This window comes from Seriola lalandi, unplaced genomic scaffold (assembly GCF_002814215.2).
Source record: "Seriola lalandi dorsalis isolate HSWRI2012SDOR001 ecotype SW California unplaced genomic scaffold, Sedor1 jcf7180002053711, whole genome shotgun sequence".
Classification (NCBI taxonomy): domain Eukaryota; kingdom Metazoa; phylum Chordata; class Actinopteri; order Carangiformes; family Carangidae; genus Seriola; species Seriola lalandi.
In genome coordinates, this window is record NW_019524264.1 from 378,398 (window position 1) to 522,576 (window position 144,179).

At 41.2% G+C, this 144,179-nt stretch overlaps 4 protein-coding genes across 8 annotated transcripts; all 4 read left to right on the forward strand.

The window, feature by feature from the left end:
* Positions 1–59,941: 59,941 nt before the first annotated feature.
* Positions 59,942–68,249, forward strand: erich1 (glutamate rich 1). Of its 3 annotated transcripts, none has more exons than XM_023401632.2 (6): positions 59,942–60,249; positions 60,905–61,045; positions 61,240–61,386; positions 64,851–65,240; positions 66,301–66,495; positions 67,995–68,249. In XM_023401632.2, the coding sequence occupies exons 1-6, from the start codon at positions 60,231–60,233 to the stop codon at positions 68,111–68,113; spliced, it is 1,011 nt and encodes a 336-aa protein (XP_023257400.1). In that variant the 5' UTR covers positions 59,942–60,230; the 3' UTR covers positions 68,114–68,249. The 3 variants fall into 3 exon arrangements, with proteins under 3 accessions (XP_023257400.1, XP_087028881.1, XP_087028882.1); XM_087172755.1 differs by having other exon boundaries at positions 64,854–65,240; XM_087172756.1 differs by having other exon boundaries at positions 59,961–60,002.
* Positions 68,250–68,332: 83 nt separating this feature from the next.
* Positions 68,333–75,422, forward strand: LOC147819400 (uncharacterized). Its single transcript, XM_087172757.1, has 2 exons — positions 68,333–71,481; positions 72,733–75,422. Exons 1-2 carry the CDS (start codon positions 71,431–71,433, stop codon positions 73,024–73,026), a joined length of 345 nt encoding a protein of 114 aa, XP_087028883.1. The 5' UTR covers positions 68,333–71,430; the 3' UTR covers positions 73,027–75,422.
* Positions 75,423–76,546: 1,124 nt separating this feature from the next.
* LOC111651644 (uncharacterized) lies at positions 76,547–90,150 on the forward strand. Of its 2 annotated transcripts, XM_023401647.2 has the most exons (12): positions 76,553–76,892; positions 77,610–77,743; positions 79,464–80,102; positions 80,330–80,382; positions 86,021–86,565; positions 86,937–87,033; positions 87,180–87,246; positions 88,194–88,254; positions 88,633–88,729; positions 89,142–89,258; positions 89,345–89,404; positions 89,515–90,150. In XM_023401647.2, the coding sequence occupies exons 2-12, from the start codon at positions 77,704–77,706 to the stop codon at positions 89,602–89,604; spliced, it is 1,866 nt and encodes a 621-aa protein (XP_023257415.1). In that variant the 5' UTR covers positions 76,553–76,892; positions 77,610–77,703; the 3' UTR covers positions 89,605–90,150. The 2 variants fall into 2 exon arrangements, with proteins under 2 accessions (XP_023257416.1, XP_023257415.1); XM_023401648.2 differs by lacking the exons at positions 88,194–88,254; positions 88,633–88,729; positions 89,142–89,258; positions 89,345–89,404; positions 89,515–90,150 and adding an exon at positions 87,461–88,187 and having other exon boundaries at positions 76,547–76,892.
* A 2,196-nt stretch (positions 90,151–92,346) lies between these two features.
* Positions 92,347–106,172, forward strand: LOC111651634 (CD109 antigen-like). Of its 2 annotated transcripts, none has more exons than XM_023401628.2 (32): positions 92,347–92,484; positions 93,610–93,761; positions 93,857–93,885; positions 93,993–94,226; positions 94,511–94,633; positions 94,747–94,786; positions 95,417–95,498; positions 95,582–95,687; positions 95,767–95,878; positions 95,979–96,088; positions 96,176–96,367; positions 96,636–96,740; positions 96,836–96,898; positions 97,381–97,551; positions 97,657–97,812; positions 98,620–98,692; positions 98,889–98,970; positions 99,119–99,236; positions 99,590–99,703; positions 99,819–100,037; positions 100,195–100,336; positions 100,992–101,165; positions 101,361–101,442; positions 101,702–101,933; positions 102,079–102,250; positions 102,659–102,849; positions 103,118–103,273; positions 103,411–103,476; positions 104,063–104,202; positions 104,381–104,537; positions 104,771–104,873; positions 105,150–106,172. In XM_023401628.2, the coding sequence occupies exons 1-32, from the start codon at positions 92,378–92,380 to the stop codon at positions 105,344–105,346; spliced, it is 4,200 nt and encodes a 1,399-aa protein (XP_023257396.1). In that variant the 5' UTR covers positions 92,347–92,377; the 3' UTR covers positions 105,347–106,172. The 2 variants fall into 2 exon arrangements, with proteins under 2 accessions (XP_023257396.1, XP_023257397.1); XM_023401629.2 differs by having other exon boundaries at positions 98,623–98,692.
* Positions 106,173–144,179: the final 38,007 nt, after the last annotated feature.

Genomic DNA, 144,179 nt, shown 5'->3' on the forward strand with positions numbered 1-144,179 from the left:
CCGACAGCACAGGAGTCCATCAGAACTGTCTTAAAGTAGCCATGACTAAGTGGTAGTTGGCTGCAGATGGGGCCAACTCAGGTTTTAGGGGACTCTGCACTCTCCACTCCACAGAGGCTGCAGGCCGCTGACACCTTGGAGTGCAAGCACTCAAATATGACACAGATATGGCATTATGAGTATTTGCCACATTACTGTGTATGCATTCATGGGAATCAGAAAGCGTGGCCGATTGTATTTTAAACAGAATATAACCCACTGGCACCTGAAGTATCCGTGGCAGAAAAAAACTGCTCAAGCTGTATCATTCCTGCAAGAATTTAACACAGTAAACAGGAAAAGTTGCTCCTGGTTTGCAACACACAACAAGCTACCAGGCTGCATCCAAATGAGCCGTTGTCAGTGCGGCATCACCTACCAGCCTGGTGTGGTTAGGCTGACAGCTGCTTAATTTTAAAATGCCTACTGCCATTTTTATTTTAACATTCAGGTCAAAAGGGAGTGGCCGCAGGCTGATTGGAGAAAAGCTGGAGTTAAAAAATAATTGGGCCTTATTTCTAAAGCACAAGGGAGCACTTCCTAAATCTGAGCAAATTTAAACCTTTTATCTGGTGGCATGTGAAAGTGCCCGGGCTCTTAGTGAGTCAGTCAACTCTAAAGCAAGAAGAGGCAAAGTTCCTTAATACAGTTAATGGGTTTGACCAGCAGGCGACTGACCGGCCTGTTACTTGGCCCATCAGTCAGATAGTCACTCAATTTGTGTTTGCCAGGGGAAAATGGTCAAGGTGCATACCACATAATGGAGATGACCTCAGTTTGATTCACGGTCCAGTGATCGAGCAACAATCTTGAAAGAGCTTGCATTTGCCATGGCTGACTCACTAATCATCAGAAATGTAATCGCCAATAATTTTGATTGTCGACTAGTTATTTATGTAATTTATCAAGAATTTTTTTTTTGCTATTTTCATTTTCTCAAATGTAAGGATTCGCCGCTTTTCTCTTTCAGTTTTATATTGGATGAAAAATAAACTGTGACCCATTTTCTGATATTTTATCGATTACACAATTAATAAATAAAAGTAATAATAACAGGATTGACTGATAAGTCAACAATGACAAAAGTCATTAGTTCAAGCACTACCTACAAAAGTAATTCTTAATACTTACTTAATAGTGTTAATTTATTTAAGATATCATAATCATTGAGTATCAGGTAATCTTAAAAAAGCAAAATGCACATCCTGTTTGCAATGTTATCAATTCTTCAATCGTTGACATAAAAGAACAGTCCAACTTACCCAAAGTAGGAAAACAAGTCTGTCCTTTGTAGTGTTTGTTTTTAAGTGAAGTCATATAAAAGAGAAAGTGAGGCCAGGTTTTGAGTTATGGTTACTGGAGGGGGCTTTATCCGAATAGTGGTGATGACAGGATTAAAATGAGCACATCAAAGGGTAGAAATAGATTAAAGTGCCTGACAATGTCCTCTTTGTGCTTGGAAATAGAGAACCAGGGAGAAAAAATGTAGACTCATATTTAGCCTCTCTAACATGATTTAGGACCCTGAATAACAGGTGGAGAAGCTGGTATAAAAAAAATAAAATAAAAAAAAGGATTTGCATCAGCGTTTCACACATGGTTCACTTTTGGGTTCACGTTTTGTGACTCAGACATCAATTTCACTGGGAGAAAGAGATAAAAAAAAATGTTGAGTCTCATCTCCATTAGTCAGTCGTCCCTTTGGAGACAGCAGAAAGAGATTGATGGCTCGGGGAGAATAAACAGCTGGAACTTATGGGAACGGTCTGTCTGTGTCAGGAACAGCCTTGAATTCCCAAGGATAAAAGTAGCGTCGCGGCGTGGCTGGTTAAGGCAGAAAACATGCAGTGATACATGAGTCTGCCGTCTCATTTACAAAGTGACCCTGGGATTGAATATTAACTTCAGGACAACTGGATATGGCAACGGAAAATAACTACCTTTATATGTAATTACATCTATAAAATGTTTGTGTGCACTGATGTGTGAATCTGCATGCGATTAAACCAAAGAGTCATAAAACGCAGACATGTGAATATCATTCTGTGGCTGCAGACAAGAGACATGGAATCTCAATCATAATGACAGAGCTGTATGGAATAACTCGATCCAATCAAAGAACACTCAGGGGGTCAAATGCACTTCGATTAGGAGTCATTTGCATTTTTCCCACAATGCTGGTGATTTACACCCCTTAAATAAAAGCCATCATCCACTGGCGGCCTCTGGCCCAGGGTGATTCAATTAATGGCAAGCACATCAACTCCCATATGTGGGACATGCCTGGGAGCTTGCTTGTCGATCAGCATCTGCCTCCCCTGCAACAAAATATGATTCCAATCAATGATGTAATGGCTTAGAGGCCCTGGACCTAATCAGCCTGGCAGGAGCCACAACTGCAATGGGAGGAATGATGGAACATTTTGTGTACGTGTGCATGTGTGTGTCCATGTGTGTGTGCATGCGTAGTCATGGGTCTGAACCAATCCAGTAGTCTGATCAAGGATGTTTCTATAATAAAAACTGAAAAGTGTTTACCAATTGTGTTCTACGAGACAGCTTTCACATGAATAATAAAAAGGCCTTTGTTGTAAGTGTAAATAATAGAAGCACTGGAAAGCATGGAGCGGGAGGCGGTGGGGATGTTGTTGTGTGTGCGTCCACTTTGGTGTGCGATTTGCATTGCACTCCTAAAATACTGTTGGGCTCATGATGGACAGCAATGCAGCAGTCTTTTTTTATTCCACACATTCTCATAACTGCAAGTATAAACAATGTAATATATGATGGCCAAGATGGACCTGAAACAAAGCACTTTCTTTAATACCCTCCGGTAATAGCCTTCTACTAAGGCCAAACGAACAGATCAACAAAGTAAAAGGACATCCTGGTGATGGGATCACAACCTCGTAGATGCCCGAATTATTCAGACTGGCACAACGTAATGAAATTCAATCACATCTCTGTTCTATTCAGGGAAATCAGGCCTGATGCCCAGTGAGAGAACTATCCATACAGGTAACCTCAGAGTCTACGTGGTGATTTTTCTATATCAGAGGTCACTAAAAGGCAGACTGCAGTCACGATCCAGAACCAGGTTCCATCCTATCCGGACCCGCATCTCTAACCTATAAATTATTGAGAATTATTAAAATTCTATTTTTATTTTAACTGGTGTAGCTGTTCAAGCCTTTGCGGCACGTGATGCCACTCAGCCAATCACTGCAACTCGAGGGAGGACTCGAGATGAGATGGTAGACAATGTCAGGGAAAGAATTGGGGGAATTGGATATAAGAGGGAAAGAAAGGGAAAAGGAGGTGTGAAAGATGTTCAGTTGTAAAGATGTGTTGAGATTGTTTATTATGAAAATGGTTGAGACTGTTAAGATGGAGTTAAAAATAAAGAGGAAAAACACATATTAGCACTATTTCAATTTTTGTAAAATAAAGCACTTTATTTTAAGATGTGTTGAAGAAAATTCACTCAAGTCCTTAGCTTTGAGTTTGCTGTAGTGATGCAAGTTTATTGGTATCCCAGGATACGGTGAGTCAACTGACACAGAGCGGGTCTGAGGCAGTAGACTGACCCAGAGTGAAGGGCAGGGGGACACTTATACAGTTGAAGACAATGGGATGGACAACTGTATTTGCATATACCTGGGGTTACAGACATTTGGTCAGACAGGAAAGGAAATTAGAGACAAAAAGTAATGTTCTCTAGAGGTGTTGCAGTGTAACACCTAGGTTCAAGTGATCAGGGGGGTAGGAGGGGCTCTTAGGCTGGATCAGCATATCTACAGGTAAGATGTTGTTATAACGATGAAGTGTTGGTGATGTAAGAGGGAAGAAGGGGTGTTATAAAGGGACAGACGGTGGTTGATAAGGTAAGTAGTATCTCTTTGATCAAAGGATCAAGGGGCCAACTCAGTGGGGTTATAGAGTTGTTCCTAGGTGTCAGCAAGTCTACACTGAAGACTGTGTACATTCTTCCTCAGATGCACATTTTTCAAACGCTCTCTGTTATGCACTTATTACAGCCCCTACCTCCAACCCCACCCCCACCCCCCAGAACCTCTGCTTGAGAAAATTTTGCCCAACTGTACCTCTTTGAATTTCAATTGAAATCCTGTTCTAGCATGTAGCGGTGAACATAAACCACTTGAAATTGCTCAACATAGAGTAGGTGCCATTACAATGCCTGAATATTATAGACAAGTTGTGGCAGACCCTAAATGTTCAAGTTGGCAGCCTGAATGATATCAACGCAAGCTTCCTAAAAGCCCGGTGGACTCATTTAGAGCTCACTTCATATGCCCGCTAATGAAAAAAAGACCAATGCCCATCTGTACAGTGCATCTGTTCCCTGGAATCACTCACAGACAGTTCAGGAAGCTGACACAGCGATCCCCATTGTCATTCACAGAGCCGGTGTACTCCTGCATTTGGCCGGCAAATCCAGAGCTGTCTTCGTCTCACAACTCTTAAATGACACCGAGGGTTTGTCTCATCTGTCCCCAGCGGAATGCGGATCCAATCCTCCTGAGAGCCAAATTGGCACTGGCGGAGGAGCTGGACGCACACATCTGGAGACGTTAAGGTAGGTCAGTGCTGAAAGGCACCACTGCACACCTGCAAATATTTATACATGAAATTTCTTCCATTGAATTATTTAACTCTCATTAAACATAGCTCCAGTTTGTGCCTCGCCACTGGAAGTGACAGCTTGGGAAAGAGGTTAAAAATCATTTTTATGAAGCAGCGAATTAAATATTTTTTTTAACCAGATGGTTAGAAGTGTCTTTGAGGATTCGGGAAACATCTTCAAAACAGCAGTAAATGTTGTTAAATGACCTTCTGGCTTTTTAAAGATCTCTGGGTGTTTATCTTTCAGACAAATCTGATGCTTAACTATGTGACTTGAATGAAATGGCAAAACATGAGAGGCACAATTTGGGGCGGGTTGAGTGTTTTCCTTCCACCACTATTCTGGTTCAATTTCAAACAGGTAAAAACAATACCCTCACACCTAGGAGCTACAAGCGCTACAAGAGCTACAAGAGCTACAAGAGCTACAAGAGCCAAAGCTCCAAGCAGTATGATTGAAACTAACAATCAGGCTCACGACTGCCTCTCTAACCTTTTCGCTAACACTGGTCATTTCCATATCTGGCACTACGCATAATAGCAGGTTAAGTCCTGATAGTATTTTACTGGAACAATGATTAATGATCTAACTGTGCTAATCTATAGTCCTGTATGTCTGTGTTAATGCCAGACATGTGCTGCTCAGTGGGTATCACAGCAGCACCACCTGGCCTAATGACCCTGCCTCTTACCAGTCAGCAGGTCTCTGGCTCGACCTGCTACAGATCAGCTGTAAGGAGGAGGGTGTGGGCGGGAGGGTGGAGTGGGGATGTAGGGATGTTATTGCCCCAACACACACGGACTTGGAGACGAAGGTGTTAGCTTGCCACCACATCATCTCAAAGGTGTCAAATTTCAACCAAGCCCACACAGAGAGGGTGTTAATGTGAAAATTGTGTTTGTGTTTAAAGGCTCAGCACTACACTTGTTGTGGTGGCATTTATTTTAGATTTTTTTTTTTATGAAGCACTTCTCTTACAAGCAGCATAGCTGTGTTCATTCAATGTTTTTCACGTTCGTGGCATCTGAATCATTGGACGCATTATGTTTGTAACCACACTCACGCCATAGTCATTTGATTAAAATTTAGCACCGTGTCATGGACATGTCACATTGACGATTTAAATGTAGCTATTGATAGGAGCTGTGGGGGAGTGGGAGTAATTGCATTCTGGTGATGACTTATTGTGTAATGTGGGGGCCAATATAAGTAGATGGCAGCAAAGTGACTCATTCTACGCTACTGTAGCTCATTGCAGTTCATTGAATTTGGTCACTTCATAGACACAATGATCAACAACACTCACTGTCTTGGGGGGAGGGTGTCAGTCCGGGTTGTCAAAAGTTGGTCCTGGTCATATTGAGGACGTACTTCAACATAGTATCTACTGTAAGAGAGAAGGTACACACTTTATATTCCTTAGGACATAAAGACTGTTTATTTTACGCTCATTCGCTCCCGTTGTTTTATGTAACAGAACTGCGCACACCTCCTGTACTTTCTGTCGCACCTGTCCATGTGTACCTGCAATCCAAAAGCCAGTCCCCCAGCCTGCATCTTTATTCTTCTCCAGGTACCATCACATTTCACCAAATAATTTGGGGTCTTGAATGAAAAGCTCCATGAAAGATTCCCATTAATTCTGTTTTGAGTGTGACAAAGACATCAGCTATGATTTACCAGCTGTAGCCGGCAATTTGGTGCTTGTGTGGCGAACTACAGAGCACAAACAGGAAGCTACCCAGCCTGCACAGCAACTGTGAAATACAAAGTGACTGCCAGTGAAAAAGCACACACAGTGCAGCAAAGATGTTGCAGGGATCTACTCTTCCTAGTAACTTAAATACTGTAATCAATTACTCATTACATATTACTCATTAATTAGTAATTACATTACGCCAGCCCCATCAAAGGTGCCTCGACGCAACTGCAAATTTTCCACACCCAATAAGCAACCAGCCGTCAGCTTATTTACTGACCATGTACAGCTTCACAGTCTCACAGTAAACATACAGTAAAGATGTGGGGTTGACAGACACACCTTTCAACTCCTGAATGAAACCCGGGGATTTCTGAATGCAGGCATACCAGTGTTTAACGTTAACAAGCAACGGTGGAATTCAAGTGCATTTTTTCTGTACTTTAGGAAAATTTTGAGGTTCTCGTGCTTCACTTCCTAATTATGTGATTGCTGCATTTACTGGTTAATTTTCAGATTCAGATTATTAACACCAAATATAAATTAACTAATTATATAGATTAAACCACCTAGCTGTAATAAAGTGATTTACCAGCTGCAACATTAAAGTGACATATACATTAATGCATAAAAAAATCATAATCCAGTGATATAATATTGATTATTCTACTAAAGCAAAAGATCTGAGCACGTCTTCCACCACTGTAAGCGAGCCAGCTGAGAAGTGTCCCCTTGGTAACACTGGAACCAGATTCATTTATTCTTCCCCCACCAACAGCACTAAAGCCACCCATCCCAGAGCCGTCTCTCCACTGACATCAGCACTCCATCAAACTCCATCAAACAAGGCGGTCCCCCCAGTCACTGTAATTGTAATGTATTTACTACATTTTAAATTGTAGTGGTGTAAGTTGTTACTAAAAAGTAACCCTAACCCATCATGTTACTAAGCAACCCAACACTGCCCATTACATCCCTGTTGAGTATGGACCAAAGAACTTATCCAAAGAGTATTGGCACACGTCCTCTTTAAAGTTACAGTGAGGTACGTTAACCATGCAGCATATCTAATGATGCTATTCTGTACTCTGACATTCTTTGGCACCATATTGAGACTTCCTCATACAAATCTCTCAGTCTTGTAATATCGAGAGTCATAAAACTCCTTTATTTTATTTTTTTCTAGTATTCTGACACATTTTAATGCATAATATGAACATATGCTTTATCACAAATGTGTACAAGCAAGCAGCTTTTTGTGTTTACTTCCTGAGCTTTAAAATACTTAACAGATGTGAGTAATAATGTCAATAATGCTAGGCTAACACAAACATAAAAATCTTCAACTCTAGCAAAATGTTGTCAATGCATACCGGCCTTGAACGTCACCACAGCGGGGCAGATCATGTCTCGTCTGACACGACGCACTCGCTATTTTTGGAACAGGTCAGTGCATCACATTATGGCTCAGCTAAGTGATGTGACTGCAGCACCCGTTGTTCTCATTAGCAAGCAATAGTCTCGTCAAAAACCCGGCGCTTCAAACAGCCCTCAGATGGTCTCTAATGCACCGGCTGTATTTTTAATGTAGGGTCTGTGAAGGCATGGGTAGAGAGACACAACAGCAAAGACTTGTGAGAGAATACATTAATACCATTGAAGAGATCTGGATGCTTTATTTGTGTGATTCAGTTTTCTGTGCTGCCAAACTGCAAACTTTCAGTACATGGACTCATCTCTGTGCAGAAATCAGACAGAGAGAGAGAGAGAGAGAGAGAGAGAGGGAGCGATAGAGAGAGACCTTCAGAGAGAATTTACAGCAGTGAATCCACACTTGATTCTTTCAAGATGTCCAGAGCAATATTAAACTTTGCTTGTGCTTATCCTGCAGAAAAACACACTGAGTAAACAAGGGAAAGAGAGGCTCAGGACTCGGATAAGAGAGTGTGTGCGTACCTCTGTGGGCGAACAAGAGCCAGCTAGAGAGTGTGCACGGAGTAAACTGGTAAGGAAAAAAAAAAGAAGTTATTTAGGGAGAGGAGAGATAGAAAAAATACTCCAGACAGCCTTTTGGCCACAGTACAGTCCAGATTCAGAGGGTCAGTGCGTTCATAGTGTATGTACACAGTATTTTGTATCCTGACTTGTCCGAGTGGCTTAAAAATCTGCACCTGAAAACCCCTGTATCCACGGTCCAAGAAATACACAAGACTATCTTCCCCTCTCTGGTCCTTTGCCAACGATTACTCAGAGATTTGAACTAGTTAGAACGATGATGAAAGACACTGGATCTTAACCAGAAGCTTGACTTTGGTTTATTGTTTTACACTGCTTGTACACATCACGCACGGAGGATTGTGTTCACCGAAGACTCAACATCAATGTTATCAATAGCAAATTCAAATGATTATCTCCTATAATGAAAAGTTTAAATTCAATTCAGTTGTATTAATCAATGAAAGGAACACAACAGACCTTCACAGCTGCCACTGTCATCTTCCCCACTAGGCCCTTGATGCTACTTGACAGATGCAAACACTCACTCACCAGGCCTGACTTTCTTTCCCCATTCTCTCCATCTCTATAATTCTCAAAAAAAAAAAAAAACCTACCAACGATGACTCCATTTTCCTCATGACTGGGCAGTCTCACCTTTGACCTACCTCCCCGGGCTGCTCGCCTTGCGGGAGCACAGTGTGTCCACGGCACATCAGAGGTCATGACTATTTGTCACAGATCTCAGCATCTCTGTTCGCTCTACGCCACAGCATAGCAATGCGTGTAAAGTGAAGCAGGAGCGGGATTCATAGAACTCCCGGCCTTACCAAACCTGTCTTAAAACAAATGGGTAAGGGACGAACACTTTAAAGGCAATCATAGGTCATAACTTGAAAGCTGCGTTTAGATAAAATCATGATTCCGAAGCACTAGAGAGAGAAGTACAATTATTTTTCTGCACTTCAATCTAGAAACAGTACCCTAGACACTAGACTTGACATGTTTAAAAAGGCACAAGCCATGCTGTTTTGCACATCATTGTGGATTGTTTTGTACAATTAAGTCTAATTTTAATGCAGCACATCACTACAGCAACGTGAGGATATGTTACTGTCATGAATGTAGGAGAGACAAATGGTAATGAGAGCAAAATCATCAGTAAAATCACTGCACCCTCATACTGACTTATTTCACACACTTGTTTTGGAGACGCAACAGTGAACTCTCCACCTCTACATCAAACATGACTGGACCACATGATTTGGTCGAACTAAACTGTAGTTGAGCTTGTGGAACACCTACTGTACAAAAGGAAAAAAGCATCCCATACTTCAAATGTTTGCTCTCATTTAGAGCCATTCGAGCACGACGTTCACTTCATAAAAGGAGCATACCACCTACATGCAAAATCCTAAACAAAACTTAAAACATCCAATACACCATTAATAATGCATTTACAGTATTAAACAACAACAGTGTCCAACTGTGACATCTGCTGACCAAAATCAACAATGCAACCACTGAGCACCACTGAGCATTTCACTGTTTCTGTAAATATTTACACCTGTCAAACACCGGAAATCATTCAGTGAGCGATGTGCTGTATATGTTAATATACTTTTTGCCAATTGAGGCAGGGAATCAGACAACTGGTAAAGTATTGATTGATTGATTTTTTTTCAGTAATGAAAAGGAGCAAATAGCCACAGTGGATGAAACAAAAAATTAGGTCACAAGAATTATGTACAGTAAGTGTTAGGGATTATTTCACTAAGCGTTATAACCAGGTGAAAATAAAGGTGACAAATTAGCCCCAGTTTTAATTATATTCAACTGTATCATACGTCAATATATGCCTGGTCCTGCCGGGAAACGAGTCAATTCTCTTCACAGACATCTAAAAATCATTAGCGTCATTATCGAACTCTCATGTGTGATAATAATGAGAATGAGTTCTGATTTGGCATCATGCTGTGTGAATTGGTCTCAGCAGAAACTTGAAGTAATGCAGTGAGAAGCCCCCTGAGAGAGGGGAGAGTTGCAGAGATCAAACTGAAGGCAAAATAAGCTGCACTGTTGCGGCATCCCTCCACCCACACACTCCCTCTGCTCACTCACACGTACGTACTCCAGTCATCTCTGCTGTGCACCGTATACGTGTGTGTGTGTGTATGATCAGGATGCGCGTGTGTTTCCTGTTCGTTGTCTCTCATCATTCATTCCTCTCCTTGTCACCCCCAACCTCCCCCCTTTTGCTCATTCTCCCAGTCCCTCCCACCATGTTTTGATCTCTTTCTTCTTTTCTCTCCCACTCGCTCTCAGTCACAAAAAACATGCGCATGCACATGCACCCGTATATCCACCCACACACACACACAGTTGGCACGGCCGAGTCCCCGACAAGCAGCGCGGTTTTTGGTGTGGGGTTATGCAAAGAAATACAAAAATCGGTGCAGCACCACTGCCTAATGGTGTCTCCATGGCAACTACAGGAGCAAGGCCCTGCGATGCGGTGTCAAACAAACACTGGATTTTAAACCTTAGCAAAGAAATGAGCTGTGTGTAGTGGTGGTGGTGGGATGGGGTCATTTAAATAGCAGAAATGAACTCTGACCACATTTTCACCAATGCATAATATTTAACATTGTTTGAGAGTAACATTTATATTGTGAATCAGCTTTTTCCATGTGTATGATGTTTACACTGAGTGAAATAATCAAACTCCTTATGGCTACAAAGATCCATCAAATGGAAATGTCCCATTTATCTTGTGCATCATTTCATAGACTATGAAAACTTTGGGATGCGCACAGGAACTGAAAATGAAGAGTTAGCAAGGCTGATCCATCTGCTAGATACAGGATGAAGCGGGACGGACACTCTGAAACTTTCGCTTTCCAATTGAAGTTTATCAGAACATCTATCACAAAAAGTGACCACTGATCATTTAAATTCACTGTGTGTTGTATTATTCAGAAAATGTCCCCTGACATATCTGTATATTAAACATGAAGCCGGAGCCAGCGGCTGGCTAGCTTAGCTTAGCATAAAGACTGGAAAAAGAGAAGCCACTAGCCCGGCTTTTTCCAAAGATAAGAAAATAGTAATAAAGGGTGACTTTTGTCTCATCCTGTTTTCAGCCTAAACCAGGTGAACCATTTGCAAAATCCAGCCTCATTTTTACTGTAAAAAATAATCAAACAATCTCCTCATGCAACTCCTGACAAGAAAGTGAATAATCGTATTTCCCCAAATATTGAATTATAACACTGCATAGTTTGCAAAGTGTGATGACTTATAAGAACCCTCTTGAAAACAAAATGATGCTCCTCAGGGAGCTTTCCTTTCCTTTTACATACAAAAAGTTCCACGTACTACATCGACACAGCTATACTGCAGAGAAGAAGGGCACCTCCATATAAACACATATCCCTGTTACACTACAGCCAGAGGTTGGGATGGTGGTGTGCCATGTCACACATCAGTTCATCATCCTGTGACTTGGTGTCTGTCAGAGGCGTGAAGGTGTGTCAGCAAACTGCTGGTGGAGGTAAAGGGACAAAGCATCGCAGCTGGAGCAGCTCGTTCAACTCATTCAGGCGGAACTTTCAAGAGGCGGGCCCGAGCGGTGCTTTCAAGTAGCAAAGAGGTTGTTCTGTTTCAGTGCATGAGTCATTTGGCTTTAATGCTTTACCTGTGGCTGAGCTCTGGCACTGGCTCAGGCTGCAGTGCAACCTACTGACTGCCCGGAGAAAGAGAGAGAAAAGGAGGAGAAAAAGAAAAGATGAGATGAAGCGGAGGGAAAGAGGGATAGAGCGAGTGTGCTGGTGAGTGACAGACACAGAGAAAGAGAGAGAGAAAGAGAGAGAGCAGGGCAGCAAGATGCTGAGGCAAAAGAGGAGAGGGCTTTCTCCTCTTGTTTTCCTTTTGGGTTCAGTTCAAGATTCTCCGTCGGGCGGGAAGCCTGCTCTGAAGAGGCGACTGTTCAGAGCCTCACTGGCATCCAGCATGTTTGCTCGAGTGTGTGTGTGTGTGTTTGTGTATGTGTGTTTTCCAAAAAGAGAGGGGTTGACGGAGTCAGTTGGACACTGATTGGAGTCAAAACCTTTATGCCAGCAGATGCATTGTGCATTGACAGGTGTTCACGCCTCACACACAAACACAGCATATGCAAACACACATGCCACAAACTGACACATCTGACACCAGCAGCTGATCATGTAGAGTGAGTGCCTCATCCCAAAATGAAACACCCTACTGACCAGTGACTTAATGGAACAAGCCAGGCCACCATTTGTATGTCCAACAGGTCATGTGCTCATCGAGAGCTGTGGAGCATTATCCCCATCCAAAAAAAGAAAAACAAACAAAAAAGAAAATCCCTGCTGCATAGCTGTCATCAGTGTCTGCCGCTGAAACGATGATCCATGACAAATTAAATTCTTTCAAATGAAGCTGTCACCCATTTTTATCTCGCTCTTTTCCATTTCAGTCAAACATATTTCTTTACTGAAAAGTTCCCACAGCTGCATTGCAACAGATCAGACATAAAGACAGTGTGTCTCTTTACGTAAGAAGCCGATTTTCAGAGACACCTCACCGTCGTTCCAGTAGCTGGTCCCTGTTGGACTGTGAAAATATGCTTAAGGTGTGCAAATCGACATGAGTGGCCCGCAATCCGTGAAATCTGAGCTCTGCAAACATGATTTGTTACCCCGGCGATGCAAACAGACCTGAATCGACGTCAACCACCTCTTCAAAACTTGACTATCAGCAAACCCTCACAGACTAGTAACCTGTATAAGATCCCTGGCCTTCCTTAACTCTTTTAAGATGTGTTACTCCCGGCCTCTTGCACAAATTGAATTAATTACTCCTTGTCATAATAGTTACAGATTTTCCTATTACACATATAATTCACGTGAAATTACGCAAATTAGTATTGTAATGTGCTGACGGCAGGATTCTATGCATGGTCTCGCAGCTACAGCTACATGTCAAGACGCAGAGGGGGGACAGACTCTAGGATTCCTTTAATGCCGTTACTTGTTCTCTGGGATTTGTTTATGGCTGATGGCTGCTTTCATTGTTTGTTTGTCATTGTGAGCTTCAGTTTTGAAGCGTCCATGACTGTTGCTGTCAAAAGCTGCAGCGAGTCCATTGTCCCAGATATCCGAACGTGAGCCACTAAGAACGCTCAGAACGGTTCTTCCATCTGTGCGCTCTTTAAGGCGCAGATCCTTGTCCGTGTACATAAATACCAATTTGTCCATTTTCCCAGTCTTCATTTGCTACTTCTGGGAAACGCTTGCTGAATTCAGGAAGCGCACTGGCAAAGTGCATCAAGCAGAAATGGAATAAATAACGTTGTGTGGTCAACTCACATGTGGCGAGGCCTCAACCAAACTAAACATGACACGCAGATATCATGGTAATTGACCTAAGGAAAATACATTATGTAAGCAAGCTGTTGGTGCAATCAAATTCAGCCGCCACTCAACAGTCATTCATCTTGCTTGAAAGTAAATGTGACAGCATCATTTTCAGCGGGCCAACAGCTGTAACTGTCTCACTCCTGGTTCGTCCTGATTCCTTGTCAGACAGCTGAAAGGGACAAGCCCAACAGAGCGGCAATCTATAGCCTGTCATTGTCAGCCAGGTTAACATACACTGTACATGTCTAGATCACTCAGGGTTGGAGCTTTATTACAACTAATCAGTGCAGAAGCAAATGCACTGCAGCTTAATACGGGGATATGGGTTAACTGGTTAGTGTGTTGTTTGTTTGCATACACAATATGCCGGGTTTGAAATGAACATATACAAACCTTCCAAATGTAACGCTAACATATTATCATTGCTAGTGCGGTCATCAAGTTCCAAGCCGAGATAGCAAACACTGGAGCTACTTCTGATAGCTACCACAAAAGCACAATTATACTGATCAGTGCAATGTCTATGCACACCTGCTATTTTCATTACACTTGCAGGGAGCTGTGTGCAGAACAGTTTGTGAAGTGAAGTATAAATCCAAGGGTGTGGTGATAAAGCTCAGTGGCATTGCTTGTTTAATATCTTTAAAACAGATGTGCCAGTCACAGTGGTAAATTAGGAAAATGGCTCCACTAACTGAGAGGAAAGTGCAGATCATGTTCAATAAGAAGTTGAAATTTTTTTTTTCGGTGTGCATAAAAATCAGTCTTAATAGTTTTCCCCTTCTTCTTAATCATCTATGCAGCCAGCGGCGCATGATGTTGCTTTACAAGCTCAATACCTGCCTGTATGCAAGGCCATAAAGCTTTGTCACCATGTTTTATGTGTTTAATGGGATGGGAAGTCAAATAATGAATTCCACTGCAGCAGGTTAAAAACAGATTGTTAATGAGTTATTCAGTTGCGTTCAATAGCAGTGCGTGTTTACACAATATTATACAATACTGATGATATATAGTAATCTGAAAAATATAGGCTAAATCATGTAAATGCTTCCTTTCCATCTCTCTCACAAGTTTTTACTAAACACAGTTATTGATGACAATTGAATTGTTCTTCTTGGATATCAGTGAAATTACATCTAAATTTAGGGTATTAGGGCTTTTTTTTGTAGTGGTAAATATGGCGAAATGGATGAAATACATACATATAATTTATATGCAAGACTGTCCAATACATATTGGTATATTTTAATACCTTCAGAGCCCTGATCCTTCAGATTAGTGGCATTATTGACACAGTTGTTCAAGTATGGCAATAATAACACCAGACACGGTTTTTTAATTCCCATCAGATAGGTCCACCTGCACCTGCAAAAACTGCACACAGGCTGCTGGAAGTTACTGTAGATTACAAGCATCTGTTCAAACACCATGGACTGATAGATGAAGAGCCTCTCTAACCAAGCCTACGCTGTCTGTGGCTGAGTAACACACTGTCTGAAAGCAGCTTTGGTGGGAGAGAGTCTGTCTGCAGTGCAGCAGTGGACATGAACATCCAAAGCATCTCCTCTGTCTGGCTGCAGTGCTTCACCAAGCAGGCTGATTTACACCGGGGGGGCGAGAACCCGGGGACCCAGGTTGTAAATCGTCACCAGGTCGCCACCCACAGTCGAACGCCACTGAATACCTCACGAAGAGACGGCACTTGTACTGTCGAGGAGTGTTTCCCAAAAGTGAGCGTGTGATGCTGACGTCTGAGCTGTCCACCACATTCAAGGGGATGGGGGCCAGTTGATAGTGTTGAAAGGGACACACACACACACACACACACACACACACACACACACACACACACACACACACACACACAAGACAGTGGAAACATGTGCGCACACACATGCACTGTTTCTCCTTGACCACAGACTAAAAGCACTTCATTCACAAAACACAAAGCGACGCACAAGCTGCCCACGCAGCGCTCACCTCTCCATGAGAGAGTTTACATTAGACGCATGCAGCTGCCCACACACCCGCATGTAAGAACTCTCTCTCTCTCACACACACAATCACACACACACGCGCACGCACGCACGATGTAGTGTGCACCCTCAGCAGTGCTGTCATAGAATTTCCTTGTTATCGTCTGTGCTGCACGGCACTCCACACTCAGTATCTCTGCAGGGTTTCCCTCAGAAAAGGAAAATAATAACGCTGCACTTTCTTTTTTTTACACCCCCCCCTCCCCCCGAGGAAACACAATCAGAGACTCAAATACACATTAATACAGCCACTACCACTCCCCGATACCTAATTTAGATTGGATCATGGATGACAGTGTGTGCAGGATGCAGATCATATACAGTACAAGAGGGTAAACTCATTTAATCCTGCCTGGATGTTTAAAAAGAGCTAACGATTTCAAGTTGCTGCAGTACAAGAGAATTTATTGCAGAGGTCTTTGGAAAACATGATGGAAGCTCAGTGAGCCCAAGTGGTCGTTATAAAGCACAGAAGCACACAGTTTGCACACACGCACGCACGCACGCACGTGCACACACACACACACACACACACACACACCACACGACTGCCTGCCATATGTTAACCATACCCTATGTTGGACCTGTTTGCGCACAACTTTTGCCAAATTATCATCTCCTCATTAGGACATGTCAACCCCCCTCCTCCTCCCCCCTCCCCCTTAGGAAGAAACGAGCCAAAAGCGCTCCTGATGTCACCCACTACATCAAATGCAGAATAAAAAGATCCAGTGAGAGGAAGAACTTACCTGGCACAGAGTCTAAGAGCAGGAGGCATCTAAGAGAGCACGAGCTTCTCTGTCACCCGGAGACAGCGCAGCATCACACAGTCATATGTGCAAGAGATGTTTGGGTTAAAGACTTCCTGAGCTCTCCCCTTCTCCCTCGTCTATCCTATGACTTTTCCCTCACATTTATCCGGACCCTCTGACGATAGGTAAGAGGGTGGGGGGTGAGGGTAGGGGGTGGGTGGCAAAAGAACGAGGGCTAAAACGGGAAAGAAGGGTGGGAAAATGACAGTGAGATGCTCAGATCTCCTCCACTGAGACGAGTTGAGAGCGCACCGTGAGGACCATCCACTGCAGCAGAGCAGAGTAGCGCGCAGCAAGAGAGGGAGAGAGGAGAGAGGCAGGCAAAACAGGCATTTGCTGCTGCTGGTTCCAACAGCATGGCTTGAGCAAAAATCTGGGACTGGAGTCTGGATCCTGGACTTTGTCACACAGCGTTTACCAGAACAGATGGAGAGTTATGGCGAGAAGAGGAGCAAGAGATAGTGAGAGGCTTTTGTTTTTTTGTTTTGTTTTTTTTGTTTTTTTTACATGGCACCAAGCAGACTTTTCTACTATCTCAGTGTCATTCCTCTCTTGCAATACATCTAATAACACCCCCCCCCCCCTTCCTTCCCTCTTCTACTTTATGTTCACCATCATTCTCCGGCGTCTTCCGTTCTCCTTATCTGCATTGTGGCTGTGGATAAACTATTAAACTGACATCATATCAAGAGCTCTTTCCAAACAGGGAGAAGTCTCTTTTTTTTCTTCTTCTTCCAGTATGTCACCATCATCACTACTGACAATGACTGTCCTATCCTTTTGTTTTATTTCTCAATGTCTGCCTTTCTCTTTCTTGTGCTGTCTCACTCAACAATAACGTGTGACACAGTGCAAACAGAGCATCGCATTTAGAATTCAAGGTAAAAGACTTAATGCATCAAAAAGGGGGTAACGCCACCGTGAATCATGGGACATTTAAGTTACATAACTGGTCAAATTATCCACATAGAGTATGAATAGGCACACAAGTGGATATCCATATTCAAAACATGTCAGATTTTAAAGGGAATACTCTCCAACAATGTGGCACATTTACCTATCTATCAATCTCTCTTATGGAGCAATTGGGCTGCCTGGCTGAAGTGCCTCTTGCTTGCTCTAACAGGGGAGCAGGCTTTTAGTTGGAGTCCTTCGGCCCCAGCAGGGCTCAAGGTCGCTTGGCAGAGCTGCTTGCCGGCAGCCCAAATCCCTCAATAATTAACAGTGGCAGACAGGATGGAGCAGCTGTCAATCCAGATCTATAGGCCCGGTCAAGAGACCCGAGGAGCCAACCACCGCGCATTCTAACAGCGCTCAACCAGGTAGAGCTGGGGATTTATGAGCCCATTGAAAAAATTCATTCCCCTCCTTCACCGGAAAGGTGGGTACATGCATAATACTGATATTGTTTTCTGCCTCCATCAGGTAAAGAAAAAAAAAAATAAAAAAATGAAAGAGGGACGGGACGAGACGGAGGAGGGGATGGGCTGTCTGGGTTTATAATGAGGCTGTGGCTCAGATCAGATGGGTGTTAGGGTGATAGTTTTATCTTTTGCTGTAAATCACTTCCACATCAAAATACACTGGCATTCTTTAAATTCATTAAGCATTTATAATTTTCTTTTGGATGCCAAGTTTTACCCTTGGTTTGACTGTTTTCTCCACAGCAATAATGCGTTATTGTTATCAATAGCCTATTATTATTACTACAATTAGTTGAAATTGATAATTCCTGAAACCATGGCCTTGAACACAAATCATCCACTCATAGCTTAGCACCCACGAGAAGGCACAGCAGACCTGGCAAGCTTTAGATTTTTCCCCATTTTAATTACAGTTCAGTTTATAATACTGTGCTATAATATTAGGGGTCATCTAGCTCTACCTTGCAATGCGAGAAATACTGCTTCTTATTTCCATGTCTTCTACATGGATCAGTGAGGGCGCTGGCTCTTAATCATAATGTAGTCTCTGTAACCATCATGTGCATATTTTAGACTTTATTACAGGGTTCTTGTTTTAATACAAATCAGCAGGAAACATACAAAAATCATCTGAAGACAAACTTTTCAACCAACTAGTTTTATCACTAGCTTACACTAAGCTACAGCTGAAAGAATCTGCATCTGCTTACTTGTGTGTGATCAGACCCACTGTTTCATTTTGAATGTGAAATCTACATGAGATGTGTCATGCTAAACTCTCTAGTATGTATTTTCTATAGGGCCAAAAACATGTAAGCCTGTGGGAGCCTGAAAAAAAAAAGAAAAGTCAGTGTATCCGCCTGCTGGGCAACTTTATTTTGAAAGTAAGCGATGGCTATTTGGGAGACTTTGAGCTAATATTTAATTTATCTACTCAACACATTGAAATCCTCAGAGATTGAAGTGATAATCACATTGAAAATGTTTTGCACACAACACCTAGTGAACTGTAGTGTGATGCAGCTGCTCAGTACAGTCTATTGTGCTCAGTCAGATCAAACCAAACGAACACTTTCAAATCCTCCGAGTAATCTCATGTAAGCCCAGCCTCTCAGTTATCTTGTTGCTCGCCATGACCTCAAACCTTTTTTTTATATCCCTCCAATTCTCTACCTTTAACTTTTACTTCCCTCTCCTCATCTTCCTCCTTATCCTCCCCTTCTTCTTGATCTCTCTCCTCTTCCTTATTCTCAGGTTTGATCATTCTCTGAGCTCTCCGTACACCGCTACAACACCGCCAACTCTCCTGTGTCGGGCTTTTTCTCGGTCGCCTGGAAAAGCGGGCCTTCCTCTTTGTGTGTAACAAATCTCATCTCACAAAAATATTCATTTCACGGGTCGCTGTCCCATACAAGCTAATATCCATGCAGGGAAAGGCATTAAGCATTATTCCCTTCTCTATTCAAATTGGAAACAGCGAAGTGGGGCTGTGCCAGAGATATCAGCCTCCTGCTGTACGTGGTTTGTCCTTGTAATGAGGTTGCTGCTACTGCTAACTATTCATTCAAGTCATTCACCATCCAGCCTTTTCATGGCTGTGGCTAACCGACATGCAGAAAAGGCAGGTCTCACCTGTCTTGTTGTGTCGGACTGATGTGCTCCGGGCAGCTTGTCATCGTTTAATGAATCACACACCGAACTCCATGAAGCCCACTGTCCAGTGTGAGGAGCCCATGGACAACAGAGCTAAATTTTAAACCGGGGATCTTGTTTCCTCATTTTAAGGCCTGTCAGCATTACAGGAAGTATGTTGCGTTTGCAGTCAGGGCCCCAAGGCTCTGGAACGACCTGCCCGTGGAGATCAGGTTGGTGGAAATCTGTGATGTCCTTCAAGTCCCTTCTTAAAACATACTTTTATCGGAGAGCTCGCCGGGTGTTTTATTTTTCTTATAATGACTCTTCGTTCTATCTGTTCTCTTTGCTTTGAAATTTATTGATTTTTATTGATTCTATTTTATTTCTGCTATTGTGAAGCACTTTGTAACTAATTTTTGAGAAGTCCCTATAAATAAAGATCATTATGATTATGATTATGATTATTGTTGTTATTATTATTATTATTATTATTATTATTATCATATTACACTGAGAATCAAAATATCTGCCTGGTTTTTGCACAATCTACATCTCAGTTGTTTCAAAGCTTGTCTCACATTCTTCTCTAACTCAACTTTATTTATCTAAATATTTTATGCAAATATCAGAGAATTTTGGATGTTTTTTAATTAATATGTTGTTCTTTTATCCCATTTAGTAAAAGACTAAAATAAGGGTTAGACATGTGTGCTTGGAGATGGTGGAACTTGACCATTATGAAATGATAACTGTTAAATAGTTCAGTGTGTCACCTGTCATAAAGCCCATAAACTAAAAATATATATTTGTGTTTAATGTGAAAAATCAAGCCAGTTTGTTTCTTGCATATTACACTCATAACAAATGCAACCCACACAAACTCTAAAGACTGAAGCAGTTGAAAGCAGTACAAACAGAACCTGCATGAAACATGTATTAAAGAGACCAAAAAGTTCAAAGACTGCCGATGCTTTTAACCTTTGACACGACTCTCCAGCTGAATGCGTGCTGCTCCACCATATGAACAAGAGTGACACCACCAAAGCGTCAAGCTACTGATTTAAGCTCCAATAAAAAGCTGTAAAGCAAACCCCAGCAATTTAGCACTGTACAATTTAGAAGTGGGGCGTTTGTAAAATGGATTTTAAAAAGACTAAGATGCTACAGCCTTGCTAGTGGCTCTGTGAGACTGAACTCTGGCACAAGTTGACCATCATGCCGACATTTGCTAGTTAACATTAAACACAAAGTAGAGTTGAGGCTGATGGGATCATTAGCTTTTGATATACTTGGTCATAAACCAAAGTACAGGAGAAATTAAATTGACGACTTGATGATGGCGCCCGATGAAACGTTAAGGGATCGAGTTATTACAATTCATCCTGAGGGGGACATGAGTGTCTGCACAAAATTATACAGCAATCAGTCCAATAGTTGTTGAGACTTTTCACTCATGAACAAAATAAATTGATTTGTATTTATCTTCTGGGCATCAAAAATTCAAACTGCATAAGATTTTATGGCAATCTATCCAGAATTTGTTGAGATATTTCAGTCTGAATGAACGAAACTGCCATCAGGCTTTGGAAAAGTGACAAAAAGCACTTTTCTAAAGCCTGAATCCTACATTTCTCATAATGCAAACTAATACTGTGTTTCATTAGACCATATCTGCCTGGTAAACAACAAAGTCTTTCAATCTCTGAGCCCCTCGTTGATAACACAGTCTTCCTTTTAAAAATTCTTGTCTCTTAGCCTGAGCTGAGGTATCTAAGTGATGTCGCTTGTATAATTTTCTCAGACTTTCACAAAGCTCCTCCAGAGCCACAGAAGACAATATACAGCTGTTTTCACAGGCTGAGTAGTGCTCCCAGTGGCTGCTAAATTGACTTTGATGCGTAAAATCAGTGGAGTGCTCCCTTAAGTAGGTTAGAGTTTTACCTGGATTCACCTCTTCAGTGTAGTTCACTAAGAAAGTCTCTAACATTTCTTCCACCAAGTGCGCCTTGTGTTTACATCTGAACTGCAGCCTGTTAGCAGCCAGGTAGCACAAGACAAATGTAAGTAACACAATTTTAAAAAATGTGTATGTATTGTTCTGCAGCAATATCCAACATTAAAAATTAACAAAGCGAACATGCATGCATTACTTTGACACAGTGTACTGTGTCAGTGGTAGTAGTGTGCGTTACCTGCACATCGTCAAAACTGCTAAACCACTGTGACATTAAATGTATCCGAGAGGAAATATCCAAGTTTATCAGACAAATCAAATCCAGAGTTAATTTAATACTGTGTCTGTATTCCTGGCATATCTGGCTCTGCTTGCAGCCGGGATAATGGCTCTCCTAGTTTATCTGCTTTCTCTGATCTCATTTGCTGTTATGTTTTGTTTATGGTTTGTGTAAATGCTGTGTGTGTGTGTGTGTGTGTGTGTGTGTGTGTGTGTGTGTGTGCATTATGTAACCACTGAACCCACTGCTAAACACTGCTGTAGTTGTTCAAGGTGATATCACCCACGGTATTCACAAGGATTTCTCACACAGACAAACCTCACAAGCCACTAATACGTCTGCATTACAGTGCGGCGCATCGATCCACGTCTTAGCTCTTTGGACCACATTGGGGAATAAAGCAGCTACAGAGCGTTTGAATCATTTACAGCAGGTTTTAAAAAATACAGTCGGCGGACTGACGGCGCCCGAAGGGGGTCTGTCCTATCCACATCCACCTCGGGCTATGAGAAGTGTGAACCGCAAAGAGCAGCGTACAACCCACATGTATTTTTCATGTCACTCTTCCATTCATATCCCCAGCTGCCTGTGCATTGACTGGGTCAACACAGGGCTTGATGAATGACGCCTGCTCAGGCCCTAAGAAAAACACTGTGCTGAATATGCCAAGTCGCTCTGTTTGCAGTTTAGGAAAGCACCAGGAATGACTCTGAGCAGGTGATTACTCGGCTGCATTAAGCAGTGTGATGGATATTTCCCGAAGGTAATAACACACCCAACTAAGACAAATGTGTGAGCGAGAGCACTCCGACTGCAAGTGCATAATAAACAGGTAAAACACACATACAAACACACACAGGTCTGGTGTTACGAGGGAACACAGGCGGAAACTAATGGCTGAGCAATTTGATAAGACGGTTTTCATGTCTGTATCATGTTGCTTTTGTCTTTCAGCCGCTCCTCCCTCCATTAACAGTTTACTCAATGTGAGTCACACAGTTGCAGAGTTTGCATTTCAATCTTTTCAAATTGTGTCAACTGTTTTTTCCCACTTCTGACAATTGAGAGTTAAGATTATTGTATTTGGTCTTGTATTGTAAAAACAGAAATGGTTTACATTTCAAATTACAATTCCCCATCTGAAGGGAAGCAGGATAAAACCTAATTTTGTTTCTGCAATTCAATATCTCATCCTTTAATACTCCCTTTCCAAAAGACTTTTACTTGACCAGATTTTGGAAAGTCTTGCAAATGTTATTCTCAAAAATTTGTGACAACCAATATTGCACCATAATGTTCATCTATCTCTGGACTATACTTGATCAGAGCCGGACATCCATTCCGGTGTCTCGTGCAGTTTGTGATGAGCTTCGGAAATGATGTGTTTGCGTATTCAGGGTCCTGACTCAGCAGGCCACTTTGTGGCAGTAGCCCAGCAGAAAGAAGACCTTCAGCAGTTTGTCTATGATTCATCTAAATCATTAGTTCTTTAAAACACCACAGTGGAGGGCGAATGTTTACGGCCAGGAGACATCAAAGGTGTAAATCAGGACTGGTGCCGGCCCCTCCCCGGCGGCATCATCAAGAATATGATAAACGGTCAGCACATTCAGGGAAACTTTCTCATTGACAGACACTTTACCGCTGAGTTCACACCAGGTAATCTTCTGGGAATAAAAGATGACAGGAAATGAAACAATAAATGCAAGCACGCAGGGCCTTGTTATTCCATGACTGATGAGTAGTTATGGTTGTATTTGCTGTTTCTCCTCTCTCAACTTTATGCTTTATTGGAGAACAGCTCTTTCCAAAACAAACATTATGCAGAGATTGAAGCATGGCTGTCTGCTGGGCCCTGTTGCCCTCTATGCTGCAGCCTTAGACAGCAAGTCCATGTAAACATGTATTTTAAACTATAATAAATGTGTCATTGTTTTGAGATACACATTTGTTATTCTGGGCTCTGGAACAGAAATGGACGGTCTGTTGAAATGGATTTGATTTGACATCATTGACTTTTTTTCATGACCAGAAAATTACTGTATCTAGACTGTTGTTCTGAACGGTTGTTGAATTGTGAATGCAAAACACTTTGATATAAAAACTATGTTACCTGATGTCCAAAAGTACAATTTCACCACTTCAAAGGGTTCTGAAGGTCATTGCATACAAAAGAAGTCCAGGGCAAAATGGTGGTCTGCGTTCCCGATTCAAGTCCGACCAGGGACCTTTGCTGCACGTTATTCCCTAATTTCTCTAGTCCCTCATTTCCTGCCATCACTCTACAGATTCTGCAATAAATGTATAAAAACCAACCAAAAGATTCTTATAAGAACCTTAAGTGATGGCACACATAATCCTCAAAACTACAAATAATGTCTGAATTACAAATGCATGTGTCCTTGAAATTCACCACAGTCTGAATGTCTGTCTCCTCTTTCTACTCATAACTGTGAGTTTGCAAAGAGTTTTCACAATGTACTGCAAATTGAAATTTCGCAAAATACAAATTCAGTACATTTGAAATTACTCGCAAAAGGTCACAAGATGATAAACTAAATATATACAACAAATCAAACAGCACTGCGCTAGCAAAAACTGCTTGTATACACTAGTTTTCCATGCTATGAATTATGTGACATAATGTACAACACAGCATTGTACTTCCCACAAGGGAATGGAGCTGCTGTTTAAATGACTATCGTCTCTATGAACCACTTTCATGTAATCTGAATGTTGAAAACAGAAGATTTTCAGATTGAGAAGATGGCTCTAACCATCTAGAGACGGTAGATGATGTTTACATACAAATTAAAATAACTGTCCAGATGGTAAAAATATAATCTTAAGGCATCTGAGCCATGATAATGGGAAACAGCACACACACACACACACACACACACACACACACACACACACACGTACAGCCATGCCAAGTGCATTTGCACCTCCTCCAAAGTCTCAGAAGGCCACTTTGTCATCTGCAAGTCTAGAGGCCCAATAATGTGCATTCTCAATGACACAGTGTCACCAATTACTTCTCCCTAATCTGACACAAACCTTGGGAAAGGACGCCCGTAATGGTGACAAAAAATTCTGTCAGGAAGGTGGTTATTCTGTTCCTGGAAAGGGTGACAGATAGAAATAATTTCACACAGCACAAAGTGGAAAGAGGAAAGGGAAATGAGATGCATTACGGAGTGAGCAATGGCAATTATTGCACTGCCCAAGATGGGGCAGTATTTGTGGAACCAAAGCAGGACTTAATGAAAAGGAGGCACGAGATGAAGAAGAATTGTGCTTACACTGAAATTCAATATCGCTTTATGTTCACAAGCTGGGCTTCGGGGCAGCACTGCATAGATTGTAATGAGTGTGAACTATCTCATTCAGATGGGGAGAAGACTAGGGAGCGCAATAAAGGACAAATCAGGGAGATTATGCACATGGGGTCTTGCTATTATAGGTTTGAATAATTCCCACACTGATCTCAAATCTGTAATACCAAACATCCCAATGAAATACACTAAATGAATTAGGACAGTGATTTTCAATGTCCGGGTCATCGTTGACGCAAATGTTAATCAAATAAGTCACAGAAGTCAAGATAAACCCCTCCCCCAAACAGTGACCGTCCTATCATAGCTTAGCAACCTTAATCAGGTTTGGATTTCTTCACATCTTTTTCTCTTAGTTAGAGTTTGGGTGGTGGTTTGTTGTTTTACCTTTTCCAAAAGCAAACATGCAAGGAATAGATTAAACAAGGTGTTTATGTGCTACAATGTGAGCTGCAAAAATGAACATGTCAGGCGAGTTCGTTTACTACCAACAGTATAGTAACCTAACCCAATATTAAACTGTTTTGTGGGCTTGTACACTGCGTTTAAACAAAGCTCCATTTATGACTAGCATTTGAAACTACTAAGAATAATGAATAAATGTAGCATGTAAGCTAAACAGCAAGACAGAGTTATGTTTGAATAAATTTCCTTGAAAGCTAAATGGCTCTACAAAGCAATAGACCAATATTGTTTTACATGAATCATAACCTGGTGAAGATGCTGATGACTATTTGCTCATGTAGCTTAAGCCTCAGCATATATAAATGTATATTGACGGGGGTTCTCATTTTGATTTGACATAAAAAGCCAGCTGGAGACAGCGTTTCAATCAGCTCATGGAGCAAACAGTAGCTCAATTAGCTAGCTAGGTACGGCTGATAAAATCTGCTTGCAGCAGTTCACATTATCATTGTAAACTACACATGCACTGTGTGGAAACAGAACGCCAGACAGGTGTAGCAACAGTAACTAAGGGGGCGGGGCTTTGCAAATGGTTGATTAGTTATTGGATGTTTAAGTCATTATCCTAAAAAGCATTGCAATGCCATGTAGGGTCGAGTTAAAATGCTGTAAGAGCGCACACAGCTATATCAGAAATCAGAGTATGTTAACAAGAAAATTGCCACAAAAACAAGTGATTTAATCTACATGCTTCTCACCTATCTGCATCCAGTAAGACTCCTATCAGTGCAGCAATTAACTCCTGGTAATTAGCATGTGACTCACGCTCATTTCACAGCCCCTCTTGCAGAAAAATGCTGCCTCCACATGTTCAACCCTGCACCTGGTGCTGCCACACAAAGACAGATTAGGGGTCATCTGTTGATGTTTACTGAAGAAAATTAAAACAAAGTGTGCTCACATTAGATTAGCTTGACCTACTGCGGCGGAACTGTGCACATATGTGGCTTCTATACGGTCGGGTTCCCTCCTTCAACGCCGGCTGGAAAGACAAAAACACGGCAGCAACACGCCAGCTGGCCTGATGGCAAGAGAGGAATACACCCACAAACACACATGTTCTCCCATGAGCCATATTTTTTATTAATATGTGTTTGTGCTGTTTATAGAAATACGCTTCCTTTTTAGCTTTTGACGAAGGAGATGAATTACTACAGAGTAACACTGGCCCAACGTGGTCATGAGATCTATTTATCTCTACGAGTGTAAAATATCACCTTCCTCCCTGCTGAACACCGCATGTTTAAGGAAACTAGTATCTCCGCTGTAGGCTGAAGTTTTCTAGTCTTGTATATCTCGACTGAAGAACACAGCCCCCCTCTCCTCCTATCATCATGGTAAATCTTGTGTATATTTGCCCACTTATTGAATATTACCAGCAGCGCAGCATATACTGGCACAGGGATCATGCTGGTTAACATGAAACAGTGGGTTATCTGATCTCATGCGCTGCAAGAGCTCAGTGTGCAAATACACAGCGAGAGAGTTGCAGCCTAATTTCTTTTGTAGGCATCCACAGTTGAGTGAAATTGAGGTAGTGCATAACACCTTACAATTATGTGCTGTGGAACTCTAAAAAAAAAAAGAGAGCGTGTTGCTTTGTTAAGTAATGAGAATAAACTAAGGTGAAATCATAACTAAAAATAATTTGATAAACAGACATGAGCAGCTTACAAAAGGGTTCTTAAAATGCCCAGCTCTGTGGTGAATTCATTTTCATTAGAAACGCGACAGATTGTGAAGGGAGGATGTAAATCTGCATCAGAATACAAACTCACCTTCCAGCAGACTTTCTTGTTATCCTTTCCAAAGCACATATATCTATTTCAGAGGGGCATTCTATAGTCTTACAGTTTTGTAAATAACCTCAGGGGGTTTCCTAAAAAGTTTAATCGCTGCTGAATCTCAGAGTCTTATGTCTTAATGCAAGACAAAAGCCATCAAGCTACGCCTGCATCTAGCAGAGCCATTTGGTATTTCGAGTGTATCACAGCAATAATAGCTGCGGGGGGGGCTTATTAACTGTGGTTTTGGCTGTGACAGTGATGGAGTAGTAGCTCTCTACTGTATTATACAATTACCAGTGCATGTGCACAGAGTCAATAGTTAGAAAAGTGGAGAATAGAAAGCTTCAAACCACCTCTCTGCTTTCTTTGTATGTGAGAATGACATAACACAAGAGCTTATTTTATAGATGTAAACCAGACAGGACATATATACATTAGCACATGAACAGTATGTTGAAGCGATATGACGGTGGTTAGGTGTTAACCTGCTGATGCTGTGTGGGATAACAGGGATGTCCCTGCCATGCCTAGATTCATAGAAATGGGCTCGCTGGTTGGAGCTGACACTGAAATTCACACGCTATAAATATTCAAACGCTCCAGAAACGAGTCAATTTTTACTGGATTTTCAAGCTTGCATGAGAAATATGTTTTTATAATTCCAAAAAAAATTGTTGAGGAGCTACTGACAGCAGCTGGACAGAGAAAGAAACAGAGGGTTTTATGGAGAAGGAGACCGAGAATTTGTTTGGTCGGGTGATAAGGATCATAAGCATGCATGCATGTGTTGTTGTGTGAGTCACTGCTGGATTTTTTTTTTTAAAAAGGGAGGAAGAGGAGGCAGAAGTCATAGGTAGGGAAAAGTAGCTTCATGGGCTAACAGAAATACCAAGATGAATTTGGTCTTCTTGTTTAAATCACAATATAAATGGTATAAAAACTGTTCAAATAAATGTTCAAATACATGTGATATTCTGACTTTGCAGACAGAGTTATCCACTGTACAGGTAACTGATACACAGTCACACCTGTTTGTTTCTAGACAGCTGAGAATCTCAAGAGAAAAGAAAGGAAGATCAGAAACTGAATATCACTACGCTACAGTTCATCCATTATTCAGCGGCACAGACTTTGTCACTGCTTGTCTTTGGCTGTACCTTTAATATACCTTCTCTACACCACATTAAAAGAAAAATAAAGTCAAATAAGGCTAAGAGAGCTGTCATTAGAAAATACGTTGCACATAAACACTAAACTGTGGAGGGTGAATTAAGAGGCAAACAAACACACCAATAGAAGTCTGTTCTCACGGCATACTTGCTGGGGGTTTTTTCAGCTAAAAAAGAAGCAATATTCTCTGCCTGCTGTATGATTCAAACTTTGGGGAGCATGAAAATCCCCTCCATGCTCCTACCAGATATCAGTGTACTGCCTCTAGCCTCTCCCAAGGCTCAGCTGTGCCACTGCACCACTGCAAGGAAGAGGATTTTTGTGCATTTTCTAACATGAACACACAGTAGATCATGAACATATGGGTACAGGCAGATGTCATGCGATGGACACTAGACAACAGAATCTTCGCTGTTTTCTACATTAGATATTTGGTGTCTTCAATATTCAAACATAGCCTTTATTATTTTACCATTTGTTGGGTTTCCATATAGATATAACAGGTTTCATTAGCCAATTTCAGCTCATCACAGATATAAGGCTCACATGTTGACCAATACATTTTGAAATAGTGGCCTTGACTGGAGTTTAATTTGTTGAAAATGAAACCACTTAAATGTATAATATTTATTTGTGTTGCGTTTTCTGTAGTTATTGATACAAATATGTTTTCATTTTTAACTAACACTCTCTACATATCACAAATAACCATAACCAAATTTAAAAGTTTGAAATTAGAAACGTGTTAATGCACTTTGGGGGAGGCTTGCCTTTCTTCTCTATTACTGAGGCATTACATATTAATTATTTAAACTTTTTAAGTTTAGCAGCTTCATGATTAGAGTCGTTAAAGGAGAAAATACATTTTTTAAAAAAGCTAATACTGTGCATTAAAAAAACAATCCTATATCAGTTAGGATGTAATTTGTATTCATTACACACCTGCAATATGGGTGTCATGATATACCGGTGTTGACAACAACAGTGGCATTTAAAAAATGAAACATTGATATTGTGTTAATAATGCACATATGATAATAATGTGATGGCCGATGTTAGTTTTTGTGGATCTTTTATCAGTTCACCTGGTTCCCTTTTCACTATCCATTAAGTGTAATTGTTCTTTTTGAACAGTTATCTTTCCCTCCCTAAATTCGTATTTGAGTCTAATTCATTTGCCAAAGAAAGAGACAAAACACACAATAAACTAATTATTTTTTTATCATACCATCATTATTTTTTGTGACAGCCCTAACCTGCGATATTAACTTTGTATATGACATGTTATTTCGGGATGTGTGATATTTTACATAACCAGGGGCACGTGTCATCATCAACATCTACACATCTAATTAATCAGCCTGTACACCTGCTATTTATTAGCTATTGATACAGCCTGAAATCGCTCCCTATATACTGTATCAAGCACAATATTGACCCTGCACTATTTTATTCTGCGGTCCAAACTGTGAGTGTGAAATATATAGTCATTATAGTTCCCCTCTTATTAAAGCATGTTCATAACATGAGATGATTATTATTATTTTGATTAGTAAGTGCCTCAAGCTCAGTTGCTCACTACAGAGTGTTACATAGAGAGTAGTGAATGACTGAACGAAGGGGTGGTTTTCGAAAACAGCTGTTGTTTCCACGGAGACCTATTTAACAGAAGACATTTTCCCATCTCACTGTAGGATAAGCACAGGTGTGAATTCCATTTAGGTGTTTCTATTTCAGACTCTTGGAGTTGTGCATCCCAACAGACCTTTTTCATTACAACATTTTTGGACTTGCAATAGCAGAATACAGTACAGGTGAGAAAAATGTCTTTAAGGCTGGCTCAGTTGACCTGTGAAAAAAATCTCCACTATGAAAAAGCTTATTCTCCTGATGATGGTTTTAAAGTAAACCCAAAGGTTTAAACACATTGCCTCCGTCGTTTCTCTGACTTCTCATCAGCGGATCTCTTCGCTCACATTAATAAAAAACTTCTCTTTTTCTTCCAGTATTGCAACATGCCTACTGCTAGTTCTGATGGTAGTTGAAAATCTGTGTTCATACATGTTCCCATGTAATATATGAAGTGTGTCCCTTCATTGCTGCTCAGACTTTGTATTTTCTGTTCTCCTATAGCTACCATCCAACACACTGGGCTGTGTCTGAGAGGCCCATCTTCCTCCACACAGTCTGTCTTTCCTTGTTCTCTTTCTCTTCCTACAAAGTCTCTCTCTCTCTCTCTCCTTCTCTCTCTCTCTCTCTCTTTCTCTCCCCCCTCCTGTGCTCTCATGCCGATCCGCCTGTTCATCTCGGAGCCCAAATGGCAACAGGCAAACCAGACAGCATGACTCCGACAATATTACGACACACCGGACCATTTTTGTCCGAGTTCTGGCTGAGTCTGGTTTTAAACAAAGGATTCATCTTTTAGAAGGTCTTAGGAACTGAGGGCAAAGGGCTGAGCTGAGATCTTTACAGAGGAATATAAACTTGGGCATGAGGTAGTGTACCAATATGGATATACACGTATTGTTCATCATCAAAAAAAAAAAACCCCAAAAAACTCTAAATCCAGTGATTTCCAGCCTTTACCTCTGCAGTGGAAACACATCCCTCTTGGCCTTGCTAAAGTCAGAGGGACTCTGACAATTCACAATATAGTGGAGAAGGCAACCACTCTGCTAGGACTTACTATAATCCTTCAATTTCATATTTTAGCTGGGTGTGATAACAGGGCCACTCTATCTGCCACACACTGCTGGCACTGTCAAAAAACAAAGACAGACGGTCAAAAGATCACTCTCCTCCAATTAAGATTTCCCTTCGCAGGTCAAATGTAATATGTGTGTGAGTGTGCGCTGTGTGTCATGGTGAAAGGTACCAAATATAGCAGCTGTAGGGCACCGGTATGGTGGTATATTTTTATAACGTGGCTCGGAATAAAAGATCACAGCTCCCCCATGAGGAAAGAAGTTGGCATAAAATGACAAAAGTAAAAGAAAGTTTAGAGGGACAAAGAAGGAGGCTTTTACATGTGGAAGCTTTTGCCATGCATTATGGATGAATTTTACAAACACTGTCAGAGTGTGACAAAATCTGGGATCCATTTCAGATGTCTTTGCACCAAGGCCCTTTCAGTGTGTATCGGGACACAGCAGAACTATCTAAATGGGGAGAAAGGGACAGATGAGTGGCAGTATATGTGTAAATCATTCAGGTAAGGAAAAAAAAAGAAGGGGCTGGAGGGGAAAGGAAGTGGTAGATAAGATGAAGAGCAGAAGTGGTCCCGGAAAAAGCAATGATTTGGAAATGGGTTTTGGCCCTGGCACATTACCGAGGTGTATCACGCTGTGAAAGGTGTTGTTTTTTTTATCATTTCTCCCAGAAGAAATAGATATACAATACCCAGCCAGACAGTTCTTCTTCTTCTTCTTTTCCCTCCCAAAAAAAAAAGAAAAAACATGCAGCCAAGCCAGCACTTTTCAGCCCTTGTCCCCCCCCCCCCCCCCCCCCCCCTCCACTCCCCTTTCTCTCTGGGCCTCTGGCCAGCTTGGATGAATGGCAGCTACAGTCGTCTCTAGCATCCTCATGTTCCTCCTGCATGGAGGTTTGTTCCATTACAAAAACTGGCTGCAGATGATGTGTGAGTGTGTGTCTGCAAACTATTCTTCCTAGAATAGCTCGCCACACTTCAGCAATTTTCCAAATTCCTACACCGGGGGCAGACACAACACAACACCTGATTGTTATAGCGAGATGAGCCGACGGGATTAAATCGGAAAAGATCTGTGTTTCTCTTATCAGTGAGAAAACAAAATGTTTTTTTGTTTTTTTTGACTCAGGTAAAATCTGAGGAAGGAATTCTGTGAACGCTGCAGACACAGAGGATGGTACAAGGTGTTACTCAGTACTCAGCAACACTTTGCCCTCAGTTCTTTTCAGCTTAGGAACTCCCCAGCTGCAGAGCTTAGGTGTAAGACTGCTTATTAATAATTAAAGTATTTAAATGGACTTTCATCAATATGTGCTGACTCAGGTCACTTCTTGGCACCACTTGACGGTAATAAAGGGTGTCCCTACCAATGATTAATTGCCACAGTTTTGTAAGTGGTCCAGGTGCACCAATACTGAAAATTCTAATGTGTGGTCAAAACACAATGAATAATAAATAGGGAACAGTGAATATTATGTAGGAGCAGAGATCATTACAGTATAAAGTATGGTGCATGTACATGAGTCTTCAGGGGATCGGAGAAAAGAATGTGAACTCATATGAGAACCAGTCACATACAAAACCAGCCTGACCTGCAGGAGAAACCTGCCCACCCCCCGCAGCTCCTGCCTTGTCTCAATCATTCCTACAAGCCTTCACAGTGAACTGGCAGCCTGTTTAAATTCAGCCTCCTACTCCAGTAGTGTTGACCTTGCAGTGTTTAGGCGGGCTGCTAAAACCTCTTCAAATAGTTGTCTGTGTGCGTGGCTGGCGGCAGGGGCTGAAGTACCGAGCTGATGCGTTGTGATGGCACACAGATTGAATGCTCCACGGGTCCCTGGTCCGCTCCGCTAGCCCGTATCCCTCCGCTGTTCCCTTCCCAGTGCTCCGTGCCGTGAGAAAGTGTTGTAAATCTTTTGCAAAGGCCTGTTCGCTGCAGCCGCAGATTCACCCTCTCAGTCGTGCAGACTAAAGATAAGCTGACTCACAGTGCACGATAGGTGAATGCTAAGCAGTATGGGTGAATCTTATTATGGGGCTGAAGAGGAAAGAAGTGAGTAAAAGAGGTTTTCTTTTTTTTTTCCGAGCTGCAGTTCTATATGCCCTTGCAGAGCCCTTCACCTGCTGCAAAGGCATCTCCAGCTTCACCAGATGTACAAAAACAGAACACAGATTTGAGGGCATTAGACAATGTTTCTGAATATGAGTTGATCAAAGATTTTATGTGCACCGTGTGTTATATAGCATGCTGTGTTTTTTCTTTTATAGCAAAGATCCCAATTTAGGCACATAGCACCATCTCATGGTCTCACTCAGAAATTCATCTCTGATCAGAGAATATAGAGGAGTAATGCTCACAGCAAATGAACAGTATGTATTCTTACAGTGTTTAACAAAGTGTTTCTGCTCTGCTTCTGTAAAACACAGAAAGTAACACATCTGACTCTGAAATGGCACTAACTTCACTGCCAAGAGCTGCAGTGTGATTTTATGTAAATCTGCTTAGAAGAAGTAAAGAATGGCTCTTGACATAGCAAAGTCAAGAACTAAAGTTTCCCTAACCTCCGTATGTGCATTCCTTACTAAGTTGACACACGCAGCATTCACACGCATCGCCACACACATCCAAAGAGCTGTGTGAGCCTCCTGAGGCTGTCTCTTATACACATCTTCACCAATCGATTCCAACACTAGAATTGGGCAACATGTTGAGACAAGCCTATCAATATTTAACGTACTGTTATATATTCCACTACCATCCTAAATACTTTGAAGCGCTATCAAAGGTGACTATGCTGGTGGTGGCGTCAGACAGCCCCAGACACATGCGGTAAAGACACGAGCTATACACCTGGATGAATTATTAACTGCTCTCCCTCCTGTTTAAAGCGAGGGGCGAGGCTGCAAAGTCACTTAACAGCAGCAGGTTCAAAGCATGTCCGAGCTGAGGATGTGGCAGCCTGTGGAATTACCTGGCAGGGTGAAAACAGAGGCGGAGATAAGATGACGCTGACTGATCAAACTATAGGCTTGAGCTGAACTTGTATTAGCGTAATGATATACGGGTTGGTGGAGCAGAAAATTAAATAGATGTTGATGCAGCTTCATGAGTAGAGGGGAATACATGGACTGCACAAAAGGAATATGTGTCAAATAATAAAAAAATTTAAAAAAGAAGACAAAACCTAATTATAATTAATTATAAAGGTAGCTCCATGTTAGCAATGGGTGGTAATTGTGTGCAGACTGAGCTGCTGGGTGTCTGAAATTGAATGTTGAGTGACTGCTCAGCATGTAATCCATATCTACATCTACACCTTAATCTCCGTCACTCACACCTATAGCTTTTGATTATGATGACAACCATATGCCAGGCTGTCTGTTGTCTTCACAGTCCAAACAGAGAGCCATCAATCCTTCAGTCCGTGCTCGACTCTCTATACAGAATGATGCATGAGGCATTTACCTGCCACCGTTAACAGGGAAGTGTTATTAGCATTCTCTATGCCTCTTCAAGACGTCAACCCGCTACTTGGGTACAAAGTGGCACACTGATGTATAAGCCTCGTCTGTCGATAATCTTAAACATATGGCGGTGTATATAGCTACCGAGTGCAATACGCTGATTAGCTATGATGCAGCGCAGCAGGCAAACAAAAGCTGTGGATCACCACTAATGGACTGTGTCTTTCTCTCTCAAATCCACACCACATTCTGCTGAGGCAGGTGTGCGATGGTGAAACACCATTACTGCCGTCTTAATGAGAGCCCTGTGTGTGTTTCCCCCCTGTGGTGGTCCCAGCAGGGCCTTATCTGGGCCTGCGCCATTGGACACACTAGATGGGAGAGATAACCTCCATCTGTCTTCATGACTGTCTGGCCTTTATTGCTTTAGGAGAAGTGCTGCTTTCACAAGCTCTTCCCCCGCTTTGCCAGGAAAACCAATATTTGTTTCTGCGTCTGGTCCTGCGTGATTTGTAACAGGGTGGTTTTAAATCTCTGGTCCTGGCTAGGTAAACATAATGTCCTCGTCTTCATAAAGGGCAGGATTCAAGACAGCATACATCTATCAATGAGCTCCCCTCAGCTCATCATGAAGCACCAGATTTCTATACAGGCCCGTGAGCATAATATTATCTTGAAAAAATATTATCTCATATAACATTTGTTACTGAACTTCAGGCCAACTTGCAATGTAAGCAGAAACAAGAGTCTACGGCCATGTTAGCACTTCTTTACACACAGTGGTACGCTGAGCTCAATTCTAATGTCTGCATGCTAACATCCTCAGTGACAATGTTAGCATGTTGCTGTTCGGAAGATATAACGGTTACCATGCAGACCATCTTAGTTTAGCATGTTAGCATGCTACACTTGCTAATTAGCATGAAACACAAAGTACAACTGAGGCCAATTCGAACGTTATTAGTTTTGCAGACATTTGTCCATAAAACAAATTATTTACAAATAAAATTTTGACCTGGTTATACTGCTAAATGAAAGGTCAGGCTATTACAATTCATTCCTTGAAGGCCATGAATGCATGTGCAAAATGTCACGCTAATCCATCCACTAGTTATCAAGATATTTAACTAAATATCACAAATGTCAACATTATGGTGGTGATATAGGAAAACTCAGTGGATAACCAGTCATGACTGTCTGTTCCAAATTCATGTAGTAGATGTAAGTAGAAAGTAAAAACTGACCCGCTGTTAGCACTAGAGGAAACGTCAGGGGATCACCACAGTGATGAGCATTGATCCTTTAGGGACCTTGATTATCTGTACCAAATTTCATAAAAAACCAGTCCAATAGATATGTTACTCAGAACCACAGATGTCAACCTCATGGTGGCTTAAAGTCAGAGGATCTCCACAGTCAGTACGATCGATCATCCTGTAGGGGCCAGGAACATCTGCACAAAATGTCATTGCAACCCATCCAGCATTTGTTGACATATTTCAGTCAGGCTGGCTGACCAGCTGACCGACATCCCTGAAGTCATACTGCCAGCATGGCTAAAACCAGCAAGTGTGGCTTCTCAGCAAAAATGCAACATGCATATGCAGTGGTTGTCCTTCATTACTGTTTTTTTTGGGCTGGCCCCTTTACGGAAATCAGAAATAGACCACCTGAAGAACCGAAGTTCAAGCCTCAAAATAAGAGAGGGTCTACCTTTCTTATGTGCACTTGTTCAAGGTAGAATAAACTTAGCAGCTTGAGAAACTGCTGCTTTATCGCTGAGTATGATTTTCTATAAAATTTTAATAATGAATGTTAATGTCAGGATGACAGCACTTACAGTGTGTCTCCTGAAAATACGTAAATATGGGCATATTTTGGTTTGATGTCGCTACTTGTGTTGCAATAGTGGAAATGTTGAGGATTCACTGCACCCTGGGATAAAATCAAATCAGTGCAGTGGCATGCTAGACTCCTGTACTTGGTCTATGAGTTCAGTAAGGACCAATAATAAGCAAAGTGCAGTAAATGCACTTTTTCTTTTACCTTTGTGCCGATTTCTGCACATTGAGGCTATAGAAGCCAGAACTATCTGCGCATTGTCTTTAAACACGTTGGTGACCTAACTCTTTTTTCCAGCAGACTGAGAATTAAAGATGGTGGTAGGAAAATGTCTTGTTACTGTTTTGCCTTGTTGTTGGTCACATCTGATGTTGTCATGCAATTTAAATAGTGTCAACTTCCTTTGACTTTCTTTTCATGTTTTTTTTTTTTTTTTTATCTACATGTTTTAATTTGTCAGTGTTTGCCAGTGTTTACCATCGCTGAATCTGACAACTACTCAGTTCCTCTCTTTTATTCGCACAGTTGTTATTGCTACACAACACTTTGTTACAGCAGCCTTCTTTTTTCAGTGGGATGGCAGCTCTGAAATTGGTGGCTTTTGACAAAGTTTTAGAGAGGCTTGTTTGTGCAAATAAATTTGTTGTTCATAAGACTGGAGGAAATCTGCTGGAATGTCTTCGATGTTAACGTTACGCACGTACCACAGTTTTTGTAATCAAATGATTCAACAGGCTATAATACAATTATTTTTGGACCTACAAAGAGCTGAACCTGATATACTTTTACTTCCCAGAATGAATTTGTTGCTAAGGCAGCCGAAAACAAAACAGCAGCTCTCCAATTTTCCATTCACATTAGATGAAAACATCAGGCTTCTTTTTTAATCATTTATGCCGTTTCATCTGTTAGTGCATCTTTGACTTGATTGTCAATGAAATGAGATGAAAGTTGCTGGACAGAGAAGGGGGTTGTTGTGTTTATATAAAAGGATGATTGAGACTGGCAGACTTAAGAGACACAAAAAGCTTGAGTACACTTATCAGATGTTCTTACTTCATACAAACAACTTTTGATCACTGAAATGATGTTTCAGTGTGTGAGCTGCTGCTGTGATTACCATATGAAGACTGAAGAAAGAAGGCATTGTCAGTTCATCATGCTACCTGCAGAGTATTTATTGGGCAATTCCAACATTGACTAAGAGTTACATAGAGTGATCAGGATCCCCTTCCTTCTCATACATTCCCTGGTATTATTATTGTCTTGGATTGTGCAGAACATCTTATTCAGGTATGACAAACAAATAAATGCTGCTGCTTCTTCTTACACCACATGCCTCTTTTACTTTCCTGAGTTGTCATGATATTAAAAGCACTCTGGTGCATGTTTTGCTTGTTCATCCACTTGACCCAGCAGGGGTCCCTGCACGCTGAGTCACAGAAGTTTGGACCCAGCTGACGAAAGCCCATCGTGAAACATCTGTTGTATGACAGCGGTAAAGCAACTGTATTCGCTGCTCTATAATATTCCCCCCATAATCTCTCCCAGTGCATGAATAAACCATCAAGCTTGTACTCAAGTAGATTTACTATCTAATGCAATTTGATTAAGTTCAATGTGGCCTCTGAACTACAGAGGAACAGAGCAACTGGTGTCGTTCATCTCTTTGTCCTCGGCAGCACTATAAAGATGTGCTAAATCAAAGTCTTGACATTTAGACTGTCCTCTCTTAATGTTGACTTTGGTTTTAGATTATAGAACAAAAACACACTTCCTCCAGTATTGCAAAATCTTTGGCAATAATTTTAAAATCTAACCCTTTAAATGACTCTTTGTGTGATAGCATCATAACATTACTACTATTCACTTCTGATTGGCTTGAGAACTTTTTGACTTCATCTACCTCTTCAAGTTACATTCGCTTCTTTAATCTCCTGTGTTGAAAACGAGATTACAGAACAGCAATGCTAATAGAGAACGTCAAAACTGCTTAACTTTACAGGATAATGCTGCTGCTTGTCATAAACACCAAAGATCTTTTAAACATTTTCCACGGCTAAATAAAAGAATGTCCAAGCTTTTGAGACAGATTGACAAATTTAAGAACTCACGACTGGGTTTAACGACTAAATCAGGGTTTACCATGAGAGTTACTTTCATAGTGTTCGGGCTATTTTCATCCTACACTTCTTTCTGCCTCTCTCCCTGCTCCTCTTGTCACTTTCTCTTACACACACTCAAACACACACTAAACTTTAACCCTGAGCAGTGGATCATCCTGATGAGCTGGGGAATGAGGTTGACACTGGTCGTCTTTTATCATCTGCCCAGTTGGAGGTCTGACTCTTGCTGTAAAGGGTGCAATCAGGCAGACAGTCGCTACAGAGTCACTGAGGGTGACACTCGCCAGTTATTCCCTGCAATGTTCTGTACTCCAGAGCTGAAACAATTAGTCAATGAATTAATTAGCCAACAGAAAGAAAATTAATCAGAAACTATTTTCATAATCGGAATACTACACAAGGTAAAACATGTCACTCACACACACACACACACACACACACACACACACACACACACACACACACACATAATTGACAACAAACTCCCCTTGCAACCTGGATAAAGGTATTTGCAGAGGATTTCACAACAGAAGCAAAAATGCCACTTTGTGTGCGGCAATGTGAAATAAAAAGAGTTCACTGCAGAAATAACGACTCCCCCCGACAAAGAGGAGTAACTGATGACACATCAAGAAAAAATGCGAGAAATTCTTTGAATTACACTCGACAGTAAAAACCTGAGTCAGTCAAAGCTTCAAAGAGAGCTGCACGTCTCACTTTCTGTGTCCTTGAAAAGACGAGGGCGGTAAAGTATCTGTCCATGCATGTTTCTATGTATTAGCAAACTATCACGATCAGCTGAAGGAAGGCTAATAAACAGTGTGAGGGATGATTTCCATGCTGTTTTTCTGATTATTATTTTGAAGGATGAGCAGTGGAGGAATGGCCTTGTCTGTCGCTCCCTCTAGGCATAACCATATTCAATTATATTCAACAAATGGTGTTTGGCTGGACAGGAGAGCTGTGAGAGCTTGTGGTTTGGCTGCCTGGTGGAGACAGGTGCCCTGATGCAGAAACCCGAAGAAAACCTTATGGTCAGAGAGATTGGCAAAAAGAAGCAACAGAGAGTGGCAAGTACATATGGTAGCATTTAGAGCAGAAGATGGTCCAGACCAATCTGAAAGTTCAAAGACAGGTAGGAGTCAAACAAGAGAAAGTTTGGAATTCAGTTAAAGTACACTAGCAATTACTAGCACTATGCATCAGCGCCGAACACTGCGCTACGCTGAATCTATCTGCTGCAGTACTGAGCCTGATATCAAATACTAAACTGAAACAGTGATACCAAACAGACACCCAATATACACATCCACAAGCAGTCACCCAGGCTCCATAAAGATACCACACAAAACTAGACCAGGCAGCTGGACACAGTGGTGAATCAAGCTATTTGTGCAATGTGTTAAAGATGTTTGCATCATTTGTGGCCTTATTGATGCATTTGCATATAAATGAACACCCCCTACCGTTGTGGCATTTGTGTTTCTTTAGAAAAAAAAAAAAAAAATATGATTTGTCAATTAATCAATCAGTCGATCAACAGAAATATTGATTATGTAATTGATAATCAATTCATCTTGTGAATAATTAAAGCAAAAACATGAGAAGTTTGCTTGTTCAGCTTCTCACATGTCAAAATTTGTTGTTTTTTCTCCGTTTTATATCATTGTAAACTGAATGTGTTTGGGTTTTAGAGACAAAAAAAGACCCTCATTAAGATCAAGAAAATAATTGGCAGATTCATATGATAATAAAAATAAGTCTTAGTTACAGCCCTGAGTTTTTTTATGTCTTGGTTTCATCATTGCACACCAGAGAATCAAAGTCATAACAAAGCATGTTGTTGGTATTTGACTTCCTACTTTCTACTTGTTTTGGCTGCGATCCTGGTTAATCAAATCACAGCTAGCCTCTCCAGACAGCCGGTTGCTGACCCGCCGGCTACGGCCGCTTCACAGATAATGTCACTTCCTGTGAAAACAAACTGATTCTGTTACCAGACATGGTTACTGTTATCCCTCACAGCATTAGCACAAAAAGAAAAAAGGAAAATAAAGAAAACTAAATTTAAACTGTGGCAAGTCCTGCACAGACAACTATGCTGGCTGTCAGGCAGAGAAAATGTTTCTTTCAGTAAGAAGTGATAGTGTGAGTTATCACCTCCCTCTGAGCACCTGAACGTCTAACTGTGCAAACAGTAAGACAAATGTTTGCATTGTGATTGGCCTCTGCAAGCTCTATATTTTTCCTATTTTTATACAGCAGTGGCAGTGAGTGAGTGTGTGTGTGTGTGTGTGTGTGTGTGTGTGTGTGTGTGTGTGTGTGTGTGTGCTTGTGCACGTTTCAGCAAAGACTATGATAAATGTGAAGCAACAAGGGAAATAATAATTGCTGCGCATAAAAGAGAAAAAAGACATTCAAGTGATTGCCTGCAGCATGTTCAGACAAACAGGTGGAGCTCAGTTAGACTCTTCTTGTCTGGTGTTGGAGAGCTCCAGGCTGCCAAATGGGTACCATCTATTCAGCATAGCCACTGTGCTAATAATGAGCGCTGAAATGAATGGTGTCACTTTAGTGTAATTGCTGCAGTGGGAGAAACATGTATAAAACATCAGGTACAACAACTAGATGAACTACGGGGGAGCCAGACGGAAGAGAAGGAAAGGTGGAGAGGAGGGAGAGTGAAGTTTTGATCTGGTTTGTGATACAAACTCTCCCTCTAAGGCTAAGAGTTGAATGTCGGTGGCTCATGAGGTTGATGCCACTGTTGCAGTTACATCATACATACTGTATGTAAGCTATCTCCAACAGAATCTGTCTCACTTAGAGGAGATGGCATTTTTCTCTGTGCTTAAGCCTTATGTTGTGATTACAAAACATCAGGAAAGTGTATTTTTACATGAATCTTGTTAAATGCGCCTGTACTGCACGGCTGTGTATTATAGCAGGAAAAGGGTGTGTTGGTTTAAAATTTCCATGACAATGTTAGTTACCCAAAAAATGGCCACATAAATTGCTGCATTATAATGCACTAACCCAATAATTAGATAAAAGTTCCTTGAAAAACGTTATTATGTAATATAAAAAGGAATTAAGCTACCATTTCCAATGTAAACAATTTACCTTTAAACTTAATAAAGCAGAGGAGTTGAATTCTACCCAAACAACCTCCACTCCACTAAGAAGAAAGGACAGGTCAGACCGTAGACTGAGAGGCAAAATCTGGGGCTTCGCAACTGAGCACATGGCAATAACTAAAGGCAGCTCAAATAAGAATTTTAACCTTTTGCTCTGAAACTGTAGAAGTGATGGGGACAAAAATAGGAATTCCCCCTTAGTGGAAATTACACCCTTGCAACTGACATATAGGGAGAATGAGAACTTTAGTTAAAATGTGCCCTCAGCAGTGCTTCAAAATGCCAAAATGCCAACCTATGGAAAATCAATACACAGACACAACTGTACTCCACTGGTCAACTGTGGAAAGAATTGCAATGAGAGGGAAACATAGAGATGTGACACTCTGACAAAAGAGTGTCATTGAAAAAATGAGATAAAGTCTCTTTTCTCATTATCTGCTGCTATATAGACCTTAATAATGTGCTACAGTATGTTTGTAAGGTGTGTGTCATACATGTGCATACACATGCATATATATATATACTGAGCCAAAATATCCAGCAATTCCATGTTCAAGGCTGTGAAGCAGTCTGCATGTTGTATTTACTGAGGAAGCATAAGCAGATCTTATAAACACCCAGGACTCAGTGACAAGTTGTTTTTTTACTTAAGAACAATGTCTCCAGTTTCTTCATTTTGACAGAAAACATTTCTAAAATGTACAATACTTTTGGATCAAACTATAACAAAGTCTGAGGTGAGTTTCAGCCCGCTTGAGACCATCAGAGCATAGCAGACGGCTCGCTATTCCTCCCTATCACCTTCATGCACACATTCACAGATGCACACACATTCACAGATGCACACACACACACACACACACACACACACACACACACACACACACACACACACCCAAGCACAAATACTGGCCGACTCTGTTTGGACTATCCAGCTGGTCAACCACTCTACAGATTTCAGATGAGCTTTTACAATCACCCCACTCTGTCACCTTACAACCCCAATTTTATCTAGATATTCCATGGAGGCAACTAGTATTAACATGCAGGTAGTGGGCTGCAGCTCTCCCCTCAATTTCCTCAAGGGAAGAAAAAAAAAAAGCCTCTTTCACTTTCTTTCACTCCTCTTCTTAAATGTACAGCGCATGCATAGTCACGCATAATATGACGTAAACCATTGTAGCATCAGTACAACATCCATTAACCAAACAAGCAACCATCACCAAATAGAGGATTTTGTGCCATTGATTATGTTGTGTGTCAGACCAACAGTTTTTAAATGATGTCTGCTGGACCGGTGCGAAATGAGACAAAGCAAAAATGACTTCCAGGGGTTTACTCGTGGTTCATAAAACTTAAAGATGATGAAGAATTAAAACAATAACGTCCTATTTGCAACAAGTGGTAACGCTTTCAGGAAATGTGCCCTTCATTGCATGAGCTAACACTGGCATGACCTACAAGCTGCCATGTCGGCCTGCAGCTGAACTTTCACTCTTGACTTTGCAAACACTAAATGTAAAAGCGGTCCTCACCACCGGGTCCATTTAGTACCTGTTCTGGAGCTTTCCATTGCATCACAAGATTTTCCACAACAGATGATGTTTAGTTCAGATTGTCCCTAGATGAGATTGAAAGCTCATTCTGAACTGAAGCAGCTGAAGTAAATCATGTGATATGACTGGAAGCTCCTGAAGAGGTACTAAATGGATCTTCTAGTGAACTTGCTTTTACATCAATAATTTCCATGATCAAATCTATAAAATCCGAAAAATAAAAGACAAACAGTATGTCCACCAAACTTATCACACCAACGCTATTTTCAAGCTTGGAAACAAGCAACAGCAACATCAAACAGATGCTGTTACTAGTAAATGTTTGGTGTTTTACTTAATGGCTGAAATGATTTTACTGCTGATTAACTGACTACAGTAATCATCTCAGCACTTTTACTTTGAATTTCAGCCATGTGAACATTTAAAAAAGTCACATGTACCATCTTTAACACCAGATGTTGTCTTTCCCAAGTATCTGTCTCCCACTTGTTATACGCTACATCATTGCTTTTGTGTTTCCATCCCCCTTTCCTTTACTGTCATTCTGTTTCAGCACATATGGACGGGAGCCGCTTCCTGCTCCCTCCTACTGAGTGATCATTCTTAATGCAGGATTAAAGCTGTAGCTCAGAGTGTCTGGATGGAGTCCATAGGTCTTCAGTATGAGTGTGAAATGGACCATCTACATTTGCCATTAGTAAAGACGTATAGTATAGGCTTTGAACTCATTGTCTGCTGATGAGTGTACGATCAAAAAGCATGTGCGTGTGTGTGTGTGTGTAACTGCTGATGAAGTAAGGAAAGGAGGAGAGAGGATGCAAAGAGAAAGAATTCAAGGGAATTAAAGGTCTGTCAACACCGCAACAGAAAGAGGACCACCTCCCACTTCTTTCACTTCCTGCCACCGTCATTCATCTATTAATGAGCAGCTTGGACCGGAGTGACTCAGCGTTAAATCAAAGCTTACTCCCAGCTCGCTCATTATGTCAGGGACAAGCTGGGACAGATCGTCCACAGAGACCAGCTGTTCTGCAGTCAGACACTGTGTAGTTCAATGACAGGAGTCCCCGCTGAGAGACGAAGCACACACTCACAAATACACCCGTGTGCAGGTAAGTGTGCGGCACACTCACCTACAAAAACAACCGGATTTTCACTAAGATACACATGGTGAAATGTGCCAAAAGTTGGGTGAGCATTCCTATGGAAGGTCAGCGTTATTGATAATTATGTTTTGGCCCCGCAGTGGGTATCAAACTGTGCTGTCATAAATCTACTGACCCTGACCTAACATAACCTTAACTGCCCTTGAATCCTCCCCTCACCCAAGCAAAGATACCCGACTGCTTAATCAGGCCTTACATCTGCATCCTATCTTCTTAGTCTCACCTACAAAGGCCAGTCCATCTGGCTTGAAAGGCAGTTTCATCTGAATGCCATTACCAGCTGAGTTGTCCAGCCCACGTCACTGTTTATCTGGTGGCTCTTGTCTTTCAGATAGCCACTAATTAGCAACCCCTGTGGTATGAGAAATGATTCCATGTGTAAATCATGTTCCTTGATCTCTCTTACAAAGGAGCTCAACATGACAGGGTGTCTGTATTTAAAATAGAAGGCGAGTCTACAGTGTCATCAGGTGGGCACCCTCTCTGTTACTGGCGATTTATTGAGTTGGGTCCCAAAGCCACCTCCCTCTTTGACTGCACCCACACTCTCAAAACAGCTCCAGAATTATATACACTTCTCTCCCTGCCTAGCACCATCATCAACATCATCATAGCTGACAACATGCTAGCTGACAGCAACATGTTAAGCTAATGTAACTAACATGTTGCCATCACTGGAATACAGCCTATCATCGCCACAGCTCACCTCAACTTAAATTCAGTGTTCTCAAAACGTCTGGCGAGTGTCCAGGGTACAGACTAACAGTAGAAAGTAGGGAGGGCTGAGGAGGAGAGATAGTGCAGGACTCATTATCAACTACAGCAGTGGAGAGTTTAGAAGACATGAGCTCCTGAGGGCTGACACCAAACACACACACACACACACACACACACACACACACACACACACACACACACACACACACACACACACTTCCCCTCACTTCACTCGGTCAGCTCTCACTCACTCTCATCTTTCTGTCTTGTTTTTCTTCTTTTGTCTCTCTCTCTTGCAGATATAGTCCATTGATCTTATTTATGCTGTCTTTCTCTCTAGGTGTCCCTTTTGGTGAGTAGGTATGAAGACAGACCAGAGTTGGCATCAAGAACTGTCAGAAAGAGACGGGCTCTCCCTGGTTGTCTCGCTTGGCTTCAGATTCACATCAAGTGTGCTGGAGGACACATTGTGCACGTGTGCACAGACTGACTGCCTGCATGTCTGTCTGTCTATGTACAATGTGCATGATGTCACATTCACAAAAGCAGGCTGGACACACTGAGAGGGAAAGCAACAGCTCGCCCGTTAATTACGCAAGCTAATAGAGCAGCTGCTCATTCACTCCCTTGTCAGAGAGATTCACAGCAGGACGGAGAGGGTCAGGCAGGACATGAAGCATTAAGATGGACGTGCTGTGATTCTGGACAGAGGCTAACTAAGGTAAAGAGAGGAGCCATTACACTGATTCAGTTCAGCGACTTAAGATGTGTCTGGATGAGGACATAACAGACACTTTACAGACTGGGGACACAAGGAGTGTGATGGATGCTCTTAAGAAGTTAAGAACTACCCAAACTCGAAATGTTGTGAGGTTCTTGTGAGGGCTTTAAAGCCTAATTCTCCAATATTTTCTTATGATTTTCATCAAAACTTCAGTTGCTTTCTAAATAACATCCGCGCTGTATCCCCTGAGTTCTCCTGGCCAACTTGTTTCCGTGGCAACATGTCCTCAGACAAACTCTTCCACGTTAAGTTGACACAAAATACACAGCAAGAGGGGTAAATTAGTTAATTAAAGTTAATTTTTGTGAGTGTAACCCAACAACTACTGTACTCGTGTTCGAGCCAGCGAGCTACATTTTAATGATGAAAAACCTTGATTGTCTGGATTGTACAATGACGCAAACTTGCACGGTTTCTTCTGCGTATGTTGGCATTTAGAAGCATTTATTATTTATTATTGAGCTTTACTCTATCTAAATGTCAACATGACGTGATCTTCATAGTGCTGATGTTTCTTTTTTTTTAATACAGCTCACTCCTGAGCATTAATTTAATCCTGACTGTAACATTTTGGATGGCTTTGCCATTGTGCACTAATGTTAAGCATGACATTAGTTGTTGTAATTTGTGTTATGCCTAAATGTTTTCTGCTGTCTCACTATACAGCAAAGTCACATGCATCCAATGCCTACTGAAAAATACTTTGTGCTTTTCACATGCAAAATACAAGCAAACCTCATGCACAGCAATTGGAGACTTTACATGCTCCGCCATTTACAATGTCATAGGAATGTTTACTAACGGTGACATTCTCCTATAATAGTGTAAAATGCAAGACAAACAACAACACTAGGTACACTTACTTCCACATGGAGAACAACACATGGGGATTGTAAATTGAGGCAAAGGGTAATAGGAATGTATGTGTGCTTGTGCGTGTGATACTGTTAGAGGTGGGTTGTGAGACTCAGGGGAGACCAAATCGATGAGGATACAAGGCCATGAATGCAAAAAAGAAGTGTCCAAATACTGCAGGAGATGATAGAAGGGTTTCCCAGAATGCAACAGTCAGCATGTCTCCTTACTGTACCCCTATGCTGATGGTGTAACAGCATAAGCAGTATAAGAGACCATACATCTACTCGCTCTCTGTAAGAACACTTCCCTGCTGCTCATTCGGTGGATGTGAACATGTTTGCAGTATCATTATGTTCCAGTCAAATATGAGGTTCAAGTGGATTACATAAGTGGAAATTACTAGATAAAGTACTTAAAAAAAAAAAAAAATTAGAGAAGGAGATTGGCTCTGAGCCTAAGATAGGAAGAGGTGATAATAGAATGCCAGAAAATTAAGCATGGACATGAAAAATGGCAACAAAATGGTGAAATATTCACACGCTAATTAATGTCTATAAATAGGAATAGTCTGTGAATTTGTGGCATAGAAATGCCAAGTGCTCATAAGCACAAAGGGTTCCACTTACGGAGTACATTAGGAGCAGAGGGACACACTGATAACAGAGAGTGAGTGTAAGATTACGATAAGCCTCATCCCTCCGGTTCCTATGCACAAGCTTTCGAATCAGAGAAACAGAAGAGACAGAGCAGTGAGGGAAGTGTTTCTGAGGAGGGGATGGATTTGTAGATGCTGGGGAAACTGCCCAGGAGAGGGCGCCCCTCACTCGATAGATCACAGTACAGCAGATCACATGCACACAGACATGGACATGGACACACATATATACACACAAACACACACACACACACACACACACAATGCAGCATCTTAATCATATGCACCAGCAGGAAAAAACTGTCTTTTCATTTCTTTTCACAGACTTTCATTTTCCATGTATTGCACCCATCTTACTCCACCCTCTCCTACACTAAATTTTTCAATTCGTGTCAATCCTCAGGCCTCGACCCAAGCCTGACTCAACACCACTGTACTCTCTAATGAGCATCCTCATCCAGTGCCAGTGTTAATATATGCCATCTGTTTAACATATGCAAATACAACAGGCCTACACAATCCAATCAGTGGAAAGAAGTGGTGCTTATTAAGAATGGACACGATGCATCTACTGACACACACAAGCTGTGTTGCCATGGGAACAGGATGCCAAGGTAGACATTATAAATACAGAAACTACTGGGGGCACTGAGGTTGTTAGCAGCCGTGCCTGCTGACGTTACGCAGCAAAATCTGATGCTTGTATTGGAGATGGAACTTGAGGCTGAATGATGGTCTGTGAACTTTGGTGGAAACAGTTTGACAAAGTCAGAGGTTTGTTGTCACCACCGATGAGTATGCCAGAGAGATGCCATGTACTCTGTCGCCTTGACAGCACAATATATCAGACTAAAGATAGTTTCAGAGAAGAGCAATGTTTGTCAGGATGAAATGGGATTTGTAAGCAACAGCAGTCAAACTGATGCTGCTGTCAAGTTAACATTCACATGCACACAATGTAGCCTACACACTAACGTCTGCACACACACAGGCACGAACATCATGAACTAAATAAACAGGTAGCGCCCTATCCCAGACTTGTGTCTGCTAAAATCACGCTGGAAAAGTTTCGGAGCTTCAGATATCCATATTCATAAGGTTATTATAAGGTTATTTTAGTAAGTGTCCACTCTGTCAGAACACCTTGTTCTTAGTCCAGTTGAGAGGTGCACCCCTGGGTCCTCCATATTCATGCAACGATTGCCAACCACCTCAACTAAACACACAGGAAATCATCCTGCTGGGAAAGTTAAATCCTGCAAAATATTCCAAAAGACTTGAGGTAACATTTGTAAAGCTCTTCATGCACATTTCTGTAATTGATTGAACTTGCCTGGCATAAAAAGAGGATTGTTCCATAACAGAAAACCCCCACCTATTTGTCAGCTCTTTGAATGGAGGGGGGTAAAGTGGATTGGATTAAAATATGGGCCGGGACTGGCTTACAGAACTTTTACAGTGAAAATAACATTAAAGCTGCTGATTTACAGTTTGTCAAGTTCCTTATCTCCTTAAATGCAGATAATCTTGCCTATATGCTCCATCAAACATTAATTTCACGCTGCAAGATGCCGCACAGTTATCAGTTATAACTCGGAGTTCCAAACCTCCGGCACCTAAAACTCATGACAAGTTTCCAAGTCTCTCTTTATCACCAAGGTTGCTGTGCCCTTGCTGTTCTCTTCAGCATGAGTCTCACACCTGGGAAGAATGTGCGGGTTAGCTTTCTCATCATGTGTCTGAGAAACGCAGCTGTCTAAGGTAGACTGTTTGTAGAGCAAAGAACATTACATAACAGAGGGCTAAGTTCATCACAGGAGGCAGATATTTTTAAGATGGCAAAAAATGGTCATGATTCTGACAAATGAGCGAACCGATGCGCAGCCGATGTGCGTTGGAGCAGCGTTAGTGAGGTTTTTGTTAGTGGGATGGATGGAACCCATGGTGCATGCAGTCTCATTGCAGTCGAGAGGTTAGAGAGGTTGAGTCGCCAAAGAGTAAACGCACAGAGAGGTAGAAGAAGTCATTATTGGGAGTGACTGCAGCCAGGTACCTGAGTATATCTCCCTGCTCTTCAATTTCATCAGCAACCTCTTCACACCTGCAATGATGTGAAGAAGCCCGTCATCATCACAAGTTCGCAACAACTGCCCCCAAATTTTTTCCCTCCCTCTGACATGTACAGTAAGGGCACACAGAGAACCCAAAGAATATGATTTTAGGCCCTTTTGAAACATGTTAATTTCGCTAGAGATAACATTGTGTGCCAGCATGTAAGAATAACAAGTGTATTGTAAGAATCACAATGATAAAGTGGTAAGTGACTATAGATAAAAACAGTCAGTAGGAATGCATATAGCCAGCAGATGAGATATGATGTATAGAGCAGACACAAATACAGGTAGACAGACAAATATGACCCACCCACTGAGTATCAATTCCCCACCATCACCACCCACTCTTTGCTCCCACTGACCGGCTCTCTCCCTCCCTCTCAGCACTGTGTGTGACCGGTGTGTTTAGTGGAAAGAGTGGGTGGAGGAGGTGGTGGTGGTGGTGGGGGGGGGCATCTGTAAGTTCCTTACCTGTGTTCCTGTCTGGTAAGATACAGCAATGCTTCTGCAGTATGCCTGGCAACACCTTCCAAGAAACAACAAAGGGGTTGAGGGGAGAAGAGGGAGAGGGAGAGGGAAAAGACGTTAATATCACAGCAGCTCAAAGCAGATAAACAAGGTGGAGAGGCACTGAGCCATGTGGTAACCCAGAACTGCAGAGCAGCAACAGACACCTATTTCTCACACCATTTGCATCAAAAGAAGGTACTCCCATATTTATCTGAGGCCTTTCTTCTGCACCGTGATCTGAGCAGCGGAGCACTAAATGATGTTCCTGGTGGGAATATGTGTGTGTGGAAGGTTCATTTTCTGAGTTTATCTCTGACACAGAAAAAGGTGGGTTATTAATGGTGTGTGAAGAAAATTATGACACACTAACAATCCAATGGGAAAGAGAAGCAAAGAATCAAAATATTGCTCAATTTGGTCAACTGGCCAGTAGTAGAAGCTATCTCTCGCTCCATCAGAAGCTTCGCTATTCCAGGAAGCTGTAGCAGCAAACACAACAGTCAATTACTGCACTACTCACAAGCCGGGGGTGACGATACTAATCAATAATGCATGCTTACAATCTATTCTGTGAATGGGTCTCTAAAAATGTAATCCATCCAAAGTTATATATCTTAGCTGCTAATATTTTTTGCTCTCATCACCTGTCTTCTGGAAGCAAACAGTTTATGTCTTGTTCTTGGGGAAAAACTGCAGAACCACAACAAAGTACCCTGTCTTATTTTGTTAAGCTCTGCGGTGACACTGAATGTCATTACTGGTGTTCAAAAGAGGCAAATATGAAGGATTTCTACAAGAAAGAAGCCCAGTGAGATGCAGAGGTGACTCAGCAGGTGCTATCATATGTCTCTTTGTCCTTGGATCTGACTGACAGGATCTTTGTTGAACAAAATGACTTTCGTAATATAAATAGTCCTCTTTTTTCTCTTTCTCTAATGTTAAAATTCCTTTAGATTTGCACTTTGCTGGTTATCTCAGGCTCCTCTGTCTCTCCGAGTTATTTTCCCCCTCTCTGGAACAGAACAAGACCGATCAGATAAGTGTCCCTTTTAATTAAAGAAGGAGAGCATATATAAAAGTACCTCTTGAAAAGAGAGAGAAGGCCAGATATAGTAGAAATGAACCGTAATGGCTTGTCTCTGGGTACGTTCAATGAGCTATCAACCCATTACATCATTCATACAGGAGGAGAGCCTCAAGCACATTCTCTCCTGTCATCTAGTCTCGTTTTCTACTTTACCCAACTGGCCAAATTAGTCATAAATAGCTTCTTTCACCCTAATGAATGCCACCTGTTCATGAGGAGGTGCACATTTGTGAGATTTGACTATTAGCTTAATCAATGCCCTTAAAATTGCCATTTAAGGCCACCTGTCCTGTATCATGTGTGAGTTTCATCCGCAAAAATGTCACCAGAGTGAAAATGCTGGACTTTCACAGTGCACTGATGCAGTCTTGCTTTTGGAAATCATCAGAGGAATTGATAACAAGCTTTGCAGTATCAGTAGTAGTATTAGAGGAGCTGAAACAATAATATCACATATGAATAGTACAGCTGTCAAAACATGTCAGACACAGACATAAAGACGAAACGGTTTGACATAAATACAGATTTCTAAAATAAGTCACTCTAAACCAAAGCAGCCCATGATTAATACAAGCCGACAAGAACTGAGATATTATACTGGAGAATATTATATCCTATACTAGACGATGTTGCACTGACATATCATCGTCTATTGCACCGAGGGTCATACAGGACACAAACAAGGAAATTGGTGAATGCCACAATTCTCTTAAATCACAAATATGCCACTTAAGAACACATCTGTTCATACAAGTGGTTCTTGCAAGATGCCAAATGTGTTGTTACATCATCAGACACTTTTGGCCCAGCTTTATCATTGTAACTGATGGTTTCATGATCTGTTCAAGATTTCTATCCTTTTGTCCTTCAGAGCTAAAATATGTACAATTCAATACCCCTATCACCCAAGCCATTGCTTTCAAAGCCTATAAATTGGAGATTGTGTTCATTCACTTACAAACACAACTGTTTCACTTGGTTTAGCAGTGATAATCCAGTGTAACCTACAGTATGTGCAGTTTGATGGCACAGAATGGCTGAGCCTGTACTTACCTGTTATATAGTCGGTATATAGTTCTGTATGGTGAAAACCAAGTAACTCCAAATTTACTGATTTTGAACTTTTTAATATAAACTAAAGTTATGAGATGTTTCCTTATGGATTGAGAAAATTATACATCTTAATAAACATAAACCATGTAAAGTCCAACTGGTTTTTACAGGACAGTATAGATTGGTAACATGGCCTGGTCTGAAATGGAGGGTTAAATGGTGGCCTTAACGGTGATACAAGCCCAAACAAATGCTAATAGGTCATCACAAGTACTGAATATCAAAGGTGGAACTGTGAAAGAAATCTGACTTTTATTATTTAAATTGTGTTTCACGAAATTCATTTAAAGGTTATCTGGTCATTTATCTAGGTTTTTCAACAGAATAAATTAATCATTTTGCTTGAAAATATGGGCTCTGATCTTAACAAAACAAAGAATTTGCATTGTTTTTAATATGAGAACAGTTTGCTGGACTAAATCACATCCTTATGTTTCCTCGTTTGAACTGTTTTACATAAAACTATTGTCTGCATGCACGCCTTGTCATCCTGGACAAACAAAAGCAACAAAATGCTACTCAGAAGCTAAGTGGATAAGAAAGTTGAGTGGTAGATACAAATAGATGGCTCTGCAGAGATGAGAGATACAATTATTGGTTTGTAATGACTCAAACAGCTGCATGATGTACAATTATAATTGACACTGGATAGCTGGCTGGCTGGCAACGCCTTGTACTGAAGGAGTGTGGGAAACGAACTGTCAGGGACACTTCAGTGTATGAGACACAGAGCTGTCACTTGCCTCTCATTTATGCTTTAAAAGGATTGGAGTCTGGATGCAAGGCGTCTAATTTCACATATGAAAATGCATTAGGCATCCATTTGTTTGTCTTTTTTCAGCTTATCTTGGGATGAGCACAAAAGAGGATTTATGTCACCATATTTTAACAAGGCTGATTTACAAGACACACAAGGACAATCCCATGGACACATATTACTGGGACAAATGGAAATAGAAAACCAGTTGAGAATCTGGCTTGATATTTAGGGTATTTGTACAGATTTGTTTTCTCACATTACACACAAATTTGAATAGCTGGTTTCATTCAAATCACATTTTATGGCTAAGCTGATTTTGTGCCAAGACCAACCATACATGAAATAAATAACCTTGATTATATCAAAAGCTAATTAATTATAATAACCCATTAAAACCAGCTGTTTAATTTGACAGTGTTGAAGTTTTTGTTGAAAAACAGATTCTCAAAGGCAATCCAAAGTAATAACCTTAGGACTAGGAGCCCAATCTTGTGAATGAGTCTTCAAACCCCATTGAGTCAGTGAGTTAATAAAAGGCTTCATTTGGCAAAATTGTAGCAGTTTACCATCAAGCTCCTCCAATAGGGCTGGTTGCCATTCTCTTGTAGCCCAAGGCTGTGAGAAAAAGGATTCTGTGGAGATATCATTAAACTCCATGAAAGTAGATGTTTCCAACTCTCCATATTATCGTCCTGTTATATCTACTTTTCTCATGGCGTATGGTCTGGAAATGCACAAGATAATACAGTACACACAGTATTTTGCTCAGAAAGCAGGATAGAAAGATAGGCAAATGCTGATTGAAGAATTGTTTGTTTGTTTTTCTGGATTTCAAGCATTTTTTTTGAAGACTATTTGAAGATGTGATGTAACCCATCTGTATATCATAGCATCAACTTTAGCCGTTTTTAGAATGGCTCTTCAAATAAAAATGAGATAGCTGAGCTTCTAGGCTAGAGTAGCAAGTAGTACATCCTTTCAAGTTATTCAGGAGGTTTTGTGTTTTTTTCATCTGACGATCAGAAAACAAGGCTTACAGATGTTTTTTCATTACAAATTATTTGGTTCAAATATAGTTACATGTCTGGGACATGCATGTCCTGAGCCATGTGGTTCTTTTCACAGACACATATTTTATTTTCTAAGAGCACGTAAGACAGACAAATACAGAGAGTGTTGAGGCAGTCGGGGAAGAGACAAACAACCAAATGCATGCTCTCATAAATGAGATGAACAATAAACCAGGCCAACTCAGGCGAGTCACACACCATTCAAGCCGATGAAGAAACTTTTCTCTCTGATATCAGCTTTGTGAAAATGACCCCAGACATAAAAAAGTACTGATTACTTTCCCCCTGAAAGTCCATTTGTCTGTGAGATTGTTTTGGCTGCTGTTTGATGGAACCAGCCTTATGAAACTGGAGAGTGGGATGAGAAATAGCCTCCATAATTTCACTTGTTCACAATCTGGTGCCCATAAAAGTAAATTTACAACACCAAAAAGACTATTTTTTAAATTATAATATTTCCCAAAATAGTGACCACAGTGTGCAGGGACGCTGTCATTGAGCTGAACTACGCTGGTGTTAATGCCTCCAAACAAGTCAAGCTCCAATGCACCAGGTTCATTTAATTGCTCTGCACGTGATCTGAGGCTCGGGACAACACAGCCTAGTTTGACCGCAGCAGCGGGCAGACTAAAAGAACCGCTCTTGTCCCAGTGGTGTTTCAGGCTGCTCACAAAGACAATACCTGTCAAAATCCAAGTTGAATAAGCATGCATAGACAGACTCTACATCTATCTCCACACACTATTACTGCTGGGTACAGGCAATTATTACAAGTGGCAGTGTATAATAGGATATCTTGGCGCCTGCTGCTGAGGGCTAGAGTGCAACTCTTGGTGAGCTGATGGAGATCTGAGAGGACGGACGGGAAGTGGAGTTACTCCAGTGCATTTCATAGCTCTTCCTGTCTGCCTGGAGGGCTGTCTGCTTCGTTCTTACCCGGTCAAGCTATCAAATGCAGGGGTGTGCAGATTGAGCAGCAGATAAGGTTTGAACTGGAACCACTCACCCCAGCAATAGCCATAATAGATACAACACACAAATAGATAAAATCTTAGAAGCATCTTTCAATATAATACAGTTCAAGTGAACAACAACACAAACTAAGGCCTCAGAATGAGCAGAGAGTTGAATTAACATGTCTTTGACACACCATCAGTAAAAAATGTAAAATGTTTATTTTACAGTAAAGTAGCTTTGCTCTGTCAGTCACACACCACTTGAGTCCATGGGGTAACTTTGTATTGTAATTGGTGATTCGAAGCACCATATTTCAATATAGAAAGAAAAAAAGAAAGTGCTTGACTTCTGCTAATCTTAATCCTCCTCAAATTCCTCAAGTCTGTCCTTGGTGGACAGGGTTTCCTTGAATTGGGGGAGCTATTTGCTTTTACTGCACCCGAGCTCCAAATTTCATTACCATTATCATAAATGTCCTTCCCACAGCAGGGATGAGGGCAGTTTTCTCGCGCTTAATTTAGAATTGCAGCACTGGACTCCTGTAGACTTGCTCTCCAAAGGTTAAACCCACCTAGGTACACTGTAATCATGGCATCAGCGGCATACTGCATCCAAGGCCACTGATTTTTGACTTGTACTGCAAAATCATGAGGTGTGGAGTATTTTCAATCCTGGTAGAAAGACAACTGCCATTTATGTCAAACAGCTTGAACATATTAGTCCAATTAAAGCACTACGTAATTCTCTGACGCTTAATCAAATCTCTTACACCTGCCCCAATAAAAAAAATTCTGCTGCCTTGATGGTCCTTCATTAGACTGGGCTATTTTATTAAGCCAATATATTCAAGTTCATTGCTCAGTTTAACGGGTCTGGTCAAGACTCAGTTTTAAAAGAGCTGGGCCTTTCGCCAACAGTAATGGTATTAAGACTTATGCTCTACAAGGGAGACCTCAAGTACACTTGGAAATGTGCGGGACCTTGCACTTGCATTAGTATCAAATATCAAATTTTGACAGTGTTAACACAGTGGGCCAAAGGGAACAAATTTGGAATTCAATTTAAACAATGAGGTGATTTACCTTTATCTCCAGTCAAAGGGTTTCAAAGGCATACAGCTGACAAGCATCACAGGCAGTTGTCTATCTGCTGTGCAAACTTTGAAAGGCGGCAGTCATGATGAAAATGAACAAGGCTGGCTGTCGAAGGCAGCCTGGTGAAATCATCATAAATGATCATATTACAAACCAGGATCAAACTGTCTGTATGTATGTGTTTGGTGATTAACGGAGCATTGCTGGTGCCCAGGTATACACAGACACACACACACAACAACTCACATACTGCATATACACAAACTTGGCTCTCATACATTATTAGATTCATAACGCTCTGCCCCATCCATCCCTTCCATTTCCTCTACATCCCTCTACAGAAGCCAAACTATTAGAGAGGTAGGGGGGCATTCATCAGGGAATGAATAGAGACATAAAAAGAGGGGAACACAGGGAAAGAGGGAGAGAGAAAGAAAGACGGCGAATAAGAGAGAATGACGCGGTAAGAGAAAGTATTTAAGTGAGGAAGAAGAAGAAGAATGAGAGAAAGCAGAAACACATCCATCACGGTGAGTGGATGAATAAGAAAAGAGCCTGCTAAATGTTTCAACATTTACTTTTAGTCAGACTCGTCTACATTCACCGCTGCTCCTCTCCCCCCGTAGACCGAAATGACATCACCACGCGCATAAATGTAGTGCTTCAAGTTCGCTATGCATCTTCAAACAGATTATGAGAGCCTTATCATGTCACTGCCAAGTACGCAAAGTCCACACAAGCTTCCCATTGATGACTCTATTTGCCTGGGCATGTGTGTGTGTGTGGTTACTTGTGAATGCAAGCAATTTAACAGCAGTGTCGGAAATAACCTGAAACAAGTTACCCTCAATTCCAAAGCACTTCTGAGGGGAAATAGTGCTAGTTTCCAATCAATTTTTGGTCCTTTATTCTTTGAGCACAAGTGGTAGCTTTTAATTAAGCTCTCATCTTTTTTTATTTAAAGAAATTGCCTTTTTCCATCTCGTATGAATCATCAGGCTTTCATTGAAAGTCTGATTAGTCGCCTGGTTCAAAGCAGAGGTGGTGATGTGGATGAGGTGAAAGGTGGGCCCCCCAAAAGCTGGTAAGTGACAAGTAATTTAATTTTCAGTCACATAAGGAATTATAGAGATGAGATGCATTTTTCACCTGCCACCTGGCACCTGTCCACCCACAGGTGCCCTCTCTATTAGGCATAGACATGCATAATTATTACACACATAGATCCACACACACAAAGATACTGTGAATTCCCTTCTCAATGATTTAAAGTAATTACATTTGCCCTAGACTGCTTGCTGCCACTACCACTGCTCTATAGCTCTTCTAGCCACCTGCATAATAAATGAATGTGGGACCCTCTACTCATACCTAAAATAAAACATGCTTGTTACTATGGCAGAAAATGCAGTTCCCACGTATGGACTGCTGTGCAATGCACACTGTTTCAGGTCCATAACGTACACGTCAAAGTGTCATCTAAGCAGCTGTATGTCATCGAAGAAAGGCTGGATGACCACTGCTGTCTTAAAAATAAGGACTTTTTGTATTATTGAGCAGGGTACAAATACAGCACTATCTTGGTAAAACTTCTAACTGCGAGGGTGAACAGCAATAACTCCATTGAGCTTCTAAAGCATTGCAATGAATATAGTCCCCTATTTTTAGCACCTCTGTGATTATGATGTCTGACGATGTGAGTGCTGGCAGCCAGCACTTTGTCACTCACAGTGTGTGCTGAGTACTATGTATTTGCTGTGGATTCGGCAGCAGTGCTGAAGCAGGCATTCTATACAACTTCCCTTGTTTTTGTATTGCTCAATCATGGGAATCTATTGGAGCTTAGACATCAATACTTGCAACTGCACTGAATCTTAAAGAACACAATGTGTGAGTGTACAACTGACGGTGATGACAAGCTTTTTGCACAAACAAGCAGTTAACCATTTCTTATCTTGAATGATCCCTAACAATGAAAGAGGTTTGATTCTGTCACCAGCAATAATCACTCATTCACAGAGAATTGTGCGTATGCCGCTCAATGTCCTGTTCACTGCAAGGTATTATGTAACATGTTTACATAGGTCTGTGGAGTTTTCTTGATTCTTACAAAACCTACAACTCATCCAGTGCCATCTTTTGTTAAACTATAAGGAGCTCCACTCTCATTCAGGATTGCCAGCACTGGGCTTGGACTCTGTCAGACAGTCAGTGAAGCTCGTCCACCCACAGAGACTACAGTCAGCACGGTACATACAGTATTACGTGACAGTGCACAACAGGAGGAGTCTGGGAGAGATCAAACCTGACATAACAGCCTTTTGAGAGGTTAACCTTGTGCTTTTTTCTGCCTGGAATGCTCCTCATCCAAGTCTCTCCCTCCTCAAAGATGAATGTAAGTGCATGAATGACATCCAAGAGGAGTGGTGAACCAAATGCATGTGCATGCAAAAGTGATGCAAAAATCATATCATATTTCTGTATTGTGACCACTGACCATAAATAAATTTGTATTTTCATATTTAAGATAGTTGGTTAACATAGCACGGTTTTAAAATTTTACCATTGTGAAAAAAACAATTGTCCAAAAGTCTGATTACCTGATCACAAGTAAGACTATCTTGCAACCAAACTGCATTAACACACACCCATTTTTTCAATACTGCATACATTTTCTCATTTACTGTAAGATGATAAAATACAATGTTTGAATCCTGTTCATGTCATATAGTAGGAGTTATACCTGTACTCAAGGATTAATAAATAGAGAGTGGGATTTACCTTCTTCAGAGCTGACATTCTAGGTGGATCCTCCTCCTGCAAAGCCCGTTCACATGCTGAGGTCCCAAGCCAAGTTTGGAGGGTGCGCAAATCCTAACTCAGCCCGGTGCTGATGCTGAGCCATGAGGTGCCTGTTTAGTATTCTCATCTCGCTTCCACCCTGTCCTACAGCTGGCTTGGTGTGCGCACGCCCAAAACCGCTGTCATTACAGGATCCAAACACATGGGGAGCTCTAGCCTGATGCATCACACTCACGCTTCATGAAAGAAAGTTGACAGTTTAAATTGTCATTAAAAAAATAAATTGGCCTTGATTTTTTTGGCAGGAAGACACGCCTGTTCAACTGACTTAAGATCATTTTCAAAGAACAAAGAGTCACGGTTTAATTCGTCTTACGCTCAATATCACAGAAGCAAATGACTTTGAGAAAATCTCAAGTTATTATTCCCTCAGTCATTTTCGTCAAAATACACCGTGGACAGGCAGTGTGAAAAGTATATGTTATATTCTAGATATCGTTATAAACAATGCTACTTCATATGCCGATTTGAAGAATGGATTCGGATGAGCCAGGCAATACATTAAGTCATGATATACTTAACACATATCTTTTCTGATAACCAAGTCCACGTAAAATGGCCATTATTTTGAATGGAATTTGGCGCTGCGGGACGAGTCCTCAGGTCCCCCACCCCTTGTTTTCAGTGCTGCCACACTGTGTGTAGTAACCGGTGGAGAGTGCAGCTGAAGAAGTCTGAATATTATTGCACTTTGGTGTATGTAATTAATTGCTTTTAAGTAGCTCTAGCTATTTCTTAACACGCAGGGTTACCACAACTATTACTACTTCACCTGTGCGTATTATGTAGACACCTCGGGTATGAAGCGAGCTAGTTTTAAACACTAGCATGCTGACTAGCTTGCTAGCATGTTAGCTATAGCTGCCTAGCCATCTACAACATTCATGTTTGCACCTTCGCCTCCAGTGAGCTAGGTATGTCGATATGGCACATAGGAAAGAAGGTGAGCCTTATCATTGTCGCCTACAACATTACGGAATGCATTCCAAAACTCTCGTTGTGTTGTTTGTTCCTAGTTAGCTAACGTGGCTATCCGACTAAGTCTCGCGTAGGTTACAAGCTATGTTGTAAACAAATGCACGTGTACTATGGTCAAAGAATGGCTATCTTAAGTTTTTTCCCACATCGTGTTCTGTTACCTTGTCTAATGCAAAGCCATTGTAATTCGTCAAAAGCAGGTTACGTTGACCGTGTATAAACGTATCTGTCTTTCATTAAAAACCTGTAAAACTTAGTTGTGATTTTTGAAAGCTTGACTATTCTTTGTAGAGTTGTGTTTGCTAAATACTAACATTTAAATGAGTGGCTAGGCATTTTGCCTGTCGTTGGGGTGCAGTGTAGTGCTTTTTACTATTGGTGTAGTAGTATAATGCCAAGAACATACACTTAATCCATAAGGCAGCATATCTTCTGTTAGTTGGTCTAACTGGTTGGCCTAAACATATGGGGTTGATAACCATGCTTCATTGAATTGCATTGCTAAACTGATTTTAGCATGAAGGGTATGTTTCAGGGGCCCTACAATGCCAATGCATCTGATTAACACATAGTTAACGCACAGTTTTTTGTTTTTTTGTTTTTTGTCTTGTGTCATCTAGTATTTCAGTCAAAAGTATTCCAGAGGCTTTACCCTGCAGGTCCCAAATTGGAGAAGGAAGCCAGCCCACCATGCATGGTAGAGGCTGTAGCCAAGAAAACCTTTGTGAAAAGAAAAGCCTCTCAAGAGTACACTGTTGCTGGTAAGATCAGAAACTTGCTGCTTACAAACGTTTTAAAGAATACTTCTTTTTTGACTTTTTGCCTTTGATCCTCATCCCTCTTCTCTAAAAAGCATACATTAACATACCGACACACCATACATACAGAATTGCTGGCACCCTCCTATTTTTAACAGGGTTTTACTACCTTTCTTTATTTTCCACATCTGTCTCAGGAGATGCAGGGCAGATGCAGAGTACAGCCAATCCCTGCAGGCGGATGTACACAGTCCTACCTCCTCCCGCAGACTACAAGACACATGCTGAGAAATCTGTCACACTCCCCCAACTAGACAGCATAAATAGTGCCAAGGACCCAGCTGGTAAGTCGACCATAATCTTACATTTATGGACCTGGGCCATGCACCATAAAGCTTGGCGAGATTTACGGCATGGGGATTTCTCCAGGTTGGCTCTCCCAAGTATTGAAGTCACTCTTTCTGATTGTCTCCGCCACTCTAGTTAAGGGAAACAGACAGTGGTAATCAATTGTGTTCCTGAACTGAGGCAAACTTGAATGCAGCTCAGATGGTGTTTGAGCCTGGCCAATATTTTTTCACTTTGAACACTCTATTAAATGTGTTGTTTTTCAAAGTGCGTATATCACAGCAAGGAGATACTTAGCCCTTGTTGATGCCATCTTTGAGGCTGAATTGTGAGCTGATGTTAATGCCAAGTTGAAATGTTCTTGACCTGTGACGAGTAGGGTTGGCTGTCCATTTGATACAAGGATAAGTTAGATGCTTCGCAGTTGATATGCATCCTTTAAAGACTGTTTATTTTCATGAACCAATGATAAACCCAGGCTGTAATGAAATCCCTGTCGTTACATGAGCATCTTCATGTACATCTCCCTTAATACAGATCCCATCCACCTGACAGGCTTCTGCTTTACCTCAGTGAAATAAAAGAGATTTGTAAGCTCAGACAGTGGCGCATCCAGAGATACTCACTAGAATAAATGATGAGGTTAAGTTTGATTAATTGCACTCAACAGCCTAACAGAAATTAATTGAACACGTTTTAGATTTAGTGGGCAGTGAGCCTTGATGGAAATTGCAATCCAGAATCCTGTTTAAGGTCAAATTGAGTTGGACTTTACAAAGGTTTCTTGATAATAAAGCAATCAATATAATATCATAGAAACACTAAAATAAGAACTTTTTGATGTGATATAGTAATGAGCAATGTGTTAAGAGTGAATAAGAAAGCTTCATTTCATTTCCCAGAAGAGTTTCCTACACTGTGTTGACACCTTTTCACTGCAGTCTTTACTCGCAATATTACATAGTAAGATATGGATATAGAACTAATTTAAAAGCGTCTTGCATATTGATGTGCTCTTGTAGGCTTCATCTGGTTCAGGGAATATTTCGAGAACTAAATCTCTGATCCATAATTTTTTTTTCAGCTGCTTCTGTGTTACAGCACTTGTATTACTGCACACCTCAGTTCCTTGTTGCATGAATTCTACACGATGTTGGAAACATCCCTCTGAGACTTTGCTCCATGTTGACATGATTACATCACAGTATCACATCTGCAGATTTGTCTGCTGCACATACATGCTGAACATCTCCTGTTCTACCACATCCAAAAGGTGTTCTATTGGTTTCAGATTTGGAGGCCGGGGAGGTCACTGAAGTTCACTGAACTCATTGTGGTGTTAATGAAACCAGTTTGAGATGACTTTTGATTTATGACATGGTGCATTATCATGCTGGAAGTAGACATTAGAAGGTGGGTAAATCTTGGCCACAAACTCAGGTAGACCTGACCCACCATGTGCCTCAGCAGAAATCCAGATTCACCAGACCAGACTACATTTTTTCAGTCTTCAAATGTTCTGTTTTGGTGAGCCTCAATCTTGGACATGTTGTTCATTCTGAGACGCTTTTCTGCTCACCACAGTTATAAAAGTGGTTTTCCCGAGTTACTGTAGCCTTTCTGTCACCTCCAACCAGTCTGTCCATTCCCTTCTGTCCTCTCTCATTAACAAGGTGTTTCTGTCCATAGAACTGCTGCTCACTGGATGTTTTTTTGTTTTTGGCTCCGTTCTGGGTAAAAACTCTAGAGACTGTTGTTTGTGAAAATCCCAGGAGATCAGTATTTTCAGAAATACTCAAAGGAGCCCATCTGGCACCAACAATCATGTCACGGTCAAAGTCACTGAGATCACACACACACACACACACACACACACACACACACACACACACACACACACACACACACACACACACCATTCTGATGTTTGATGTGAACTTTACCTGAAGGTCCTGACCTGTATCTGCATGCTTTTATGCATTGCACTGCTGCCACGTGATTGGTTGATTGCATAATTAAATGAATAAGCAGGTGTAAAGGTGATTCTTGTAATGTGTGTATACACTCTGCATGAGCATTCAGTGCATTCAGAAGCAACATATTGAGGTGAGACACCATGTTTCATTCACTACCAATAAAGGACAGAACTAATAAAAGTCATCATGATGTTCTGTAAAAGATGTGACTCAGCTGAGGTGACCAGATGGTAGCAAGACTGTCTACCACATGAGGAACAAAATGATAGCAAGTTCAAGTTCTCTTTCACATTTTGCTAAATTGGTGCTCATATAGACACATGATGACGTAAAGGACTTTAGTTTGTTATCACTTCAGTCCTTGTTTGACTAAAATCAGCTGTGACTCCTTTGGAATCTTTTTGTTACTATTGTGGTCAGTGTGTTGCTGCTTTCTCAGCTGCAGTATGTTCCGGCTGTCAGCCAGTCAGGTGCCCACTATTGTGAACGGGTCACTGACAATTCGATGGGTGCTGATTTCTTTGACCTTATAGTACTTCTTGCGTTGATAAGTAGGGGAGTTGGAGAGGGAGCTGCTCAGCCAATAAGAGTCCTGTCTCTGCACAGGCTCACATTAAAGCTGTAGTCATTCCTGGTTAAGTTTAAAGTTATGCATAGTGTTAAGATATTATATAAAAGTGATTTAACAGTGTGAGAAAAAATTTTACCTGAGAGTAAACTGCCAAACAAATCAAACTGCAGAGCTAAAACAGAACTGCAGGAGCCCTAATGATGATTTCCACAGGGAAGGAGGAATGTGGTAATGTTGTGTGTGCGCATTTATGCGCATTGAGAAGCTGCTGCATAACCTGAGCATTCGGCTCCTTTTTTATTTTTTCATCTTTCATCAGACATAGTGCTGAAATCAAAATAAAGGAAAATTTACAAGCAATATGGGAGATGTAAATTTCATTATACATGATCATTGCAGAATAAATTAAAGACTGAATAGAGGGTTTTGTTTGCTATTCTGTCAAGAGGCACCACATAATACCTCACATACAGTATACTGATTCTACTGTACTTGTATTCACTGCCTGCAGTCTTAGGTTTGTTCCATGTAAATCCACGAATCAGCAGGTTTTTTTTTTCCAACCAGAGGCCACATGAGCTGATTTCATGATTAAAATGCAATCAGTGAAAAGGACCGAGTATCTAATTAGTGGAATCAGCTGGTGCAGTGATTGGCTGAGGGAGACATGCAGTCTCTTAGCTCTCGATGCCACATTATTGGACACTACTGGAACTCAAACCCCCTAATGGTTTGATTGCAGATGCCCCCCAGCCAAATCTGTTCCTTTAACAATTTGAACACAGTAAACTGCCATTTGTTCATTTCTGATTCAGGCCCATCACGAATAGAGATGCATAGTGGAGACTGTAATGGATTAAGTTTAACAATGTTTTTGAAGCTAATCAAGAGCTAACCATCTTGTTGCCCACAGAAGAGAGCGTCCATGAGAGCAATGAAGAGTTAGACCAAGATGAAGTGCAAGAAGAGCAGAAAACAAAAAGGAGAAGAAGGAAAAGGAAAAAAACTCCTCATCAGGAATCTGGGCAAGGTGATGCAGCTGCAGGGAGTGAGTCCAGCACAGGTCAGGGTCAGACGGCCGGGCATGAGGGAGGAGAGCACATCAGCAGGAACAAGAAGAGGAAGCTGAAGAAGAAACGACACAAAGAAAAGCTGCTTTCCATGGGCGCGGTGCCCCGAGCTGCTGCCCTGGAGTTCACGTACCAAAAAGATGGTGAGGAAGAGGAAGAGGAGGATGACGAGAGGAGAGCTGCTGAAGTGTCAGACTTTCTCAGGACAACACTTGAAATCTATATGTCAGATTGTAAGTGACTTTTTAATGTAACTGTTTTGCCTTTTTGGATCACAGGTTTTTGCTCTCTGTGCTAAATCTTCTAGTCATTACTAAAGCTAGTGCTGCAATATTCCTCATTCAGTGTTAATATTTGGAAAATGAACACCCTGACATAACAAATTTGATTTGGATTCGCTTTGGGTGTTACTATGCTCAAAGCTGGTGCCATTCATAGATGTAGTTTATAAACATATAATTAAATGCTGTCAAAAGCTGAAGGCATGTTAATCAAAACGAATGCCCAGAATTTATTGCACATCTGTGCCTTTTTTGAGACATGATGCGACATGAACTTCACAGAAGCGCAGTTAAAAACATAGCATCAGTAATTTGCTTAAAGTATAACGGCTAAAATTGCAGTGCTATATAAATGTACCAGATGTGCCTGAACAGCTTTTAGTTGTCAGGCATATCCGTATATGTGTGCTGAAACCAACCCAAGGAAACCAAAGTAAGAAAGCTCACTATGACAAAAGTCACAACATTGTAAAAGTTACAAAATAAATTATGTTTAATAAAAGGGGATTATTTGCAGCAGACTGACAATACAAAATCCAGCCTACGGAAAGCAATTGCTCTCTTCGGTCACTGAGCTTTTAATCAAAGTTTTTAACTCGCCAAGAGAAAAAGTTCATTAAGATGCAGGCAGTGTGTTCTGGAGATTAGGCTCTGACCAGTGTGCAAAACAAGAGAAAGCTGCTCAGTCCTTGGTACCTGGTTGAGCAGCCTTGTAAATGAGCGAGACTAATAATGAATTGTGAGACTGCACATATAGTGATTCACACAATTTCTGAATATACGAGTGACGGTTTTCCCATTTTGATGACACAGGGTCTAGACAGTGTAGCGTAAGCAACAAGATATCGAATAATGTGTTGAACAACTGTTGCTGTGTATGGTGTTAAAGGCTCATTGCTTGTTTTGACAGCTTGAGTTGACAAAACACTCCTCTAATATTAAACATACGAAATAATGATGTTGATGCTTTTAATTAACCCATCACCCTTCTCCTCGTCTGTACTCTCAACAGCCTCTCTGCGTGTAGACAACCCTCCTCTCCTGTCTGGCACAGTGGATGGCCTTCTGAGCCACGTATCCAGTGGATGTAAGCCTAACTCTGTCCTGAAGCAGCTCTACATTCTCAAGGCCTATGTTCAACGGAAAGAGACAGAGAAACTGGAAAAGGCACTGAAGGAGCTCTATAACAACTCCTGTATGTCTGCAGGTCAGTGCATGGATCAGTCAAAACATTTAAATTGTATTTTCCAAGAAGAGCAAGAGGTTAGTTATGGAAAGAGAAATGGTGAGAGCCCTGCTGATGAGAGCCTGACTTGTATCTAATGCTGCTTCAGCATTCATCCCTGGCCTCCTCTTGCAAGGATCTGCCCCAGGCATTTCACTGACCTGTCCCTGCAGGTTAACACTTGCCTCTGTCTGTCTGTGCTTGCCTCCCATTCTGTGCACCCTTGCATTGATATTTATTGTTCACCTGTACGTACCTGCCCTTGATTTGCAACACTAGGGCTTTTCTTGTCCATATTACATCTCTCATGCCGATGACCTCCACCGTGAGTTAACTAACATGTTTCAACTTGTTCATGTTGCCTTAACTCTGTCAACACCCAAAGTGTGTGTGTGTGTGTGTGTGTGTGTGTGTGTGTGTGTGTGTGTGTGTGTGCGCCTGTGTGCTCGCGCGCTATCTGGCTGCATAATAGGATCAGCAGGGACTTTGCTGTTGTCACGCGCACAAGTTTATGTGTGTGTGAGAACAAGAGTGAGACAGACCAGCAAGGAGATTGAGGCTACTGCCATATCAGTGGTCACAAAGTGACGCCTGTCTCTGCCTGTCTCTGTCGCCAAGACGACACCGTGTAAAAACCAGTTTGCTATCTTGCAAACAGCACCCACAATAGAGCCGGCCTTAGTTGTGCCTATCCCCTCTATGCACCTGCTCCACAGCTGCCTGCAAGCTTTTCTGCCCCCCTCCCTCCCCACCCACCTCACACTGTATGAGTCATGCTACAATTCACTGTTTTTAAATGCTGCTGTTTTTAAATGCAACTCTGCCAGCAGATTGTATCAGAACAGAAAAACAGTAATTTGAAGAATTCCTTGTGAATGGACCTTTTGTTTTAAGATTTCTTGATGTATTTGAGACATTTATGAAAAGTTAACATCCACCTTGTAAAATCAGCATTCTGTATTTTAATTTAACCCACATCCACTGCAATGCAGGAGCTAATCCATGTGCTCGTGGAGAGGAGTGCTTTAAAGTGGCCTTCCAGCGAGTTCACTAAAGCTCTCCTCACTCTATCTACCCTTGCAGTGGCAATCAGTTGACTGCAGGAGCAGCTCTGAAGCACATTTCCTTTGAGGGTATTTTACTGCACCCTGGAGATCCTCTCATGAATGATATTGGCTTGCCTGCTCCCCTTTACACTGTCCATCTTATGTTCTGCACAGACTAAATTGAATTCAAATTTTTGAGGATAAGTAAAAGAAAGATTCAGTCGTGGATGGGAGACAGATGTTCGAGGTTGAATGGCTACATGCATAGAGTCAGGAAGTAGATTTGCACTGTGGCAGGAGATTTTGATTTCTTATGCTCAAAATACAACAGCAAATAAGTCTCTTTGGTGAAAACCCCGACTGCTCCTGTGGTATTGTGTTGTCAGCAGTCTTAGCTGTAACTGAAATGTTTCTCTCTGTCTCTCTGTGTTTAAGGGGAAGCCGCTGCAGTTATTTCACTGTTCCAATACTGGATCACAGACATTCTTCCCATGCAGAGAGACGAGAACACAGGGCTCTCTACAACACACCCAAGAGACTGTCAGTCACGCTGAGATAGAGAGACTACTGAAGGATTATTTCTACCACTGGATATTGAAATTTTCTTCCTATATTTTGCATTGCAAAATGTTGGACTTAACATGATGGTGTATAAAATATTTTTTATTAAATATTTTTGCTTTTGGGTAATCCATTTTCATGCCTTTATATTGTACAAGAAAAAAACAAGGCCAGTTAATCCTGATCTTTGCAAATCCTTCCACCCACCATGAGTAAGCTTGAAGTTGTCATTATCAGCCAAGCTGTTACTTACCTGCCTGTTTGTTCGAGTTGTTTTTCATGTAGCTCAAATTAATCGAACATTTAATTGGTGTTAACATCGCACTTGTCCTCCTCATCTAACCCCCTAATTACTATAGAAGTAAATGTCAGCTCTGCCAGAGCTCCAGTATTCTTTGCAGATGTTATGACATTTAAACTCAGCCGGTTAACCTAATGGCATTTCAATTATCTACAGTACACTCCCCGCAAATCAATTTATGACCACGTTACTATTGCATGTGTCTTTTCAAATTTGGTATTTCCCCTAACTGCATTAGATTAATTGATAGTCTTCGGGGAGGTAATAGTGATGACACCAATGGTGTCTCAGCAGATATTCATTACTGGGCTGAATGATAAAGAACAATAAATAGTCCCCTTGCATTATTCCCACCAAACTCTAGTTGCTGTTATCTAACTGGACGCTCAATATAGCAACACAGTGTGTTGTTGATGGATCTTGGGATACAGTACCACCCAGGGAGTCAGTAGCTTAACCTTCTGCATCACCATACCTGTCTACAGCTCAGGTAATCTATTCTAATACATTTACCCATAGCTGAAAGCCAGGGGGTGAGTTCAGGAAAAGGGCAGAGAATTATCCTGGCTGGACAGTGCCATTGTGATGACCTGTGTGAGAGCTGTCTGCCACGCACCAGCTTCAGAGGGGCTGCTGTCTTTGTCAGAACCGGGATGCACCGGTAGAAAACCAGCAGGTTTCTACTGAGCGCTGTAACACGCATCTCGGAGAGCGTGTCTGTCATATTATATGGTGAACAATTAGCATGGGGTCAGCCATCTGTGGCCTCCATTCATGGATGGACGCACCAGGTGCTGTGTCTGATGGAAGTTCATGGGCTCATTCTGCAGACATTAGCCAGAGGAGACAATAAGGGCAAAGACCACATTGCCTGTTATGCTTATGTAACATAGTATTGAGTTCATCCTTTGTAGTTTAAGCTCTTGGTCACTTTGATCCAGACTGAAATATCTCAATGACTAATCAGTGGATTGCTATAAAATTTGGCACAGATATCCAAGATGCCCAGGGCTTGAATCCTAACGAATACGGCAATCCTTTGATATTTCCTCTAGCATCATCGGTAAGTGATCCAGTGAAATATCTGAACCTCTACTGACTGGATTGGCACAAAATTTGGCACAGACATTCATGGTTCCAATGGAGTGACTTTTCCTCTAGCGCCACAATGATGTTCACATGTAGTTTTGAGGGGAAATGTCTCAATAAATGTTGGATAGATTTCCCTTACATTTGGTAAAGACATTCATGTCTCCATCAGGATGAATTGTAATAACTTTGGTTATCCCTTAAATCAGATGTAATTGGTATTTCTATAATAGCTCACATTCTCACAGCTCTCATAACATTGTTTTTGGCCACAGCAGGCAGCTAAAGAAATCCATTATAATTTGCCTCCACACAGAAAGGCAGAGGAGCATTTAGCTACTAAGAGACTAAACACACAGTAAAATGTAGAGTGCCTAATGGATTTACATAGACCAGAAACATGACTCTAAATGATTGCTGAAGTTGCTTACTATCTTAAAAGGAGTTGTCAATGTTGTATTCACAGCTAGTTTCCTTTGCCCCCAAAATGGCCAAAAGTTACTGCAGGTTTAACTTTTCATGCACAGTGAGATCCAAATTTGAATCTGTCCAATCATATGGTTTATAATTATATTCCCATTTACCTCAGCTTTGCTTTATGCTTACTTCTAATTAGCAAATGTAAATATTATAGGCCTACCTGCAGAAGGTCATAATATTAGTACTGTCGTGAGCGTGTTACCTTACGTTGCCTGTTTTACATTTTCCAGCATTGATTAGTGGGGTTTTTTTTCTCTGTATGTCTTAAAAGCTGTGTGGTTTCTTTTGCCAAACCCACCAGGCATCACAAGTCTCAGTGGCATCATATCAACTTTGCAGCATTATTGCCAGGGTTGAGATTATTCATGGATGCATGAGTTGGGAGGCAGAATCGGGTCCTATTACCAGAGATGAGGAGAAGGTCATTGTTGGCTGCTCTCGCTGGAGAGAATTCCACTCGTCCAGCAAGAGAGACGTTATCAGCACAGCTACCTCATTATAAGACCTCCCTCTAAGCTCAGGACCCTGAGGCCAGGAAGGATATTAAAGCTTACAGAAATTTGCTGACATGGCAGGAGAAGCCATTCTCAGCATCAACAGGAAAACATCCAAATCAGCCCACATGGCGGATTCTAGTGGTTCTGGCTTCAGATGACTTGGGCTTTTTGTATAAGGCTATTAAAGGAGTTGCTGAAGTCAGAAATCATTTACACTTGATGCTAATGTGCTTTACCTCTACCAAGTAAAGTCAACAAGTTTTCATTCATCACTTTCCACTTGGTTTTGGCGTTTCACTCAGTTACACTGAGCAGAAACCAAAATATTAAAAATGTCTGTATGCACAGTGTTATCTGCGCCTAATGCTCCTTTTATATATTGATAATCATCAAATGTGTACAAGATTAGAAAAATACTTTATGTTTAATACAATGGACTGTGTTCCACTGTTATGCAATACATCAGACAAAACTATGCATACGATGACTAGGTGTATTTTATTTATTTTTGATTACAGTTATTAAGTTCAACAACAGAATTTTGTAAAACAATTATACAGCATGATTATATAATTTCATTATGACACCACTTTCACTTTAATATTCAAATGTCACCCAGTCCTACGCTTGATTCAACCTGCCTTCTGTTTAGACTGACTTCTTTGTCCCCGTGTGCCAGCTCCTGTAATCCCCTTAGACGCACCACCTGCAGACTGCCTGTTATGTAAAGACAGGGCGTTATAAGGGCTGGCCAGACTGTCCTGCATCAGATAGCTGTGCACAGGTTGAAGAGTCACACACATACACCCGGACGGACCCTCTGTCGGTGGGTTTCCCGTCCTGGGAGTCCAGGGAGAGGAGCTTCAGAGAAAGATATTCAGCTGTTATCCGGCCTTTGATTCATCCCTGATCTGACAGGAAGGCCAGCGTGGAACGCTCCAAAATGATTTTCAGACTCCCAAGACTGACTCCAGGCTACATCCGGCTGCTGCAGGTGAGCAGTTGTGAAAATTTAACGTTCAAAACATAAGGAGGTTCTGGTTTGGATATTTGAATGCTAATTTATTACAAAGGTGTATAACTTTTAATGTCAAGTAGTAATTGTAACCACCTGCTGTGTATTTTCATGTGCTGGGATTTCTTTTTTACTCTCAGATGCAGAGTGACACTAAAGCTGTCTGCACTAGCGGGTATCAGGGGCTTAAAGTGCTGAGTCGTTTAGAAGTTGCCTGCAGTGGATTGAACTTTATTGCAGTTTATCTGCACCAGACAGTTTGTTTTGATTTTAAGATCTTTAAAATAAAAGTGCAGAAAGCCCTCTTAATGTCTTGGGTTTGAAGAGTAGGTTGCATGGTGCTTGACATGCTCTGTCTTTACTGAGGAGTAGAAAAAAGTGGCAGATGAAATAACTTGACGGTTTTGGAGTGCAGCCGTTGATGTAATGAATATTTGCAAGGTATGGGCTTTATGGGTAAGTACAGTTTTATAGGCTGAGATAGCATACAGCGTACAGCCATTTTTTTCAGTCAAGCGTCTCAACAGATTCCGTAGTGACAAGATGATGAAATACAGCACCAGGATATTATACTAAACATGTCATCCAGGCTACTGTTTCTGTGATTGTAGGATGCATTTTGTTTTAGCTCACAAAACATAATGACTTTTTTTTTTTTTGTTGTGCTGTTTACCAGAAACAGTGGAGAAATCCAAGCCTACAACAGTCCATTGCATTGTAAATGGAAATGGGAACTGAGTGAGTGAGCCACAGGAATGGCTTCTTAACTGCCTGTGACACAACTCCATTAGAAACTATGAAGTTTCTATTATTTGCTCCTCTCTGCTCTTTATAATTGTCAAGGGTCCGTGAAGGAAATTACCCATGTTGCAAAATAGACAAGCTTTTTGTTTGTCAGAAGAGACAGACTGCGATTTGCTAAATGAGAGAAGATGGGTTTTTAATCTCTCGGGCATTGGTGGGAGGGTTGGATGAGGTGGGGGATGAGGTGAGCACATTATGGCTCACTCATTTGATGCAGACGATTGTTTGGAAAAATGGGCTTCAAAGCATGTTGTCTTCTTCTCCTGTGGGCTTTCGAACTAAAACAGAACATTAACAAATCATAACTCTGGTCATTCTCTGCAATGATATCGTGTTATTTCTGGATCGCTTTGACAATTTGTCTTTCATGCGAAAATCCAGCAATCACCTGATCCCGTTTCACTTTCCACTTTTGTCTTCTTTCAGACCCAGGCCTACCATAATGTGTCTGTGACGCCACCAGCTGAGAAGACCATGCCTGGTATGGCGGTGCTGCTGGGGGCTGTGGGGATCGGCATGTGCGGCTACAGCTCCAGGCAGTTGGCCCTCTACCATCGGCCCTCTGCCCGTGTGCTGCAGTGGGTTGGCACACACACTGATGCCAGCATGGCGGGCACTGCGGCCCACAGGACCCCCCTCCTGGATGTAACTCGTCGGGCCAATGCCTGCCAGGAGATCCCACCTCCCTCCTTTGTCGGCGAGAAAGTTCCCTTAAAGTAACCTGTGAATTATGTTGGCTGGCCCACATAATTGGTTGAGTTCCAGTAACTACACTTTTGCACATCTACGATTGTAGCTATGCTGGCCCATTGCACCAATGTGGCCCATGTGCTCTCTAAAGATGTGCTAGTGTGGAGTTCTGGCTGAACCTGTATGTTGGCAGGAAGTTGAGAGTGATATCTTATAGTAATATAGTGCAACACATACAAAAATTGTTTAAATTACACTGGATTGCATCAATTAGTCACTAATATTAGAGTCTTAAATGTGCTGAGAGGACACTAGGCAATGTGAATGATTGGATGAGTACTTAATGATGCTGGAACTTCCCAAAGACTGTTGCTGAATGTAGCTTGAATGAGCTAACATCTTTAATTTGGAGACATTGTCTGTCTTTTTGAGGCCTGCCGTAATAAGGGACTGACGTTTGGCAGTGCCCCTCTGCACACAGATGGTTGGCAACCCTCTCTCTGTGCCCCCCTCACACACACTCCCTCCCACCCCAACCTTCCCCAGGCAGACAGCCATGTGTAAGTGCTTGAGCATCCCATCCCTGTCCATGACTTCAATTGATTTCCTCTGAGGAGGAGCAGGTGCCATCCATCAAGAAGCCTGGGCATTTTGCTGGCGCGGTCTGGCATCGGCTGTCAATCAGGAGACAGCCGTGGAAGGCACAGGTTGTGGCTGAATCAGTGACTTTGTGTTTTCAGAAAAGTTACATTCTCCAAGAGTTCAGTCAGGGTGGTGGAAAAATAGCTGGGAGAGTGGCTGAACAGTTTTGTGAACAGAATACATATCTTAAAGTTTGTGTAACATTTGATATCAAGACCCGAGTCATGTAAACAACACTTGCACTAATACGCTTTGCTGGATTATGAATCCTAATTTACCTGGCTGAGACGTTGCAGATGGCGGGTGGGCAAGGTAGAATGGTGATTCCTCCTGGATAAACCAGTGTCCTCGGTGGGGATTAACCCAGGTAGAAAATCACTCCTGGCACACACACTCATTAATCTAATCTGGTATTAGACAGGCAAGGACCCATGAGAGGCAGACTGTTCCTGTGCATCCCAACTTTGTACCATTCCCCCTGCGGTGTCCACCATTTGTCCTACTGTCATACGTGGATTTATAGATTATGGGATTGGGAAAGGGTGTTTCCATTTGGCAGTTAAAAGGGATTTAAGCTTCGGCGAGACACTGAGCGTGGTTGAGAATGTGTGCAGTGCCTTATAGATCGCACAGGGTCACACTGTCTTTAAATTTACTGCCTCTAATGCTGAGTATGGACATGTAGAAATCTATCGAATCTGATATGATGGTGTTTCAAGTCGTAAAAGGGAGAGTTTTATTTCTCCATAAACAAGAAGACAGGAGGAGGAGGTTTTACTAGTATTCTGGAAAGTTGTGAAAAATGAGGATGTGTGTGTTTCATCACTTAGAGGTCAGCCAGACCTTGTAATCCATTTTTTCAGAGCTGAAGAGCCATCCTTGTGTGTCTGCCAAATTGGACCAGCGGCTAGTTGTGGCAGCCTGGGAGGTTTTAGAGCCCCAGTAGTGACAATCGAGAACGCTAGTGCAGTAGGTCACCAACAAAATTGTCATAATCCACTCAGCAGAGGGAGCTAATGGCTCCAACTGGCAATAGACACTGAACAATTGGTCACCTTATTCTGGACAGTGACTGACACCCATAAACAATTTCGCAATGGGATTGTGATGGTATCAAAACAACACGATACTCATACTGGGTGTTCATACACCTGAGTGAAAAGTAGAGGGTATATTGGGACTTTTAAAACTTTCCTTCCGGCAACAACAGATTCGGGTACATGTATGATTCGCCCTGGTCTTCACCTGCTCTAAAATCCAAGTCTGAAAGTATTTGACATGCTGGCACTCAGTGCACTTTATAATCATGTTCAAGCAATGCACTCCCATGAGTGTGAAATCAATGTGGGTAGGGGTTGGAGGTTGTGTGATGCACCTGGCTGGTTTTGATGGATTCTCTCTACACTGCAGTGGTGCACAGTGAGCACAGAGCACTGTGCAAACCTATTGATCTCAGTCAGAGAGCGAGGGAGAGCTTGTCTCCATACTGCAGCAAACTTCCTGTTTCACTCAGCATTGTACAGTTTATGAGGGAGAACTGCTAAGACAGTGCACCGACAAAAGGAATATCTGAAAACATGTTTTCTTTTGGAATAAAACACAGTATTCCTCTGTCTGCTGTGAGTTTCATGCATCAGTGCTCATCCATTACAATCCATAAAGGACTACAAACTGGAGTCCAGCTGTGTCCATTAGAAGAGAGATTTGCTGTGTTAGCAAAATAATTGTTATTTGATGACAAGATGTTAGAGGACTCTTATGAAATAAAAGCATTTGGCAAACATGCTGCTCTACTGTTGCACTTTAGTCACACCTGTGGGTCTCCTTGTTTCTGTACAGTGCTATGCGATGAAGTTGTTATTTTTGTACCAAAAAATAAATATGTTTGTAGTCAAAGTGCAATTTATCCTCTTTTAGACAGCAGCTGTCTACAATGATAGAAAACTTACAAATAGCCCTTTTAAAGATATGGTCAAGTAAACAAATTGGGGGTCATTGACATTCACATCCACACTCCTCTAGAGCATTTTTGTGGTTTTTGTGGTCTTGGTTAAACACTCGGAAGCAGGGTTGACATTAATCCATACTAGGTCTGAAAAATGTCTTAAGGCCCCGAAAAGACCAGTGACCTTCCCACCATTTACAAATCTGCAGATACAGGATTCATCAATGGATATTTTTCATCTCAGAAAGATAACATTAAACAATGAACTCAAAAATGTTGATGTTTATCCAAAAATACATGTGCAAATACTAATATTGATGCTGTAGATTTCATAAAATAGGCAATATAAATATCTTATTTTCATAAACTTGGACAGGCTTTGCAGCATTGCAAATCCAAAATAGCCAGTGGGCAACAAAGATTGGGTAATCATAGGAAATGTCTTTTTATTTCAAACATGACAGTCAGATTGCTTAAATTAGCCTGCAATGGAGCCACAATAAAAGGTCACTAAGAGCCCTAGTAAACAGCAGATAAGGGGTTAAGCTATATTAACTCTTTGTCTTTTTTATCCTGTGTAACCTTTCAATAATTGGACAAATCAAATCAAAGAGTTGCATCATTGGTAAAAAACTATTCAGACAAATTGTCGAATTTATGAGCATACACACACCGCCCTTGTTTAATGCTTTCACGGTGTGTAGATGTTGCACTAGAACAGCATCATCATAATCCAGTGATGTGGGAGCCACATAAGCACTTAGTTAGGGAGGTTTGAATTAAATGTATCCGGTAGCCGTTGGTATAAAAACAGTGTTTCAGCCTGGAGCTGTTTGGTACAGTAGGTCAGTGGGTCATCAGTGAGAGTCTGCTTCATAATAAGTCAAGAGGTAAGGGAAGAGGGCCACCACTTCCAAGCGGCAACAGGTCTTTCCTAACACAGCCTAACTGTGCCCTCCAGTGGACACATCCAGCGCCCACCAGTCCCATCGCTCATCGTCGTTGTGTTTTTTTTCTTCTTCTTCGCTCTTTGTTTTGTTGTGCGGATTAAAACCAGACATTTCTACTTTTTTTTTCCACCTGCTTATGAACATTTATATTTTTTAGCCGTAAAATGTTGCGTGAGTTAAACTTTAGTCATAGGCAATGCAGTTGCATTTCTCCAGCGGCCATTCCCTCTCCTCAGTGAAGACTCACCAGAGCAGTGAGTGCGCTTGGTTGCTCAGCGCTGGAGGAAGCAAAGCGTGGAGAAGAACAGTTCACCAAACTCAGAGCGAAAGAGTTGGGATTTATTTGTCTGCTTTCAGCGGTTTGTATCCACTTCTCTTTTTCTTTTCTTTTTTATTGCGCTTCAAATTAAAGCAAAGGGTTTTTAATAGTGGTCGAAAAGTGCTTTTAAGTTACGTAAACACGTTTTCAAACTTTAGGATGCGCATTTCCTTTAGGCTTCTATGTAAAGAAAAAAAGGGTTTGGTTGCGCGTTAAAGTGCTGTGGAACAAAAATGATGTTACGTTCTTATCAAAAATATATATATTTTTTTTTTTTGCCAAATTTGTTTTGCCAACTTGGATTAGTTTTGTTGTTGGTTTTGTTTTCGATCGCGCGGAATATGCGGCTTCTGTTTGTTTTGGCGCATTTCTCATGTGCACAGTTTATACTCCTTCAGATGCATTTTAACATGACATGCCAACACTTTGTGTGGCACATGTCACACCGGAGTGTCCTGCTTCTGCGGCTGATCTCACCCCTGTGGCTCAGCCTCTTTGTGTAAACACTCTGATTTTCTTAGCATTCAAATGAACAGCATGAGCTCCCTGTTCTCTTCCTCAGTCCAGCAGGAACTTTTTTAGGGGAATCAAGGGTTGGTTCTGTTCAGAGCTGTAGTCACTGGATTATTTCTCAGCAGGATAGCAGTGCATAAGTGCATGACTTCATCCATCATCTTTCTGGATGTCGTGTGTGTGTGTGTGTGTGTGTGTGTGTGTGTGTGTGTGTGTGTGTGTGTGTGTGTGTGTGTGTGTGTAGGTCACCTCCACAGTGCCACTTTGGTGTGGGCTGAGTGAAAAAGCAACAAGCACCTGCAGGGCCGCGTCAGTGGCCCAAACCCCTTTACTGCAGTATGGGCAACTTTTCCAGCAAGGACGGCCATGGACTCACAGGTATGTCAGCACACACACACTTATGAATCTCAGACTACTTTTTTTAAACTCTCTGGTTCTGATCGATTCACTGTCTTCGAATCTTCTTTGCTCTGTGTGTGCATTCTGACATGGTTTACACATATTTGGCACTACATACAGACAGCTAGCAGTGTGTGTGGGTGTGTTTTGACCTCATGCTTTGTGATTCTTTGAGAATAAAGCCAGCACACCTCAAGGCACTGATTCATGTAGTAGGAAGAGGATAGTGGAGGGAAAGAAAGAGGACAGATACAGGAGGAGAGAGAGCATACCACAATAGATCCCTTAAAAAAGAGAGGGTGGATGAGGGATAATCAGGAAATTCAAGGCAACAAAAGGAGAAGCAGGCGGAAAGAGTGTGTGTGTGTGTGTGTGTGTGTGTGTGTGTGTGTGTGTGTGTGTGTGTGTGTGTGTGTGTGTGCGCACTGAGCGGCAGGAGGAATCTTGGCAGCCCTCCTGCGTGTTGCTCAGTGAGTGGTCATTCTCCTCGCGTCCCTGTGTGATTTGTTCTGGCCCCGCCAGGCCAGCTGTGATGAATCGGCAGAATTCCCCGGCTCAGCACAAGGGCAGCGGATTAATCATAGGAAGCCTAATGCTATCTGACATACACACCCACATAAACCTGAATGGACACACACACTCTCTCATTCAGTCAATCTGCCACCCATGGTTGGACGAGCACATTAAGGTTTGGAATGAAGAAATAAGACGCAGGGGTGGCATGAGAAAGTTATTAGACAATCCTGTCATTCTTATCCAGTGATTTGGCCTTACAGCAGGTGGTGCATAACTTTGCAAATGTTTGACTGCTGCTCTTACATCACTTACGAAAAAAAAACATTCATTTTGCTAGCAGTGAGGCTTTTGTCCAAAGAAGGAAAAGGAGGAAAGAAAAGAAGGAGACACGATGCCCACTGGTTCCCATAACTTCTGAAGTTATTATTAGTTGGGCAAGGAATGCTGAGTCAAAAGGTAAAAAATCACTTGTGTTATTGTTACTATGTCAAGTTTGGAAATTTATTTGCGGCCCACTGCTGCAAATTTGTCTCTATAAAAGTCGTCCTGTCTGTATGTGCGTGTGCAGAATGAGTGTTGCGGCAAAATTGCGGATGAGCAGTCCGAGAGGAATGTCTCTATTAAAGCGTCTTCAGGGGCATGGCCTGGATGTCTGCGGGCCAATGAGGGCCTTGTTGTTCTGGTCACCTCACTGAATAGTGTTTTCAGTTTAAACATGCCAGATTAGTGAACACTGTTTCCTGTTGTCGTTCTGTCCATTACTCAGTTGTCTGGTCATGTCTTTAAGTGGCTATCGCAATTACTCAGAATATTTGCAAAAAAAAAAAAAAAAGTTTTGTTTATTATTTATTACTTCACTCGGATGTTTGAGCTTTATTGTGCAGAGTGATGAATGTGCAGAGTTTGACACTAGAAAGCTGTTTTCACTTTCATCTGCTCAAGAGGGGAAGTTTCTTTATGCTTACCTCAGATCCCAGTTAAAGATGAGCATGATTTTGTGACTTCTTACATAAGTGATGTGGAAACTTAAAACCTCCACTGCACATACAGAGAAAATGGAGTTTTCAGTGAAGTAGGAGACATCTTGTATCCAGTAATCTTAAAACATGTCTTGAGGGGCTGTTTAAATATGTATACGCCATTCTTATCTTATCCGAATTTAATGTTTTTTTTTTTTCTTTAGGGGCCCATGGGGAGAGTTTCCACACTCCTCCTGCTTCTCCACAAAGTGATGTGCCTGCTTTCATCCCTGGTGTGCCCCAGCTTCACCCTACCTCACCTCAACCTTCCCTTGCAGCCCCAGTTTCACCTCCACCTCCAGTTCCAGTCATCACATCCATCGGGAAGAAGTCACAGCCAAAATCCAGCACCCCCAGCACCCCGACCACCCCGACCACCCCCAGCATTTCCAGTCCCGCTCCCGATTGGAGGCCTCATTCACCAGTCAGCTCCAACAGCTCAACCGCTGGTCCCGGAGTTACTCCAGTACACAACAAGCCAGGAACTATTGTGGTTAAAGGGAATGCTGCCTTGGGGAGGAATGGGGGTCCTCCAACTTCTACCCCGAGGACTCCGAGTTTTCAGGGGAAGACTGTGGCTGTGAGCCCGACAAAGAGCCCCTCTTCTCTGTGTGGTACCTCACCTTTGTTGGGCAGCTCTTCAGGGCAGGACTGGAGAGAAAGGGACAGTGGTCTGAGTCAGTCTTTACTGGTTCGTCATGAAGCTGGGGACGGCCACGGTGTGGAACTGGAGAAGCTGCTGGAGGAGTGTAGGACATCACTGGGTATCACTGGCAGTCCTGATGGGGCCACGAACACAGCAGGCAAGAGTGTTTCAATGTTCAATATATTTTTTCCTAAATATACTTTATATACTGCCAATAAATAATATTCAGGCCTGCAGAATTTTTATTTGAACACTACAACTTTTCGTGAAATTGCAGGCCTAACATTTCCTTATTTTCAAAAGGGCAAATCCACGTCCTTGACATTTCTTTTTTGTATTTCATATGCATGTGACGTCTTGTGACATTTTTTGTCCATCCCTCAGAGATACTGAAGCATCTACTGACAGAAGTGAAGACTTTGAAGAATACTTTGCAGGTGAGATGTGTTTGAAACGTTTCTTTGTTTTTAAATATATTTACCAGGTGTTGGGTTTGTGCTAAGTGTGATACTAAGGTTCAGTCACCGTTGGCTAACAGCAGTCGTTCATTCTTAGCTCCGCAACTTAAACTACTTGCTCTTGTTATTTTGAGTGCGTAAGTGTGTTCACACTGATAATTATGGCAACATTCAGTGCACTATGAATACCTGGATGATAGATAGATAAATAGATAGATAGATACTTTATTTATGCCCTAGGGGAAATTCATGAAGTGTGAAGTGGTGTACTCATAACGGTCAAAAAATTGAGTGTGAAACGCTGGACACTTATCATCTTCAACAGTTGCTATCTTGGCTATGTAAGCGTTAGCGGAGGTACCACCAACCTATTGTCAAACTTATGAAAATGGTGGCCGAGGAAGCTACACCCTTAACAGAAACAATATGTAAATCAGTACGGTCTAAAACAAGTCAACCAGACACATTCAAAAGTTTGCTAGGGACAATATTTTCAACAAACTCATTGAGCTAACATTAGCTTAATTAGCTAGCTACAGCTAATAATATCTGCTAGCGATAATTACCCATTCAACCTGCAAAACTGACAGTCCCATGGCTAGAAATGAGAAGCCTGCTTTTGTCTACCTGTGTTTGAAATGAAGGACCCTTTGTTTTTAAAACTCCTGATTTTGGAGACAGGTATGTGCCACGGGAAAGGGAAAAGCATGACAAAGGATTTGGGCTTAGCGTACGGTCAATTAGAGACTAAGTTGACGGAGAAAATGCCTCAGTCTTCTAAAAGAAAGTCATTTTTGAGTATTCATGTCAAAGTCACGCACACCAGTTTTACATGAGTCACTGTAGCGCTTGTGACCTTTCATCCAGGAGATAACGCCAAAACACGCCCTGTCACTCTCCACCACCCCCATCTCCCAATCACAATAGGCCCTAAAATGAGCCCCTGCTCAGCCCCCTGGGAGTTCCAGCTTTTGCTAATGGAGGTCTTCCTGTCCTCTGCTTCTCCTGAGAGGCCCAGAGGAGGAAAATCTTTGAGATCATCTTCTGTTCAACAGCCTGCAGAACTGATCAGAGATGCTTGCATGTGGTGGCTCCATTTGAAAGGAGAAGCAAATTTTTCAATATCAGCAGGACACCTGTTGCTTTCATTGTTGTAGATTTAAAAATGTAGATTGTGAAGATTCCACTACGCCAAGAATTCTCTCAGATGTTTCAACCTGAACGTTTATTGTCCCTTCCTGGGATCCATCCACAAGATGCTTGTTCTTTACGCTTATTTTGGACTGACCCATTATTAGGTCCCAAACCCAAAGTTGGATAAGCCATGCACGATCAAAAAAACAAAACATTCTTCAGTCCAATTGCTCAGGCGTTTCAAGCTATCATGAGGATGGTGATATTCTGCGGTAATTTCCTGTCAGTCGTTCGCTCCAATGCCTGACCCTCCCTTATGAGGATTGTAGCCAGAGGCTCCCAGCTTCCTCTAGATCTGCCACAGATTACAACAGCTGGAATATGACCTACAGTGTGCCTCCCTCAACACCATCTCTTTCCCCCTCTTTTCTTCCCTCCGCGACCGTCCTCACTTCTGTAATTCTCCTGTTTTGTTTAGAGAATCAGAATTATTTTAATTGCATTATATTCCAAGCAAGTACTAATTTGATGCACAAGCACTCCACTTCTTCTCCATGGTGTCACTTCTTTCTCTACTTGATATTCTATCCCTGCTCCCTCCTGTCTTTCCTTCCCCTCTCCTCCACTTTCCCACATCCCTGCAAGGACCTGGAAATATAAGCCTCACGCAGACCAGCTAAACCTCAGAGAGACTGTGGTGCAGTACTGAGAGGTAGCCATGTATTAAAAATCGGGGCAATCCAACACTGTGTTTACATGGGCCCTCCGTAGGGCAATATAAGCTAGCTCCTGCCCTTTTTTTTTTTTTGTTTAGAGCCAGAGAAGGGGAGTGCAGTGCGGAGGAGGGGGTTCACATTCGGCTGTTCGGGAGACAAAACTTGTTTTGTTTTGTGCTGTGGGGGGTGGGGTGGGGGGTGCGCTGCAGCTTGAAGTGACTGGCCGGCCATGTGTTTTTGTGTGTGTGCTACACGTGAGACGGAGGACTCACAAACACGTACAGATGCATTGACAGTCTTGGCGAGTACAATTGGGTTTTAGCTTTGTAGGGAAGCCACCCCCCACCCCCCTCCTTCCCTTGCTGTGCCTCTCTGCCTTTTCTTCATTCCCTCATTCTTTCTCCATTAGAGAGCTGACCGCTCCTTCCCGAGCACAAGAACTCATAACAATTACCCTACAACTTCTGCTGCAATGCTCCACCCCTTCCTCTCTCTGTCTTCTCCTCACCCCTTCTCTATCTTGCACCCTCCTCTCTGTTCTTCCAATTCCATCCATCTTTTCATCTGACCCCAGCCTGCTTAAGCCTTTTTCCTCTTAAGCTCAGACCTCCTGTTTTAAAAAAAAAACACCTTTTTTCCAAGTAATTTAAGTAGCCATTATTCTTCCAGTCACATTCAGCTAAGCCTCACCTCAATGCCTCTTCATCTATCTTCATCCCCGCTTTCCCAAAAGCTTCTGTCTCTCTCTGTTTGTAATGTATTTCTAATGTACTGCGTTTGAGCTGAATTCTGAGAAAAGACACATGATTACCCAATGTGCAAACTACTAAGGAAGTTATCCAATGTACCATCTGTGTGTGCTTATGTGCACCACCAGTCTCCAATTGTCTTAACCAACAAAAATGAAAACACTCCATTCATGGCTGACTAGTGGGTGGCATGTCAGATTTGTGCTCCCTCCTGGACATTTAGTTGATCTCAAAGCACTGCTTTGGAATCAGTTCCAGGTGAACGCTGCCGGAGATTTCCTGGAATGATCTCCAGGTTCTATCTGCTCTCTTTTCTCCTCGCCAGGCGAACCCCGGCAAACCAGACTCAAAACGTGCCCTGTATCTGGAGGAGGCCACGGAGGCTGTTTGCATGTAGAATTAGGGAGTTGGAGGAAGGGGCTTGTGTGCATACTGTGTCAAATGTGCTCTGCAGAGTAAATGGTAGTGACTCGGGACCCTTTTCTTTGATGTCTAAGGACATTTAGATATGCAACTTGTAGGCTCTCTGAAGTTATTTTCAGTAGCCATTCAGGGGATATTTTGGCCATTTTGTACAGTGCATGTGTGTGACTGCTGTAGGGCGAATGAATGTCTCTTAATAGGCACAAGAGTGTATTCAACCAGTTTTTGAATGCACACCACAGACTGAAAAGCTGAGGAGTGGAGCCATTACAGAGTTGGGATGTTTCCCCAAGTATGTGTTAGAAAGACTGGGTGTGGAGGTGAAATAGGGACAGATGGTTAGAATACACACACGCACACACACACACACACACACACACACACACACACACACACACACACACACACACACAGATCTCCAAGTGTGTTGGAGCCTTTCCAGGAACTGTCAGGAAATCAGATGTGAATCAACAGTACAGACAACAAGTGTATCTGTGTGTGTTGCCATGTGAATGCCGGACACCACATCTGGTCATGCAGTGGGGCACTAGGTCAGGTCTCGAGGGACTGAGCGAGCGTGTGTGCCTCAAGACTGTCAATCCACGCCCTTATCTCAGTGTGAACTGAGGAGCGCCCCTTCCTGTTTCCTTAAACAGACATGCTCCAGTTGGAGTGTCCACGTTCAGATAGCAAAAGACTCTGCGAAGACAACATCCTGCCAATCGTGGCGGGCGTTTTTAGTGTTCCTTAATATAGAACTACAAACAGAGACCCACTACCCTGCTATTTGTTTGGCGCATGTACCCTCAATGTGTGGCTGTGTGTGAGAAAACTTAACAATGTGGTTTGGTGGTGAGGTAAAAGAATAAGGGAGGTGTATGTGTGGGAGAGAGAGAGAGAGAGGGGGAATATGATATGTGCGTGTGTTTGTGTGTGTGTGTGCGTGTGTAATCGGGTCCAGCTGTGGTCTTGAGTCACTGGTCAGATGAGGGAGCGACTTGGCTCAGATAGTGCCTCCTCCTCCTCCACATCTCTATCCATTCTTCATCTAATTACCGACCTTCCCAACCTTTCCGCTCCTCAACGGTCTCCCTCACATCACCCTTGCTTACATTGCGCCACAGTCTGTACGCTTCCTCTGTTAAATCTGTCTTTTATTGTCCTTCCTCTCTTCTTTTCCCTTTTCACATTCCCTCTCTCCTTTTTATGATGATGGTTACTTAACAGTTTTTTAATACTCTGGTATCGTTTACCTCTTGGCTTCACTGGGTCCGAGTGCGTCTTTTGATGTCTGTGCATGTCCGGGGCAATAATACTCTTAAAGAAGGAGAACTGCAGACTTTCTTTCTCCCTTAGTTACCCCTCATCTTGAAACTGAATCGAGTGCAGCTCATTTCTAATGACTAACAGTGGGTAACAAGGAAAACACTTATTGAACCACAGGGATGGTGACACAGAAGCCAATTTCACAATGCTCCCAAAATGTTGCTTAAATGTGTTTTCTCTGTCTTTGTCCAGACTTGTTTGGGGTCTTTTTTTTTTTTTTTTTTTTCCTCTTTCTCGGTTAGTTGATTTTAGATGACATGAGTAAAACCTTTCGGCTCAGTTTTGCCTCATTAGAGATGACTTGCCAGCGCCATTCCTCTCTGCTTGCTGAGGCTTGCCACTCAGCTCAGTTCAACTTGTAGCCTTCTAATGAGTTGTCCTAATGAGTTGGTCTCCTAATGTTGCTCGTTTGATTTCATTTGATTAGTCATTGTCTGCAGAGGGTTCAGCTATGTCTGCTTTAGGGGAGTCAGACCCAGTTTGCCTCTAAAAAATGCCTCTTTTAATCCTGTGTATGGAGTGATTGTAGAAAATGACTTGCAGTATAATAATCCCCTGTCTTAGTGTAGCAGCTTATTTAGTACTGCCATGAAAACACAAGCTGCATATATTATTGACCCAGGAATAGATTTAAATAAGAGAAGATGTTTTTCAGAGTGTGAAATTTGTTCGTCACGCTAAACACGTCACGATGAACTGCGATGTCGTTGGTAATCCTTTAACATTTTAGTGTCATCATCAAAATCTTTGTATGATTTGTCCAGTAATTTGCCTGGTGACCATACCTGAAAAGCTAAAGTCATTGCCATGCTACCACGTTGAACTGAAGATGGCGTGTACAGCCACACAGAGCTCTCAGAGGTCTCCAAGTCTTGTTAGAATTGATTTACCTACAGTACATATTCATCTTGAATCAAATTGACATCCTCAGTAAAGTACAGAGGTGTTAAACATTAATATAATTTGAAATATTTAGCAGAAATGTGGGGGTCAAGTACACTTTTGTGTAGAGAAAGGGCACCATAAACCCTGGTAACACGGTAAGAGCATTAAATATAGTGGCTGGTGGTGTTGTGAGGGGCGAAATCAGAGACAAAACATTCAGAAAGAAAGACCAGACGAGCTGACAGACACGTTAAGGCTAATTGTGTGCCTTCATCTACTGTATCTTTTAAAAAAGACAATACTACAAAGCATCTTCAGTCAGATGGAATAACAAAGTATTTTTTTCATGTAAACACACCCACACACACTCTGTTCCCCTTCCAGACGGAGCGTGGGGAATGGCTACAGTTCCAGGCCGACCTCCAGGTGGCGGTGTCAGTGGCAGACCGCCTGAGAGCCGAGGCAGAAGAGGAGCTGACGGCGCTTCGAACGGCGCACAAGGATGTGGAGAGGGAGCTGGCTGCCGCCCAGCAGAGGCAGAAGGAGGCTGATATGCAGCTGGTCACCCTGAGAGGGGAGTTAAAGGAGAGCAGGCAGAGGCTGGCGACTCTCACCCAGGCTCAAGGCAAAACTGATGCTCAGGCTCCGTGTCAGGAACCAGAGAGGCCCAACGCGGAACCAACCAACGCTTCTGAGAGCAAAGAAGGGACCCAGAGGGGCGTGGATAGGGCGGCGCACCGGCTGGGACGAGAAGCGACGGAGACTCGGAGTGAGAATGACGTGACGAAGACTGTTGCCAGCGAGGAGGCGAGAACAGGCTGTAAGGGTGTGGCTAAACGTTACCTGAGAAACGTAACCAATGAGGACAGGTGCGGAGAGGAGGCGCGATCCACTGAGACACGAAGGACGGTAACCACAGAGAGGTCAAGGTGCGATAAACTATTTTACTTTGTGCTTTTTTGGGGAATACACAAAAACAAGTGGTACTTCTGCAGTACATTACTAATGCATCATTTTGTGTGGGTGGCTCCTCAATGCGTTCAGGCAGTCAGATATTTAAAAGCAAAGCCTCTTTCCCGTCTTAAACATTTTTTGTCTCTGACACCACATGCAGAAATGGATAACAATAACAATGACCAAATTTGGCCAGGTCTGTCTGTGATTGTGGCCTTTTTTTGAATGTGCTGCACTCAATCCACAGGCTTTTACAGGGCCACTTGGCTGGAGTTGAGTGGAATAGCAAAACAGTTGGTTCGGTTTATTGTGTCTGTTCTCTTCACTGTGTGTTGTAATATTACAGAAGCCTGTCCAGATTACCTGCCTCTTCAGACTCCCTCACCGTGCAGAATGGAACCTCGCAGTCCAACACTGCCACAACGGTCGGACCCACAAACAAGGTGAGATACTTAATCTTTAGGAAGATTCTTCATTATTTAGTAGTTCATTCGTTGTTGGCCAGTAAATGCTTGTGCACCTAATCAGTGGTTTGTTTTACATGCAGTGATTTTTGCCCTAATTTTAATGAATTTTGTTTGTTTTCAAGAACTTAGGGCAACTAAGAGGCCGAAAAAGTCTGGACTGGCAAGACAGCAAGTCAAACACTGATATAGGTGAGTGTGTGTGCAATTTGCTTGTGTACAATGTGTTACATTATGTTAGTGTGTGCGGTACAGCTGTTATTTCACTTTCAAATTTTTATCCTAAAATTGTTAAAGGCTTCCCACTGAGGTTTTGACCACTACTGGTGCTGTTGAGCAGTGATTTAAAAAAAAAAAAAAAAAAAAAAAAATGGCTTTCCGTTTTGTTTGTGTGGTGCATGCGCAGGAGGACGCACAGTGACGAACATGCACACGCCTGAGTGTGCGGCCAAACCGAATATACACACATCATTGGTTGAAGAAGGAAGAACAAACAGAGGCAATGAAGAAGAGAACTAGTGATGAAAACAGTGCTTGGTTTCTAATAATTAAAAAAAAAAAAAGATCGGCTTTACAAATGTTTTATTAGGAGGGAAATGTGGTGCACATTTGTTAGACCTCAAAAATTTGCACAATCCGTTTTGGTAAGAAAAGAACTGGACATAGACATACATTTATTTACAGGAAAACTCCACAGTGCACTAATCAACATTGTTTTATAGACAGTGGCTCAAATGATGTAATGTGTAATATGAAAAGAGAGGCACATAAAACACAAAGCCACAGGAAATTATGATCCATTTTTCTGCAGTATCCCTCAACTCTATGGAACATTTGATCATTTTTCTTATTGTTTTGTTTTTCATGTTCCACAACTTCTCATAATGTCATTTCCATCAATAGCAGACAGCTTTTTTCACCATAAAAGTTCTTTTTTCTTTTTATAAACCAGCTGTAGTGTCCCTGCTCAGCACTAAACAGACGCTGCCCCCCCAAGTGGCCAAAAGATGATTTAATGCGGCTTTAAAACATGTAGATGTGTCACAGGTTGTGTGATTAAACGTCTCTCCTTTCAGCACTGCCTGTTCATAATCATGACTCGCTGTTAGGTAAGGCTCTATTGTTGCTCGTCTTTGCAGGAAAACGTGAGGAATCTCTAAACAAGTACAACTCTGCCCTCACGGAGTTACCTCCCACCAAGTGAGTCCACACACACACACACACACACACACACACACACACACACACACACACACACACACACACACACACACTGAACACTGACAGACCATTGTTTCCAAGAGACCAACCTAATTGCTACATCCTGTGTAAAACTAATTACTTGCCTTGACCCAAGTACATTTGTCTGCTGAACTCATAGAGCTCAATATTGGGGCCAAAACACCTCTCTCACCTGAATCAATGTGTTAATTAAGTTTTTCTTTCAGTACCAAAGTTAACTACTGTATGTGACAAGATTTTTATTATTTATTTATTTATTTCATTTATACTCCCACAAAATGTTAGCGCATAATGACAACAATCTGAGGCTCTCAGCAGTTTGTTTCTTGTTGTCAGGTCCCAGGATGGTTTCAACCCACTGCTGCGTCGCCATGGAGGCTCCAAGAGAAACTCGCTTCTCCGCTGGTGTCAGATCCGGACACAAGGCTATAAGGTGATCCTGGATTTGGTTTTTGTACATATTCTTGAAACTGAACTGGATTATATTTTATGTAAATTTACATTTTTATTTCATGTAGATTAATGAAATAAGTTTTCTTTTCCAAGCAGCAGCTAAGGTTGTATTGATATCTGACAGTTTCACCTAAGGGAATATGTCGAATTAGTGCTTCGCATGGGTTGTAGTGTATGTCGTCATACGTACCGGATAAATTTCCTGATTCGCCTTCTTGAAATTCAGCCTTGATGAGATGTCACAATACTTTTAATATTTCTCAGAAGAAGTGAGAATTCCAGTTTTCAAAAGTCTTAAGTCTTTAAAAACCTAAATTTCAAATGGTTACTTACCAACTGAAACCACTGGAACTCTTTGCTGTTCCCCTTTCCGTCATTCCTTTTCCTTGCAGAATATTGACATCACCAACTTCAGCAGCAGCTGGGCTGATGGTCTCGCCTTCTGTGCTGTCTACCACACCTACCTCCCCTCACACATCCCTTACAGCACTCTTACTCCAGAGAACAAGGTAGGAACTGTGCCTGCCGCCTGTGAAACGAATAGCACCATTTGATTTATGGCGTTCAACTTATCGATTCATTCTTTTCTCTGCAGAAGGAGAATCTCAGTCTGGCATTCAAAACAGGAGAGACTGTTGGGATTTCACAAACCTTGGTACGCCCCGGTGTATTTTACAAATATAACTGTACAGTAAAGCCTCATCAGACTTTTCTATGAAGGTTGAGTTTGAGCTTATCAACTTCTTTGAAATCTTTGTCCGGCAGACGGTGGAGGAGATGCTGAGAGTGGGTGGTCCTGACTGGCAAAGGGTCCTGAGCTACGTGGAGAACGTGTACCGTCACTTTGAGATGTGACTGCTGCAGGAACTGACAGACAATCCCGTACTGGATCCTTAAGGACTCATCAAAGGAAACATGATGACGGCTCCCTGAATACTAAACCATGCCTTTGGTAGGTGTCGGGAAACTGGAGAAACTGTTTTTCTGTCTTCTGTTTTCTGGCAAAAAAAAAAAAAAAAAGACATTAAAATATTACTTTTCTTGCTGTTTAAGTGCCGGATATCTTAGAAACAATAACAGTGACAAAAAGCCATCATTACCAGAAGACATAAACTCTGCTGTTCTCTGGTCTTTTCCATTAACTTTTAATGTGACGTTACAGCTCAGGCGGCAAAAGGAGTTGTGGAAAATTGTAGCACATTGGACATACTTAACATATTTACTGAATAATTGTGTTTACTTACCATCAAATTTTCACAGCTAAGCAGGTGTGTTGGTAACGCTGGACAAAAATCTTTGTTTAGTCCTTTTGTTGAAGACATATTTCATCATTAAATTGTTACAATAATATATGTGTCGAAACACACCTTTCTCTAAGAAATAAAACTTTGGAAATTTTAATTTGCTGCTGTGAGTTGAAGTTCTCTCTGCTTTATTAGCTGTTATACGAAAAATGTCCAGGCAGAGGAAGTGATTTGATTGGTTTGTTACCACTGACTCCACAGTCAGAATTTACATTCGTATAAGTTTTATATTCTTAATCAGCCGGCATTTCACATACGTCAGCATGTAGTCTGAGGAATTCCGACACGGTGGAAGTAGAGAGCTTATCCAGTTGAGTGAAATGTGCAGAGGTAAGCATCTGACCAGCTGAGGAGGAGGAGGAGGAGGAGGATGCAGAGCGAATGATCAACAAAACACTGCCTTTTTAATGCAGAATTACATACTGTAGCTTTCAAAGTAAAGGTCATGCTTGACCAACTCCTGGAAATTCAGAACATGTGGAGTATGGTGTATGTACAGAGTGAGTTGCTGTGTATGTCTCCACACTGGTACTTCACTGGCAGAAAGTACTGTATTACAACATGTCTTTTGTCAATTATGTTTTTCCCTTTAACCTTGTATGTGATGCTTTCCAGAGATTCCTCTTGTTCTTGGCCTTTTTTAGCCCTCTGTAAATATGCACTTCGTCAGCACTTTGTTTGTGTAAGAATGTAATAATGTACAGTACAGGTTTGACAGAACTGCTGTAGTCTTGTTAAAAGCTCAGTAGGCATTCAGTAGCAAGGCTGCAGACCAGTCAGAAGATTTGTTTTTGAATGGCAGTAGATGTTTGCTCCCAGGAAACACTGAGACTGTGTGGCAGTTATCAAAACCTTTAGAAAGTGCCTCCATGTTATCACAAGTGTTCCAGTGCTGTTTAGGTGCTCAGGGACGTGCATTGCAGGCGTGACATAGAGCAAAAAAAAAAACAAGCTGACACAGGCTTGAAAATCCAGGTTTCAACACAATGTCACGTTCCACCTGAATTCTCACAGATGCACGAACACACTGTCATATTTCACCTGTGCTGAGAAACTAAACACCAGGTATTGTTACGACATGTTTGAAGCCGAGTTTGTTGCCAAAGTCGTACGTGCCAAATAATTGGACAAATAAACCTTATATTGTAAAACATGTTAATATGTAACTAGTGTGGAAAAAAAAAACATGATACCAAAGAAATAAAATATTAATATGAAACAAATAATAATGTGTGAGTATTGTGTAAACACATGATCAAGTGGTTCTATTTTGTTGGCTTTCAGCTCGGTGAAGTAAAGTGAAGTACTCCCAACTCCCTTCCGGTTTAAAGTTTTAAAGGTGAGGAGTTAGCCTTGACTCTGTTACCTCCTGCTGGTAAACGAGAGTTAATGCAGGCTGTCATTGTGCCCGTCCCGTCATGTTTCCTCAGTGAAAATTTGAATTAGTGGTTAAAACATGCTCCCACAATGTCAGCGGTTCTCCTCCACGCTGCAATTTTTTTTTTTTTGCCACAAACTCTTTGTGTACTAACATGTATTTATGTGAAACTGTCACAACAGAGCAAAACAAACAACAGTATGACATCTTTCTCTCAGTTTAATAGTATGTAAGACCAGTAGTTGTAGCTGTTTTTTTTGTTTTTCTTTGGACTGAGAGCATATGGACAAAGTTAACTGCATTTTCCATCCACCATCCACATTTTTCTCCCAAGACAAAGCCTCATTATCACCCCCGCTTCTCTGCCATCCTGACACCCTGTGTTGTCACAAAGTAATTAAAATGTCAAACCTTTTTACCAGATAGCTGAAGTGTGATAACAGGGATTTGTTTTCCAAGGAGAGAGCTAGAAAGTAGTAAAAAATGTTTACTAAAAACAATCCAGATTCAGATAGCAGCCTCTTATTTTCATGCCAAGAATTAAACTCCCAGGTGGCTTTGTGTCGCGTATCACATCCAGAGTTGTGTTCCTCCTGGCGCTCAGGATGTACTTCCTTCTCAGCACGGATACACTAACACCAGAGTGTCTCTCTCTGTGCTTTGGACATGACTGGGAATTGTCAGACTCTGAATAGATAGATGAGATGTTTCCCCCCTGGGCAAAGGCGTAAAAGAGTGTGTGAACACCCCCACCCCCCCAACTTCACTTATCCATTGTGTGTAACAAAGAATATATGTGATAATATGTACGCATGGTGGTGTGTGTGAACATGTGATGGGTGTTGGTGTGAGGGCAGGAGGTGGAGTTTTGTCACATATAGTCCAGATCGGTTGAGCTTGTGTAAGTGGACGCCGTCAGTAGTTTGGCGTCAGAGCGAAAGGTGGGATGTTTGACGAAGAAGGGAACAGGAGCGTGGATGGGATCTGGACCCTGGTTCTGTGTTTGGGAGTTGTGTGTTTTGCTGTGCCTGGCTCGACTCAGGATCCAAACAGGTAAGTTGTACAGTTTGTTGCAAATGAAATCACAACAACAACTTCAAAGAAAACCTGAATTTCTTATTTTGAATACCGTGGCAAGAAGAAGTGTGTGAATCCTTTTTAGAATGATCTTCATAATGCAACAAAGAACCTCAGAGGAACAGCTAAAGGTTTAAAATGATCATTGGAGCTGGTTAACTTCTCTGTATTTGAGTCCACCACACATAAATCCTGGAGCAGGGTTGCCTGCTGTCCATGGCGGGACTCATTACATACATGCCTGAGGTTTGCTAAAGAAGCGCTCTTGACTCTCCTCAGCTCTACCAGAAAATGTTTTCAGCAATGGTTGAATTGTTTGTGTGGGAAGAACATGAAGCACTACATATGGTGTGAGAAAGGAAACTGGATACCACCATGAAAACATCATCCTAAAGGTGAAGCAGGGTGGAGGGAGGGAGCACCAGGATCTGGGGCTTTGCTGCCTCTGGGCCCGGACAGCTCGACATCATCGAGGGGGAAAATAAATTCACAAGTTTATCAAGGTATCTTCCAGGGTAATGTCAGTCTGTCTGTCCACCTGCTGAAGGTCAGGAGAAGTTGAGTGATGCAGCAGGACAATGACGTTAAACATCAAAGTAAAGCTACTTCAAACAAAGACAATCCACCTGTCAGAGAGACCCAGACCTTAATCCAATAGAGATGCTGTGAATGACCTGAAGAGAGCTGCTCACACCAGACATCCTGAGAATAATGTCCGAGCCGAAGCAGCTCTAAAGAAGAAAAGCCCTGTTCAGAGTTCCTCCTGAACATTGAGCAGGTCTGATCAGCAGCAACCGGAGGAGCTTGTTGGAGTTAATTGGAAGTTCAACCAGTTGTTAGATATAAGGGTTCACTTACATTTTCCAACAGCAGTGTGAATGTTTAATGGCTGTGTTCAATAGAGACAGGTAAGATTACAACGGCTTGTGTGATATTAGCTTACGTATGTTTTGTTTGTCTTCACTTTTGTTACCAATGAAATATAATGTATCCAGCTCATTCCAAATTCACACTTTTTTTTCTCTCCACTGTATATCGACACAGCACAAACAGAGTTGTCTTACTGATTGATAACACCCCTTTCTTGCCTCCCTCTATTAGGACAGTGTTTCTGATCTCAGGTCCGGAGGTGTTGCATGCTGGGACACCCACTCCGCTGGCTGTCACCGTTTTTGCGGACTTCTCCGGCAGGGTGACGGCTGAACTGGCACATGGCAAAACCAGCGTAGGCCAAACGGAGGATTTCCAAGGAGGTGACACCGCCATCACACTGCAATAGATTTCTGCTTGATCTGCATAATGACTTTTTGACTATTTTCAAGCGCTAAAGCATCATTCTGTTTTTAAGGGTTGACCAGGGTCCTCACACTCCCTCCTGTGAGTATATTTACTTTACTTTCCTGAGGACAAGAGAATAATACTTAATGTTTTCTAAGCCTGATATCACGTTTATGTTTCTGATAATGCTTTTAAACTCGCTCCAGGTTCCCGGCTCGGTGACGCAGAATTCTCTCTTTAACTTGACGGTGAGAGGCTATAAGGGCGACAGTCTGATTTTCTCCAACACCACCACCCTCAGCTTCAACCGCAAGAATGTCTCCTCCGCCATCCAAACGGACAGATCACGCTGCCAGCCAGGCGATACCATCAGAGTCAGAGTTGTGTCTGTCCAGTTGGATAACCATCCATACAAAGGCAGAGTGGATATCTCTGTACGGGTAGGTGTTTTTGTCTTTGTGTGTGTGTGTGTGTGTGTGTGTGTGTGTGTGTGTGTGTGTGTGTGTGTTGTGTGTGTGTGTGTGTGTGTGTGTGTGTGTGTGTGTGTGTGTGTGTGTGTGTGTGTGTGGGTGTGTGTGCGCGCGCGCGCGCGCGCGTGGATGGATGTGTGGATGGATGTGTGTGAGAGAGAGGAAGAACAAAGCCGCAGGAGCTGGATAGATTTCTAGCCAGGCATTGTGTGGCGGTGGGAGAAGTTTGACTGACGTTCCTTTGTCACGCGCAGGATCCCAGTGGGAATGTTGTGGACAGGTGGGAGTCCACAGGGAATCTGGGGATTGTTTTGCGGGAATTCAGTTTATCCCAGTCAGCTCCTCTTGGAGAGTGGGCGATTGCAACAACAGTGCACGTAAGGTTGAATTTTTTTGTTTTAATTACCATTTGTGTGTCTGTTTAAAAGACTAATATTTGAATTAAAAATACACACCTGCCAATTTAACCTCTTTATCCTCTTTGCTACAGGGCGTGAACCATGAGAAAACATTCACTGTGGAGCATCATGGTAACAGACCTATGATTTTGTTTTTTGAGAGGTTCAGATTTTCTGTCTTAACACAGTGCTGACAAACTGATATGTGCTGAACACTGAGAGGCCCATTGTAAACATTCCTGTTATCCAACTCCAAACAGTCCTCGTGCTGTGTAGAAATGCAAATCCAAAGTTAATGTGAGGCATCAACAGTCTCAGCTAGACAAACCAAGTGGGTATTGTCCAAGGTTACAGCCTCATTAGGAACAAATCCCCTCATTTTGTTGCTATCCCTCGTCTACAGCTCAGCATGGACACACTTGTGTCTGGGGAAACCAAATAAATTGTAACTTTTGGATGATTTATCTGCTAAAGCTTCATATATTATCTTGAGATACACTTTTTTAATGCATTTATGCCCTGAAGACTGAAGACTGTGGGTCCCCAATCACTTACACTGGAAGCATGTCGGGGACGGATCTTGTAATGCAAACAAGAGGGATGATCACACAACGCAAAATGTCATACAAGCACCTGACTTTTGTTTTTTTTAGGACTGACTTGGAAAAACTGTGAAACTTCCATTCAAGATAAACTTGTAAAAATGGAAAACCTGTCTTTTAATTTCTGCCATTTCAACATCTTTACCGACTGTTGTTGCAGAGGGTCCTCAGTTTGAAGTGTTGGTCAAGACGCCTTCACGGGTCCTTGTTGGAGGGGACATCTCTGGATCAGTGAGAGCACTGTGAGTTCAGTGAGCTCATTAACATCACGTGGTTTAAAAAAAAAAAAAAGTACACTGAGGAAGTTTGGGTTTTGTTTCTTCAGTTTCCCCAGTGGACAACCTGTACGGGGAACATTAGCTGTCTCAGTCACTCTGACACCTGATGTGTATAATGCAGCTTCTCCGCACGTGCTAACACAAACCAAAGAGGTGAGGGTTTATTGTCCTTATAGTTCCAAGGATCTGCCGACATAATGGCACTGGCTAACTTTTGAGCATTGTTTTTCAGATCTATGGGTCAACACAGTTTTTCTTCAGCAAAGATCAACTCCAAGCCCCACACACTTCATCAGGAATGAGCAGCGTACATGTTGCTGCCTGTGTTACCATCAGCTCTACTGGTGAGATGGACTTTGAAACAGTGTTTATTATATATAAGTATAAAGTGGATTCCGTTTGCTTCTTCACACCGCTGAATGATATGATCTCTTGTCACCTCAGGAGTTAAAGTCAACAAAACAGTTGAAGTCCACCTTCTTCAGAACACATACCAGCTTATGTTCCATGATTTCCCGACATCACTTAGACCATCCTTACACTTCTCTACAAAAGTGAGTGGATTAGTATAACTCTGTTTATGTGACAGTTGTTTCAAACTGCTCTTTCCAGGAGCTAACTACCGTCTCTGTATTCCGCAGCTCAGGATCTCTAGATACGACAGGAGGCCTCTGAGCTCACAGGATCTCATGTACTCGGCTGTGGTTGAGGTCACACAGAGAAAGTCCGCGATGAACGCCGAACCCACAACCCTGACAGTCCCGGTGCTCGAGGACGGGAACGTCCACATTAAGTTTAAATTGCAGGATCAAGTGGAGATGCTTTTTATGCGGGTGAGTATTTTGATTAACCTAGGATGTTGGTCCTTCAGGGGGGGAAAATAAAAGTGGTGTTCAGCAGTTTCGTTATGTGTAAGATGAGTATTTTCAGTACAGTAAGATTACATACTTGCTTACCAGTACGAAAAATGACCCCAGGACCTGTAAACTGCATTAAAGTTTAAGAAAAGCTCAGATTCTGATTCAAACATTGTCACCATCTTCTCTACAACCCCAAATGATTATCGTGGTTCATATTTTTTAATGTTGTGTTTATATTAAGGCCAGATTCCAATCCAGTGAGGAGACTCTGAGTGTGTACAACAACTACTCCTCCCCTAGTGGCTCATATATTCAGATCTCCCCAATCGATACCTTACCTGCACAGGTAACCTTTGGCTTTGTGATAATGTATGTATGTTCTAAATTATGATGTTAATCATGTAGCTATATTATACGTTACATAATATTTTCAACTTTCAGATTGGATTGCCTCTTCAAATAGATGTGGAGAGCACCTTTAAACCAACTGCGCTTCACTTTGTGGTACGTTTGGTGAAATATATCAAACAATGCACGCGTTTGTATCAGTTTGTAGTTATTGCTGTTCTGCTGGAAATCAGTAGAATTTTATAGACTAGGCCAAGATACTTTATCTTACTGTCCTTATCACATAACCTTGAATAAGTACTAAAGGTTAAATATATATTCTCCTAGAAATGTAAATCTTTTAACACGACCTGAAGATGTGACAATGATAAGCATTTATCATTTACCGTGCAATCTACAACACTGCTGTCCAGGATGCAGTTTCCAAATTCACTCCATTTCCTGGAAGTTTTTTAGTTGTGTGTTGTGTTACACACATAGAATATCAGTCTCGTCCTCTGATATTTCTACATTTAGTTCTGACTGCCGTTTTGAAATTGATAATACTGCAAATACTGTGCACTACAGTGGACGCAGTTGAGGAGGATTGTGGTCAGATGCTTATAACAAATTCTTCGTCTCTATTGTCATACTTCCAGGTGAGCTCTCGAGGTCAGGTCGTGGCCGCTGGAACAAAGAATTCCTCCCCTTTTCCTCTGACCCCAACACTGTCCTGGTCCCCTGAGGCCTTTGTCACTGTCTACTGCATCCTCTCGAATGGAGAGGTCACCAGTGACACGGCGCACATACCCATCAATCAACACAGCGATGTACTTACATTTATTGTTCTATCACTCTACTTTATTGTATTATTCAAAGAGGTGCGTTGTTCTCCGGGACCTTCCTGTGATCCCCCGTGTGTTCGCTCTCCTCAGCTATCGCTAAAGTGGAGCAGTGACGAGGCGCAGCCAGGTGAACAGGTATCACTCACTGTGACTACCCTTGAGCCCAGGTCCCATGTGGGAATTGCGGTAATGGGGGCGCATGATGACGGCACTCCAGAGGATGACCAGGACTTAAAAGTGAAGCAGGTATGGCAACTCTTTTGACTTGCCAAAGCCCTTTCAAAACATTGATTAGTTTATGTGTTTTGCGGCTGGGATTTAGAGTCACTTGATAGGAACCCGGAAGCTTCTGTGCTCTAAAAGCCTTGACAAAAGAGCAAAATACAATCTCTGAAACGTAAACTTCTGTGAACTTCCTTCAGAAAGTCACCTGTTTAGATACTGTCAGATATACTTAATTTCTCCTTTGTCCATTTCACAGTCTAATTACAAAGCGCCAGTTCTCCCAGTCGCCTTAATCTGTTGGAAAATTGAAAAGACACACTTTCCTCAGTTGGATACTCTATGACTATTCAGTGTGTGACCGCTAAACCAGTCGGTCTGGATGTAACCTATCTGTCTGCTTTGTTAGGAGATGATTCTGCTGTTTCTAAGAGCTGGTAACTCTAGTGTGTTGGGTGTGTGTCCTGAGGGTTATTGATGGATGCAAGATGGAGGAAATGATACTTCACCACAGTGGCTGGTCTTAGGATGACCTTTTCTCATCTCCAAAGCTCTGGCAGCGCGTATTGTGTCTGGTCGAATAGATCATTTAAAAGCCGAGATCTCCTCAGGCACCTGCAAGAGCTGAGACACTTTTTGCACCTTACATCACCTGCCAAGACCTGACCTACTTTCCACAGGCTGTCACTCTAATGATGTATCATCGGACGGTGGACCGCTTTGTACATGGTTTAATGGTGGTGCACATCTAGATAACACTGTTTGTGGTCGTATTTTCAGCAGCTTACATCAACACATTTTTATCATCTTTTTTTTGTGTCTTTCACACAGCAGGAATGTCACATTAGGATTCTGACCAATGCCAGACTGTATCAGAAAAAGCAGCCTGATGGACCAAAAAATGGTATGATGATAAATTACACAGTGAGTCCTTCAATATAGCATCTACTCTGTATTTGGAGTCCCTCTTGTGGCCATTTAGCACATTGTATCAATCCCATGATTTCAATAATAGTAGATTTAACCTTCAGTCTTTAGATATAAACACGGCCTGGGCTTCTTCTGATCTCTTTTCACTCACTTGGGGGGGTTTTCAATAGGAAATGTCCTATCGGTGGAGAAGTACTGGAGCCAGTGGACGGCTGCTGCTGAAACCTTGCTGTGGTTAGACACTAATGTGAGGTGAGAGCTGAAAGGTGCATGTGTTGTTGGGGTAGGAGATTAAAATGAGTGATCTGCATTCAGTTCACTGCGTTCCCATATTTAGGACAAAACATGTTAAATAAATTCTGTGTCATGCTTTTTTTTTTTCTTCTGTCATTTCTATCAGTGATAACACTTGGACGAGTGGGACAATAACAGTGCCAGACGGTGTTACTTCTTTGAGAGCTGTAGCACTGGTAATGTCAGACAACCTGGGTTTGGGCTTCACTCCGGTGCCACTGAAGGTAACTTAATACTCAGCATGTGCCACTATATACTAGTAGATTTAGGATAGTTTCCAGAAGTCCTGTTGTTTTGTTTTGAAAACTGGATGTTGTGCTTCTCTGTCTGTGGCCCACTTTTCTCGTCTAGACAAGGGAAGTGATTTTCAGTTCTTCCCCTTGCACGAAGGACTGAAGTCTGTTCACGCACTTCCTGTACTGAAAACAAACCAAAGAAAGAAAATCCCATGAAGCATTGTAGCTTTAACTAATATTCAAATAAATCTGACTGATATTTTGTAAGTCTAATGGTGCTTTCTTTTTTTGTTTTTGTATTATTGTTTGCTTTGAGCTGGCCTATGTCCTCTCATCCACAGCTGACTGTATCCAAAGATTTCTCATTGTCTCTGAATGTCCCATCGTACCTCATCAGGGGAGAGGAGATTGTGCTAGAGGTGAACATCATCAACCATTTAGATCAGGACATAGAGGTATGAAAGACTATATTTGTGGTATATTCTGGCCTGAAACATCTGAAGAAAGAAACTCCATAACTGATTTTTTTGTTTGTTTGTTTTTTTGCTTCCAATATGTTTTTCTCTGCAGGTGATCATGCTGCTCGCACAGAGCAAGGCCTTTGAGTTTGTTTTGGGAGACAGAGGGGATGTCTCTGTGGTAAATGCCCAAAAACTCACCTTAGGGAGTCATGCCTCTACTTCAGCCCTGTTCCCTATAAGGCCTGTAGCTCTGGGTGTGATGGAAATATGCGTTGACGCCGTATGTGCTGAGGCCTCAGACAGCATAGTCCGGAAAGTGCTTGTGAAGGTATGCTGGGATGTAAAGATTGGATAGTATCTATGAATTTAGTGGGCGAAGCCTTCGTGAGGTTGAGAACGGCGGGGATGGATGTATAAGATACAACGTGCCACATGACATACAGTTAATTCGACAATAACAGTGACTTGCTTCCATGTTCCTGTAGCCTGAGGGCGTGGAGCGGTTCTTCTCAGAGACTCTGTTTCTGGAGCTGGAGCCAGAGAAGCAGAGCAACACCAGATCCCTCTCCTTCTCCTTCCCACCAGATACGGTACTGGGCAGTCAGAGGGCCCATGTGGCGCTGGTTGGTACGTCCGCCATCTGTCCTCCCTGTTGTGTCAGCGGCAGCTCCATCTGAGCGCAGTTTTATATTTGCTGTTAGTCGATTAGGAATGTGTAAAATGTTTAGATGTTGAAGTTAGGTATATGCGTGTCAAACTCATGAAAATGTTTAGGTACTGCATGTTGAAAAATGGACATCAAACAGGATTGTTTATGGTGGACAGATTGTGAACATCTGTCAGGCTGTTGGGTTTGGCTCCATTCAGGTTGAGGGATGTTGGGCATTTGTCACGGTAGAGGGGTAAGCTTCGGGATTTTCCAAAAGTGCGGTTTCCCTACGCTTGCTGTGATAGTCAGCTTTATTAAACGTCAAGCAAATGTGCAGGATGGAGTTTTTGTCTCTATTGTAGATTGCTGTTTCCATTCGCCATTCTTCCATATACCTTTCAACTTAAACCACAGCTCTGACTTTCTAAGTGCATTGGCATTTCAAAAGCATGGTTTTCTTTTACATAGAGGTCAACAGTTTCCAAAGTTGAACTGCAATGGTAAAGCATACATTTCAAACATGACATGATATCATGTTTGAAGCACAGACTGTCTGTGATCTGAAACCTATTAGTGAACATGTTATATAACAGTTAAATCCTTCCTCTTTCCCTCATGTATTGCTTTACACAGGCGACATCTTGGCCTTGTCCTTCAACTTGGATTCGCTGGTTCAGATGCCTCTTGGCTGTGGGGAGCAGAACATGATCCACTTTGCTCCAAGTGTTTATGTTCTCCAGTACCTGGAAAAGTCAAACCTGGAAAATAAGGAGATCAGGAGCAGGGCTCTGGGTGTTATGAATGAGGGTAAGCAGCCTTTACGTGACTCACTGGAGTCACTTATATTCGCTTATAGTAAATGAAACTGTATACTGTGTACACATTGTAATATTAATGTTATTTGGGCATAAGAGAGCAAATTCTTAGTGATAATTCATTGTATTAATGTAGGTATTTATTACTGATTTTCACTTTATTTTTCATGTCATATGAACACGTAAGGATATCGGAGACAACTGTCCTACCAACGAGACGATGGGTCCTTCAGTGCTTTTGGAGCCAGCGACACCTCTGGGAGCACGTGGTAGGTCACCAGTACACTGGAAATGACACATGTGACAGGTAGTTGATTGTAAATCAGGTGAAAGACTCTGCACGTGGGAAGCAAAAGGTTAATCAATCATGCACTCCTTTTATTTTCATACCAAAGTATTGTTTGGTTCGAGAGAATATTGTCTTTTTTGCAACTTCTCATCTTTTGTTCTGCATTGATATACATTGAATCTATAGAAATGTAATCTCCATGGCTCCAACGCTGCTTCCACCTCTGTCTCTGGTTGTAGGCTGACGGCCTTTGTGCTGCGGTGCTTCCTCCAGGCTCAGCCCTACATGCAGATAGATTACAGTGTCCTGACCAGAGCCATGGCTTGGCTCTTGAAACAGCAGGGGCCTCAGGGAGAGTTCAGTGAGGTCGGCAGGTTGATCCACACTGAGATGCAGGGAGGACTGGATAATGGCCCAGTGGCACTCACTGCCTATGTGCTGATTGCACTGCTGGAGGACGAGACCTATTCGGTACGTCAAGGGAATGTGTGTATGTCAGTGGAGAAGGTGAAATTACATGAGAGAATGACGGAATATTTCAAGGCTGTCATTTTAAAGTATGTGAGGGAGGGAAGTAATTTGACAGTAACGGCCTTTTCTCTGGTTCCTGTTGAAGGACACGTACCCAGGCAATGTGTCCCTGGCCCAGACGTACCTGGAGAGTCAAGTGACCGGCGGGGTGGCCAGTAACTACAGCCTGTGTCTGGTGGCATATGCTTTGGTTCTGGCCAACAGTCGTATGGCTGACACTGCCCTGTCTGAGCTCATCAGGCGAGCTGACAACACAGGTAATTTATTAAAGGTTTTCTGTTGTTTTAAGTTGAGAAAGGTGCATTTGTACCTTTTCATGCCTTAACATCAAAGGTAGTATTTCTTGTCTTATATTTAGACCATGACTCACATAGTGAAGTACCTCCTGAGGCGATGAGCAATTTGTAGGAAGTTACTGTATTGCACCACCATGTGTTGAGTTGCTAGAATGTTTCTGCCTGAGTAGTGGGTGAGATTTCAAACTAAAAACAAAATACATAATAATCAAACTCCTTTGGATCTTAAAATTCCTAAGATCCAGATCCATCAAGAGCAGCAGCAACAATGAAGCACTTCATGTAAATGTTTGTCATTGTGCTGCATGATAAATCTGTAGGAGCAATATGTGGATGTACATATGTTGATTGAATCATTTTATTCCGAAGATGGAGTCATGATGTGGAGATCCTCTGATGGGCTGAAGTCACATGACTGGCAGCCGCGCTCAGTGCAGATCGAAATGGCCTCCTACGTGCTGCTGGCTTTCTTTAGGCGTGGCACCCTTATTGAGGGCATTGCACTTCTAAAGTGGTTAAGTAAGCAGAGAAATCATCTGGGAAGTTACAGGACAACACAGGTGGGACAAAACCTTAATTCTATTACTAAACTAAACTGTTTGGTTCAGGCCAAAGGAAAAAGCTCGTAAATGAGGAGCACTTATCATTAAACACCAATTTCATGAATATGTTTATCGCAAACTCATAATATGTTATTCTGTTTTGAAAATAGCTTTATATCACAGCTTTAGGCAAATGTGTTACCATATCGCAAAGATATCCCCCTATTCTGCACCAGACTATATGTGTGGTGACATGAAGTTGATTTTGACCTCTGTTCTTCCTCAGGACACAGTGGTTGCCCTCCAGGCTGTGTCTTACTACGCTGCATTCGGTGGCGCAAACGCCATTGACCTCAGGCTTAATGTGTCTGCTCCAGCGTCTTCGTTTGTGTCTCTGTTTAGTGTCAACTCCACTAACTATCGGATGTATCAAAGCCAAGAGGTAATAAACCTGTGTAGAATCTCAGAGTTAATGCCTAATGCGTGTATAATTACATATTTCTTTGATACTTTGTATGATGCTGTCCTTACTGTACCACTGCCAACCTGTAATTTCCACTTTTACTTTATGTTTTCAAGCTTAATGCTGACAAAGATATACACTTGAATATATACCTGGAAGGAAGAGGATTTGCATTATTTCAGGTACAGGATTTACAACATTGCTGTTCTATCATCTGCTCTTCTTTGTTTTGTTAAAGCCGCCCATGTTGAAGGAAAATGTAACACCACAACTCCAAACTACATCTGACAATACAGGAATGTTTCCATGCTTCCAACATATTCAGCACAACATTAAGTATAGTCCAACCACCAGAGCATGACCAGAATAAATTGAACACAGCAGCTGTGCATGATAGCTTCACCCAGCACAATGTGCTGCATTGTAGATGTGAAACCAAAACAGCTAAATGCAAAAGTAGCACAATGAATGACTCAGCAATTAACATCTGGAGCACATGCTGTAGTTTACTGGATAATATCAATGAGATATTGTCTTATATTCCAGATCCCCTCTGCTGTATACCCTGCTTTAACCTGTCTGTAATTCAGTACTTTAATGTAGAAGCAAGTAAACTAATACAGAGATTAAATTTTCTTTATTTTTCAGTTTATGGAATAGAGTCTTCTCAAGAGTATAACAGATTCTGGTTTTGTAGATAATACGATAAACTGAACTGTACACTCTTCATGGATATGTTTTTACATTCGTCTCCATGAACCCATCCAGATGAATATCTTTTACAACGTGGAGAGCACAGCATTGTCACAGAGCCACCGGCACAGCTCAGACGAGGAGGCTTTTTTATTGGATGTCAGTGTTACTGAAGAAGGAAACCACAATCACATGCTGCTGTCTATATGCATGAGGTAAATACTGCAACACAGGCGTATATGTAAAGTCAGTATCAATTTTTTTGACATTTATTTTAAAATAAACCTGTATTTCGAGTGCTATTTATCTTTATGTTGTTTTGTCATGCATATCAAATACTAACTAACAAGTGGGCTCTGAATTTATATGACCTCTTGCTTTTTTGCTCTCTAGATTAAAGGACAGTCAGATACAGTCTCATACAGGTATGGCTATATTGGACGTGGGCATGCTCAGTGGTTTCAGCCTGTCTCCTGGAGCCGCTGCCCCAACAGATCTTATCAGGAAGGTGGAGATACTGCCTGAGAAAGTAATCCTGTACCTGGATTCAGTAAGTGTCAAAAGCAGGTCAACGTTTCATGGTCAGGATGACAGTAGTCATTAGATGATTAGATCATTTTGAGTGCAACTTCAATTCCATAAGACTGGCCTCCAGAAAACTCTTCATTTTTATTTTGTGGTTTAATTTTACCACAAGTACTACCAGGAATATCACTATTACACTGTATATTGTGTGTATAGACGCAGTAGTATATCATCATTCACTTCTCTGGCTCTTTGCAGCTTACCAAGTCAGAGGTTTGCATCGGACTTCCCGTCGTCAGAGACTATAAAGTGGCCCATGTACAGGATGCTGTGGTGCAGGTTTATGACTACTACGAATCAGGTGAGTACAACTCACCTCACTCAACACACAGTCTTGTAATTTCATCATGTTGTATGCATTTATTCAAAATGTGTTTAAAACACAAACCTGAAAATGAAAAGCAGTTGGCTTTTTTAACTGTGATGCTGTTAAAATGAGATTATTCTTGCCGTTGGACTGTGGAAAAAATCAAGATCACTCAACATACAATTGCCAGTATTATTTTACTGTGATTTACACAGAGTAGGAGAGACAGATAATCATAATATCAGTTGATTATTTTCCCTGTCTCCACAGTGAGAAAAGCAATAAGAACATACAACTCAGATTTTCTCCACAACATGGACTCCTGCTTCTTCTGTGGTGGAAATTGTGATCTCTGCAGACCAGGCATCACCATCACAGTTTCCTCAGCCCTCTTGTCTCACTCGGTGAACAGCGCCACCTACAGCTTGAGTTGCATATTTCTTGGAGTCACTGCTTTTTTTCTGTAGTCTGATTTTACCGAATGTTTTTTAAAATTATTGAAGCAATGAATATACAGTGAGAGGCATTGTTTTAATACAGTTTGTATACATTGATATGCACTGGATGCAATTTAAAAATTCTAGACAATAATTATTATTTCTTGTCAAGTGATTGTAACATTTAGAGAACTGTTTGTATTCTGCTCTTTTTCCTTAGTGCACACTTTCCTTCTACTATTTACAATGTGTTTTGTTTTGTATTGTTTTTGAAATTACTGTCTTTGGAAACCTACCTATACATTTCATTTCGGCCATACCGTGTATATATTTTTCTGGCTCAGTACATTAGAAAACAAATAAAAGAATTTCTTTACTCACTTCATGAAACCTGCCATTCTCCACATAAATCCACGTGTTGACTGGAATAAAGATCTCATCTATAGTTGGCAGCAGAACAAATGAAAAGGATTTATTTCTCAGTTCCACGTGTGTCCTGTTGTCCCCATTCTGGCAGAAAATGCAGACGTGCTAAGCTGCCTGAAGCCATATAAAGACTAAAATAAGATTTATTCTACAGCCCTACTGTACTTTCCAGTAAATGGCTGACTTTGGGATTTAATGTGTTTCTTCTCCTGTTGATAGAAAACACTCCTGCTTGAGTGAAACAGGGTGTAAATATGGCTTTGAGAACAAAAATTCCCTGTAAGATCATTTGGGGTGAAATAAAACCTACCATACTCCTCTGCCACGTCACGTCACGCTAAGCCAGAGGAATGAAGACTGACCTGCACACATATGCACAGATGTAAATCATCACCGCTTGCATATCATGTAATATAAGTGATGTTTCAAAGTTTCAACCTACTGTGTTCAGTCTATAGCATATATCATTTTGTACAATGCAAACATTTCACGGCATGTTCCCTTGAACCTAATAACCTTTTTTGGTTCTACTAATCAATAAGCTCACACTGGCAGCATTTTACTTTAAAGGTAAAAAGAACTATATTTGTATCCTGAGTACAATGATGCTAGTTAATTCTATATAGTTCATTCTATATATTTTATACTGGCGTCTTCTCCACATACAGTACTGTAAATGATGCATGTTAGTGAGATGATATTAATACCTTACCCTTAATGAATCAGCAAAATACCTGAGAAATATATACAGTGTGTTACAGTTACAGTAAAGTTAAATTTACAGTAAATTAAACCTGTTGTCAACAAATATCTGTCCTGTTGAAATGTCTGTCAAGTTACGTTATGTTCTGTAGCCTCAACCTGACCTTTGACCTCTTTCAAAGTAAACCACACTCTACCCTGATGCCTTAAAAAGAAAAAAAAAAAGCTGTCTTCATGTTTAGTGCTTAAATGGCAAGGCATGTCTGATTTTTATGTGTTCGATGTTTTTATAAGGCTCATTGAGCAAACCAATCTCCCACCAGGGGCAATAAAGTTTTTAGTTCATAAGCAAAAACAGACATGGTATGAAGCTGAGAACATGAGTTGTTTCACTAAAAGCAAATACATACTTCAGGCAAACTTATACACATTTGGACCTTTAACTTTTGGCTTCTGTGGAATGTAACAAACGGTTACAATTTGCCTCACTCCCTCGCTTTTAAAATGAAATGAATCCTTCAGTAAAGTTAATTTACACCAGTACAGATCCATGAAAAGCCTTGAGAGAAAAGCAGAGATGGTGAGTAATATACTTCCACCTTTAGTAGACAGTGATGCTACTGTGAATATGTTGGGATGTCCCACATTTTGGCCATATGTGATCAAACTACCTTGTGCTTGTCCCCATAGCGTTCACATATGTTGTTGTTATAAGACATTACCTTATATAAACATGTTGCAGAAACTGGTACTGCACACTAGTAGTTTACAGGAGTTTAAGGAGGTTCAATTGCCCCCTACAAGAAATAAAGTAATTCCATACAGTGCAGTTCCCTTAAAAACATGCACTACTTTTTACATTGTTCTTGACAATCTTCTTTGTTTAAAAAAAAAAAAAAACTGAACAGCTGCAGTACAGATTTACAACCACTAGATGGCAGGCTTGGTATCATAATAATGATAGGTTCAAAGCTCAGCTGAGATCTCAAGCCCATATTAGTATAAACTGATAGTGCCACAAACAGGAAATACTTTTTGTCTGAACATGTTTTTGATTTATAATAACTTTGCTGTTACCAATAAATACAAAAAATTCTCATCATGCCAGGATGATGTGATGAGACAATGTTCCTCCCCATAGAGCATTTAAAATAGAGTTGCAAAATATGCCACTTTTTGTGATGCGAGGAATAATCAAAAATGTTCATTTGCATCCTGCGTGACGTCACACTATTTATTGCCTGTAAGTAATTGTGTGTGTTTGTTTAACTGTGCTGTGGCTCTGAATATGTACTCACATGGGATACCAAACATAACACCAAACACATAAAGGTCATGACCCACTACCCTGGGCCTTCTCGTGGGTCAGGCTACAAAAACAGACGATCAATCAGGGGTATGCATTGGCCATGATGTCATGCATTTACTATGTCAGAGGGTTGATAACTGTCAAATATGCAGTGGGCTTAACTGACACAGAGCTTAGGCTAAGTGCAGTCAAAGTACTGAGACTTGAAGATGAGCCGAAGGAACGCTCCCCAAAAAGGCACATGGGAGAGAGATTTATGGCTTTACAAAGCATCTATCCCTCACCACTGTCTCATCTAGACGTGAAGAGCAACGTGAGATTAAAAAGAACAAAATGTAACATCTTCCAAAGAAATCGTGAATGATTTTTGCAGAACTCTCTGGAGCTTGCGGTTGGGTCATATTTTGCCCAGAACGACACGGAGGTCTAAACTGTATAACAACTCTGAGCAAATCAGGTCCTTTGAGTCTGATGACGTTTATTAATATTCACTCCCGTCAATGCGGCTGTGAGAGCAATAATGCTGGCAACACGCCTATCACCAAGGAGATGCAGATGGGGGTACACAAAGTGAAGGCGATGATTATTTATGAGTTTCATCTCCTGATGGGAGCCATTTGAGAAACATGCAATATTGTTGTTGGACTCACTGTGACAGGACGTTAGATGGAGTGTGTGTTTTGTTCAAATAAGCAATTCTCATTTACAGCAGGTTTTGCAGATGCGTCTTCAAAATGGGATGTACTGCATAACTGAGAGGACTCTGTCTCTTGCTGAATAGATTTTAACAAACGCACTCATCAAAAAGGAAAAGTCAGATGACAACACTGTATATTTAAGTGTAGTACCTTAGTTGATTTGTAAACTCAGCAATGAAAGTGATATGACGTTATAAAAATATTATGATGAATTGCACAATAAAGTCTGTATAGTTTACATTTTGTAACCACAGTTATTCAGTGTAAGATGATGTGGTCAGGAAGTGCTTCTGGTAAGCTTGATGCTTTGTTTCAGCGAAACATTTATTCCAAAAACAGAAATACTAAATTGCTCCCTGTGGCCCTGCTCCAGATGACATCAGTGGGAAAGAATCACCGTCACAACAAACAACCACATCATATGGAAACCCACTGCTGTTGGTGTCCTGACAGAAATTGGGGGTGGCAGCAGCAACAAAGATGAATCGATGGGAAAACGTCCAACTCTCAAGCGATGCAACCTGAGTGACTCCCTATGTCTGCGATTGGGAGGATGATGCGTGTGTTTGGCAAGGCACGCTCCATTCACCGGGACGAGTCATGGAAAATCCCTTTGAGCTTCCATCCCACCCAGAGTGAGTGTGTATTTACACAACCCCCAGGCGACCCTGCACAGGCTGGCCCAGACGGATGAATCCAGTCCGGACAGAAGGGACTCCAGAGGAACAAAGCAGGGCTGAAGCTTCACTCAGTCATCCTGCTTCAGGGGAACCATCCCTGATCTTATCACTATGGTATGGTCCTCTCAGGTAGAGATGCTGCCAGACTTGTGGAGTCTGGTTTCAGTCTTTGTCACCACCATAGACTATTTTTTGAGTGTGTGTGTGTGTGTGCGCTGAGGTAAACGCTATCTGCTTATGTGAGTCACTGTCTCTCAGTGTGTCAGCAGTTATCCAACTGCATGTGTTTATGTCTGCATCACTGTTATTTGTAGAAGTATGAGCTGCTACAAGCCCAATGAGACAAGTGAATCACCACACAGCCGAGATCCAGAATCATATGTTATGTATCATGGTCCTGATCTGGCTATCTTTCACAACTTGGACATTTCAGTCACAGATCTGCTCATAAAATTTGTGCTAAAATGCTAAAAATGCAAAATCATGGAATGGTAGGAAATCTTTTTAGTGATCTATAAGCTGGGAAAAAACAACATTGGGTCGTTTTAGAGATCACTGTTTTTCACGAGTTTCCTGTCTCTAGGGATGGGAGTGTAAGTTGGTTGGTTTGTCTAACAAAGCGGCGGCTGTAGAATAAGAATATTATCTTCCACCTCCAAACTGTTAGGCCGACCAACTGACTGAAATATCTCAGTAATTATGGGATGGATCACCATGAAATTTGGTAGAGACATTCCTAATCAGAGAGGATGAATGGTAATGATTAAATATAATAAAATACCTGCAACAGTAATGACATTCCCATCGGCCTCAGCTGCTCTTTCTGTGAAGAAGAAATCTTAAAGTTGAGAGATGGTCATGCAGTAACATACAGAAGTACCACTCAGCTCTTTGTGGCTTTCTCCCACACTCTCATTTCTCTACCTCCCACATTTCACAGCTACTTTCATAGCCTACACTGTATATTTCCTTATGTGTGTGATTGAACGACCACTTCAGCTCCTTTGCAGCCCCACTGACGTTTCAACAAAACAGAATGAAGCTGTTTTCATTGTGGTGAAAGGGCATCATTGGGAAAGGCTTCAGCGATACCAGCTCTTGGAGTGTGATTGATTTAGTCTGTCTGGCTCAGGATGGTCCCTTGACTCATCGCCTCTGTGCTCCATTTATCCGGCCTCACACTCACTCTTGGCATCACTCTGTGAGTCAGTCAAGGTCTGAGGTACTGTTAAATTTTAGTGCGTGCGTGTATGTGTGTGTGTGTGAGTGTGTGTGTTAAGGAGAGAGCGAGAGAAGGAATGATTCAAAATAGAAGACAGACTAAACGTAATCAGTCTTGCACACACACACGGAGAAGGGAGCAAGCCCTGACTCTAAATGTCAGTATGACTTCTCTCACCAAGGTGCTCCCCTATATAGTTTTCCACTCATTTTTCACTGGGGTCAGTTTTGCTGCCCCAGATTCAGCTGTCACACATTTCCTCCACCTCACTGGCCAATTAGAGTAACCAGAAACAGGTGGAAATAAGTTTACACCACTGCTCCTGTATGTGCATGTGCGAGTGTGTTTGTATTGTATGAGGACATGAGACAAAAAAGAAGAGAGGAAATCAAAGCAAGATTGTTTATGTGTGTGAAAGCCAGGGTCAGCCTTATGAAAGCAGCACATGTGTGTTTGCACAGTCATATCTGACTGACATGGGATTATTATGTGTCTAGACCACAGAGAGAGCGGCAGTTCCTGCAGTGTGATTAGGACCCAAACACTGCCTGAGTCGTCTGGATTTGTGTGATCAACTGCTTTGATTACTTCACACAGGAAACGCAAAGGCCGAGCTAAACACAAGTGACGTGAGGGTTCATGCAGTAGCAGGGATCACGGGATTGATGAATGGAGGGAGCAGTGCAAATAAACGCTCTTGCTCTGTTATTCCACTGACGTATGGCTCGATGATAATGAAGACTTAAATGGTGAACCTGAATGCTGCTGGAACTACTTGAGCCCCAGCTGAGATGGAGCTCATCGCATCTGATATGAACTTCTCTGTCTCGCCGTCTGGTAGAAGACCATATATTATCAAACAATGCAGCCCTGCATTTATAGTGTATAATAAATCACTGATTTGAAGTCAGAGGAGAAATATTTTGGGGGTGTAAGTTCACTCTGCACCACCACAGGCGAATGTGTTTTGGTGTTTTTGGTGTGACTGCACCATGAGGCAGATGTCACTCAAGCAGAGTTTGCACACACCCACGATCACCAGAGAAAAGGGCTAATTAGGCACAGGAATTGAAAACACCTGTGTGGCTGGACTGCAGGTGTGCAGGCACAAGATTTTACCTATTCAGTAAATGATCACTTTATACAATAGTAAAACAAGTACTTAGAATTTGTTCTACCGAGACCAGCTACAACATTAAAATGTAAAATGTTGCTTGTTTTTTAATTCAGCAACACTAACAAGTGAATAATATCTAAAAAAATATAACATTGACAGGATTCACTCTGCATTATGAGTAGGCTACTCTTACTCTTTATACTTTAAGTACATTTCCCCCCATACTTTTGAATACAGGGTTCTTACATGTAACAGTATTTTTACACTGTAATATTATTACTTTTACCTGAGTAAATCAAGATCAAATATCAATTAGATTTTCCATGACACTATATATATTTTTGCAGCACAATTGATTATTATTGTGGAAAATGGATCAAAAAACATGCAGCCTTAGTGATGTCATCAGCCATTTTCTCTCAGCTTGAGTCTTCAGACTGCAGATTTATAACAGAAAGCTTTCATTACAAACTGTAATAGAGAGACTGAAAGTGGCATTTACCCGTGGTTGCATAATGGGAAATGCAGGATCCAGGACATCTTTACTTTTGCTGCACCAAATATACTTCTTGCGAGACCTCCAACTTAATAAAAGTGCAATGCTAAACTCTCACTCACTGGAGAACTCTTTATGTTCACAAGCATCTGTGTTAGCTTAAAGGAGCTCTTTGTAAGTTTTGCTATTGCTACATAGATAGTGTTAGCATTAACGGCTGTTAACTTACCAGTCTTGGAGCTTCAGCCATTGTTGTGTTCACAAGACAAGAGGTTATAATGCACTAATACTTCTGAGCAGCACTGTTTCTTCAGGGCAGCCTGACACTACAGCGATTTGTTATCGGAAAGTACAGACAGTCTGACTGGGCTGGGTTAGCATGCTAACTTCAGTACAAGAAAAGAGGTGATGGAAATGGAAACAAAACAAGAGGTTTGCTTTCCACCACTAGAGACTGCTCTTGGTGAGTAAAGGAAGTTTGATGCTAAACTCACAACGTTTCTTCTAGACTGGCAAGTAAACATCTGTTAATGCTAGCGCTGGCTATGTAGCAATAGCAGAACTTACAAATAGCTCCTTTAAGCATATTCTTTGAGACTAACAAATCTATTTAAAGAATAATCCATACTTTTAAGTTGGCCAAATCATAGAAAAACATTCTGACAGTTCAAAGCAGGACACGTCACATTCTACTGTGCAATAGTCAGTTTCTCTTTCTTTCTCTGTCTCTCAGCTCTGTCTAGTCCCATCTGTCCTGTGATTTCAACAGAGCTGATCTTGTTGTCTAAATATTTCCTGTCACAGTTTAAGGAGTTTTACAGGAGGGCAGCTGGTATAAAACTCAGAAGCACAATATTTCCATTTTGTTACTGGGCTGCAAAGCCACTTTAGGCCCACAACAATGTGGTGAGTGACAGAGTTATAGGCAGGCACCCTGGGTGGACACAGGCTAGATAACCAAAGCTTCCAGGTGAGAAATTTTGCCACTCCATTACCATTAATGAGCGCAGATGTATTTGTGTGTACATGTTATAAGGTCTACACTCTGAAGTGGCATTCAGTCATGTGATATTTTGTCAGCAGACCATAAAAGGCAGACCATAAAAGGCATGCAGCCTTGAAACATCTCCTTTACAGATATATTTGTACGAGCTCATATGTAACATTTCCGTTATCCAATAAAATGAATTTATCTTATACAGTCTTTTCAAGCTGGAATTCAAGTTGTTCACATTCACAGTCATGAGCTCGTAAACTTTACAGACTGGACCTTGGCCTAAGACCTTGTTGGTAAGGCCACGCTGCTCCTTTTGGCCCGTGGATACCATGAAAAGAGGATATTTCTAGAAAACTAGTTATGTGACAACCTTTGGCATTGTGGACTAAAGTGTGCATCCAGTTCTCTCTTTACAACCTTAATGGAGCTTGCAACGATTCTCGTAATCCTTTATTACTCAACTCTTCTTTTCTGTCCCATTAAAACTTAGTTTTTTAGCCGCATAACCACTTGATGTTTTGAAGATTTTGACTGATATTAGATGCAAAATATGTGGCTCTATTTTTTATTATAACTATTGTGAGAAATTGGGATTTTCAGTGTTCAGTGTTTTTTGGGTTTTTCTTTGGCAATAGCTGCATGTAGTATCTAGCCCCAGATGTGCAACAGTCAAACAGACATACACTCATAAAGAAAATGGGTGAATCTGAATCAGTCATCATTTTGCTGTGTGCTGCTGCTTTGTAACATCTACTGTATTACTTTCTTTTAGCCGCAGACAGCATCTGTATGTACATGTACTGTATGAATGAGTGAACAAGCACTCCACCCATGTGGAGACTGCTGACACATCAAACACCTCATGCAAACACACCCAATCTGCTCCTAATTTTCACACTTAACTGTAAATCCCCCCCTGTCAATCTTGTGGTGTTTGGAGACAAGCTGAGCTCTTGCTGTGGCAGACATACAGACCAGGAATGTCTGTCAGGACGACATATGTGACTGACTAGAAGGAAACCAATCAGGGGTCAATGGACCGCTGTACGCTGCAGAACCAAAACAAGAAGATCTGAATCTCTGTTTTGTTAGTACTGTTGCCCAAACACCTCTGTTCCGTTACATATCCGAGGAGACATGCAAGCCTGTTTGCATGTGATTTTGGCTCCTTAAATACAAAATATTCTTTACCCTCATACATTTTTGCTCACCATTTTTGAATGCATGCCGTGCAGTTTTACAGTTTTGGATGTATTTTCCCTACCATTCTAGTCAGCCATTGGTTTCCATTCATTTCTGTACAATATGAAAATCCATCTCTTGAATCTTGCATACTTGAGTTGTGTAATCTGCAGTACTGAATATCATGCATCATTTTTTGTCAGTGTTTATTGATCTTTTTGTGGTGCAGTTTAAGCATGGATTGATGCTAAAAGTCTGCACTGCATTACCTCATGATAGGTAGACTGTCATCATATGAAAATGAGTGGAAGACAGAGGATATATCAAAATGTTGGAATACACAGAAAATACATGAAGATTTCATAAACACAGCTGCAGTGTTTACAAAATTGTCAGCTGTAATTACACAGGATTTGAAACAAATGGGGTAAAATACACAAAAATGCAATGTGGTAATTTACACTTAGAGAAATAGTTTGATCAGTGCTTATTTACTGTCTTGCCAATGGTTATAAGAGAAGATTGATACCACTCTTACATGTTATTGCTAGATATGAAGCTACAACAAGATGGGTAGTTTAACTTAGACTGAAAGCAGTGTGAAAAGAACTGAGCTAACTGTCTCCTTCAAATTTAAGCTTCAAACCTAACTCTTGGCAACAAAGCCAGAAATGTTTGTTATCTTTGATGCATATTGATAGGGTTAGGGTTAGGGTTAGGGTTAGGGTTAGGGTCTTTGAATGTAGCTTTCTCTGTGAAGCTGTGGGGGGAATTTAACTGACATAATGTAAGTGCACCATCTTTTTTGTCTCGATTGTGAATCTTTGTCTCATGTCTCCAACTCCAGAGCATAAAAGTAACATAAAGGGATGATTTGGAGTGCTTACCATACATTTAGATGTCATTTTAGTGTCATCGTGACAAGCACAAACAGCATTGTTTGCCGTGCACGCAGACCTTCAGTCTATAGCCCTGTGGCGTTGACAGGGAGACCTTGCTCTTAAATTAAGACCATTAATCTCTCTGTTCCCAGGATGGATGGTCCCAAGTTTACAATAGGACTGTAACCTCTCTTTGCCCTCATCTTCCACACATGAAGTGACCTGTCTGCTGAAGCTTTCACTTACACAACTACCAGCCTTGTTGTTCTTGTTCCCTGTTGACCCTCTGATCTGCTCATACCATACCATACACTGTCAAGCTGCAGTTGAATTATTGTTCGTACTCGGTGGAATTTTCCTTTTCTAACATCTCGCTTCAAACATCTGAAGTCCACATGAGGCCGCTCGGTCATCTGCTGCCATGGATCTTCTCCAGCACCGGTTTTGTGTTGTTGCTTATGTACCTGGAAAGACGTTGAGTCCAGCACACCCATGCACACATAACTGATTCACTGCACACTGTATATAAATACACACACACAAGAACACCTTGAAAGGATATTTCACTTGGAATAAGTGAGATGGAAATCATTACACACCAGTGCTTGGGCACAAGGTATCCATGACGGTATTTTAGTGTTGTGGCAAATTACAGTAAGTGATGATTTGTTATGTGACGTATTATAAACTTGGCGGTAAATGTCAGTAATTTGTCAGAGAAAAAGTAGAGGTAGACTGTGTTATGATTCTGATGTAATTTAATTCTTAGTTGTTAGTGTCAAACTTGAAAAATACTGGGATGACTAAAAGCCCTAAAAGATTTACATACATTTAAAAGAATAAGTGTGACATTTTTTCGGAAACCGATTATTCACTTTCAATACCAGAGACCAACGCCACTCTCATATCTGTCCGGTAAATATGAAACTATTGCTTGCAGCTACGTAGCCTAGCTTAGCAACAAGATATGAAGACCCCTAAAACTTACTGGTAAACATATTTTTTTGTTTTATATGTACAAAAATCAAAGAGGAACCCAGTTTAATGCATTTTTCCAAGATGGTTGCCACTGTTTCTAGTTTTGTACTCGTGTCATTTAAATCGCCCAAACTGAACTGAAATTTGTTGTGGTATGTATTTGAAGTGGTTTGCAGGTGCAACCAGAAACAAACAGCTCTGTAGAGTTTCCTATCCTTTCAATCCATGTTAAAGGCTCACTTGTAAAAGGTTCACCCCAGATTTCTCAAGTCAAGCTGCTCAGTGGCGACAAGCAGACAGTGTGAATGCGTGTAGCAAGATGAATGTCAGGAAAGTGTGACTGAAAAAGAACATGCATGCTGAGCAAACCTCCTCGGATAGTTGAACCTGAGAAAAAATGGTTTCCATTTTCTTTTCTGTGTTGTATCATTGTAAGGACTGTCCTCCTTGTTTCCTGTAAACTATGTACCATACATAAGGCAGAAACATCTACTGGATGGAGACAAATGGAGTCAAGGTACTCTGAACCCCCAAACTGCTGAGACAGGGAACATGGGTTGAAACGTAATAGCTCTGACCTAAATAGATTTTACAGCCGCTCCTTCCTCGCTGGGGGAGCCAACATATGCAGAAAACATCAAGCAGAGGTGAGTAGCAGCAGACATTATCTTCCTTTATGCAGATTCTGGCATGAAATATAGTTGGGTTAAGCTCAATGCCATGCAGGCCACAGCCTGTGGAGAATGGATAGGAGTTGTGAGAGCCAGTCATGCCAAGTCTTACATAACTCTGCCTAGACAGGCTGTATTCCATCTTGCCAAAACCTAAAGCCCAGCCCTTTATTATCCAGGTAACCTCTGCAGGCCTTTCTTAGAGAGTCAGAGAGACAGTAAATTATAGCTGCAGTGACAAAAAGCTTAAAGGAAGGAGCAGGTACACCTGAGGATGTATGGGAGAAAAATGTGATGCTGGAGAAGACAGAAGATGGTGACGACTGATTGAACATCATGCATTGAGAGGCCTCCCTTTCTCCACAGTGTAGAAGGAGCCTTTCTTTTGTCTAGACTTCCTCTGATGTATGATGGAAGTGGGACCACTGAACCCTGGGGGAGTGGGAGGGGGGTGGGCGAATCCATCTGTATCAGAAACCACCATCTCCCTGTCTCAGGCCTCTTTCCAGGAGACGCTGCGGAGCCTCCATGGTGAACACCAGAAGCTGCTGAGATTAAGTCATGGAAAATCTGGGCCCCCAAAGCTTGTAATTGCTTAATTGGATAGCCTCACTCCCTCAACTATTTCTCTAGTCTTTATTTTCCTATGTACGCATTGATGAGAACATAAACCAGAGAGCTCTGTCTGAGAGGTGTGTACGTGTACGTGTGCCTGCACGTGAATACTAGTAGTGATTTTTGGAGCTGAACTATAGCCCGTCTGTGATTTGTGGTTCTCTGATTTAGAGCCATTTTTTCCACTTCAAACCACAGGGCTCACATGCCGGTGTACTGGTCATGGAGGATACAGCTGGGAGGGGGTGGACGTGTGTGTGTGTTTGTGTGCCGGGGATGTGATTTGTGTCTTGTCTCTGGTGAGTTGAGGCTGTTAGCTTCTCCGCCTATTGACAAGCAGTTAAAGTGAAACATGAGTTCTAATGAACAAAGAGAAAAGAAACAGAACAGTGTCACTTCAGTTTGCTCTCACTAGCTGTGATTTTTATGAGTTTATAAAGTGTCTTGTAAACTACTCAAATTATCATTCTTCATTACCATCTGATATGATTGTGTCATGGTTTGCCATGGCGGACATTTTAGGTTTGAATTTATGTTTGGACTTTTGTCACTTCCTGTTTTATTTTGTAGTTTCCTTGTGTATCTCAATGTTTTTACTTCCTGTCTTGGTCCGGTTTCTGTTTTGTGATTGTCTTCTCCGCCCTAATGTGTTTCACCTGTGTTCAATCACTCTGGCCTCCCTTGTGTCTATATATTCTCTGTGCTCCCCTTTGTCTGTGTTGGTTTGTCTGTTCATGTCTGGTTTGTCCCCGAGCCTGTTCATGTGGGGTGTGGTATCCCCTGTGTTGCCGGTTGTTGTTCTTTGTGTGCCCTTGTGCTTCAGTTTGCTGTTCTGTTGGTTCACCCGTTTTGTAAGTTCTTCAGTTAATAAACATGTTTGCACCTCGTTCCCCTGTGTTGGCTGCGTTTGGGTCCAGCCTTACCTGCACCGTGACAGATTGTTTGTCATATGTGCCAGAATAGCATTAAACGTGAGCCATATTACCGTCAAACATCATGCATCAGCTTTTACAAACCCACAGAGAGATGCTTGGCCCAATACAAGCCCACTGTATACTTTGCACTACAGAACATGGGTTATTCACGGTTCTCAGGGGTCACGCTTTTGCTGCCTTTACAGTAATTTTAAAATCAACGCTTGCTTTTTTTTTTTTTTTGTTAGAACACCCAGGTGAAGGGTCCTTCCTGGCCAAGTCGTTATGCCACTTGAGCACTGAAGCACTATGAAAGTCAGTAGACCCTGCGGCCCCAGAGGGCCAAAGCTAGGCCCGCTCTGATACCGCAGAACAGCAAAGAAACAGAACAGAAAGGGGAAATATTCAAGTTTATTGTCCTCGCATGCTATAAGACCACTTGTTCTCAAGGAAGAAGACGTGCCAAGAGGAATGGTTTTGAGATCAGTCTTTTCTGTATGTCTTAATGTCTAGAGGATGATGGATTTCCTGACACAGAAAGTGGTGCAGTGCAAACATAAGAACAGTTTTACTTACTGATATAGTTCTCATTCCTTCATAGAGATGATAGTAATACTGTCGTGACTGTTATGACTCTGCCTCAGTTGGTCCCATGAGACTTGTTGGCAGCCCTTGGCTGTCTGATAACCCAGCAACACACTCATTCATCCATTTAGCTTGGGGTCTGAGGTTTTGAGCAGATGCACACCAGGTCAAAGGATTTCCTCCCTGTCAGTGCGCAGCAGAGTTATGACATGCGTCGCTGCTGATGTCATTATTGTGTAAAGATTTTAACAAGAAATTGAAATACCTGCTGCAGACGGAGTGCAGGCATTCCTGAGCACGTATGACTCAATTTCACAGAAAAATATTTTGATTCTCCTTCACTGTGGTCTTTACTTCACTGGAATCTTACCTCAATATTTTTGTTCAGATTTGTATGCGTTTAACATATTTCACCACATGCACTGGAAAATTACATTTACTGACCCTTTTCATTTAAAGCACAGTGCTATTTAACTGTTGGATGAACCTTGATGGGTTCTATGAAATATTAACTCTAACCATAAAATCACAATTACTCTCAAAGCTACTCAACAGGACAGTGGTAATAAGAATTTGAATTTCAAATAAGTAATGACACATTTAATATCATCAGGCTGGAGATTGTAAAACAGAACTTTTTCCCCAATAAAGCCAAGACAACATTAGTTTTGGTATATAAGTGTCGCAAAGCATTACCAACATTTCCAGAAGAAAATGATGTGGTAATTTTCACTGCAGAAAAATTAACATCTCCTCTGGGAAGCAAGTGGACAGACCTATCGGCGTCGACCAAAGCTGTGGAATTAAATCACTGCATGAAATCATCAGCAAAGTAAAAAGCTTGAGGAAACAGTAATTACAGTTTTAATAAAAGAATAAAGAGCTATGTTTAAAACAGAGGTTATTGCTTCTCTTCCCATGTAATCAGGAAGAGAAGCATTAATCTCTCTCTTTCTTAACCTTTTTGAGATATGTTATACAACAGTGGCCAGACTAAATAGAAACCGCTCAGCAACATCAGAGACAAACAGGATGCTTGAACGATAGCATGTGTTTGATACAAACAGCTCAAGTGTGCTCACTAAATCACTTCCTGGAATGATAGGTGCGTGGACTGATAAATAATGCCAAATAGTTTTATTTTCATATTTTTTCCCACCATTAGGATGACATTTTACATACAGTAATAACTGAAATAACTGTCTACTGAAGAGTAAAACGCTGATCATTTTAACGTCATTTTCTTTCATTTTCAGTTGGAAAATACTGGTGTGGAAACTATGGTTAAACTGGGAGTTTTTAAACATGTCTGACTGCTTATTTTAGTTGTCCTGTAAAAATCAATTTATCAGGGCAGTTGTTTATGAAGTTGCAGTAGGTTTTCAAACAGAACCTCTATTGACAAGGAGAGCACTTTAATATTCTATGCAAACTTTAGAAAGGCGGAGGTTCAAAGTTCACTCTTGATCTCAGAAACAACAGTGGTGACACTTCACCACAAAATGCATTTAGGAAATGTTTTCAGCTTTTGAGCACATCACATGAGCTTCATCAGCAAATGGAGTTTGCCCAGTTATCATGAAATGGTATCTTTGCCACTATAGACAATTTCCGACCTATGTTGGTATTGTGATGGTTATTTATTCCTGTGATGTATATTATCCTTTTTTATATTCGACACTTCCTCCAGACCAAAATTTCTTGACTTACTGATTTTTGATTAGATATCAGCCCATGGTACAGCATCTTGATAATGGCAGTATTACCCTCAACCAAACAGACTTTTCTTCACAACAGGAAAGATCATATTACATAAAATGACAACAGGTATAAAACAACATAAAATGTTGCAGTGCTTCATATCAACAAAGGGTAACAATATTTTCAATAGACTTCCCAGACTTGTTGTGCATTTTCCAAACCTCAAGATCTGGAAATGATCCATTTATTTTCCACATGTCGCTTTCCAGACCAGTTAAAGAATTCAGTGTGTAGTTAACCATCTGCCCAGAATCGCAGAACTAGAATGTATTTTCAATAAAATAAATCAGAAGATAAAAAATAAAGTTGTTTATGTGCCTCTTTGTGGGTTTCCACCATTTTGGCTGATCAGAAGATGCCTCACCCCTGTCATACTCTAAAAGCATGTTTTTATTTCTCTGGTATTTACCCAATAACAGTAGTCAGTTTTATTTCGTAACATAACTTTTCATGACAGCGTTGTTGTCACAGTGCTCTCACCTTTCAGCCAATCATATGCCCCCTGCCTCTTAAGCAAGCTACCAAATTTTGCAAGTTAACCTCTGTTGGTTTTTATTGAATATTATTCAATAACATGTTGAATGATCCAGCTAGAGGCTGCTGTTTTAAAGAAACACAGTATACAGACACAGAAACTAATCTAAAGTAGCATTTAAGTCTTAGCAACAAAGCTGCTCATGCTACCTAGCGAGCTAGGTTGGATTGTAGCTTATTACTGAGCATCAAAGTCAAGAGTCCATAGCTGTGTTTGGGCTGTCCACTCACTCACTCACTCACTCACTCACTCACTCACTCACTCACTCACTCACTCACTATATAGTGTTTGCCTCACAGATGACTCACTATAGGGATATGTGCAGACAGCAGTTGATACATTTCGGACACTACTTGTTGTTATGATGCTAATTATGCTCCGAATATTTGTAATTATTATCTCTGGCGCCTAATAAATGCAAACATCTGCAGCACATTTCATCTCACAAGGCACGCAATTTGTAATCTGCCTAATGCCTTAATTTGGTCTTTCAAAAAAGTTTTCTTGAATTTTATGTCCCTAATTTTAATTTTCTTTTTGAGGGCTCCATTTCGCTTATTTTTCAATGTGGTTCCTTTGTTTTTTGATATATTTTTTTCTTGTCTCTTTATTTTTCTTCAGTAGATCAGATTGACTGGCTGCTGGCTCACTGGTATGTTGACGGCTGCTGGCTGCACTGGGTGGTGTCAACTCTCTGTGTCTCTCCTTACTAGCCATGTCCTCTCTTCCTTCACTCTCTCTCTCTCTCCCTTACCTCAGTTTCCACATCCCTTCTTTCCTCAATCTTTGAAACTGATGGATGAGGAAGACATGGCACTGTTGATTTTTAAATATTCAAAATAACATTATATTTCTTCAAAACAAGAAATAATACACAGAGGTGGGAGGAATAGCGTCTGCTCTCAGCCTAGACTTGCCCTTTTTTATCTTATATATGTCTTTATTTAAACTCAAAGATCATTGATGGTAAAGCCTTCATTTACAATGACCTTGAGCAGATGAAATACCAGTTAAAGGTCTTGACATACTGGTCTGCCTCAAAATGTGCCTGCAGAGTGACTTGAGTTTACTTCCCACACAAAAACTCAGTTTTGTCCACCCACATACTTAGTGGTTGAATGCACAGTATTGGGCAAAACTAAGTATTTACTGAACATTAACTACTTAATGTTATTAGTGTATAGTAAATTATCATTATCACTTTATACAAATTTATATAACATTATCATCAAATTTCAAATAAAAAATTAATTTGTTGATGATCACAACTACTGACGATTCATAAGTTAAGTTTGGGGAATCTCCCAATGCAATTCCCTGTCCAAACCTATATAGGTGTGTCCAAGAAAAGTTTAATTGAGGGCAACTGGACTTGGATGTAGACACTGGAACACAGTTCAGAACTGAAGAAGCCTCTTGGATGAGAAGTGTAATGTCTTCAAGTATCAACAACCAAATCCAGTTGCCATGGATTCAACTTTTCTTGGATAACCATGACCTGGATGACAAAATGTCCTCACAGATGTTTAGTTGTGTCTAATCCTTTCTCCTGTCTTTTTCTCCCTCTCTCTCACTCTCTCTTTTTCAGCACAAGAACCATAAGGGGGATTCAATGGAGCCTTAAAATTGTCTGCAATTAGACAGCACCCTCACCTGCGTCAAATAAAAGAGAAGGCCAAAGTACCCAAGTATAGTAGAAGAAAGATGATAAAGTGAATAAGATCAAGTAAAAAGAGTAGAACAGTATTAATAAAAATTGAAAAAAGATCTAACAATAGGTGAAGAGAGGCAATAGAATATGTAAGAGCAATAATTAGGGATAAAACAACATAAATAAAACGCTTATCAAACATTACCAAAGGCTAACACAAAGAGATGTTTTGAGAAGAGATTTAAAAGAAGTTAATGAGTTAGCATCTGATTTCAGTCAGGAGAGATTCTCAGAGTGTGACACCTCTAATTGCAAAAGCCCATAAAATTTCCATCGTTAAATTTGTGAGATTTTGGGGACATTCAGGATTTAGTGTCTGAGAGGCAAGTGGGATTAACACGGTCTGTGGGCTTTAGAGGCATATATAACAGGGTGTCATCAGCATAAAAATGATAAAATACACCATCATTTTTAAAAATCTGGCCAAGTGGCAGCATGTAAATTGAGAAAAGAAGTGAGCCAAGAACAGAACCTTGAGGAACACACATCTTAACTCAGCCGTTGAAGAAATTGAGTTATCTAGAATGTAATACGCTATGGCCAAAGTGCTTAATGGCTACCCATTAGATGCATCTGCTCTGAATTTTAAAACATTCATTCTCTTCCTGTACACCATCATGCTGTTATTGTCCTCAAGTAGAACCAAATTTTACTTAAAAAAAACCCAAACCAAAACATAGTGATTTAACTACATACACGTGTCCATGTGCTATATAAATATTATAAATCAATGTAGGCCTACTTATTGCAACAGCACCACTGTCATGAAGAGTGGCATTATGAAATAAAGAATGGCATGAAATACAAGTGTTATTGGTGAAAATGCCAGCATGAAATGAAAACAGAGTTTTTTAAAAAAGGGAATTTTGAAATAAAAATGTCTACTACAAAGTAAATTTGTAAAAAAGCAAATGTCTTGTATAACTGTTATGAAAATAAGAGGGATAAAGTAGCATAACATTTTCTAATAAAGAGCTGAGCTTCTACCGTATATTTATATATTAGATTGTTTTTTGTTTAAATATTTTCCACTGTTTATTCCTGTGATTGTTTCATGACTATTTATTTATTTAATACCAAACATTTTGGAGCTCCATACCCTTCTAGTTGTGCCAAATGTTTAGCTATTATATCATGGTCAAATTGTTCCAGGGCTTAATTTGCTGTGAGTAATAGATGCTGCTTATCTCCAAATGTGGCCTAATGATCCTAATATGATAATGAGACTAACAGCCTGTCATTTTCTTTTTCTTGCAAAAAGTGTAAGGAAAAAAAAAAGTGAAGTCATGACATTGGTTCAACTCAACACAGTCTAACCCATTAACAGTCTTTGCTTCTGACACAATCCGTCTGCCTACAGAATTACCTCATACTTAATTTAACACATGGTGAGCAAACCTAAATGGAAGGTGCTGATAGGATTAGCATAGATGATAAAATTACCTAGAGCATGTTTTACAAAGAAAAGTGATGAATTAACTTTACCTGATTAAGTCATGTCACCATTTCCTTTTTTTATACATTTGTAAAGTCTTGTGTTGAAAATAGCTAATCTTGGGAACTTGAGCCCCTGCTGACCACGGACAGCTCAGGGATCCTGTCTCTTCCAGCGCCCACTGGGCTTCGTGATTAGTTTCCAAGCCTGTCATGCAAATTCAGCTCCCAGGCTTCATTTTCCGCTCGTTAAAAACAGGCCCTCAAACTCCGGTTCAGCACGACAAATCTCTCCGGTCATCACATTTCTCCGCTAAAACAATACAACAGTGTGTCGACTCAGCACTTCCTCTACTTCCCACATTTGTTTTGGGAGTACGCCTGGTTCTCAGGCTGGCCTGTTTTATTGACTGTTGGAGAGAAGGTTCAGAGGTGTGCGTGCTGCAGGTGGTGTTTCTCACACACACACACACACACACACACACACACACACACACACACACACACACACACACACACACACACAAGCGCCAATATACATGACATCACTGTGGTCTGTGGTCTTGACCGGTGATGCAGTCAGTTACCTGGTGTTGCTCTCATCAAGGTTTCCCTTCTATTGGCTTCATTTCTCAGTTGCATCTTTGTAGTGATGACAAAACGAAAACCTTGCTGCAGGACACTGCGGATGTAACGGTGGTAATGTTTTTGTGTGGGACACCACTGATTGCATGTGTCGAAATAATCACCCTCTAGCAGGAAATGTTGTCACCCAAAATGGGTCTGATCATTAGTTAAAAGCATGACCTCATTTGGCTCTGCTCAGCCACGTAGAGCTGCTTCATTGAAAGAAAGCTGAAGCCATCATTATGAGATCATAAATGGCTTCTGTAAGTTATTTGTAGCCTAGGTCACCACAAATAGGACGGTAAAAAAAAAATTCCCCCGAGAAATTTGTCCTACAGACAGTTCACCCACTGCCCCACTTCTCACAGGTCAAATACTCTGTTTGTATAATGATTTTATCTTTAAAGTAACACCATGAAGATCAGGTTATTCAGCAAATCCTGGACCATCATTATTGAGTATTGATTATTGAATGTTTCCTTAAATTTGTTGATCAATTGTCGTTAAATATAAAGATTGTCATCTTAGCTTAGCATAAATGCTGGAAATGGAGAGACAGCTACAGTTGAACTTTGTTTGATCTGTTCCAAAAGAATGAAGTGTAATAGTGACAGGTTGTGGTTTTTCAGGGGGAAACCAGACTATTTCTTGGCCGGGTGCAGTGACTTCCTGAAGTCTCAACCTCATGTTGACTCTAGTATATATAATCCCCCATACATTTTGATTTTTGTATGGATTAAACAAACAAATATGTGTGTATATAATATGTGTATAATGTGCTATGTATGTTGATTAATTGACTGTAGAGGTGCTCATATGTGGATTTTGTTGTGTTTACTCAGACTAGCTGTTTCCAGTCTCTAAACTACACTAACCAGCTGCTGTCTGTAGCTTCATATTAGCATACAGACATGAGAGTGGAATTGAGCTTCTCATTGAACTCTCTGATGATGTGGTACTGGTTGAACATTTGCAGAGACAGTGATTTATGCAAACGCAGCACTGTGATCAGCTCTTCGTCTTGGAACTCAGTTGTAGGTTTACTGGGTTTCTTGATGAATGTGGTCAAAAACTGAGGAGCTTATTGTTCTTTGACATCTGTTTATGATTCAACAACCTTAGCACAAAGTGCTGAAACCAGCATCCCAGAGATGTTTAAACAGATGGAGCCATAATACTGCAGGCAGTCAACAATGGCGGTCTCATTTAAAGATTGTAGCTACACACACTTTTTAGGGTTATTGAATTATATTGTATTGTATTCTGTTTTTATCCATGTAATTTAATGTTACTTGTTTGAGCTCAAAATTTTACCTCTGGTTGGACAATGAATTTCTGCTGTTTTACCATATTATACATTAAGATTTGAGGGTTTATATGAAATACAGTGTTAACGTATGTTAGCGTCTTGGTTGCTGTTTCTTTATATGTGTAATTCCTGTCTGTCTTTATCTGGCATCCATAGATTTCACGTTATCAATATCTGCACAACCGATAAGACTATCAGGACTTGGAACTCTGGCTTGCTGTAGTACTTGTTGTGCATATTCATGTATTACAACGTGTTAAATAAAGATCATCTGAAAGTCATAGCAGTTTGTTGTGGTTTTGCAAACAGAAAAGCAATCAGTATCGCTGAGTCAGAATGTGTGTTCTCCATAATTTCAGCTGTGGAGGATTACTTGTAAGCTGTGACCAGAGGCTGTCTGCAGCCTGCCTGCCTCCATGCAGAGACTGTAGCTGCTGAGCTCTTTCTTCTCTCTTTAGGCAGGATGTCAATAAACTCAGTGAAGCTTTTGGTCAAGCCAGACAGAGGAACTGCTCTGAGGCATTTTATGGAGGATCTCGTAAGTTCAACACACAGATGTTGAGTGTACTCTGAGGGTGGAGGGAGAGCAGGAGCTGAAGATGGAATCTGTAAAAGTATTGGGGTCATCGCAGCGGCGCAACGGCTGCTTCTCGATATGCTGCCTGTGCCTAAAGCCTCATGTTGGACATATAGTATTTTAAGAAATACACATTCAGTCTCTCTTTAGTAATTTATATGGCCGAAGGGACCATTATGTATACAGTGGACCCAGTGACTCCGTCTGGCTGCCTTCCATATGTAAGGTTACACTTATACCAAGGAGCAGGGCAGGACGCCACAGTGAGTAATGCACTACTTAACAGGCCTTTTATTTGTTATTCTTTGCTTCTTAAACCTTTAAAGGGGTCATGGGTCAAAGTGACTGCCTGGGGAGAGATGTAGCCGGTTGATTAAGTAAACAACATTATGGCAGTATCAGCTGAGCGCGGAGACACAGGGAGACATCGCAGACTCCTCAGGGGAGGAGGAGAGGATCGGGATCTGGTAATAGGATCCAGAGTGGTGAGGGATGATGTCATGAGGAAAGACAGGCGGGCGGCCAGGCCAGTTGCTGTGTGGATGGATATATGGAGCGACAAAACTGCAGACAGATCCCAGATGTAGCACCAACTCTGGAAAGCATTTGATGATGTTTAACTGAATTTCTATCTGTCTGGTTAATTTCATTTATCCATGAATTAAATATATTAAATGTATTATTCACAAGCATACAAAGGGAGGTGTACTACCAGGTATCACACTGATTGATGCATGTTTTTAAAAAAAAATCCTGTTTCAATTGTGCAATCTGATTTGTAAACAAAAAAGCATTCCCTGTGTCATGATTTCATGAAATTATGTTTCGCATTGGTGCGTTTGTAAACTTCTCTCCCACACCCCAAAAAATGTGTTTCATTACTTACTTCCTGCACAGTCTTGCCACAGTTTAAGTCTGCTGTTCTCAATGAGCTCATGATCAGGGTAGCTATCTGTTATCATGTCGGCAGAAGCGTGAAAATTTGGATAAGGGGAACACACACGGTGGACCTTTTGTCAAGTTGGCGGGGGGTGGGGCGTGGGTGGGGGGTTGGGGTGAGGATCATTCCAGCAGGTGTCACTGTTCATCTGCTGCACCTCCTCCCAGACTGAGACAAAAAAAAAACAAATTACTGGATGCTGGGGGCTGATAGCAGATAGACTCAAACTCCTGATAACATATCAAATCTCTGAAAATCTGGCAAGTCTGTGAAATACTCAACACACTCGTAGGTATTTTACTGTCTTCTGATCTCTGCAGGAACTGCCCCAAGGCTGCACAGATGTAGTCTGTTTGAACCAGGGATGTGAACATGTGGGACAGAAGTTGGCATTCTGATTTGTGCTTTATGGGATAATGTATCTGTGGCTTACAAAGTGAAACAATGTTGGTAAAAGAGACTACGAATGTCAACTGAAGGTGTCTTCTCTTTGACCCTTCTCTTCAGCCCATTTCTGAATACTAGTGAGGTTACTGGGATGTCATCTTAAGATTATTGTATACATGTTCATGACTCAGCAAAAAATAAACACATTGAAGGGGCATTCCGCCAATTCCCACATTTTTGAATAAAAACTAAATGACAATGTGAAATATGGACAAATTAACTAATTACTCTTGTAAGTCTTCAACTCAATAACCTGCATGCATCTGTGGAATCACACACTGTAGGCAATTGCTACAGGGAAAATGTAAAAGAAAAGAAAACCTGTTTGTAATGACTGTTTGTATGACTATGAATAATTCTTGCTGGTAGAATCCTAAATTATTTTAAATTTGATGGCATGAGTGGAATGACACAGAGGCATGGTTACAGAGACTTTGAGACCTCCGCTCAAAAGCAGAAGCACATCCAGTAAATTTCACTAACTATGTCTTTGGAGATGAAAGTGAACCCATTCCTCAGACTGAGCAGCAAGGCCATTTGGGTGTTGTCCCCCTCTAATCATATGTTGGAGGATGTCTTTTTCTGTCACACAAGAGCTAGTTGTGTTACTGACACAAGTTATGACTTACTAGAAAATCCAAAGGATGCAAACAGAGGGAGATGAGTGAGAGCAGCTATTTTAAATTACACATTCATTCCTGTTAATACCAGAGTATTACTGGAAATACTGGGTTGTAAACACTTCAGCAGTAACTGATTCAGTCTTCCCAACATTTCTGGGGTAGTTATGTCATTTGGTTTCATTTGAATGTAACTTGACTGCATTTTATTACACACAATAAAATTAAGTGCATTTAGGCCCCCTCCACCAACTGCTGTGTTGCGCAACTACCTTAAATCTCCCTTGTAAAAATTACAATGAAATGCAACTAAATTCTTCCCAGGTGACATATGAATGCCACATTTGAGATAACAATGGACAGTCTTAAGTGTTAACTTCACTACAGTAGATGTGTAGCAGTAGTTCCTTCAAAGAGAATTATGACAGAGATTAATCTTTGTTTTTCTTTTTTGCTTATGATACTTATGTTATTCATTAAACTCTCTTCTTCTGTGCTTTGACCCTGTCTGCTATCGGGGTTAGGATGGTTATCAAAAAGAGAGATCTCCGAAAAACCGGGGGCGCCTGTTTAATAGCTAACTGCTGACACAAAGTTCACAAAAAACACTCATGGATATTTTTTCTTTATGCATTGTGAAACCATTAAATGATCCTAAATTATGATTGCCGGTTAATTTGGAAAGAGTCTTGTTCTGGATCAGACTTGCTTCCAGATGTGATCACCTGGCATTTTGATGATTACTTGGACCCCCGGCAGGGAGCATTTTGGACGATGCTGTTCATATGCAGAAAGTTCCACTCACACACAGCCTTTTGATCACATATTGCCGCCATACAGTTATTCATTGTTCTTCATCAGCACATCTTAAATCTCTTCTGGAATAATTAGCCTTTTATCATTTGTTCTTCAAGCCTTTTATCAACCATTTTCCTAATCCTCTAGTCTTTGGGGGTTTCAGTCTGTGAAGCCATGGGGCACTGCTGTTTGTGATGTGTAAAGACGGGTAGACAGATGAGTGTCTCTCTCATCTTCATCCATACAGGCCCAAAACAACAGGCCACACGAAGCACTGTGCCCCTGAAAAACATCTGGGACATCTGGATGCTGTAGGATATACTCACACAAACACACATAGATGCACAAACATTGCTTCCTACCCACACATACAGATGCTTGTGCACAAAAAACACATGGACATGACCACACACAACCACATGTGTGCATTCCCTTACTTTCAGGATGTGTACTTGCATAAATGCGTATAATCCGTATTAACATATTTCTTCTGAGGACATTCCAGTAAAATGCCCCCATGTATGTCTTTGTGTCCTTAAAAGGAAATCTGAGTCTTTCCCTTGAATCCCATGTGTGACTCTTATTTCTTTATTTATATACTTGTCAAACCCAAAACAGGGATGCAGATTAAATCTGCCTGAGGGTAGTAGCATCCTTGACCCCAGATTCTCAACATACCTTGAGGCTTATTGTGACTTAAAGCTTGGATAAAACCTCCAAAATATCCCTGTGATAAGTTGAAAGACCTCTAATGGCACTTAATTGGCCAGCTCTTTGTGTAGGGGGTACGCCAGAAGGCTGACCAGCATGTCAGGTTTCAAGATAGCATGAGCATGCCTTAACATGAATGGAAACTGGTGGGTTAGTTAATGATTGAACACAACTACAATGGTCAATTCATTGGGTTGAGTTATAACACTGCCATTATGGTATGACTGTGCTCTTGGGTGGTAAAACAGTCTAATTAATCCCTATTAAGGAAATCAGTTTGAGAAAAAGGGGCAACAAGGCTGTTAGAATGTAATTAAACAATCACAAGTTTGATGTTGTAACATTTTCCAGAGCTCTACTCAGAGAAGAAGTTACCTTTTTTTTTGCCTTTCACTTTTTTTCCCCCATATAGTGAAAGAAAGGTAAAGATTTGTGAAGGATGATCCTCTCAAAATATGAGCAAAAATGAAGATGTGAAGGAATTTATTGTGTAATTCCAGTGGGCATCTGTATACCATTTCCCATGGCAGTGTGTCACTGTTTAGTCATGTGGAACAATTTGATGCCACAATACCCTCTGAATGCTGAGTTATGATACCAGTAACCAAACACCAGTTTCTACAGCATTCTGTTGAACACCCTCTATTTACCAAACTCTATAATAATGATCAAATGGAAACCCTTACTCTCTGTATTCCCTCTTTACTGGTTTCTATATAGGGGACATCAATCTATACAAGTAAACAAACCAAAAGGGTTGTGTGGCTCTCCCGCTCTCAGTTGTGGCAGTAGAAATGGTTTTAGTGGATCCCTTATCCAGGGAGTCAAGACAAACCCTGAAATTTGCACCATGTATGCCTCTCTCTTTCTGTCTGCCCAGCAATTTTGTTGACTGTTGCAGCGGACTGAACCCCACGCATGTGGCCCGCAGTCACTCGGATGCAAAATAGAATTTTTACGTTCTGTTAATTTATTGAACGTGTTCCTTTAGACTGCTCTTGGATCAGTTTTGTGCACATTCATTCATCAGGACTGCGGTTTGGATCGAGGGGCTCGTAAGTTGATCCTTGATATCTAAGAAAGACAGCTTCGCACTGTAGTCGGGGGATTCAGGCCATACATGAGGTTTGGCTTGTCGAGAGAGATTTTTCGTGCATTTGGACACGGCAAGTCCAGCTGTTCTTTTCCCTGCTTTGTATAGGCAGCACCTACCCACATGAAAGCCAAGCTCATTTTCACAGAATCATGCAACCCCTGGAGTTTAACAGTCACGATCAAGTGTTTTATTTGGGGTCATTTTATAATGCCAAGGCAAACCCCAAGGCCTAAATTTAGCTATTCGCTCTATTTAAAGATAATAAGGTTGTTTAATAGAATAATAGATGTTGGCCGTACTTATTTCATCACCTATTTTTAGCAGAGGTTTAGTGAAATAGTGATGGTTTTCACATAATTACTACCGAAGTGATTCTAGCTCTACATTCAGAATTTATTTTTATTGTTCACATCGACACACATAATTAAAGCTACTGTAATGAGTATTAGTAGACAATGGATTTCATGATTATATGTAATGTGATAGATGCTACTTGTTTTAACAAATCTACCGATAATTATCACCCGACTGCAGTTCCACTCCGTTCTATGGAGCATTTTATTGCCTTTGTAGTGAAAAAGCTCTGATAAACCCACGCTACACCTGCCCAGCACCAAACAGCAGCCCAGAAGAAGTTAGCAACCAACTAGTGGACATGTTCATATTGCAATAACTTTGATTGGGTAACCAGAAACACGACTTAAAACGAATGCTACTGTTGCTCTGTGTCTGCTGGATGTGTGGCAATTGTTAGCAGCTTTAGGAGGTGATAAAATGTCAATTTTGGGTTTACAGCTTGTTTTTATTTACTCGTATTGACCAAAAATTCTATTCAGAAACTAATAAAAAGTGCAAACTTAAAATAGATATATTCACGGTAGAAAATGCAGTTCCCTGGAAGATCGTGCAGAAGGATTCATGGAAGCGTGGACTAGATGCACTGCTTTGTATCAACATATGTCCTTTGATGTCAGGAAGCTTTACTCTGCTAATGATCTCTTTTATACACAATCCAGCAACACCATTAGCTCTTCCAGTGGGGCTAATTGAGCAACAATCATCCCAAAGTGCTCCCCATGTTCACTTAATCATTCAGGGGCTTGGATGTAAATATTTTAAGATTTACGATTCGCTGACTTCCAGCTTTCCATTTCCTTGTCCTCTTTAGATGAGGAGACATTATGTTATTGTATATACTCAAACAGTGCAGCTAATGTAGTGAATGCAGGGGTGTGGATACCCACAGACATTAAAGTAACTGCTATTGGGATTGTTCTCACGTTATTGGCAAGTGTTTCCCAAGGTCTCCAGAAGTATTTTTACACGACAATGAGAAGATTTATAACTTGCTATAGAAAATCAGCTATGTTGTGGTGGTGGTGGTTCTTTGTGTAAACAATAGGGATATGTGCCTCTAAGGTCTTGTGCTATTCAGTTACAATCAATTACTGTCTCACAATGATGAGATATATAGCTGTGTCTACAGCTAGCAGGCCTTTTATAAATAAAGTATATTGTTATTGCTCATATTGTTGTGGTTTAAATGAATATGATCACACATTGAACACATGGGAGCTTTCACCAGCAGCTGAGGGCAGTGACATGGTTTATTGCAAATAAAAGATAGGCCTAATGAAAGCCAGTTTTGCTATAGGGACAAACAAATTTGAGTGCTTACTCTTAAGAACAATAAACAGTATTTATTGTAATTGGTCACATCTGGGCACACGGTCAGATAAAAGTCTGCTGCGAGGATAAAAGAAAACAAGAGGCTTATGTGCAATCAATCAGCAGATGGTACAACTGTGAATGTAATCTGAGATATTGTGAAGTTTGATTTCCAAGCTCTGGATCTGAAATTCACCAAATGTTTGGAGCTGGTGTAGTAAACCTGCCAGTCAAAGCCGCTGTGTTTGATAACAGTGTATCATAGAGTATTGAGTAGCTCTATATTTTTCATCCATTGAGACGGCAACATGTAAACAGAACAGAGGTTTTGACAGCAAATCAAATAAATTATTTGAACACTTGTACATGTGCTAGCAGGTTGTTAAAATGTCATCATTGAAGTAAAATCTGTACTTTAAAGCTCTAGGTGTTTAAGTTTTAATTTTGAATACAGCCTGAAACCCCAAATAAACAAGTGATGAATTTGATTTACATTTAAAATATAGTCAGAAGAGGACAGATGAATTTCCTATTCATACTTTGTAGTCACTCCCAGTGGTATGAGGCCATTTCGCAGCCCAGATGTGAAGCAGAGCTTTTATTGTGTGACTCGGACATTTGGGTTGCATTGAAAAGAGTCACTTGAGGAGAGTCTTTATGGGAGGATGATACAGTAATTGTCAGACCAAATATCTCCCCCACTATTTCACCACATCTTATACCTTCAGATATTCACAGCTGTTGACAGCAGAGCAGAGAGTGAAGGCTCAGTCAAAGGAACAAGCTCTGTTTGTTTCTGGTTTTGAAACTCATAACCTGAGGGAAAATTTCTTCTCCAAGGTTGTTTGCATAAAAGAGTTTTCAAAAGATATATAGAAAAAAATCCAGCATTGTGGTTTAACATGCATTTAATCTAGTGTGAAACACTTTAATCCCCTCCGTAGCTTGTTCTGCCATTTAACAGGCTACGCTTACAACATCACTACTTCCTCTATTTGACATATAGAGTAAATACTGTAGAAACTTACAGCAACATGACTCTTTACTACTGTTGAGTAGGAGTAACATGTTCTTTTTGATTCATTAAAGACATTTTCTAAACATTCAAAGCCAAAGCAGAAAAACATAACATAATGAATTGGTTCTAGGCAGTGTCAAAGTAATGATTTGCTTATTTGGGTGCATTAAAACTTTTGAAATGTCTTAGCTAATATGTAAATTGATTGTAATAAAGAAAAAAAAATCAACAATGAACAGGAAGCCATGGTAGCATCACAAGCTGTAGCATAACTCTCAAAAAATACACTTTTAGGCAGCGAACAATATATTAACTTTGTAATTGCAGGTATTACTTTGTTTATAAGTGGAGACAATGTGTTTCCGAGTTTGTAGTATTCATGCAGTTTTGAATTATTTGGAAATATCTGATTACGCTAACCTAGCTAACGTTATTTCATCATTTAGCAAAAATGTTACTAGCATTACACTTTTCAATTTGTAGTAACCTATGTCATGTTACTTTTGTGAAATGGACTTTTATAATCTTACCTGTTTAACTACAGCATTATTAAACACCATTCAAGTGTCAGGTCAGATATGTCAACCATATTCAGTATCTTTTCTCTTCAATCTTAAATCTCTTCAGTCAATCACATAGCTAGCTAACGTTAGCTTCATTGATTGGTTCAGTTAGCTACAGATCAGTTAAACCTTGTGTAATACTCTTTGTAACCTTTTTTTATTTAATGATGTATAAATCGCTACTTAGCAAAAATGTAATAAGCTAAGTTACAAGAAGCTTTTGAAAGCAGCCACAGTAGCTAATATCCCATTATTCTTTTTGTCTTAGAAAGGCGTCAGCCTGTGTTAAGTTTGAACTGGAACAAGATAAAGTATGTGGCTATAAGACAGATGGAGGCAGACACAGGATTCATTTAACATTTAGAGTAGTATGGCAATATGTACATGTTTTGATAGCCTCACTTAGTTTATATGCTCTTTGTTCCACATTTACCACGGGAATAATTTACATGGTGAACGGTTGCCATGTCACAGGAAAAGAAATGACACTGCCACTGTGAGGACCGTTTCCACAAAAATGCCAGACCTCCACCCTGTTGTGTGATTTCTATCACTGCTTCCATAATTGTATGCTGGCATATAACCACCGTCAGCAGACACTGGATGGGATAATGTGAGAATGTAATAAGGGAAACATGGTTCCACTTTATCCTCGTAGGTGGGCCTCAGTCCCAGTCCCTCATCCGTCAATCTGTTTTGATCACAATTCTTCTGATCTACAAGGACTGGACAGAGATGTCAATAGTATGAAATGACTTACAGTCATAAAACCTGCCCAAACACCTGAATCTTGTTGTTTCAGCTGCTATAGTAACTCCTCACGTGCCTGCTGTATAGTTGTTTTCTGACATGATCCATGGTTGTTTGTATTTGTCAGTGAGCAGTTGTTTGTCAGTGAGCCAGAGAGAGAAAAGGATCATCTTGCATTAATGCATAACATGTTTTTAATAAATCAGCCACTTGCAGGTTTCACAGCATCAGATTTCAAATTGCTGTAGTGGACTAAACTTTTCCACATTACACCTTTACCTCTGTGCCTGACCTCAGCCTGTGAACCTGTCCTCAGTCATGAATTCAAAGCAGGTTGTTGTAGTGTGTGGAGAAGGAAACACGAACTCTGTGGTCCACCAGTGTTTTGCTTCAGCTAGATGGGATTGTGACTGTCACTTGTCATTACACAAAGATTGAGAATCATAAAATCCCTTGAATGATGAAAGCTGAAGCATAGATAGTTTCATCACACCAATGAGAGAGATGTTAGGCTATATTTCAAAAAATTTAAAACTGATTCATGGAGAAAATGGAAAACAGATTTAACAACAACTGATCTTTTTACATTTGTTGGAGCTGACCATCGGTGAGTAGTTGAGAGTCTGGCTTGTTTAGGCGAGTACAAGAGAAATTTGTTCATTATTCCATAGTTTTCACAACACCATTGGTCTTTTATTTAATAACTGACAAAGCAATATTATAACTCTATGTGTGTAATTAATTCCATTTATCTACTGCACAAATGCTACAATAATTGATGTTGCATGTCACCCCTCCTCTGTTTGCTACAGCTGTAAGGATGTGTATGGGGTATTTTTAACCGTCCAGATGTGACTGTTTAAAAACCATCTGGACTGAGGTCCATATCAGCTTGTCCATTCAGGAAGTGCAGGTATACAGCCTTTCATGTTAGTCTGTCCATTGTCATGCCAAAATAATACCCATGGAGGTTTGTGGAACATGGGAACAGATGCAGAAGAATCCATTTAACACAACACAGCATGAAGTATTTTATTGAATTATTAGGCTTTTGAAATATGAGGTTTTGCTGGGTAACTTAACCAATGCACAGGGACATTTAGCAAGTTGGCTGCGCAACCTGCACTACATGTGCTTTGTTTTGGAACCAGTAAATAATCCGAATTTGTCAGATGCAGATACAGTACGGTACTCAGCTGTGACAATCTGTTGTTGTCTTGCATAGAGGCCAAGATCACTTAACTGCTTTGCTCATCTGAGTAGAAACACACAATGTGCACTGAAACCAGTTTTTCTGTGTATTTGATTTGTCGCATCACTTAAGAGAATGTTCAGCAGAAACATGCAAACATACTGAGTTCATTAACACTCTTATAACAAAATTATAAAGTAAACTATGAATGGCTAGAAACTTTGGATTCTCAACCCTCCTTAAATGCAACAAAGCATAACATAGCATTTAAACACTCTGCTTTTACTTTAAGAAATACTCTCCACATGTAAATCTCACAATGAATTAATCAATCTTTAGCATTCCCACATTGATCCAGATGTTATTAGCTCCCTGTGCTCTGTCATTTTTGTCCTTTCTAACAAGATCAAGATCCTTGGAATTTCAAATAATAAAGCTGTGAAACCACAGAGGTTAGTGAAGCGTTACTGACATGTTTTTAACAAATGGAGAGAGGAAAGACAATGGTACAGTACAAGAACATAAGCAACAAGTAATACCCTCTGTCATACACCTCTTTAGGGGGTTGATGTAAGGCATGGCAGGCTATTCTTGGAAAAGAGTCTAAAATTTTAATTTTTTTTTAAATTTACATTTGTAAAATAAAGGGGAGATATAAAAGGAGATCATAAAGAGGCAGAACTGTGACTACAAGGTTTTTCAATAAAGACTGAATAAGGTTCCCTATTAATCCCAAACCAAAAAATCAATTCTATAATTACAACCTAAAAACAATCACAACCACCATCTGAGTTATTGTTTATTCTGATAGTGTCTATAAAGCAGTGTGGTTGTGTGATAATAATTAATGTTGAGATTCAGCAGTATTTCCCTTTCAAAGCCTGTGGGTCAGTCATTAATCAATCCATAACTATGCCAAAGAAAAACAAACTCTAAGTCCAGCCATGAATCTTCATGGCGGAGCAGCCACACTTACTGCAGGACGTAGATTTATGGAGTAATTAATGCCAGGAGAATTTCTGCAAATGGAAATGCACAAAGTGTACTGCTGTGCTCTTGCACATGCATTAGTTTGAATACACGCCTTTGACCAGAGAGGTAAGTACGTCTTCATTATTATTATCAAAAGCAGTTGGTGTCTTTTTTAAAGGAAAAAGCTGGTGATATTTTTGATTTTTCTGATTGGGAACCAAAGACCAAAACCAACACATCTGTTATATCTCAGTTGTCACACACAGTCAAGCTGCACAGTGACCAACCTTTCATTACACATACACACAATATAGTTTATTTTGAGTAAATTATGCACCTTCAAGCTGCTTCAAATATTCACTTTAGCACCAAATATGTATTAACACCAACAAATAAACCATTCATTCAAGTTTGAATAGTGTATGCTACAAAATAGTGCCCAGCGGTTTTAGGAAATTATTTGTTGCTGATAATTGCTGTTTTAAAATGTGGCCTGTTTTTAAAACTCTCTGTCTCCATGGGAGCTGAGAAAACATTGATTGATTTGAAGAACACATATTATCTTAAACACAGATAAATGTGGAGAGGAGAAAGAGTACCAAGTGTGCTGCTGAAAGCTTTATACAGCCAGAAATTTGGATCTTTTCTCTTGATGCCATTGCATAACAAGTTGAGTTATTCCAGGCCAGACTGAGAATAAGGGAGTTTTTGATGACATAACTGCCATTTAAAGTTATTTATGACGGTTTGTGTTGGACAAATATTATGCGAGAGTCGTTTGGATAATAATGAACCTGTCATAGAAGGGAGAAATAATTTTCATTTCATAGAAAGAATGTGGGCCCTCATGCCTATTTAAAATAAGACTTCTCACCTTAGACCAGTCTGGGGGATAGATCACAAGAAGTAGCCAAACTCAAGACTAGTGTAGTTACCAGTGTTTCATAGATGAAGCGACAGTTAACCTCATTAACAGCTGCTATCATACTTTGTCTGTCTGAGTGTCTCGACACATATCTGGGAAGAATTTTCCACTCGACAGCTTGCGCAAAACCTAGTAAAGGGACCAAACTATGATCTGTCTGTTTCTGTCTGTTCCTGTTATGCTGTTTCCAGGATCCGCTTTGGAACACTACATTGGAGTTGACTTCTGCAGTGCAGAAATATAGATGGCCTTGTTGAAAAATATAACTGTCATCCAGCAATAACTGCAGTTATGGAATAGTTTAAGTGGGGTAAAACAATGACGTGAAATCTGCAGACCTGCAAACGCACTGGTATCCCTTCTAATGACAATTTGAACTTGGTTCATATCCAGATCTGCACAAGATAAAATGAACTGAAGCACGGCTTCATAAAACAAAATGCCAGAAACTCCAAGCAAATATGCACAGTTGCTTCATTTGTAATAAATTCTCAGTTTAATCTGCCATAAAACAGTGTTTCAACATTAATTTATTTACCCAAAGAATTTCACAGTTCTATTTAGGATCACATTGGCACGGCTCTTATTTATTCAATGCTTGTAGTAGGCCGGCAGTGAATGTACTGTATGGTATGTGGGTTGAATTAATATATTTTTCCGTTTTGGTAAAGTTCCATTTCTTTCATGCTTTTGCTCCACTGGCAGCAGAAAAGAGTAATACTCCAATGCCAGAGAGGATAACTGCTGTAGTGGCCAAAACCTGTGACAACTATATGCAAAGGAGTCTGCTATTATTATATGAATGATTTGGAAGTAGGCTATCAATATGTCAAAATATGACATCTCCGAAATATTGTTAATATGAGAAGTGTTGTTTGAATGTTAGCAGAGGCTAGACCTTTTCTTAAAGGAACAGTTTGACACTTTGGAAATGTGCTTATAGCTATAGCTTAGCTGTCTGCAATCTGCAATAAGGTCTGCAATCAGCGAGCAGCTTGCTAGTGGTTTTTACCCTTCCACTTTTGTATGGATTACAAAAAGTCACGTTAATTACAGAGCTTTGGGTGGCGGGCTAGCAACCCCTAATTTCCAATTATTGGGCTAAGCTGAGCTAACCAGCTGCTAGCTGTGGCGTCATATTTACCCCACAGACATGAGTGTGGTATCAATCTTCTTGTTTAGCTCTCAGCATGAAAATGAATACATACATTTTCCAAAATGTTCAACTATTGCTTTGATGACGAAGTTAGAATTTAAAATTTTTAGTCCATTGGGTTAACGGAAATGTTATACTTTGTTTACGTAAATGTTGTCCTCAGTTTGTAGTAATGTTTGTGTCCTGAAATGCACTAGCATCATGTCTTTGAATTTCACTTTAAATGATGAGTGTAAATTTTAAAGTTTCAAAAGGGAAAACATAAAGAAGAGGAAGTGCAATCAAACATGTACAAATGTGTGGGCCATGCTGAGAGCTCTGCACACTGTAATCAGCAAACATCACAGTAATCATTTTTCAGGTTGACTCCCAGCTCGTTTACTCATGCGTGTCAGCTGCAGAGGCGGAGGAGCCTTTATTGTGGGGACTCCACATCCCCGTACGGACAAGCCGCTAAACTCACAAGATGAGTGACAGCCAGCAATCAGAGAAAGCCGGGGGGCCCTGTCCTGTAACTGATGCCAAAAATAAATGCGTCAAGCGCAGCTGAAGGAAAAACAAATGGAAAGTTTTGCAGGAAAGCTCACCACATGATAAGCATCTGAAAATTAAAAGCAAAGAACCCAATAATTACATTTAGGCTTTAATTTGAAGTTCTGTTTAGTTTCACGGGCATCCACTGAGTGCACCTGCCAGGGAGCTGACATCTTACACCGCCACAGACCACTTCAAACATGACATCACTCCACGTGTCCTGATCTGCACCTTCCACCAATGAACTGCTTTCTCCCTGCAAAATGTCGACTCTTAACACATTGCCAGCAGACTTTTTTTTCAACTTTATTCCTTTTAGAAGAAACAATAAAATCCCCATCATGCATTGCATTGGCATTCACAACTGAGCAATAAAACTGGCTGCCGTCACATTCTTCCATCTTGGTTTTGACCGTCTGTGACCTTTGTGTGGCATCTCTGCCAGGACTCCCCAAGGTTGTGAAACAATAACACATGTCAGCGTTATGATGGAGGGAATCCCTTCTCTGGAAACACCTTTTCTGCACTTTTCTATCTATTTCTGTCTCTTTTGCACTGCTTTTTATTTCCTGTAGAGGCTGTAGACGAACGCAACATTTTTTTTCAGAGCATGTTTCAACTTGAAAGAAAATAAGTATGGTTTTGTACATCTGTGGAGAGCAGACATGAAAACGACCCCACTCTTCCTTTTTTTCTTTTACTGTGTTATTACAGGTATATTTACAAGTGCTGCGTGTCAGCGCCTAAAATACCTCCATGGTTTTAATTATAGATTCCCTCTATGTGGTAACTGTTACAATTTGTTGGGACAAGTTGTTACTGCAAATGAAAACCATTTTAATGTCATTTTGATGACTTCTCAGGAACTGAGAAAAGCTTAAATAAACTTTTTAGATTCTTGTAAGCCATAAAATCCCATGTAATCATCCAGTTTTGGTTAAAAATCACTGAAGATTAGAACGACTAACGTTGACATACATAAGGCTGGTTTAGCATCTAGACAAAAGCAGGCAACTACCTCAAACCGTGAGGGCCCCTGAAGGCCCCAGGTTGTATGTCAGTTAATTATTAATTTGTTAATTAATAAATTTGTATCTGATCTCATAATCACAGAATAAATGACCTGGAGCAGGCTTTTATTCCAGTGCAGAAGTACTGGTTGTTGTCTGGGACTCTGGTTAAAATGGGTCAAGGGAACTTTTCTATAGGGGGTTCATTTGAGGACTCCAGTAGATTATCTGGCCCTGGAGCTAAGAAGTGTCACCTGACAATAATGAAACGTCCCTATAATGTTCCAGGAAAATCTCCAAAAGACTGATTGTTACATTGTATGGTGCAATTCATCCTTAATACACTCCTCAGATCAAATGTGTGTTTCATTTATTCAAATTCCAACGGAAAAACAGTTGTGTTTGGCGATGATTTATTTCAAATAAAAAGTGAGTCTGGATTTTATGAATTCTGAAAATGCTTCAAGCTGTCCTCGGTATGAAATAGATATGTCTTCCATCCCTGCAGAATGTCGACTTACAAAATATAGACCCACTGTGTAGCAGATACCAGGCGCTCCAGAGGCCTCGGTGGTAATGAGCAACAGCCGCCAAACTCCCCGCTCATCACTGGTGTTATATCTCTGCCTGAAGGTGCGGGCTGAGCAACATAACTGCTTACTATGTGAATCACCAGGAGTATGTTCCACCAACGGAGAAAGCTCTTTCAAGTGTTGTCTGTTAAAACTGTGAATAAGGCTGAACAGGAAAGCTGACAAATCGCTGCTTCATTTCCCATCACGCTCCCTCTGCTCACTGTTCACAGACACACACATACACATGTTTCATAGACACAGAAAAAAAAAGTGACAGACCGCCACACAAGGGAAAAAAGAAAGAAAGAGAGGGACTGAGAACATCTGCAACCCTTAACTGTCCACATGAAAATCTGTTGAAAACATTATTCTTTCCTTTTATTTGTTCCTCTGACCAATGACTCTTCACTTCTTTGAAACATGGAAAATTTAGAGACTTGTGTTGTTGACAAAGTTTGTATTTCATACTAAGTGACATTCCCTGTAATTTCTTAGTCCTTTGCACAGTAGAGAAGTAGTAGTAGTTTTTTAGAGTAATGAAGAAGGCTGCCTTCATCCTCCATTCACCAGTCGCCGGGCAGCAGTGAAGACAAATCAACAGGGAGCCTTTTTTCGCTCAGCATCTGTAGACTGAGTGATCTCAGCCCGGATGAAAATGTGTGAAAACGGTCAAGGGAGTTTCGTGCGTCCCGTTCTGCTCAGGATCAGGTTTGACTGCTGGCTGAATGGTGTTGAGGTGCGCTGGGTGTTTTGATAGGAGGTAAGTGACATGATGCCCAAAGCCAACAGTGGATCATCTCACACATCTGTAGAATCTCTTAAAGAGACTCACACACCAAGCATTTTGGAAATCCCGAGAGTCCCCACTGAGCACTGAGGCCAAAGTAAGCCATCTAGTTGTGTTGTACTCCCCTGACTGAATATAACGTCCAATATGATCCCCTCAGCATGTTTTTGAGCAATGCCACTTAAAAAATTGTGATATGAAAATTCAAAGCAAGCACGTTGAATTTCAAACTGCTACGTCCTGAGAATGAAACAGAAGTTAGCAGACCACAGGTGCTGCTTTAATTTGTGTGGTGAAAATTCTGAGCTTCGAATCACAGAATATTTTCCTCAACACCCTGTCAAAAAGGAAGATGCAGCCGTTCGCAAGTATTAAGTTTATGTTCCTGTACTGGAGAAAATAACTGGAAAGAAGGGTGAATGCCAAACCGAAAACAGGCACCACAAGCAGGAAATAAAATAAAAAGTGCAGACATGCGATTGGCCCAGGAGGCTGAAAACGTGCTGATTTCTGATAGTGGTCTGATGTATATCCATGATGTGACGCCAGTGATGTTGCTTTAAACACTATTTTTATCCTTTTTATTCATATTCGTTATACTTACAGGGAGAACATCACTCTGAACTTCATTACACAGATCTCACTTCAGTTTCAATATGGTGCAGCAAAAGAAAATGTCCAGCTGGATCAGTTTTATTTTTATTTTAGTCTTCTCAATCTCTAATTATATCTACTAACTCAACCAGTTACATATCATCTGTAAAGGTGAAGCAAAGTATATTCTTGTATTCTTGCTATTCTTCCATGAGAAAAGATGACAAACACAGGCTGTTCATCATTTCTGAAATTTGTAAGGAGCTTAAATCTGAATAATACACAAGTAGATACATGTATAGGAGTTGGGCTTAAATTCCAGCCCCCAGGTAAGAACAGACCATTCAAAAGATGAGGCTTCAAGCCAGCGAAGCCCTGACATTTCTTTGCCTTTTAAAAGCTGGGCTGCTTTCACAATACACTCAAAAAAAAAAATTTACCTGGGAGGATCATTAAGTTGGATTGTTTACCTTGGACGAGTCAGAGGAACTCTTTCCTACCGCTCTGGCAGGAGACACAAGCGGGGACTGCCATAGCAGCAAATCCTTTAAATAATATTATCATTCTTCATCCAGTTTGTTTACAGTGGCATCTTGGTTGAAATTAAGAGAGGGTCAATAAATTTTGGAGGAATATAAACAACAGAAAGCGCCAGCGGCTGTAATAGCACAGGAAACCCTCTGTTGGTATTATCAGAGTGACTTTCAGACTGGTGGCAGAGTGTCTGAACTGTGACAACAACTCAAACTAAATTTAATTCCCTGTGAACTTTTTCAGAGCTTACTGGTTTGTGTGATGGTTTAAGAACAAAACACTTTTAAAAGGCCAAGAATTTGTGATCTTTTGCTATTATTAGTGTGGATAAAATCCGCAAACCAAAAATGTCAATGGATCAGTCTGTAAAACTCTGATAGTATCTGGTATTCTTTGTGGCGTCTAAACATCTTCTCCTGCCTCCCCAACCATTTTTGCCTCTGGTTGGTGGAACTTTCTGCTGATTGTGTGCATTCGCCCACCGGTCTCTGATTGGGCTCCAGCTTAATTTCAAATCCAGTTGAGGTGTTTCCAGTGTTTGTTCGA

Bases quoted from the DNA above. Each gene is read 5' to 3' on its own strand.
- LOC147819400 (XM_087172757.1), top strand. From the start codon at position 71,431: ATGATTTTCAGACTCCCAAGACTGACTCCAGGCTACATCCGGCTGCTG. The intron at 71,482-72,732 runs GTGAGCAGTTGT...GTCTTCTTTCAG, and splicing joins GCTACATCCGGCTGCTGCAG to ACCCAGGCCTACCATAATGT.
- LOC111651644 (XM_023401647.2), top strand. From the start codon at position 77,704: ATGGGCAACTTTTCCAGCAAGGACGGCCATGGACTCACAG. The intron at 87,034-87,179 runs GTGAGATACTTA...TTTGTTTTCAAG, and splicing joins CGGTCGGACCCACAAACAAG to AACTTAGGGCAACTAAGAGG. The intron at 88,255-88,632 runs GTGAGTCCACAC...TCTTGTTGTCAG, and splicing joins ACGGAGTTACCTCCCACCAA to GTCCCAGGATGGTTTCAACC.
- LOC111651634 (XM_023401628.2), top strand. From the start codon at position 92,378: ATGTTTGACGAAGAAGGGAACAGGAGCGTGGATGGGATCTGGACCCTG. The intron at 101,443-101,701 runs GTAGGTCACCAG...CTCTGGTTGTAG, and splicing joins GACACCTCTGGGAGCACGTG to GCTGACGGCCTTTGTGCTGC. The intron at 103,477-104,062 runs GTACAGGATTTA...GAACCCATCCAG, and splicing joins GAGGATTTGCATTATTTCAG to ATGAATATCTTTTACAACGT.
- erich1 (XM_023401632.2), top strand. The intron at 61,046-61,239 runs GTAAGATCAGAA...CATCTGTCTCAG, and splicing joins TCAAGAGTACACTGTTGCTG to GAGATGCAGGGCAGATGCAG. The intron at 65,241-66,300 runs GTAAGTGACTTT...TACTCTCAACAG, and splicing joins TGAAATCTATATGTCAGATT to CCTCTCTGCGTGTAGACAAC.